The sequence below is a fragment of the Phyllostomus hastatus genome, unplaced genomic scaffold (assembly GCF_019186645.2).
Source record: "Phyllostomus hastatus isolate PE091 unplaced genomic scaffold, TTU_PhHast_1.1 phas_contig_312, whole genome shotgun sequence".
Lineage (NCBI taxonomy): Eukaryota > Metazoa > Chordata > Mammalia > Chiroptera > Phyllostomidae > Phyllostomus > Phyllostomus hastatus.
In genome coordinates, this window is record NW_025333849.1 from 350,119 (window position 1) to 472,014 (window position 121,896).

At 39.7% G+C, this 121,896-nt stretch overlaps 1 protein-coding gene, 1 non-coding gene and 2 pseudogenes across 10 annotated transcripts; 2 read left to right on the forward strand and 2 right to left on the reverse strand.

Moving 5' to 3' along the window:
* Positions 1–4,837: 4,837 nt before the first annotated feature.
* On the reverse strand, positions 4,838–4,944 carry LOC123819485. Its single transcript, XR_006785815.1, has one exon. It is a non-coding gene; the product is annotated as a U6 spliceosomal RNA (small nuclear RNA).
* Positions 4,945–13,116: 8,172 nt separating this feature from the next.
* LOC123819444 lies at positions 13,117–27,012 on the forward strand (annotated as a pseudogene).
* On the reverse strand, positions 18,906–19,946 carry LOC123819432 (annotated as a pseudogene).
* Positions 26,906–119,709, forward strand: CDC14B (cell division cycle 14B). Of its 9 annotated transcripts, none has more exons than XM_045839799.1 (15): positions 26,906–27,514; positions 68,967–69,057; positions 69,603–69,678; positions 71,366–71,458; positions 83,623–83,699; positions 89,129–89,195; positions 91,988–92,050; positions 94,817–94,904; positions 95,210–95,440; positions 100,595–100,733; positions 100,901–101,060; positions 101,760–101,857; positions 111,268–111,384; positions 115,647–115,712; positions 116,026–119,709. In XM_045839799.1, the coding sequence occupies exons 1-15, from the start codon at positions 27,355–27,357 to the stop codon at positions 116,060–116,062; spliced, it is 1,563 nt and encodes a 520-aa protein (XP_045695755.1). In that variant the 5' UTR covers positions 26,906–27,354; the 3' UTR covers positions 116,063–119,709. The 9 variants fall into 9 exon arrangements, with proteins under 9 accessions (XP_045695755.1, XP_045695758.1, XP_045695756.1 ...); XM_045839804.1 differs by lacking the exon at positions 26,906–27,514 and adding an exon at positions 67,315–67,626; XM_045839802.1 differs by lacking the exons at positions 111,268–111,384; positions 115,647–115,712 and adding an exon at positions 106,442–106,587.
* Positions 119,710–121,896: the final 2,187 nt, after the last annotated feature.

The window sequence follows — 121,896 nt, forward strand, 5'->3', positions numbered from 1 at the left end:
TTGCTTGGTGATGATGTATTCAATTAGCTTTACCTTGTCTAGGAAGCACTTTATCTGCCCTTCAATTGTAAATGATACCTTTGCTGGATAGTGTAAGCTCGGATGTAGGTCCTTGCTTTTCATCACTTTAAATACTTCTTGCCAGCCCCTTCTTGCCTGCAAAGTTTCTTTTGAGAAATCAGCTGACAGTCTTATGGGAACTCTTTTGCAGGTAACTCTCTCCTTTTCTCTTGCTGCTTTTAAGATTCTCTCTTTATCTTTAACCTTTGGCATTTTAATTATGATGTGTCTTGGTGTGATCCTCTTTGGGTCCTCTTTTGTTTGGGACCCAAACAATCTCTGTGCTTCCTGGACTTGTATATTTCCTTCACCAAATTAGGGAAGTTTTCTTTCATTATTTTTTTCAAATAAGTTTTTAATTTCTTGCTCTTCCTCTTCTACTTCTGGCACCCCTATGATTCAGATGTTGGAATGTTTAAAGTTGTCCCAGAGATTCCTAAGCCTCTCCTTGTTTTTTTGAATTCTTGTTTCTTCTTTCTGTCCTGGTTGAATGTTTATTTCTTACTTTTGTTCCAAATCATTGATTTGATTCCTGACTTCCTTCCTTTCACTGTTGGTTCCCTGTGTATTCTTCTGTATTTCACTATGCGTAATGTTCATTTTTCTCTTTATTTTATTGCCATACTCAGTGAGTTCTCTGAGCACCCTTATCACCAGTGTTTTGAACTTTGCATCTGATAGGTTGCCTATCATTTTGCTTAGTTCTTTTTCTGGAGTTTTGTTCTGTTCTTTCATTTGGTCTATATTTCTTTGCCTCCTATAATTCAGCAGCCTCCCTGGGTTTGGTCCTGTGTATTAGGCAGAGCTGCTTTTACTCCTTGTCTTAGTAGCGTAGCCTGTGTAGCAAAGACACCTGTAAATTGTGTGGGGTGGAGCTTTAGGTAATTGTCAGGGTGGGGCAACCTGTTCCACCACTCATTGGCTCTGGGGGGCCAGAGAGGGGACAATGTTGCCGTCTAGCCACTGGAGATTTGCCCAGCACTCACCCCATTTCCAGTCACTCCACCCACTTCCCATATGTGATTAGCACCCCTCTGGCTGCTGCCCTGGGATTTGCATATGTTCTAAGTCCACGTGGACCTCTTAAGCAGTGAAAATGGTAGTTTCTTCTGCCACCCCAATCCCCACTGGTTTTTACAGCCAGAGTTAATGGGGGTTTATCTCCCTGGTGCTAGAACCCTGGGCTGTGTGTCTGGCCTGGGCCAGAGATCTTTGAGTCCTGGGATATCCCTCCCAATTTTTATCTACCACACACGAATGCAGGACCATCTGTTCCGCTGCTACCGCTGCTTGTCCGTGCCACATGGCCTCTCTGCCCTGTCTCCACAGCTCCATCCCTCCTACCCATCTGGAGGAATGTGGCTTCTTTAAATCCTTGGTTGTCAGACTTCCATACAGCTCAATTTTCTGACAGTTCTGGATATTATTTGTTTTTGAGATCTGGTTGTAATTCTTTCTATGGTTGCACGAGGAGGTGAAGCATGTCTACCTATGCCTCTATCTTGACCGAAGAACTAAGACTTTAATTTAGCACATATGACATGATTGTCTACATAGAAAACTAAAAAAGAATCCAGAGACAAATTTTTAGAATGAATAAGATTGGTTGCTGGAAATAATATCAATATTCAAATTTCAATTGCATTTCTACATACCCTTAATAAATAAGAAACCTAAGCTAAAAAATCATATATAAGGGCAATAAACTTATAAGGTTCTCAGGAATAAGTGTAACATGTATTAAATCTTTATAAGAAAATTTTATGTTAATTTAAGAAGTTTTTGAAAGACCTGAATAGCCCTGGCTAGCGTAGCTCAGTGGATTGAGCGCGGGCTGGGAACCAAAGTGTCCCAGGTTTGATTCCCAGCCAGGGTACATTCCTGGGTTGCAGGCCATAACCCCCAGCAACTGCACATTGATGTTTCTCTCTCTCTCTCTCTCTCTCTCTCTCTCCCTCCCTCCCTTCCCTCTCTAAAAATAAATAAATAAAATCTTAAAAAAAAAAGAAAGACCTGAATAAATGCAGATATGTACCATATTCATAGAGAATTCTCATTATTCCAACAATGTCAGTTGTTCCTAAATTGATCTACAAATTCCTAACAGAGTTTTTACAGACTTTTTCTGCAAGGCAACTTCCTTCTGTACAGTAACTTTGTCCTTCTTTCTGTACAGCAACGTGAGATGCTGGTTCTAAAATTTATATACAAGAATAATAGGTCGAGAGAAACCAAAACATCCCTGAAAAAGAACAAGAGGCATGAAATGGCTTGTTCTATGAGATATCAAAATGCAAAATAAGCCCATAGCAACTAATATGGTGTGGAATTGGCAGGATATATCTATAAATTAATTAAGTGGGAGAGAAAGCCCAGAAACAGATATACACATATATAAATGCTTAGAATATGATCAAGTCCATGCTGTAGATAAGTGGAGAAAGGATGGAGTATTAATAAATAAATGGTGCTGGATTATTTGATTATCCATAGGAAAATATAAATACATTAGTGCAATATATCTAAGCCACTGCTTTTTAAATCAATATTATTTGCAGCCAAATCTAATTCTCTTTGATAAAGATTCCTAACTCACACCAAACACCAAAAGAATTAACTCTAAAAGAATTAAAGACCTTAATGTGAAAAACAAAACATTTATACTTTTATTTCCTGTAGGAGAACGTCGTTATGAAACTGGAGTAGGAGAGAAATTCATAAATAAGATTTTAAAGAAAACAAAAATCCTTGGTAATGGGAAAATACAATAAAAATTAATAAAATAAAAAATAAAAGGATTGCAAGTCTTTAAGAAAAGAAAACAAAAATTTTAAAGGAAAATATTCAGGCATCAAATCAAATCAAAATCTTCTATTCATCAGTGGACAGCAAAACAGGGAAAAATGAATTGAGAAAAGATATATACAGTGAAGTTCTGGCTGGTGTGGCTCATTGAATTGAGCACTGGCCTATGAACTGAAAGGCTGCCAATTCAATTCCTAGTCAGGGCACATGCCTGGGTTGCAGGCCAGGTCCCCAGTTGGGGGTGTACGAGAGCCAACTGATCAATATTTGTCTCACACACATTGATGTTTCTTTCCCTCCCTTCCCCTCTTTCTAAAAGTAAATAAACAGCCTTTGATGATGTGACTCAGTGGATTGAGTGCCAGCCTGCCAGCCAAAAGGTTGATGGTTTGATCCCCACTCAGGGCATATGACTGGGTTGCAGGCCAGTTCCCTGGTTGGGGCACACACATCTCCCACACATTGATGTTTCTCTCCCTCCCTTGTCTTTCTAGAAAAAATAAGTAAATCCAAAAAAAGTTATTTAAAAAAATTTTTTAAATATACAAATAAATAAAATCTAAATCTTAACGTTAAAAAATATGCAATGCACATAGCAACAAAAAAGATTAATACCAAGAATGTATTAGAACTTCTACAACTCAATTTTAAACAAGATAAACAACACAATAGGATATGGACAAAAAATATCAACTATTGCAAACCTAGAGGGCACAATGCAAAAACCACCCTTACTTCTGACACCAACTGCCAGTGCAGGCGTTTCCCAAAACCACACTTAGGTTTGATAATTCTCTAAAAGGATTCACAGAACTCACTGAAAGCTGTTGAACTCACAGTTAGAGTTTATCACAGGGAAAGGATTAAAATCAATAGGACTTCAAGATCTTTAAAAGACTAAAATGTGTATATCTGGAGCTAACAGAAAAATATTAAATGTAAACTGTAACTGAAAAATAAAATGTTTTGAAAAGGAAAGAAATAAGTGACCTATTGAGTCAAACAAACAAACAAACAAACAAACAAATATTAAAATGAGCCAGGGAAACAAAAGCACATAAGGCAGTCCCAAAAAGGACCAAATGCAGAGCTCTCAGTTGCCTCTTTAGAATCAGGACAACACTGTTTTCCCAGCATCGATGGTTATGTGTGGAATGTTGCCAGCTAGGGGAGCTCATCCAAACCCTGGTGTCCAGAGTCGCTGCTGGGGCTCCATGGTTGACTGCCCATGTGGCTGACTTCGGGCTCCAGCTGTCCGGAGGCTAAGCTGATACCAAACTCAAATGATAACACAAAACTACTACCACAGGTGACACCGTCAATCACATCACTAGTCTATCAGGGATGACCCAAGGCCCTCAGGCAAACAAAGACACTCCCCATAGCAGGGCGACAGTCCAAGGGTTTAGAGATAAAGGGCTTATGGCAAAGGCCAGACCTCTTTTGGGGACAGAACACATTCTTTACTACACAACCACAAATTCATAAGGAAAAAAAACCTTGTAAATGGCTTATAAACACATGAAAACATGCTTAACCTCAGTAGTAACTAAGACCGTGCAAAACTAAAACCACAATGAGATATTATTTTATACTCAGGAATTTGGAAAAATGTAAAAAGTATGACAACATGTTTTGAGGATATAGAGCTGCAATTTTCAACCAGTGTCCTATGGCAGGCACACTGATATGCCCCAAGAATTTTTAAAACGTGCAATATCTGACTACTTACTTATACAGGGGCACTGACATCTTTTCCCTTAGACTGTCAAATTAAAAAATGACAGCCAACACAATAGCCATCTGGTGCAAATGAATCAAAATTATACCTATTTTTCTTATCAGATCGGCAAAAAAAATATTTTTTGGTGTGTCACCAAATTTTAGTAATTAGCTTGCGTGTGCATGAGATGAAAAAGGGTGAAAATCGCTGATATAGAGTCATGGGTATTCTACACTCATGGTGAGAGCATAATATTTTTTTCACTCCACAAATTTACGTGTCGTCCTCGCACAGGGGCCATGCTAATCCTCTCTGAATCCTTCTAATTTTACTATATGTGTTGCTGAAGCAAGCACTAACTTTTTAAGTTGAGATACGTAGAAGGAAAAAGGGGTCTATGGAAAGTAACCTCACAGGGTAATCTAATCATAAATTCATGATTGGGTGGGTCTTGGAGGGTAGACATGCCCTAGGCCTATAATTCTTTAGTAAAAGGTTTGTCTTTGCCTTAAGCAAGCCGTCTTCATTGTTTTTGTGCTAGGTTAATATACCTTTGAAATAAGTGTAACCACCCTTAAGAAAGCAGATAATCTTGTTAACAACCCAGTAATTCAAGACCTGCTGCTGCAAAAGTGTTCTCCAGAGCACTTGAGATCTTGTTCCCTGGCGTGTTGTCAATTTAGATCAAATAAACTCTCACAAAAATGCTCTACAGGTTTGGACATTTCTCATGTCAACAGATATAACAGACATGTTACATTAGTTTCAGGTGGACAACATAATGATTTTATAACTATATATTGCAAAATGATCACTACAATAAGTAATTAAACATCTATCACCACATATAGTCCCAATTTTTTTTTCTTGTGATGAGAACTTTAAAGATTTACTGTCTTAGAAACTTTCAAAGATGCAATAGAGTATTATTAACCAGTTACTGTGGGGGTTCGTATGAGCCACCCCAAGATATGCACATGTGGTGTGTGGATTGTTTTGAGCTAAAGGCAACTTCAGCCAAGAACTAAAGAGAAAGTTAGGCCCTTTCCTTAACAACCTAGAAGAATCTGAATTAGGGGCCTTGCCCATAATAAGAGATTATCAGAGATAACCTCTTTTGACTTACGTGTAGGGCAAGAAAACTATTTACTAAATATCTGCTTTTTTTTTTTTTAATCATCCTGCAATGACACTTCGAAGCTCCCGAGGCAATTTACTTCATCCCTAGCTCACGATGTCTTACATACCCACATTCCCTTTCTGTTCTGAACCTATAGTGCATGTGGAGTCTGATTCTCTAATGGATGCAGGTCCTCATACATATATATGTATTACATTTGGTAATTTTCACTTGCTAATATGTTTCATGTCTATTGAATTATTATTAGACCAGCCAAAGAATTTTGAGGGTAGAGGAAAGTTTCTTTCTTCCCCACCTCACCATGCTATAATTTCATTGCCATGATTTCTTTTTCTCTTTCTTCATTGATTGATTCTAGACTGAGAGAGGAAGGGAGAAAGTGAGAGAGAGAGAAACACCAACACGCTGCTCCACCCATCCATCCATCCATGCACTCATTGGTGGACTCTTGCATGTGCCCTGGCGGGGGATGGAACCCAAAACCGAGGCACACTGGAACAACACTCCAGTCAACTGAGCCACCCAGCCAGGGCTGAATTCTTTATTTCACAGGTGGCAAACACAAGGTCCACAGGCCAAATCCGGCCTACACCTTGTTTTATCTGGCCTGGCACCTTGTTTCTACCTGGTGGCAGCACTGAGCTCTTGCTTAACTGTTAAGGAGTAGTTGCATTTATACAGTCCTAAAATTACATTCTGCCATTTGAAGGCAACTGCAAGGCTGATGTGGCTGGCCCCTGGTGAAAATGAGTTTGACACCCCTGCTTTATTTTGTAACTGGGAGCTAATATTTTTTGACCACCTTCACCCATTTGCCCCAATCCCACCCATCTTCTAGCAACCAGTAATCTGTTCTCTGAATCTCTGAATTCTATTTTTTTTTACAGTTCACATATAAGTGAAGTCAGAGTATTTATCTTTCTCTGTCTGATTTATTCACTTAGCACAATGACCTTAAGTTCCACCCATTCTGTCATAACTGGCCACATTTCTTTTTTTATGGCTAAATAATATTCAATTGTATATAGCACATCTTCTTCATCAATTCATTGATCAATGAACACTTAGGTTGTTTCCATGTATTGGCTATTGTAAATAATGCTGCAATGAACATTGGGGTGCAGGCACCTTTTTAAGTTAGTTTTTTTGTTTCCTTTGGCTAAATACTCAGAAGTGGAATTACTGGATCATATGGTAGTTCTACTTTAATTTTTTGAGGAATTTCCATATTGTTTTTGACAGTGGCTGCACTAATTTACACTCCCACCAACAGTGCACAATGGTTCCCTTTTCTTCACATCCTTGCCATCTTTTTGACAATAGCTATCCTAACAGGTGTAAGGCAATAGCTCACTGTGGTTTTGATTTGCATTTCCCTGATGATTACTGAGGTTGAGCACCTTTTCACCTACTAATGAATCATCTGTAGGTCTCTTCTGGAAAAATGTCTGTTCAGACCCTCTGCCCAGTTTTTAATCATACTGTTTGATGTTGCATTGTATGAGTCCTTTACATCTTGGATATTAATCGCTTTTCAGATACATGATTTGCAAATATTTCCTCCAATTCCTTAGGTTGCCTTTTATTTTGTTAATGATTTCCTTTGCTGTGCAGAAGCTTTTTAGTTTGATGTAGAGTGGACAAATTGGAGAATTTGGAGAATAATTTGTCAATATCCAGTAAAATTGAAAACATGTATAGCTCTGGAGTCAGTATTATATAAACAAGATGAAATGCACAAAAAATGTTTCTAGCAACATTGTGAGTCATAGCTATCAACTGGAGACATCCTAAATGTCCATCACCAGGAGAATGGATGAATTATGTTTAAGTATATACTGCTTAAGGTACCTACATATGAAATCTGCCTGGAAAAAGGCCAGCCGTGGTTAATATAACAAGAACCGTTTGCATGACATCGATGTAACCTGGCAGCCGAGGAGAGTGGACTGGAATGCCCATGAGTGAACAATGACAATTTCACTGCACTAGTCAGTGGGGGTGCTAGATGCTATTGAGTGAGCATGTGTACTGTGTGGCTTTGGCATTCAAACTGACTGATCAAGTAGAGCAATGAATCTACATCAGATTTCGCATTCAGCTTGAACATTCCCTCATGGAAACTATCAGATAATTCAGAAGGTCGCAGCTATGGGCAGGTGGTGATTCACAGCTTCATCAGGACAACACGCCTGCTCATGATCACGTCTCCTGAAGTTTTTTGGTGAAACATCAAACCACCCAGGTGACTCAGCCCCCTACAGCCCAGATTTGGCACCCTTTGACTTCTGGCTTTTCCCAAAACTAGAATCACCTTTGAAAAGGAAAAGATTTCAGATTCTCAATGAGGTTCTGGAAAATACAACAGGGCAGCTGATGGCGATTGGAAGAACTGTGTGAGGTCCCAAGGTGCCTGCTTTGAAGGGGACTGAGGTATCATTGTCCTATGTACAATGTTTCTTGTATCTTCTTCAATAAATGTCTCTATTTTTCTTTTTTTTGTTGTGTTTTTTTAAAGATATTATTTATTTATTTTTAGAGAGAGGGGAAGGGAGGAAGGATGAGAGGGAGAGAAACAACGATGTGGAGAGATGCCTCTCACACGTCCCCAACTGGGGACCTGGCCTAAAACTCAGGCATGTGCCCTGACTTGAAATGGAACCAGCGACATTTGGGTTTGCAGGCCTGCCTCGGCCCGCAAGGCAGTCAACGGGGTCCGCCGATATACCTGCAACGGATGAAAAGGGATGGGACAGGAGGCGCGAAAGAACGACAGCAAGACAAAGGATTCTGATCAAGCTGCCGATTTATTTTTGAAAATGGGGGAGTTATATAGAGGAGGATAGAGGAAGGCAGAAAGGGGAAGTAGCTTTGGTTGGTGGACCTGGGGCGTGCTCTTAGCTGGGATTGGCCAGGGGGTGCATGGTAGGCGCGTGATCAAGGCACGGATTGGTGTGTTGCCCGTGTGCTCAGGCTTAGGCACCTGCAAGGCTTCTGACCGCAGATATCCTGTTATGCACGCACAATTTCCGTCGTTGGTTGCATCAGCCTGTTTCAGGCTTATCTTGGCCCCCAACACAGGCCGGCACTCAGTCCACTGAGCCACAACAGCCAGGGCTCTATTTTTCATGGCACATGGCTGGATACTTTCTGGACAGATATATACACATGTGCATGCACCGAATTTTGCTGTGTGTAATGCGCACTTTTTGGTGCAAATTTTGGAGGGAAAAATAAGCATGTGCATTATACATGGGTAGTGCTAATTCCATATCTATATAAATGTTTTAAATTATTTTATTTATGCTTATGCATTAAAAGTGTAACTCTAGAAAGCATAACAGTATCTGTATGCAAAATAATATCCTGGAGTATGATAATCACTTTTGCTTTTGATATAAATAAATAAAAATTGAATTAAAAATTAAAACAAAAGATTTTTTTCCTGACAGTTTGGGCCAAAAATGTGGGTGTGCATTATACATGGGAGCACATTATACATGGCAAAATACAGTGTGTGTGTGTATATATATATACATGTATATATAACATAGGCTGTTTTGTTGTGTATTAATTGGTTTGTGCCTTACACTATTATCCAATAATTACCTTTACAGCCTAAATGTTGAAAGAGAAGGCAGTTAATAATTTTACATATATACATGTAAATTATACCTGCAAAAGTAATACATACAGGTTTACTAAGCTCTAGTTTCAGTTCCCACCTAGAATGATAACCGGGGACATCTTTCTTTTTGGGGATCTGCCTTATGGGTGATATAGCCTGATAATCAAAGGAAAGATATTTTCCAGTGCCTATTATGTGTTAGAATGTGGGAAAGTTAAAGGGCAGATAACCCTGGCTGGTGTGGCTCAGTGGATTGAGCACCAGCCTGCAAACCAAAGGGTCACTGGTTTGATTCCCCATCAGGGCACATGCCTGGGTTGCTGGCCAGGTCCCCAGTAGGGGGCGCACAAGAGGCAACCAGACATTGATGTTTCTCTCTCTCTCTCCCTCTCTACCCCTCTGTCTAAAAATAAATAAATAAAATCTTTTAAAAACCCCACAAATCTTTTAAAAATGAAAATAAAAATAATAAAGGGCAGATAGCCCTGGTGGGTGTGCCTCAGTGGATTGAGCACTGGCCAGGGAACTGAAGGGTCACTGATTCAGTTCCAGGTGAGGGTGCATGTCTGGGTTCCAGGCTAGGTCCCCAGCTGGGGTATGTGAGAATCAACCAGTCGATGTTCCTTTCACACACTGAAGTTTCTCTCCTTCCTTCTTCCTCCCCTTCTCTCTAAAAAAAAATAAGTAATAAATAAATATTTAAAGGACAGATAAAGGAGAACTTCTGGAACTTCTGCCTTCAATCATTCAGAATATATTTGGGGAAGGTAGGAAGAATATCAGGGTAGCTAACAAAATAGGGTAGTGGATAATCAAGAGCCGTCTGCAAGGTGTAGTAAACCTTGAAGAGGCCTTGGAGGAAAATGCACTAGATTGAAGTGCTTGGAGGTTTGCTCATGATTTAAAATTTTTTTTTAATTATTTATTGATTTTAGAGAGAAGGGAGAGAGATACATTTGTTCTTCCATTTATTTATTTATATATTCATTGGTGGATTCTTGTTTGTGCCCTGAATGGGGATCAAACCGCACCCTTGGCATATTGAAACCACGCTCCAGCCAACTGAGCTACCCTGCAGGGCTGCACTTGAGTTTTTAAAAGTGGCTCACAAAGACCACAGTGTAATTAGCTTTATTCACCACGATGAGGTATTTAATCAAAGCGCTTATAGAAGTAGAACTTGTTTCTAGAAAATCATTTTAAATATTAAGTCAATCTTCTAACAATACCATTGTTAAAAAGAAGTTAGCCCTCAGAATATTTTTAAGGTTTCTTTAGAAAGAATTCCAACCCTGTTATTTAACTTCACTCTGAGAGCAGCCTCTCATCACTCACATTTTCAGATTTTGACTTCTAGGCCTTAAAAAGCCATGTGAGAGTATATTTACTGGCTTGATGGAAATAAAGAATAGCCTCATATTTTCAAGCAACATGCATACATCTCTCCTAAGCATGACAATCATTTTTCTGCATAAACCAGTATCTTTCTTTTCCTTTTCTTCTTTGGATGAAAACTCAGATTTTGATATTTTGTTGGTCGTGTCTGTATTCGTAAGCATGAAGACCTCCCAGGAATTAATTACAAAAGTGTTGGAGCAAAGGCAAACACTTTAAAAAATGCATTGGAAAAAATTATTCATATATACTGTGAAATTAGGGAAAAAATATATAGTACCAGAGACATTCTGGTTGGGAGACCTGTGACTATGATAAATAATTTGAGCATCTTTCTGACTTTTTAAAAAATAATGTACCCCATGTCCTAGTGTTGAGAAATTATTTGAATAGTGACTTAGAATCTATGGGCTTCATTGTAATCACACATATGTCTTTTAGAAAGTCATTCTGCTGTTTTTTTAAAAAAAACATTTTACTTATTTATTTTTAGAGAGCAGAGAAAGAGGAGAGAAACATCAGTGTGTGGTTGCCTCTTACGCATGCTCTACCGGGGACCTGGCCTGCAACCCAGGCATGTGTCCTGACTGGGAATCAAATGAGCGACCCTTTGGTTCACAAGCCCACACTCAATCCACTGAGCTACACCAGGAAGGGCTATTGTAAATTTTTTTTTAGGTCTTTTAAGATACAAAAGTGAGCCACACACAGGGTACATAATAATATATATGCTTGTATATTATATCTGGATACATAAAATACTGAAAACATTGTTTACCTATAGGAGGGCAAGTGGATGATTTGGGGACACCAATGAGATGGATTTTTATTTTATTTTATTTTATTTTTAACTTTAATTTAATTTAATTTTATTTTATTTTATCTTTTTAGAAAAAGGGTGAGGGAGGGAGAAAGGAAGGGCGACAAACATCAATGTGAGAGAGAAACCTTGATTGATGGCTTCTGTATATGCCCCAGGGGACTGAACCTGTGACCCAGGCATGTGCCCTGACTGGGGAATTGAACTGGTGACTTTTCAGTTTGTGGGATGATGCCCAACCACTGAGACACACTGGCTGGGGTGAGATGGAGATGCTTTAATATACATTACTTTGCACTTTTGAATTTTGAAACATGTGCATGTATTATCTAGTTAATAAACAAATGCAGTTATTTTTATAACAAATAATCATCCTAAATTGTCATTGCACTATAAGTGTCTCTACATTATTAGGTTCTAATTGGTTATAGAAGATTCACAAAAATGTAGTACAACAAAGAACATCAACCTCATTGTTTTATAATCACAGTTCTCATCTTATCTTGGATAATACTATTTTCTGTTTCCCCAAAACTTAGCAAATACACTCATTCATACTGGTGAGAGGGCAAATAGAGGTTAAAACAAAGAGATGTTATTTTCTAGTATGTGAGAGGAGTTGAGGAGGAGGTGCTGCCAGGAGCACCACTCAAGAGTGGGATTCTGAGGTGATGAGAGAAGACCACACATCAGTTAATACTTGAATGGCTGTGAAAAAGAGTAGAATGAGGCCCACAGAAAAAGTGGTAAGGGCATCCAGGAATAGGCAAGAGTATGGAGGAAGATGGCACTTTGCGGGCCCTGGGAGAGTGTGTTTTTGAGCACATGAGGCAGTAAAGGAATCACAGGAGATATCGTAGATGAGACCAGAGTCAAGTCATGGAGGCCTTGCATGCTTTTTAAATACCATTCCCCACTGAGAGGTGTTGGGCCTTCCTGGAAAAATAGCTGACTCCTGGGCAGGGCAGGGAAAGGACAAATTATATCTGGAACACCCTGTGACAGAAAGTAAGAAAGTACTAAAATATTGATGGGGACATGTCAAAAGGACACAACAGCCAGTATCAAGTGATACCCACTAGTCAAATCTGAGATAATCTGAGCATCAAAATAAAGACAGACCATAAGGAATTATATCTCACTACAGAATACATGAAATAAATAATCTATAATTCATCCCATCCATCCACCTACGTGCATGTATACATACATACATACATACATACATAGAAAAGGAAAGCTCCTTTTTTTCTATAGAACGCCAATTAACAAATCTAGAAGACAGTTAGAAAATCATCAGTCTGGACCATTACAGTAACAACTGATTTAGAATCATCAACATGTACTAAATCATGGAAGTGGAAAGTCTGGGGTCTTAAAAGTATCTCCCCATAAATTATTTATTAATCACAAAGGGAAACATTGTACCTTTACAATGGAAAAACCTGGCAGGCAACACCTTAGTGAACTCAGTGATCAATGTTCATGAATTTCCCAGAATAGGGCAAACGTCATCCTGAGCCTCCCAATGTGCTATGTCCAGGATGCATCATCACAGCAGAGAACAGCAGCAAGTATGCAATATGCACGTCCTGATGCTAATCCGGCTTAGAGAAAGGATTGCTTCCTGGACCAAGAAAAGAAATGCTACAAAAGACACTATTAGGACAATTGCTGAATTTTGATGATGGACTACATATTTGATAACTGCATTGTGGGAATATTAAGTTTCCTGAATGTGACAATGAAATAACAGTTATGTGAGAGAATGTTCTTGTTCTTGGGAGATACATGTCATGATGTCTAAACTGCAATTTCAGATAGTTCAGATTTTAAAACTTTTCCCTCTAAGTGAACTTTTCCATAGGGTTTGAAAGTTTTCAAACTAAAAAAAATATGACTCTCATAGAGATATATAAGATAATCCAGAAGATAAATTCAAGACTTTCCCTAAACAGGGCTGGAAACTAGTAGAATATTTTTTTAAATTTATGTTTTTAAAGAGAGACATCATCTTTTGAAAGATTTTTTAAAGATTTTATTTATTTTAATAGGGGAAGGGAAGGAGAAAAAGAAGGAGAGAAACATCAATGTGTAGTTGCCTCTTGTGTGCCCCTACTGGGGACATGGCCAGCAACCCAGGCGTGTGCCCTGATGGGGAATCAAACCAGTGACCCTTTGGTTTGCAGGCTGGTGCTCAATCCACTGAGCCATACCAGCCAGGGCTAAACTTTTATTTATTGCTAAGAGAGAGAGAGACAGAGAGACAGAGAGAGAGGTTGCTGTGTTCTTCCACTTCTTCATGCATTCATTGGTTGCTCCTTGTATGTGCCCTGACCAGATGAAACTGGGATTGGGATGATGTTCCAACCAACTGAGCTGGACAGCCAGGGCCCTGTTAGAACATTTTAATTGATAAAATGATTTGATGAGATGTGCCATCTTGACAATTTATTAGGGACAAGATGGTCCATGGTCCATGCTGGCCAGAGGACAAGAGTAATCCCCAAACTCTTTACTTAGATTTTCAAAATACATTTTGATGTCATGTTGGCAGCCAGATCTAACTCAGAAATGTAAGTTTTCCTTATATATAATATTTAATAGTGCACAAACTAAAATAATACATTAAATGTAAAAACATAACTGCTTTTCTTTTTATACTGTAAATGACAATCCACTTCTGCAGATAATTTCTAGAAGTAAATTGCCTATCATGTGCACCATTTCAGCCTTGTGCTTTTGTCTTTTGCATGGCTCCTAACTTGGGATAAAATGATTCACTGCTGACTTGAATCTGCATTTAAAAATAGAAAGAGGAAATTAATAAAGAATACAACTTAATCTGCCCATTTTGTGCACTAGTGTCATTGAAGAGCAAACAAAATCATAAACAGTGAAAACTTCCCAGCATTAAAAATTTAAAACAGTAGATCTGTGCATATTACTTTTTCCTGTCCTCTCTACTTCTATGGAATATGGTGGACGAGAGTGTAGAGCCAAGACTGGGCTAGGACATCCTTATTGGTGGGAAAACTCGTAGTAGAAAAGACAAAAAAAAAATTACCGGATGTATTGAAAGTGGTAGCCAGTTCTCTTCCAAAACCAGAAAAGACTTTGCAGGGAATTTTCTTCCCAGCCACAATAGGAGATAAAGGATATGCTTTTACACTTCTACAACTATAGAAGTGACTTGAAATTTATTCCTTTAATTTACTTCTACCAGTGTGGATAAGGACAGAGTCAGACAAGGATGTCTTTCTTGTCCTACAACAATTGGAAAGAAAAAAATGTGTGTTGCGAAGGTGAAGGAGGTTATTAGCTACTTCAGATGGCTTGATTATCTCTATTGATTACTACCCTCCCCAGCCACTCTGTCCTACCACCACCAAGCTCCAGTGGGAGGAGGGCTGGGGTTGGGGGTGGAGGGCTTGGCCCAACAGCAAGATTTGGCCTGGCCATAAGGCAGGGAAAACTCAGGGCTGCAGAAAATTTTGCAGAGCCCAAGAGAGAACAGTCAAGTCCTGTCTGAAGAAGAGGACCAAGATGCCAGCCAACAGAGCTCATCCAACTCAGTCAGGGTGAGAGTGTAGGAGGGAAATTCAGAAGCTGAGGTGTGCCATGAAAGGGGTGTCAGTGGCAATGGAGAGTGGCAAGCAGGGGAAGAGAGGGAGGATAGTTTGGGGTAGCAAGGGGGAAATCTGTATAAGGGCCTGGCACTGGGAGCCATGCTTATGTTTGCATGAATGGTGTTTTTAAAAGGCCCAGTGACAGAATAACATTGAATGTAAATTGCTGCTGAAAAATAATAGAAAAATTTTAAAAAGCCCTTTGATTCTATATCTTGTTTTGGGTAGTGGTTGCACAGGTGTATATAATTTTAAAACTCATTTATACTTTTGAACTAATATCTAAGATTACAGTTTTTATTATATGTTAATTATCTTTGATTTTTAGAAAGCCCATTGAAAGTAAATACAGCAGGAAATTTCTGTAGCTTAAATTATAATTTTACAATACCCCCAGAGCTTACTTCAAACACAAGTTTAATAAATCTTCTAGAGGCCTCCTTTACACTTGTAAAAATGAGGAGATGAGAGACTGCATGCCAAAAATCTGGACTAAAATAAAGAGGAGAGTTTATTTCAAAGTTTAGTTGGGCCTTAGTGTATATAAAAGGGCCCCCGAGGTAGCAGATTCTGCTTTCTGGACAGACTGTAATAGGTCTAATTTCTTTTGTACCAGTAGGCCTCTGGGCATTGTGAGAAGCCAGGAGGAAAAACTGAAATTAGTCTGAACAATAATTTAAAATACGATCTCCCTTGTGAACAAAAGGAGCTGAGAAGTCTGTATTTAATGGGGGAAAAACAAGTCTGCATTCCTTAGTATGGATATAGGCTGTACCTTCAAGTAACAATGGTGGGATATAAGAACAATGCACAAGATAAATAGCTTCTCTGTTTACCAGGAATGTCCAAAGCAAAATTATATTGGAGGAAAAAGAAACCCCATTCACAATTGCAGCAAAATCATGTAATACCTCATAATCATGTAATACCTCAAAATCATGTAATACCTCATAATGGTGGTTTACTTACTGAAGGATATAGAAAGGACTTAAATAAATGGATATACAAACCTTTTCCTTTCAATAAATAAATTCAATATTTTAAGAAATTCCTATTAGAGTCCAGCCAAGATGGAGGAGTAGGTAGACATGTAATCATAACTAACGTCAAAACTAAAAACAACCAGAACTGCCAAGAAATCGAACTGTATGGAAGTCAGACAACCAAGGATTTAAAGAAGAAACATTCATCCAGATGGGTATGAGGGGCAGAGACAGGGAGCAAAGGTGGAGAGAATGCAGTGTGGTGGCGGCAAGGCAGTGGCAGCTGATGGAACTGGTGGTCCCACATTCATATGTGGTAGATAAGAACTGGGAGGAACACCTGGGCAGTGAGCAATCCCAGCCCCAGGATAAACCATGCAGCCCAGGGTTCCAGTACTGGGAAGATAAAGCCTAATAACTTCTGGCTGTAAAAACCAGTGGGGGTTGGGGTGGTGAAAGAAACTGCTGGTCTCTCAGGAGAGTCCATTTAAAGGACCCTCATGGGGGTCCTAAAATGTACACAAACCCACCCACTCTGGGATTCAGCACCAGAGCAGTTGAATACCGGAAGTGGGGGAAGTGAATAGAAATGGGCTGAGTGCCAAGCAAGTGGCATTGTTCCCTCTCTGACCCCTCCTTGACATACAGCTCCACAAAGTGGCTAAGTGGGTTGTCTAGCCCCAGCAAATACCTAAGGCTCTGCCCCTCACAAATGTAACAGGTGTGTCAAGACTGGGAGTCAAAGCAGCTCTACTTAATACACAGGGAGGCTGCCAAATGGAGGAGGCAAAGAAATATGGCCCAAATGAAAGTTTCCCAAAGGAAACTCCAGAAACAGAACTAAGACAAATGGAGATAGCCAACCTATCAGATGCAGAGTTCAAAATACCAGTGATAAGGATGCTCAGGGAACTCATTGAGTACGGCAAATGTATAATGAAAGAAATGAAGGCTACACTAAGTGAAATAAAAAAAAATCCAACCCTGGCTGGTATGGCTCTGTGGATTAAGTGCTGGCCTGTGAGCCAGAGGGTCGCTGGTTTGGTTCCCTGTCTAGGGCACATGCCTGAGTTGTGGGTCAGGTCCCCAGTAAGGGGCACAAGAGGCAACTGCACATTGATATTTCTTTCTCTCTTTCTCCCACCCTTCCCCTCTGTCTAAAAATAAACAAAATCTTTTTTAAAAAAGAAAAAAATTCCACAGGGAACCAACAGAGAAGGGAAGGAAGCCAGGGTTCAAATCAATGATTTGGAACATAAGGAAGAAATAAACAGTCAGCCAGTGCAGAAAGAAGAAACAAGAATTCAAAAACAAACAAACAAACAAACAAACAAAACCAAAATGAAAAAAACAAGGAGAGAATAAGAAGACTCTGGGACACTCTAAATGTGTCAACATTCAAATCACAGGGATGCCAGAAGGAAAAGAGGAAGAGCAAGAAATTGAAAATTTATTAAAAAAATAATGAAAGAAAACTTCCCTAATTTGGGGAAGGACATAGATATACAAGTCCAGGAAGCACAGAGAATCCCAAACAAAATGGATCCAAAGAGGACCACACCAAGACATATCATAATTAATATGGCAAAGATTAAAGATAAAGAGAACATCTTAAAAGCAGCAAGAGAAGAGCGTTACCTACAAAGGACTATTAGCTGATTTCTCAAAAGAAATCTTAAGGCAAAAAGGCTGACAAGAAGTATTGAAAGTGATGAAAAGCAAGGACCTACACTCAAGATTACTCTATCCAGCAAAGCTGTCTGTCATTTAGAATTGAAGCGCAGATAAAGTGCTTCCCAGACAAGGTAAAGCTAAAGGAATACATCATTACCAAGCCCTTATTATATGAAATGTTAAAGGGACTTATGTAAGAAAAAGAAGATCAAAACTATGAACATTAAAATAACAACCAAGTGACAACTATTAACAACTGAATCTAAAAAACAAAAACAAAATCAAACTAAGCAAACAACCAGAACAAGAACAGAATCATAGGTGTGGAGATATTTAGAAGGTTAACAGCTGGGAGGGGATGGGGGAGAATGGAAGATAAGGTACAGGGATTAAGAAGCATAAATGGTAGGTACAAAATAGACAGGGGGAGGTTCAGAATAATATAGGAAATGGAGAAGCCAAAGAACCTATATGCACAACTCATGGACATGAACTAAGGGAGTTTATTGCTGAAGAGAAGTGGGGTTCAGGGTGGGGGGGGCAAAGGGGAAAAAATCGGGACAATTGTAATAACATGATCAATAAAATATACTTAAAAAATAAATTCCTATTAGATAATTCAATATTATAAATATATCAATTTTCTCAAGTTAATCTAGAAATGAAATGCTATGCCAGGTAAAATCCTAGTAAAAATTTTTAAATATGTGAGAATATAGAGAAAAATTGACCATGATATCTGAAAATTTTCAAACAGAAAAAAGTAAGACAATGAAAAAAGAAGAAACTATTACCTGGATTCAATAATTCTGGTTTTTGTGTAGAACATTTTATTTATTTATTTTTAAAGAGGGGGGAAGGGAGAGAGAGAGGGAGAGAAACATCAATGTGTGGTCACCTCTTGCGTGCCCTGCACTGGGGACTCTACCTGCAACCCAGGCAAGTGCCCTGACTGGGAATCAAACCAGTGACCTCTTGGCTCACAGGCCAGCCTATGGCATTCCACTGAGCCACACCAGCCAGTGCTTTCAGCCTTTATGACTCCCTTTATTTTTTTGTGCCATCAGGCTTTCCTTTAGCTGGGTATGCAGAAATATCCTTTTCATACTTCTCCTTCAGCTTAGTAGCCTTCTTTTCATCAGGCTGCTTATCATCTGCAGCAGTGCGACTCCACATCTCTCCCAGCTTCCTTGCTACATCACCAATGAATAGGCCAGGATGCTCTCCTTTGATTTTTGGGTGATACTCAGAACAAAACGAGACAAAGGCTCAAAGAGGCCTCTTAGGTGCATTGGGATCCTTGAACTTATTTTTTGTTTCCTCTTTAGGAAGAATGTAAGTTCTCATATCTTTTTCATAACAGGCCTTGTCCACCTTAGCCACATCTTCAAATTTTCCTTTCTTTTTAGCTGACATGATCTTCTACCTACCTCTCTGAGCCCTTCTTAGAAAACTCTGAAAAGTTGACTGAAGCATCTTGAGTGCTGCTTGTGTTCCTTCTGGCAAGTTTGCACAAAGAAAACATATGATGACATTTTGCCTCTCAGCTCCTTTGCCCAAGTTTAATTACTTTTCCTCAGTGAGCACAGAGTTGCCCAGAGCCCTTCCAGCTCACACTTGCCCTGGGCTGTCTGTGTTGAATTCAGTTAATCCTTAATATTGAATACTTTGCCATAGTTCCTTTATAGTTGGATAAGCAGATTGATAGAATGAAAAATAGAGTATATATTTACTGTACCATTTTAAAGTATTACACTCTAACACTTCATCAGTAAATTCTTCAGTATGCCTCTTCCTAGATAGATTAGTTGACTTAGGCTGCTATAACAAAGTATCATAGAATGGGTGGATTAAATATTTATTTCTCACAGTTCTGAAGGCTGGGAAGCCCAAGATGAAGGTCCTGACTGATTTGGTTGCTAATGAGGACCCTCTTCCTGGCTTGTAGACAGCTGCCTTTTAGCTGTGTTCTCACGGGGCAGAGAGCTGCTGTCTCTCATCCTCTTCTTATAAGGGAGCTAATCACAACATTGAGGGCTGCACCCTCATTGTCTCATCTAAACCTAAATTACCTCCAAAAGGCCCCATCTCCAAACACCACCACATTGAGGTGGGGGAGGTTAGGGCTTCAACATATGAATTTTGGAAAAACACAATTCAGTCCATAGCACTAGAATAAGGCCATTCTACATAACCACATTATTATTATCATAATTCCCTAATATCTCCTGATGCCATCATATGTAAATGTCTCCACTTGTCCTAAATGTGTCATTTATAGCTGATTTGTTCAGACCAGAGATGAGGCATTCCATTTGATTGTTACTTCCTGAAGACTCATTTACCACAAGTCCCCCCAGTTTTTTTCCATGACATTTACTTGTTGAAGAGATAGAGTTTTTAAAAAACCCCACATTCAGGATCTGTTAGATGGTTTTCTTATTATTCATTTACCTTTACTTGGTATATTACCTCTAAACTAAAGTCAGATCTCAAGACTTGATTAGATTCAGGGTAAACATTTTTGTCTGTAATATTTTATTGGTGATGCTGTGTTCATCAAGAGGCACATAATCTCTCTTTGGCTCACTCTTTAGTGAAGCCAAAGTTTGATGTCTAGTTTAAGGTGGAGATAGCCATATCTTAAAAATACCTTTGAGTCTGGCTGGGTGGCTCACTTGTTTGGAGGATTGTTCTGTGCACAGGGGAATTGTGGGTTTGATCCCCAGTCAGAGCACATGCCTGGGTTTCAGGGTTGATCCCTGGTTAGAGCATATGCTGGGGGTGGGGGGTGTAGCTGATTGATGTTTCTCTTTCTCTAAAAAAAATCAATGAACATATCCTTGGATGAGGGTTAGGGAAAAAATACATATATATATAAATAAGACTTTGGCTTTCTCTCTGCTCCTGCTGTGCAAGATTCCAAAAGAAAGGAGGCTAGGGGAAGAAGATGGTGCCAGCCCCTGCTGTCATGAAGAAGCAGGAGGCCAAGAAGGGGGTAAATCCCATTTGAGAAAAGGCCCAAGAATTTGGGCACCGGACAGGACATCCAGCGCAAAAGGGACCTCACCTACTGTGACACATGCCCTGCTACATTCGGCTGCAGTGGCAGAGTTATTCTCTATAAGCATTTGAGAGTGCCTCCTGCCATTGACCAACTGACCTAGGCCTTGGACCACTAGTTACTCAGCTGCTTAAGCTGGCCTACAAGTACAGACCGAAGACAAAGCAAGAGAAGAAGCAGAGGTTGTTGGCCCAGGCTGAGAAAAAAGCTGCCAGCAAAGGGGATGTCCCCACCAAGAGGCCACCTGTCCTTTGAGCAGGGATTAATACTTTCAACCACCCTGGTAGAGAATAGGAAGGCCCTGTTGGTAGTGATTTCACACAATGTGTATCTATCAAGCTTGTTGTTCTCCTGCTTGCACTGTGCAATAAGATGGGGTACTCTATAAAGGGAAGTCCAGGCTTGGGTGTCTAGTCCACAGGAAGACCTGCACCACCACTGCCTTCACACAGGTTAACTCAGAGGACAAAGCAGCTCTGGCTAAGCTGGTGGAAGCCATCTGGACCAATTACAATGACAGATGTGATGAGATCTGCCATCACTGGGGGGGTGGGGGGCGGGTAACATCCTAGGTCCAAAGTCAGTGGTTCTCACTGCCAAACTGGAAAAGGCCAAGGCTAAAGAATTGGTCACCAAGCTGGCTAAGTATATGCTGTTCTGCTTTCTGTACATAAAAGTAACAAATTCTCCTTCAAAAAAAGTATCTTTGGAAAAGAAAAACAGTAAGGAGGAACTTATCCCATTGGACACCAAACCACACTATAAAGCTACGATCCAAATAGTGTGCATGGCCATAGACAAAAAATGTCAATATAGATATAGACTGGAATCAGGCCACAGTACATATGAGAACTGTATGTATAAAACAATAGCATTTCAAACTAATGGGGAAAAGATGGGCTGTGTAATTAAAAAGTGTTGGGGAAAAAATAGATTCTTACTTTATTCTATGTCCTCCAAATAAATTCCAGCTGAATTAAAGAGCTAAATATAATAACATCTCTAAAAGAAATAGAAGCAAATAAAGAATACTTTTAAAATACTAGGATGGGAAAAATAAGATCCAACACTTAGACTCCTTAAAAAAATTGGTAAAATTGATTTGACATTAAAAGTCTTGTAGCAACATGCATGGAGTAATATGACAAAGAATATGTAGATAAGGAATATCAGCAAAAGTGGAAGGACTACTGATATCCATAATATATAAACAGCTACCACCCATCTAAGGGAAAATGAAAACAAAAAATGAGCAAATAACATGAATAAGAAATTTTGAGAAAACCTACTTCAAACATCTAATGATCACTTTACAGTATGTTCAGCTCTACTAGTGATCAGGGAAATGCAATGAAAAGAGATATCATTTTTTGTTCTCAAACTTTAAAGTACTGATTATGTATCAATGATTTCAAGAGTGTGGGGAAACAGGTACTAACAAATAGTGTTAGTTTTTATCAAAATTTAAAAAGTGAATACCCTTTGATCCATCAATTCCACCTCCTGTGGATATACACCTGTTAGGACATTCACTGCAGCCTTGTTTGCAATAGCAGTCCCCTGCCCCCCAAACCTCAGTGTCTACCTGTAGGAAAATAAATTATGGCAAACAAAAAGATAAACCTATACAGCCATTAGAGTGAATGAAGTTGGCCATAAGGGCTGACAAGGGAAATTTTCAAGATGGTGCACTAAGTGAAAAAGAACAGTTCACAGAAAATATGCACAGTATGAACCAATTAATTTTTTTTAAAAAGCTGTCTTTTTATCTAAATGCAGACTGTTAAAGGTGGTTATCTATGAGAGTAGGATTGGGGTGTGAGGGTGAAGTTTCATATGTATATCCACATCTGTTTTAAACAAAGTTTTTAAACGATTTTGTTTATTTATTTTTAGAGAGAAGGAAAGGGATGGAGAAAGAGAGGAAGAGAGACATTGATGGGCTGCCTCTCGCATGTGCCTCAACTGGTCCAGCCTGCAACCCAGGCATGTGCCCTGACTGAGAATCAAACCTGGGACCTTCTGCTTTGTGGGATGATGCCCTACCAGCTGAGCCACACCAGTCAGGGCGCCTCTGTTTTTTTATTTAAAAATTAAAAATATAGTGACAGACCTGGCCGGGTAACCCAATTGGTTAGAGTGCCAAGGTTGTGGCTCCATCTCTGGTCAAGGCACATACAAGAATCAACAAATGAATGCATGAATAAGTGGATAAACAAACTGAAGTTTCTGTCTCTCTCCATCCCCCTCCTCTCTCTAAATTAAATACAGAAAAAAATTTTTAAAATATGGTAACATGTCGAGACATTATTTTGGTCATTTGGGATACAACCAAAGAAAAAGAAAATTTCCTTACTCCAGAACCTGGGGGAAAAAATCACCAAGAATCTTTAAGGTAAAAAGCCGATATCATAAAAGAAGACCCAGATTTCTGAAGCTAACCAGCAGGTTGAGCACAAACACCCCCTCATTCTTGGTAGAATCGTTTAGCCAAAGAGAGTACGAATGTGCTGATCTTCATTTACCTTTTTCCATTTCTCCCAGATTACTACATTCTACTCCATTGACATATTGAATATCTGACAGTACGTTAAATGCATGCCAGTATTTTTCAAAAAATAAATGAAAGACAAAGTTCTATGCTGCTTATTCAGTTTGCTAGGCACAGGTCTTTCTGGCCTTGGGATGGAAGCATTCTCGGTAGTTCTCTTATCACAAGACTCCACACAACCAGAATGTTCACTCCTTTTCCTCAACATTCTATTATTATTATTTTGTGTTTTCTGTGGGGCCAAATGTACATAACAAAAAAACAATATCAGGAATATTGTTTTTAAAATCCTCAATTACAGAGTTTGGTCTGAGGTCTAAAAAAATTAATAAAAAACTTGACATTTACTCAACTATAGAGGTTATTCAATTTCAAAAACCCATCTGCAAGAAAAGATCCCTTTAAACTCTGTTCTCCACCTGTGAAGAATGGTGTAGGCCCTAAGAAAGAGCATGGATTTTCAAGCCAAACTCACTGCAGGTCCTGGGATAAGGACCTGAACTGTGACCAGTACAGGAGGGATTCTGTTCCCATAACAACAACAAAAACACCTACCAGCATTTGTGTGAAGCCTCTGATGGGAGCTCAATAAATATCCATTTTTAACCCTTTTCACAATTCTGAGATTTTCAGTTTCAAAGTCAGGAACACAGGGGATTTCAAATTAATGCTGAGATCACTAGAATATCCAAAGAAACTCAACCAATTTTTCTCAAGGAAATAGAATGCTAGTAAAGATTTTAGTGTGTGTGCATTTTTCCATATGCCTACACGTAAGCCCTCTAGTTTTTCATTAAATTTTGACCTTAAGCAAATTATCTTCACATAATTAAAGCTGTAATCCACTGATTCTAAAGCTTGTATTATCATTAAAACTTTAGCATCATATGTATCAACCAGTTTCTCCAAATTTCAGTGTAAGATTTAAAATTTTTCAGAATGACTCATTTGAAATACACACTTAAGAAAATGCTCTGTAACTGTTTTCCTTCAGGGTGAATTTTACCTAGAACTCCTCCCCTCCTTTTGTTGCTTTTCCTGTGCTGCCCACAAGTTGAGGATCACAACTAGACAGCTCAGACAGCTCAGAGAAAAACTTAGAGTCCTGCAGGATTTAGTTCCTTCCCCCAGCCCTGCCACTGCCACTGGTGTGGGTGCCAGGTCCTCACTGTGGAAGGACAGACTTGAACCAAATAATGTCAAGGCTCTTCCAAGCTCTAAAATTCTATGATTAATGGTCAGACAATGAACAGACTCACCAACCAACTAAGCAAACTGCATTTCCTGTGGCCAAATTCTAAGAGCCCAGAGGTGGCCATTTTTGAAGTGCGGGAAGATTCACATTGTTCAAGGGAAGTGCAACAACAAAACAAGTATCTGTAAGAAATAGCACTTTTAGCCACCATCTAAACATGACCTAAGAACAAAATATGAATAGGGTTTAAAACTTTCACATGTACACTTAGTACATAAGACTTTCTTTCCCAAGAATGGAAGATATTTATACATAATTATAAAGTGTAATCATATATTTTTTCTCTTAATGATGTTATACTAACAAAACCTTTAATAAAAGTATATATTTGTAAAATGTAAAGATGCTTAAACAGTATAATTATTTGTATTTGACATTTTTGTTTTATTGAAAACATGCACTTCGTTAGAATTTCTAGCCCAAACACTGTATTTGAAGATGAGAAAAAAGGAATTAACTTCTTGACACTTTAGCTTTAGTTCACCATTTATGTAAGTCACTCTCAAATAAATAGAATGTGATGTAGTACTTGAATTTTATTCTAGAGAGCCAAGGGGACAGCTCCCATATAGTATTTATTCAAAACAGATCTACTGAGATGTTAACTGGACTTACTGTGGTGATAATTTCAAAATATTTACAAATTTCAAATCATGTTGTACACTTGAAGCAAATGTTATAGTCAATTATACCTCAATAAACAAAACAAACAGCAACAACAAAAGACCTATTCTTGTGAAATTCCGGATAGTTTGGAAAGGGTGGCATTTCTACTGCTGAGCTCCTATGCCAGGGTGAAAGGTCTCCTCTTCCCAATTAAAACAGAGGATGGACCTGGGACCCACAGGTTTCTGCTTTCTGAAGTCATTTGCACTACATATCACAGCCTTTAAGTCTCTAGCATCTTTGCTGCCCCTAAGACAAAAACGTAGACCAACTTTAATTTCAGGCCTTCATCGATTTCCTTATGGGAAATAAGGGAAGAATGGACATGACTACTAAATTTCTGATCTATATGGCTGAGCTCTACTTGCAGACCGTTCCACTGAGACAGCCACACTGAACCCTCAACTCCCAGCCCCCTTTCCTCCTTAATTAGCAGTGCTTTAGACAATAGAAGTCAAAGAGCCCTTCCGGGAGGCAATCTATCAAAATTTGCATTTCTGAAAGGCTTCCTGGAGGACTGACTGAATTCAACTTAATCTTCTAGAAGCTGGCTGTAGTTGAGGAACCGCAGGATAAAACGTGAAAATGTTGGCGAAAAATTAGGAATACCGGTAGTTTGCAAGACGTAGAATTTTGAGCTAAGAAATGTAAACTGTCCTCCAATCTACTCACTCTTTTAGAGGCTACCATGAAAATTTGTTTAAAGGCCCTGCCAAATGACAGTGTTGGTAAGTTCCAGAAAGTTCTGGCGTTATTTTAACCCAGTAGAAAAACAAAGAGATAGGACTTAAATTTGCAAGATGAAAGTTTCAAGAATTAAATTCACCACTTGCTTCAATACTTCAAAAACTTGACCTGTAGACACCTTAGGTAAGAAAAGCATTAGTAATTGGCCTATAAATTACTGAGCCAATGCCGGTACTGGATTCCGAGATGAAGAACTACGAGATGCAAACCATTGCTGTATATCCTGTCTCCACCGTAGTTTTAGCCACTCCTGAAGGAGCCCGTGCCGGTTCTTTTTGAATGGTACGCATAAGTCATCAAAAGCTGACTCAAACAGCTCGTTAAGTTCTGAAACCAAATCTACCTTAAGTCTATATAGAGGCGCTTAATCAGTCCAAGCCTGAAGCCATGACAAAAGTCCTCCTCCAGCTGGCGCAATTACAAGAAAAACCAAAAACTCCTTAAAGAACTATACATGCCAAAGGACTGGAGTTACTAGGTTGGGGTTGTAAAGCCTTGGAAACTAAGTAGGGAACTAGGGTCTTTGAGCTCTAGGAACACAGAAGAAACAGTAAAGTTGGGGCGCTAGCAGAGTGTCGCCCGCACACTTCTATTTTTGATTGGCTGAACCACTCAGACTTTTCTTTATGGCGTCACCGGGTACCTGCCTGTAGAAAGGCCCCGTATCCGTGACGTCACGCCCCACTCACCAATGAAAGGCCTCGGTCTGCGAGCCCCGAGGAGGGTTGTGGGCCCTTTTTTTGTGAATGAAGCTCTACGGAACAGCCCTCCTGGGGTCCCGGGTGCCGCGGTCCGCTTTACTCAGGCACCACCGCCGCAGCGTCCGCGGTGGGCGCGCGCGGTCACCCAAGGCGGCCAAAGGCAGCGCTAGCCGCCAGCCGCAGCACCGTCGCCTCCTCCGCGCCAGCGAGCTGCGGGCACTTGAGGGCGGGCTGGGGGGCGCCGGCCGCGGCAGGAGGCGCTGTAGCCTGGGCTACCGCGCGGGTCTAGCGGCGGCTGCCGAAGGGAGCGGGGCAGGCGCCGTGGGCCCTGCCCCTCCCCCGGCTCCTGCGCGGTCGCCTCCCGCCGGGATCGGCCGGCTCCCGCGGTCCACACAGCGTCTCTCCGCGCCCGCTACCCCGAGCGCCCGCGCGCGTGTCTGGCGGGGGCCTCGGCGGGCGAGCGGGCGCGCGGGGCCATGGTTGTGGCCCCCTGACGGGCCGCGGTCGCCTCCATGAAGCGGAAGAGCGAGTGGCGGGCGAGCTGGGCCGCCGCGCCCCCCTGCTCGCGGCGCGGCTCTTCCTCCTCGCTGGGAGCGAAGAAGAGCCGTAGCTCCACGTCGGAGGAACTGCATCGCCTGGACCAGCAGGACGACCTGTACCTGGACATCACCGGTGAGCCGGCGGACTAATGCGTGGCGGGACGCCAGAGACGCGCCGCACCCAGTGCAGGGGGTCCCAGCACTTTCCCTCCGTCCCCTGCAGTCGAGGCGCCTTTACCCACCCCACCCCTATAAAAGCCCCAGCTCGCCACACCCCCCTTCAGGAGCCTGGCTCGGGCTGAGCGCCCTCTTACCCCTAGTTGCCATATGCATTTGTGGCGAGCTGTAACTTTATCGTTTTGACTCCCTCCTACCCTAGCAAGGTGGGCCGAGGGTCACCTTTCTAAATGGCGGGCATCAGGTCGGCACTTTAGGATTTTTGTAAGTCCGGGTTGATACCACGTCCTGGGGTTGCGTGCTGCGTTGGCCCTTCCAGGAGCCTGAACCTGAGAGTCACCCCAGAGGATTCCCCGAGCTTGTGTGGCGTTTGCCAAACCTTCGCTGCTGGAAATGGAGTCCCTCTTGGGGCGGCGTGCCGCGGCCGGGCGAGACAGTCATCTCCCCGCCCTGGTGCTCTGTGCACCGCCCCCTCCCCAGAGCTTGCACGCGGTCCTTCCCCTCCGGGGCCGCAAGACACAACGTGTCGCGTGTATGGTATTTGAATCTGGTCAGCTTGCTGAATGCCCAGAGTTGTCACTTTTGAGAAATCTCAGCCAGACACAGCAGGTAGAAAAGTAGCCCGTTGATAGCTGTTTTATTGTTAGTACTGATTCTACAATTCTCGAAGGAAAATAAATCGAGTTTGGCGGCTGTTGGGTTTGCCAGGATTGACACTGAAGACATAAAATGCGATGATGTATGTGGAAACGCTTTGTAAACAACAGCCGTCTACAGTTTTACGGGAATTTGCATTGTTTGGTGCGTTATGTGTAACCCTTGGCATGTCTGGGATTTTTATAAACTGTTTCCTGCCCTTAGCCACCGTAGATATACCAGGTGAGCTGGAGTGGTCAGAACATTAATTTCGAAAGTGTTCAGACAAACACAGAAATGTAGTAGAAATCATTTTCTAGATCGATGGACAGTTTATGGTCTTTTTTTTTAAGCCCAGAGTAGGGTGGAAGGTTTCTCAGCGTTGATGGTGGCTCTAGAGAACTGAGGGGGGAAGGAGGAAGTGGTTACCTTAAGTCCCTGTCCCTTGCTGGCACCAGCCAGGACCTTGGTAACTCGAGTGTCGTGCTACTGTAGGAGGTGAAGCCTGCTGGCTGAAGATGAGACTAGGTCCCACCATGGTGTGTACTCCGTGGAAATGGCCCCGCTGTGGAGGGCTGTGGGTGGAGGACCCACACAGTCCTTATTATGCCTTTGTTATTTATGCCTCTTCAAAGGAACTTTGTTTAATAGCATTTAGTTTTAGGGCAAATAATGCATTTATATGGTATAGAATTCTTAATTCTAAAGGTACATAGCAGTATATAGTGAAAAATTGGTCTTAGCCACCTGGTGTTCTTCCCCAGAGGCAATGTGTGTTCCTAATTTCTTGTGAGTCATTCCAGAAAAAGGCTGAGTGCATACACACAGACATTCCCTACTGTACCCAGGCACAGTAACATGCAACTTCTTGGTTTGCACATTGTATTTTCTTCACATTATTTCGTAGCAGACCGATTGTGTTGTATTAGTGTAGGCAAAACTGCCTCCTTTGCCTTAAAAAAAAAGATTTTATTTATTTTGTCTTTAGATAAAGGGGAAGAGAGGGAGAGGGAGAGAAACATCTATGTGTGATTGCCTCTTGCAAACCCCCAAATGGGGACCTGGCCTGGAACCCAGGCATGTGCCCTGACTGCGAATCAAACTGGAGATCCTGTGGTTTGCAGGCTGGTGCTCAATCCACTGAGCCACACCAGCCAGGGCTCCTTTGCCTTTTTTTAAAAAGAAATATTTTATTTATCTTTAGCCGGGGAGAGTGAAGGGAGAGAGAGAGAGAAATGTGGATGTGAGAGAGAAACATCAGTCAGTTGCCTCTTGTACTTGCCCTGTATGGGGTCCTGTTTGCAACCCAGGACTGTGCCCTTGATAGGAAATCAAACTTGCAGCCCTTTGCTCTGCAGGCTGATGTCCAACCAAGACACACTGGCCAGGGCCTCACTTAGGACAAAGTAGATAGGGTTTTAAAATCTAAAATCATGAAAAAGTATATGTAGTTTTAAATGTACATGTTTTCAAGCTTGTTTAGACAGCATCCTATTGATGAAGGATGTTTTTGACAGCAAAGTCATCGGAGTAAATATTCTTTCACTTCATTGAGAAAAATATCAACATGGCTGGCTTTCCTGAGGCAGGGACCAATGAATTAACTTCAGAAAATATCACAAGCAGAATATTGAGGAAAGAGTGGTGCATTACATACAATTAAAATGCTATTATTTGGCTTACAGACCCAGATAAATGGAAAGGTGCAGTCTCTGTAAGACCACATGAGGGAAAAGTAAGGGAGTTGACTTTCCCTAAGATTTCTTCAGGCCTCCTGGCTAAAAAAAAACAAACAAAAAACAGAACAACAAAAAAACCCCAACAGCTAAATCAGTCTGTTCTGATGTGATATTCAAGACAAAATAAAGTGACTATGGGTGTAGTGTGTGTTTTCCATTTTCAGGGCTTGTAGGGAAGACTTGAGGCAAATGGCAACCTGGTCCCATTCTTGCCAACTTGTTTTCTCTCAGTCATTGTTTTTCTAACTTAAACAGCAACGCATGCACATTTTTAGAGTCGACCATTAGCAAAGGAGATGTATAGATGTAGTTTCCCTCCCCTCTAATATTTTCTTTCCCTTAAGTTTTCTTTGCCTATCTGAGTTGCCACAAATTGTGTGATATAGTTTTTTTAAGGAAAATGTTTTATTTATTTAGAAGCATGCTCCTAACTGGAGACATGGCCCACAACCTAGGTACATGCCCTGACTGGGAATTGAACTGGCTACCCTTCAGTTTGCCAGTATGATGCCCAACACACTACGCCACACCAGTCCTCTTTTTAATGCTTGGGTGGTATTGCATTGTGTGGCTGAAGTGTGATTTATTTAATGGTAATATGTGATAACCTCGGGGGGTTTCCGGTCCCTATTGTAAATGGCCACGATAGCATCAGTGTGTACGTCTACTTACATGTGTGACTGTATCTGTAGAGTAAAATAAATAGAAAAATCTGGAGAAAGTATATGTAGGTTTATCCATTCATCAGTGGATTTTTTGGTGATGATGAATAATGCTGCTATCAACACTTGTGTGGACATTTATTTTCCATTCCTTTTGGGTATATGTACCTAGGTGGGGAATTGCTGGGTTGCATGGTAGTATCAATGTTTAGTCTTTTGAGCAACTGCCAGATGTTTTTCCAAAGCGGCTGTTCCACCAACATTCCCACCATCAACAGAATAATTATTCCACATTTTTGCCAATACTTGTTATAGGATTGTGACAGTTCTTTACCATTGGGGTTGATTTGTAAAACATTAATGCACATTATCATTTCTGCCAACTCTGCCCTTAAACATTAATTTTTTTTTACTTAAGTCCTTTGATTTTCTTATTGCAACCAATTTTATCTGTAAATTGAGTTCCCAAAGATCCTAGGATATTTTTGTATGTGTACATTTAATACAGAATGCTTAATGCCTATTTCATTCCTTTAGTCCTTTGTTAGGTGGTCACTGTTGCTTAGTGTCCAGCCAGCCACCCAGCTACACTGGCATTTACACTTACTGGAAGTGGACTGATGGGAGTTTTAGTCCTACCCCGACCCCATCAAACTGTTACTGACCATTTACTGAGTTCTTGCCATGTTCAGTGACATGGATTTTTACCTGAGCTGTAATCCTGGTGCAGTTCCAGTGCACTGTGTGAAGAATGGTTGTATATAGTATAAAGTGTATACATTAATGTTAAACACATGCTGAGTAAAGATATGGTCAGAATTAGTTGTTACCAGTCAAGGCAGTGGGGGAGAAGGGAAATGAGGATGATTTTCAGTTGGATTTGGAACTAGAAAACTCTCAAAATGGGAGAAATACCAAAGGAGAAAATGTTGGGTTTTTTATTTTTTTACTAACCTTCTTGTGGCCAGAAGTATGAATCCGTTCGATTTCTATATTTGTATTCTTTAAATAGGGCCCTCCATAAATGACAGTGGGTGTTCTCCTTTCCCTTCATTAACATAGGAACAAAAGTTTAATGACTATAGTTAACACTGCATCATCTGTTTGATAATTTATAGGATGGATTGTTGGTATAGAATTTCAGCGTATTTTACTTTTTAAAAAATTTCTGACTGGTAAAAAAATCATAACTAGCTAAAAAAAGATTCTTGGTGGTTTGTCTTAAATTTTAAAAAAAAGTTTCAGTGTCGACCATGATAGCCTACCTTTGAAAGACTATTACAACAGTAAATCATTTCATTGGAGGGGCTCTAGTTAAGGTCAGGATTGCCATCTAAAAGCACTGGATTAGTGGTGTCTTGGATACTCATCAAGTAAAATTAAACAGATACAATACTATGCCCTTCCCCTTTCCAGGATTTTTTTTTTAAGATTTTATCTTTTATTTTCAGAGAGGGAAGGGGGTGGGGAGAGAGAGAGAGAGAGAGAGAGAGAGAGAGAGAGAGAGAGAGAGAGAGAGAGAGAGAGAGAGAGAAACAGAAACATCAATGTGCGGTTGCTGGGGGTTCTGGCCTGCAACCCAGGAATGTACCCTGGCTGGGAATCGAACCTGGGACACTTTGGTTCCCAGCCCGCGCTCAATCCACTGAGCTATGCCAGCCAGGGCGTCCTTTTCAGGATTTTTAAAAAACTACTGGACATCATCAGGGAATATTTGTTCATTAATTTAGGAAGTATTTATTGCATACTTACTATATAAAACAGTCATGCATGTTCATTGTTTGCAGTGGTAATAGAAGCACATTTCTTTTTATAGAAAAAGAATGCTGTTTCCTGGGGTACTGATTCAAGGAGGAAATAAATTAATTTTTCTGCAAGAGTTTCATGTAGTGCACAGGTGGCAAACATGAGGCCTGCGGGCTGAATCCAGCCCTCTACCTTGTTTTATCCGGCTGGCAGCACCTTGTTTCTACCCAGTAGCAGCGCTGATTTCTCGCTTAACTGTTAAGGCGTAGCTACATTTATACAGTCCTAAAACGACATTTGGCCCTTTGAAGGCAACCGCAAGGCTGATGTGGTCTCCAGTTAAAATGAGTTTGACACCCCTAATGTAGTAGATCATTGTGTCTCAAAAATGGAAGCTCACCAAGTATGTACTATTCATTTTTCTTCTTGCTTATGATTTCTGTACTTTAAATTTGTGCATAATATGAATTAATTTTCTTGATTTATGTGCTTACTTAATTCTTCCAATGGTGCCATGTTAGCTGCTTTAAGTATACTTACTTAGACATTCCAATACTACACACAGACAAAAACGTAACAGTTTTAATGTTACTGCTTCAGTGGCCACAAAGAAGAAGGTTGGACATAAAGAAGAAGGGGATGTGGCAGTGCCAGTCAGTGCAAAACAAACTCTAACTTCTCTGTGCCTTGGAATGAGAATGAATTTCTCCAGCTCCTGCTGGTGTTAGGGAAGACTGGAGTGAAATCATATTGTAGATTTTTAGGATGGAATGACATTTGCATGTTTCTGAGATAGTCTTTGGGGATCTCTGAATTGATAGGACAGGTGTTTTGTTTTTTGAAAGAATTTCAGGTGATCATCCAGAAATATAGCCATGTACTTTTCCCTCTGAAGAAGCCAAGACCAGAGATCAGTAACTTCAGCCAAATTGATGGTTTCTTTTTGGGAAAGCCTTGACTATCTGACTTTTATTCTAACAGATAACGCTGTTTCACAGAGCTGTACATAAGTGGTTTGTTGAATATCTACTAGGTAGTCCTGTGCTACTTAGGCTAGTAGACAGTGTCATAGTAGATTCTCCAAAAGTAGCATCTGCAAAGGTAAGCTTAGCGAGATGAGTAATATAACCTCATTAATTTGAAGAAATGAGTGGACTAAGTACACAATTCAGGTCCTCCAGAGCTCGTGCTGTTTTCCAAATTGGCTGTCATCACAACCCAGATTTTCCTGATATTTCATTCATTCAACAAATGTGTAATGAATACTCTGCCAGACTTTTTTTTTTCCCTTCTCTCAAGTGCTAAAAATAGGTCACTGCTGAAGATATTCCCTGCTCTCATAGGGTTTATTTTGTGTGTGAAGTGAGGAAAAAAAAACCCTAAGAGGACCTGAGGGAGAGCCAGCACATAGAGGAACCATATCGTGTTTGAAGTCTTTGGGGAAGAAAAACTTTGATGGGTAGAGTTTTTGCAGTGCTAATTCTCCTGATTAGACATGAGGAAACCAGGGTAAGCTAGTGTCTGCCCACACGGGGACTGAACACAGCAAGATTATTAATAACCTTTGGAGTCCCGATTTTTCCATCTGTTTAGAAATAAAAAGTGCTCAGATTTGTTGGGAGGATGGAATGAAGGGGCTGCATGTGAAGTGCCTGGCCTGGTGCCCTGTTGACAGCCAGGGCCCCATCGATGTCCTTAGCATTACAAGTGTGCCAGCAATGGGCCAGGTTGGGGACAGGAAGGCAGAGACAGTCATCCCTGCTGGAAGGGTGTCTAACTTAGAAGCAGACATTTCCCCATACGTGTACTTGCACAAAAGGTTCAGTGTATCAGCACTGTGAAATCGCAGTGTGTTCCTTTCTGCTTCTGAGCACAATCTTCATGGTACGAACCCGAGGCTGGCTCAGTGTTTGTCAGAGCAGCAGAGGAGGTTTGGCACCTCGTTGTTAATTTTTCTGCCTTGGGAAAAACATGGAGTTTTCTCTTCAAAGATTCTTTGTAAGAGGAAGAATAAATCCAAGTCATTCCTTTGTTTTTGAAGCCTTTGTTACAAATTGTTATTATACTGAAGAATGTGTATGTTGCTTAATGTTAAATTGCAGATAAGCATATTGGTGGGTCTTCACAAAGATGCAGAGGCTCCATTGGAGTCTCTCAGGTAGAAGTTTATAGAAAATAAACAGTTTACCGAGAGAATAACAGTTTTTCAGAGTGGTTAATTTAAAGCATTACTGTGCTTTAGTACATCCATTTTAAGAGAGTATTACACAGAACCAAAGATCTGATACTCGTGGTGCATATTACTGGCAGACAGGGCAGTTTGGGGGGCGGGGCTAAAATAAATTGCCTTCTCAAAAGGCCTTTCCATTCTTAATGTGTAGCACAGAGACCCCATTTATTTGAAACATGTGATTGTTGTATATAAACAAGAAATTAAATCTTTAAATCTATTTTTTTATTATACTGGGAAAAAATAATTTGAGTAGCCAGTATTCTGTTTCCCTTCCCAGTTAAGGAATACTTTTAATCTTAGTAAATCCTTTAAGGTCCTTTACATTAAAATTACTTGTATAATTATCTGTAAGTTGAAATGAAAACATGACTAGAGTGGTTTATCTGAATATTTCAAAGGCATTCCTCACTTAGCACAGACACCTTTATGAGCGAGGTAAGTAGGTGCAGGGGTTGTTGTGGACAAGAAAAGGAGAGATGGTATTGAATATTAGTTCAGCAGGAGCTAACCAATCTTTCAATACCGTTGCTTTACATTATTTGGTTTTTAGCTTCTGGGGTTAGTCATTTAATTTCCAGAAGTGCTGACAACTGTATTAGACAAGGATTACCTTCAGAAACATTTTCCAAGATAAAATTGTTTTTAATATCCTAAATACAAGGACATTTAACTGGAATGTATATGTCTCATCTCGATTCTGTAGTTTATGTGAAAGTTTTACGCCCTTCTCTCTCTCTCTCTCTTTTTTTCCTATAGCTTTTCATGGATACTGCACCAACAAAGGTATTCAGATCATTGCCTCTACTTTGCAGTTCTTTCTGATGATTTTAAAACTGTAGATTTAATCCGTTAGTTGTGATTCTTGGTTCCATCCCTTCCTGTTTGCTTGTCTTAAATTTAGTCTTTGGCCAAATTGATGGTTTCTGCCTTGGTAGCAGATTCCGTTTTTTTTATAACTGTAGAGTACCTTCTGTATGTTTATGACTCAAGTTGAAATTTGTCTTTATATGAAAAGTTTTCTGGTTTCTGTGTCTAGGTAATGCTGAGAGTGGTTTCTGTGATATTTTATTGGGTCAATTATGAATGCTATTTTTGGATGGTGAATATTTTTGGTAATACCTAACTTTTTGTGTTTTAATTGCATCTCACTTTTGTAAGTTTTTGATGAAAGGATGGTTATAATGAGTTGTTATAATGGCTATTCTTGATCCACCCTGGGTTACTTCGTTATTTCCAGGCATTTCTTGGCTTAATGGACAGGTTTATATCTTACTGTGTTTGGCAAGAGGGAAATAATCATGAATGCCAGCCTGAATTTAAAGAGTATTCTGATTCCCTTTGATTTTCAAATTCCTCAAATAAAGCCAAAACAAATGTGAATGGCCCCCTATATACATATATCCCCCCCCCCCCATTTTTAAAAAGACTTCTGACTTTATTCTTTTGGTCTTTTATTCAGCTCTTTTAAATTCTTAGTATAATTTATATTCTAGAATAGTAGTCCTCTTAGGATGCTTTATTCACCATTCAGTTCAAAGATTGCGTCTCACTGTCTTTGATTCCCAAAAGCTGAGGAATCTAGGCTGGGTAAATTTATTCTAATTGTGTAATATTACATATTGACTTTATTTTTCCGGTAGTTTACTTTTATACCATTACAATTTGGTTGACACTGTACTTTTCACAAAAGAAAAACATCTTGTTCCTAATGTCAGTGATGTTTGTTGTTCCTTCAAGTTCTGATTTGAAAGTAAGATTACTTTCTTGGCACTGCTATATAATTTATGTCATTGATCTTTTTATACCCAATCCATAATGGTATAATGTCATTACAGATTCTGAATGCTTCAAGGCCCTTTATTTTAGGACTATCACAGCTGAATCATTCTCTGCATTTTGCTTATTTTTACTAATTTGTATTTGTGTAAATTGTGCTGTGGAGTTAATTAGTGTATTAATTCAACAAATATTATTGAGCAACTACTTTGAGCAAAGGATTGGGCCAAATATTGTTGAGGAAGGAAGAAGGGGGTGTGAAGATTTATAATGACCTGTTCCTCCTTATTCCTGAAAAATTGAGAAGGAATAGGCTCTTAAGTCATCATCTCAATGAGACAGGTAATGAAGGAATCAGTCATTATGTAGTTTTGTTCTTTCCATTGAAACAGTGCTGGTTTGAGAGAACTTTGTGATGGAAATGCCATTCCTACAAAGAGTGAATTATTTTTTCCAATATGTGGTAAGAATGGTTTGTCTTATGGTGCCTTTCTTGTGCTTGCTTGAGTGTGTGTGTTAAACTTTAAAAGAAACCAGGGTGTAAAAAGCTTCATTTTTTATGTAACCATATAAATATATATATATATATATATATATATATATATATATGCACATACACACATACACATATATGCATATAATTAATATACCAAAACCCCTATCTACTAAAACAGGGCAAAAGTGAAAGGTTTACATTCCTATTAACTCTGTATCTCTATTTTGAACCTCAAATTATCCCAGCGGATGTAATTTAAAATAAGATACCTTGTTTTTTCTTAAGAATATATTATTTATTAGTAAGGAGTAATTCTAGGGCACCTTTTAAGCCAAGTGTTGCTTCTTAAATTGAAGGCACTAAAGATCAAGATTGCTAAATATTTTAAGAACTAGATTTGGTGTGTGTAACTTGAACTGAAAAGCATTCTGATTTTCACATTTTAATAGGTGCTAAGGAAGAATTGCTTTGACATTAATGTATAATGGAATTAATATTATGGTTTTACATTTTGGGAGCTGTTCTCAGTCTGCTCTTGGAATTTTCTATTGTAATCCTGTCATTAGAGAGCTTGTTGGAAGAGCCTGATACCTGACACTGAAGCATCTTAACGTGCATTTCTTTTTTGACAGTAAACTGTCAAAAAGCTTAGAATTTAGCTAGCAAACACAACTGAGATAAGATTTTAACTCCACTACTAATACTGTATTCTACTTTTAAACTGTTATGGCTGAAGGGGCTTGAAGCACAAATTCACTCAGGATGTGTTTGCGTGCATTTTATAATCCCTTACAGTGGCTGCTGCCAGAATGCACTAGAGATTTCAGGCCTGCCCCTTATCTCTGGGCAGTGACACTAGCGCACAGACTGGTCGTTATATCCATATCTAAATCCATGTCCATATCCATATCTGTACCACACAGAGGCTCTTATCTGTGAATGTCATGGTCACTCAGTAATAGATGCCTCTGAGTGAATGTGATCTTTGGAAAGGAGGCTTGAGCTACCATTTGAAAAGGTTCTCTTATTTTTCTCCAGAACCAGCAGGAACTGTTCATGATGACTGTTAACACACAAGTCTCTGCTTTCTTCTTCTGCTGACAGCACCTTGCCCCTCACTGTGGTGTCAGTGTGTGTGTGTGTGGGCGGGGGGGGGGGGCGGATAATTGCTAGGATTGGGGATCAACTTTATGCCAGCATGGAGGAAATATCCTTATATCCTTTTCGTACCCCATAACTGTCTCACAGTGCTTTTCTTACATTCTGCCAGTAATAAGCATCAAGACAGCAGTTAACCTGAATTAAATAAGAACTTGGCTTCAAAATGAAAAAATACTTTATTTAATGACATCTCTCTTATTCAGGAGAGCTGGGAAAGAATAAACCTTAAAACATCCTTTATTTATTAGGATTTATTCAGATTGTTTTGCTCAAATAAATTTTTAGAGTTTAAATTTGGGAATTCAGAAGGTAATCATTTCCAGGCACAGTGTTAAAAGAATTTTTTTCCTTAATTATGACACTTTTGGGAATTAACAAAAAATAAAAATGTGGGGGATATTCTGAAGGCTAAGCAATAAAGTTGAACTTGGAAAGAAACCAAAGTTTTGGATTAAGCACTCTATTTTAAAGTGATTTCAGAAAACAAATATACTAATATAGGGATTTATATTAATAAAGAGATTTATGAATTAAATTACTAGGTTTTGTTGTTTTATGCCTCAAGAGCAGTTTTTAATGCCAATTTGTGTGTACCTGTTACATATCCCATATAACATAGTCCTTTGCTTTGTTGTAATTATATTGTCTTAAAAATATTTTACTAAGAAATAACTAGGTATATATAGAACTACAGAACACACTGAGTCAAGGACTTCAGTGCAAGCACAGTTGACTCTTGAACAACACTGGCATTAGCAGCACCCAATCCGATGCTGTCAAAAACCGCATATAACTTGACTCTACAAAACTTAATTGTTCCATGGTGTATGTGGGAATTGGTTCAGGACCCCCTTGGATACCAATCTCCAATGATGTCCAGTCCTCTATATAAAATGCCATAGGGTCAGTGCATCCTGTGGGCCCTGGATCTGCGAACTCCCAACTACAGATTGAAAACAGCACAGGTACTTACTAAAAAAATCTCTTACAAATGCACCCATGCAGTGCAAACCCATGTTGTTTAGGAGTCAGCTGTACTGTCTTTGGGAGATGATCCCAAGAAGCTCTCAAAGGGGATCTGGGAAATGAGAGGGTCAGGAGAGGCAGGCTAAAGATAGCTCATTGAAGCAAGTTACTCCTGTGGTAACTGGAGTTTAATCCCACAGGGGAAACCTGGGAGCCAGTAGAGAACAGATGAGGATTGAGGGGACTGGGGCATTTATGTACTAGTAAAGGTTGAGTAATAATTTTGAAGTGCTGTGAAGGTGGCCAACATGGACTTTATAGGCCAAAGAAAGTCCTGAAAGAAATATTGGTGCAATTGGAAAGTGTGCCAAAAGGAGGAGGGCTAGGGTCAGAGCTCTTACAGTGCTTCCTGCAGTCAGTTACAGTACCGATTTGTTCTTGTGTGCTCTTGGTGCTGTTATTGTAAGTTTTTAGCTAGTTAGCACTCAGCCATTATCCCGAGTTCAGTGTGTCCTTGTCTCTGTCATGTCCTGGTCGGGCACTTTTAATAGCAAATGTTGAGAAAAGGGAGAAAAGGATTGCAGGTGACAGGGTGGGTTTGCTAGAACCAATGGGAGAGTGCTAAGCTGGAAGTTTAAAACACAGCTGAATGAGGACTTGTTTAAGGAAAATAGGTAAAGATCAGTGTGCAATTAAGAATGGTTGGAAGTTCTTTGATTATTATGGAAAAGCTTCATAAACACTGTAATTTTGGAGGTTTGACTAAACAGTTGTATGATTGGTATCTAGAAGAAGTAGGTGCAGAGATAATCCTGACCTCAGTGAATGTGAAGTGACTGGAACAGCTGAGCCATAGCGTGTAGAATGCCAGGACTGGATCTCCATGGAGACTTCACTGATTCTGCACAAGTCCCATTTCCAGGAACTCCTCATCCCCAGCTAAATGGAGTCTGTGCCTGCATGTGAAGTCAACCACCTTATGTCATTTATTTCTAATAAGGCCAGATAAGTATTAGGTACTCTGAGGAATGTTTCAAGATAAATCTACTTACTAAATGGCTCAAGAATTTATAATCTGTGTGCCATATGTGTGTATAATGTGTTAACATTGATACAAAGTTGGGAAATCACAGTTTATAATATGTGGTGTAAGTTTTGTTTTCTTACTTTTTCAGATGATTTCCTCGTCTTATCAGAGCCTTGCACAGTTCCTTTTCATTTTTCGGGGAGAATAATTCAGTCTGCTCTTCTTAGTGGAGGGGGAAAATGTCATACTGCTAATCTTGTAAGAGTTGGAACTTGGCAATGCTGAAGCTTTCACATGGAATCAAGAATCAGTAATAAAAGCCTTGACTTTGAAAGCATTAGAAATATTTTTTCTTCATTTTCTTGAGTATCAGTTGGCAGCTTTTAGAACTTAATTGAAAAAGTAGTGCTGGTGATCTTTCCTGTCCTTTAATCATGTCCATGTTTTTGAGGTGCAGTCATGATCCTGGGATCACCACATATTCATTATTGGTCCATACAAACCTGTTTATCAGGCTTTCTACATTATTGAAATATGGCCCACTAAACAACACTCTGTATGTGTGTACAAATGAGATGTATGTTTGAACATGCAAATTACAACTCATAATTCCACTGTTTTGGTACCTTGCTTTTTTCTACTGTTCTTACGTTGTTTGCTTGGCACAGAATTGAAACAAAGGGAGCTGGAGGGTCCTCATGAACCAGGCTTTTAAGCAGCTGTAGATCGAGATGTGTCAATGATAGCTTTTGGGCAGTCAGTGTCTGTTGGATGCTAAGGCCCATGCTCAGACCTGTGTCTCACTTTCACCCCCAAATGAAGTTTCTCAGATACAAGTGCTCATTATTTAAAAGTGCGCGCACACACACACACAAATAAAAGAAAAGTCATCTGTTATTTTACTACTAAGGATGTTTCCTCTATCAGTCTGTTTAGGCTTATTATAACAACCCCAACTCCTCCTCACCCCCTTCTATTCAGCAACTTAAAAACAAAGACTTAATTCTTGTTTCTGTTTCACATCCACTGTGGGGCAACAGGGGTTCCATCTATTGCACTGCTTGGGGACCTGGGCTGATAGCACCCAGGTGCACCCCTGTGCCAGAGGAAGAGGGGTGCTGTGGAATGTCTTCAACCAACAATTAAATGGTTGTTTACACTCGTGGCCCATTGGCCGGAATTAATCACAGGGTTGTACCTAGCCACAGGAGGACTGAAATGTGCTTGTTAGGAAGGGAGCCAGAAATATTTGGTGAACAGCTTTAATGACTACATTTAGACTTTCAGATTGCTCAGTGCATATTTGTATGTGTATGTACATACCTCTGTGATGTTTCTACATTCACAAGATAAACTGTATGAAAACAGTATGTTATTTTCTACCTCATGTTACAGTGGAATCTTTCCTTATCATAAATATGTGTCTAAATATACAAAGATGGGCAAAAGTAGGCTTACAGTTTGTATGGAAAATAATGCAATAATTAGTAAATAATAGTACAAGAATAAACTCTTGTGTTTTTGCTCTCTTCAAAATAACTCCTCTTTATGCCCTTTGTGCCCTCATAAAGTACCTTTTTCTAATTTTCTAACTTGATATTTTGTGTAAGTAAGTACATTCACATGGTCCTGAGACAAGTGCAGCCTGGACAGTCTTCTGCAGCTCCCTCCATGCCCATTCCTGTCTAGTTCTTCCCACCTGCTATTCCCCGGAGGTTTTAGTTTTTGAAGTTTGCCTTTAGTATTTAAAAAGTATTTGCATAAAATATTCTTTAAGTTATTATTTTAATAAACTTTTTTTGGAATAGTTTAAGATTTACAGAAAAGTTGTAAAGAAAATAGAGTGCATTTGTATATCCCTTACCCATTTTCCCTAATATCTTCTCTTGTATTACTGTAGTACATTCGTTAAAGCTAAAAAGCCAACTTTTATGTGAACTATTAACTAAACTCTAGACTTTATTTGGATTTCCCCATGAACACTTTATTTTTCCTGTTCCAGGATACTACAATACATTTAATAGGTTCTTTTTGAACTGAAATATAGTGTATTCTACACATGACTCTGTTACTGAACCCCACCATTGCTGTTCTGGAACGGCTGTGGGGTTAGTTGCCCACTGCCAAGAACTGTGACTCCCAAGGCAAGAGTTTGGTGAGAAAGGAAAGGGGTTGTTTATTTAAAGGTTATACAGATTTAGAATAATGGCAGATTTCTGCTGTTAAGTCCCACTCCCTTTAAAAAACCCAAAACACATAATCCTGCCTCCCTTTGCCAAACCAGGCTGGTTTCAGAATAGACCACTCAGAGGTACCATCTTTCAGAAGAGCAGAAGACTACAGCTCAGCTTTCTCAGTCACAGTTCAGCTCCAGGCATCCCTCACAAATCCTCGCTTGACTTGGCAAATCCTCACACAGCTCCATCAGCTCTGTCACCATCTTCTCCAGGCAGCTTCCTAGTCGGCCTCCTGTTTCTTACTCCAGACTTCGTGGCATGCTCTTATTCCAAACCGTGTGATTTCCCCCTTACACGCCAGACCTTGTGGCTTCTCTTTCAGCCTGTCACAGAACAACAAGGGGGGCCTGGGATGATATACTATTACCCAAAAGGAACCCCCCAGGTTCATTATGTCCGCCGCCAGAGGAAAGACGTCTCTCAATGCCAGAGATTCGTGAAAAGGAAAGGAAATGTTTATTTAATGCTGTACAGACTTAAAAGTAGTGACCTAATGTCTTCATCAAAGTCCCAAAGTCCCTTAAAATACCCACAAACACACACAGTCCTTCCTTTCCCACTTTGCCCAGTCTGGGGTACCGTATCTCAGGAAAAGAAATAGAAGTCCGTGGCTCAGGCAGCCCCGGGGTCTTCCCAGTTCTGTCTTGGCTGGGAGGCCTCCCTGGGTTCCCGGCACCATCAGCTGTGTCACCAGGATCTCTGCTAAAGCCAGGTGGTGGTTCCCCCTTCTAAAGCTGCAGGGGCCCCCACTCTGGCAAAGGCACATACATGGTCCTCTCTCCCTCAGGGCCATGGGAGTCCCCCCTCAGCCAAAACCGTGTGCTGCTTTCTCCTCAATGGTTGCTTGCGGGGGTGGGGGGGATCATCACTCTACCAAAGCTGAGTGGCAGTTCTCTGCTAAAGCCGCATGGTGATTCTCTCTTGCAGGGCTGCGGGAGTCTCCACTCTGCCAAAGCCATGTGGTTCTCCCTCCCAATGGCTGCCTGTCTGGGTTTAAATCCCTACACCAGTCTTCCTCTGCAGCCCCATTTCCGACTCCTCCTACAATCGGCCTCACATGCCAGCACTCATATCCTTCCAGCTTTACTGGACTGCCATCATGAGTCTGGGCAGGTTTGGCCCCGTGTCATGGAGCCAGTCATCTCCAAGCTCCCACACAGGCGCTGTAACTCGGGGGACCTGCCCCCCAGTTACGTCTTGGTGGGGAAGTTACTTCCATTCCCCTGGCTCAGAGCAGGACTACAGCTATTTAACATACCTATGCAACCAGTTAAAGGTTATAGATGTCTTAAATGACCACACCAGAGGTTAGCTGCAAGGCTGTTGGTATGCAAAACAGCCCTCAAAGGCCCTGCTCCGTTTGTCCTTTCCCCCAACCCACACCTGTGGGTCGGGGGGGTGGGGAGGACATCCTAATATTTCCTGAACACCTTGAGTTCTGGACCCCATTTCAAATCCCTATTTGGGGTCCCCCTCTTGGCTGCACCCTGTTACAAGCCCACCCTGATTTTAAAGGCTTGGCCCTGAACTTCCTGTGTGACTTCATATCCGGTCCCTCCTATGGTGTGTCAGTGTCTGCCATTTTTGCCAGTTCCCCATATCTTTTACTGTCTTTTGGCTGCCAGTGTTAGTCAGGGCAGGAGTTCCCAGGGAGGCATCTGCCTCCCCTGGCTGTGTCACGAGTTACACACTGTTAAAGTCACATACACCTCTCAGCCTGAGTGGCAGTCTTCTTCCCTTCAGGAAAGGCATGCCTGTTAACTTGCCATTGTTATGCAAGGTATCTTAACCAGCATATCATCCACTTCCCCCAATCAAAGGTGGTGGGGGATACACTCTGCTATTTCCAGGGGACCCCCACTCTGCACCCTTTCATAGTTCTGTACCATGCTCTTCTCAACTGATACTGTATTTCCTTGATTCTAAAATATTGAATACAGGATGAAGCAAAGTAGGTTGAAATATCGAAGTAGGTTGACAGTTGTTCATATGAAAAATAATATAATTAATAAATAATAGTGAAAGAATAAACCCTGTGTTTTGCAAACTCAAAACTGTAAACCCACTTCTGTCTTACCCTGTATATTAAGTACTTCAAAGAAAGGAAACATGCTGCCAGTTGTAACTGTAAGTCTCAGATTTTAAGATACAGCATAATTTCAGAGATATTCAGATATGAAAACTTGACATGTTAAATTGATGGAATATAATATATCTCATAGATCTTTTCATTTTATTTTATAAGATTTTCTCATTCTTTTATCGCTGCATAGAATTTCACTTTATAATGCACATGACAGCTTTAACCAAGCCCTTATTGACACTCGATTGGATTGTTTTCAGCCTTTAGCTAAAAAATAATACTGTAATGAATAACCTATTACATATGCCATATGTCCAGCTGTGTAACAGGCATGGCTTTTCAAAAGTGAATTGCCCAGTTAGAGGTGTGTGTGTGTGTATAATTTTAATAGACGCTATATCTTACAATCCCACCAGCAATGTATGAGAAGAGTTATTTACAACTTCACCAACAGAGTGGGTTACCAAACTTTTGAATTTTTGTCAGTCCTGCCAGTAGAAGGTTATAGTCTCAATGTAGTTTTCATTTGTATTTCTCTTAAGAGCACAGGTAGAGTTTCTGAAAATCTACTATATATGTCCTTTGCCCATTTTTCTATTGGGCTACTGGCTACTTCCAGTTTATATGCATTAGTTCTTTAAATATTAGGGAAATTATTATCTGTTAGGATTTGCAAATGTTTTCTATTTGTCATTGCCTTGATTTTCTTATAGTTGTGCTGGTGATGTGTGTTTGCCATGTAAAGTTTATAGATGAGTCTGCTAATCTTTGCACTCATGGCTTCTGGAATTCAGGTCATAGTTGGACTCAACAGTATTATTGAGGAATTCTCATGTGTTTGCTAACATATCTTCTTGTGCTGGCCTTTACACTATTGTTCTTGGGCATTTTACTTATCTCCATATTTTAAACTCCCCAACACAATGTTGTTAACAATAATCTTTCCATGTAATACCATTTTAAGTGCCCTTAATAACTTTGTATAGATCCACATTTCCAACTGGTATCATTTCCTTCTTCCTGAAGGATTTTTTAAAAACTTTTCATATAGTTCAGGTCTGCTAGTGATGAACTCTTTCACCTTTTGAATGTATAAAAATGCCTTCATTATGCCTTTGTTTTTGAAAGATTTTTGCTTAGTACAAAATTCAAGTTTAGCATTTTTCTTTTTCTTTTCAACATGTTGTTATGATATCATTTGCATTGGTTCCAGTAAGAAATCTTACACCCTTATCTCTGTTTCTGTATGTAGTATGGTGACGCGGACACCGGCCCGCAGTGTCCTCGACATAATGGGTGAGACGAGACAAGATAAATTCACACGGACTACCAAGTCCTGTGGAGGAAAAGGGATGGCACAGCTACTCTCTCAAGCGGAGAGAGCCTCAACCCTTGCCTTGACAGGCTTTTATTGAGTTCAGTTTGCACAGGAATAGTTCATCAATCATTGTCAGGCAGAAATGATTAAACAGTAGATAACATTCAAAGAACTCTGAGGGCTTATTCTGAGTCGGGGTCAGATAGTTAAATGGCCATCATGCTTTGGGGAACAAACTCACTTCCTGTTTGGACCGTTATCATTTAAATTGAGGGTATTAGCAAAGTAGGTTTCATAGGATTTTATGCATTCTTTCTTAGGCCTGATCATGCTGGGGAACCTGTCCTTTCCAGCACAGGACTGCACTGCCCTCTGTCATTGTTTCAGGCTTAAGTCAGGCAGGGGAAGTAAGGCAGCCAAGAGTTTAGGAGACTTCTTGCATACAGAGTGAGGACTCAGGCTTTGTCAAAGCCGAGGGGCAAGGGTCCTTTTTCTATAAGCCCCTCAAGTCCTTCCCTAGGGGCCCCCATGACAGTGCCTGTCATAGGTCGTCCCTCCCTTGAGGGATGTCCTAAGCCCGTTATCTGTCATTGGCTAGCCAGTCTTGCACTGGGGGCCAGGTAGGGTGAAGAAAAGTAGGCAGAGGCGGCACTCCTGCCAGGAAGATAAGCTTTGTCTCCTTAGTGGATTAGGGTCCCAAGATCTTTCACTCAGCCTTAGTCATGGGGTAGGGGGAGTTACAGCTTCTGAAACCAGGCAGGGCAGTTCCCAACAGTATGGACTTTTTCCTCTGGCTGATTTTCAAATTTCTTCTTTATCACTAGCATAATTTCAGAGATGTTCAAACCTAGCTGGTTTTGAGCAATTTGATTATGGTGCAGTTTTCTTCATATTTCTTGTGCTTAGGATCCATTGAACTTGGATCTGTGGGTATATAGTGTTCATTAATTTGGAAATTTTCAGCCATTATTCCTTAGAATATTTTTTTCTGCCTGCTCCCTTCTTTAATATACAGTTACTTGTTTGTATTAGGTCATTTTATGATGTCCCAAGTTCACAAATGCTTTTTTCAAGTTTTAGATTTTTTTTCTTTTTCTTGCTCTGTTTCATTTGGAGAGGTTCACTGCTATGCCTTCAAGTTCACTAATCTTTTCTCCTGTTTTCTTATCTGACATTAATCCCATCCGTGTATTTTTCATCTCATAGACAGTGGTTTTCATCTTCAGAAAAGCTTGATTTGGACCTTTTAAAATCTTACGTGTTTCTACTTCTTTAAACTCAATTTTAAAATAATGATCCTATTGAGATATAATTCATATACCATGCTACCCACCAATTTAAAGTGTACCTTTCAGGTTTTTTTGGGGGGGCATAATAGTATATTTTATATAACATTTAAATATTAAATATTTAAATTTTAGTATTTTAAAAATAGTATGATGGGGTAGTATATTTACAGGGTTGTGCAACTATCACCATAATCTAATTTTAAAACTTTTTTAATATCCCCAAAAGACTTGTACTTAATAGCAGTTCTTCCCATTCCCTTTACCTTCTCCTCCATCCCAGCCCTAGGCAAGCACTGATCTACTTTCTGTCACTATATATTTCCTATTTTGGACATTTTATAGAAATTGGGTAGTGGGATTAGTGATCTTTTGTGGTTGGTTTATTTCACTTAGCATGTTTGTGAGGTCCATCCATGTTGTGGCATGTATCAGTACTTCATTCCTTTTTATGACTGAATTAAAAAAAACAACCATTGTATGACTATTACATTTTGTTTATCTGTTCATTAGTCGGTGGACATTTAGGTTGTTTCCACTTTTAGGCTACTATGAAAAATGCTCCTATGGACATATTATACAAGGTTTTTTTCTTTAAAGATTTATTTATTTTTAGAGAGGGAAGGGAGATAGAGAGAGAGAGAGAGAGAGAGAGAGAGAGAGAGAGAGGGAGGCAGACAGACAGACATCAGTGTGTGGTTGCTGGTGGTCATGGCCTGCAACCCAGGCATGTACCCTGACTGGGAATCGAACCTGCGACACTTTGGTTCGCAGCCCTCGCTCAACCCACTGAGCTATGCCAGCCGTGTATACACAAGTTTTTATGTGGATATATATTTTCATCTACTTACAACATTTGAATACAGTTACAATAACTTTTAATGTCTTTCTCTCCTATTGCTAACTTGTGCATAGGTTCTAGGTCTGTTTTGATTGACTGATTATTCTCTTCATTACAGGTCATGCTCTTCTGCTTCCTTGAATACCTGGCAATCTGATTGGATACAGAATTTTACCTTAGTGGGTGCTGGGTAGTTTTGTATTTTTATAAATCATCTTGAGCTTTGTTCAGGGATACAGCTAAGTTACTTGGAAACAGTTTCAAACTTTCCAGTCTTGCTTTTATGGTTTGTTAGGTGGACCTAGGCCAGTGCTCAGTCCATTATTGAGGCGAGAGTAACCTAGCACCCTAGAACTGAAGAGTTTTTACACAATGGCCCAGGAGGGCACTTACTCTCCTGAGCCTTGTGTAAATGCCTAACACTGTCTGTTCTAAACTTTTCAGATGGGTCTTTCTTGGGCCTGTAGTGGTTTCTTCACATGCGTGTTCTATACTCTTAAATATTTGGGACTTTTTACAAATATGGGATCCTCCCTTTGCAGCCTCCTCCTGTGTCCTATGAACTCTTGCTGCCTTGGTTTCCCTGGGCTCAGTTGCATCTCTTCAACTAGGAGTCTGCTGGATTATTTGGTCCCTCATATTCTGTCTTAGTTATCTGTTTTCTTGTGTCTTTTATATTTCTAGTTTCTTACATTTGACTATTTTGTTTATTTGAAATTTATTCTGTTGTGAGATCATGGAGCCACATTTATTTATTTATTTATTTATTTATTTATTTATTTATTTGATGGCTACCTAATACCATTTATTTACTCAACATCTCGTTTGATTTATCATCTTTATCAGGTATTACATTCCTGTATGCATCTGGGTCTATTTCATAACTTCTGTTCTATTGTATATATGTCTGTCAGGTGCCAGAGCATTCTGTATTAGTAATGGAGGCCTTTTAATATAGCTTAACATCTGGTAGTGCCAGCCCTTTTTTTAGACTTTCTTTTTTTGAAATAGGTAAGTTTATTACTTACAGATCCTGGAGGAGGTACACGAACCTCAAGGGGCCACACCAGAAGGTCAGGTCAGGGTACTGGCAGAGAGAGGTTTTTTGTTTTTCTCAAAATTAAGTATTATTTTGTATTATGTAGTTTCAGGTGTACAGCAGAGAGAGCCTTTTAGATCTTAAAAGAAAAAAGTTGGCCTTGACTGTTATCATGGAGTTTGTTGAGCATCGTCATTCCACAAAGCCAGAGGTTGCCAGTTGGATTCCCGGTCAGGGCACATGCCTCGGTGGGGGGCCTGGTCCCTGGTTGAGGTGCATGCAAGGGGCAGCCAATTGATGTTCCTCTCTCACATGGATATTTCTCTCCCTCCCTGTCCCTCTCTCTAAAATAAAATAAATTAAACAAAATAATACAACACTGTAGTAATCATAACAGTGTGCTATTGGCATAATGACAGACTAATGGAACATAGTAGAACCCAGAAATAAACCCTTATGTATATAGTCAAATGATCTTTTTTTTTTAATTTTTAAAAATATTTTATTTATTTATTTTTAAAGAGGGAAGGGAGGGAGAAAGAGAGAGAGAGAGAAACATCAATGTGTGGTTGCTGGGGGCCGTGGCCTGCAACCCAGGCATGTGCCCTGACTGGGAATCAAACCTGTGACACTTTGGTTCGCAGCCTGCGCTCATCCACTGAGCTACACCAGCCAGGGTATAGTAAAATGATCTTTGACAGAGGTACTGAGCCTTAAACAATAGGGCTAGTCTCTTCAACTAATGATGTTAGGAAAAGGGGATATCCATATGCAGAAGAATGAAGTTGGACTCCTACCTTACATCATACACAAAATTAACTCAAAATGGATTAAAGACCTAAATGTAAGACCTGAAACTGTGAGATTCCTAGAAGAAAACAGTAGAAAAGCTTCATGACATTGGATTTGACAAAGATTTATTGGATTTGGCACTCAAAGCACAGGCAACAAAAGCAAAAATAGAAAACTGGGAATATATGAAACTTAGAGACTTCTGTGCATCAAAGGACACAATCAATAGAGTGAAAAGGCAACTTACAGAATGGGGAAAATATTTGTAAATGATAATGTGTTACATGAGTTGATACAAGGGGTTAAATACATAAAGAACTTTTGTAAAGACCGACAACTACAACTCAACAACAAAAACAAACAGCCCATTTAAAACGTGGGCAAAAGCACATTTTTCCAAAGAAATGGCCAACAAGCTGTATTAGAAAAAGACCCCCAATCTTCCCTCCTCTGTGTTTCTTTTATTGTCACACAGAACACCTCACTTCAGACACTTCTGATCACCAAATGTGTGGTTGTTTCCCCATGCCAAGCAATTCTGTGATGCCAGCTGGGTGTCCTTGGGAAAAAACTTCTCAGGGCAGACAGACCAAAGGAAGAGGCTGACAACTCCACCATTATGTCAAGAGTTTATTAAGAGAACTTACATAACTGGTGATGTCATGCCAGGTGCCAAGAGCTTATATAGGACAGGGCAGCATGGTTAGGGGTATTGGGGCATGACTTGCCCCAGATAAAAGGAAAACACCTTACATATATGCTCAGGGTGGGGCAAGGACCTGTTCTAGGAACCAGCACACCTGGGGCACAGGGCAGGGGTAAATAAACTCTGAGGGGGTGTGGGGAGCCATCTCTGTTCTGTTTCAGATCTAGCTGGATCTGGCGTGAGTGACCTGCAGCGGTCAGGCAGGGTCAGGCAGCAGTCACATCATGGAACAGTCGCTCCTTTGCAGTCCTACAATTTTAACTCATTTTTAAAAAATATATTTTATTGATTATGCTATTGTAGTTGCCCCAGATTTTCCCCCTTTGCCCCCCTCCACCTGGCACCCCTATTCCTTCCAGCAATCCCCCCTTTAGTTCATGTCCGTGGGTTGTGCACATAATTTCTTTGGTTTCTCCATTTTCTATACTGTTCTTAACCTCCCCCTGCCTCTTCAGAATCTACCATTTTTTACTACTTAAGCCCTGTACCTTCCCCTGCCCCCGTCTCCCCTCCCCTCCCAGCTGATAACCCTTAATGATCTCCATATCTATGATTCTGTTCCTGTTCTGCTTGTTTGCTTAGTTTTTAGATTCAGTTGTTGATAGTTGTGAATTTATTGCCCTTTCATGTTTACAGTTTTGATCATCTTCTTTTTCTTAGGTAAGTTCCTTTCACATTTCCTTTAATAATGGCTTGGTGATGATGAACTCCTTTATTTTTACCTAGTCTAGGAAGCGCTTTATCTGCCCTTAAATTCTAAATGATAGCTTTGCTGGATAGAGGAATCTAGGTTGTAAGTCTTTGCTTTTCATCACTTTGAATACTTCTTGCCAGTCCCTTCTTGCCTGCAAAGTTTCCTTTGAGAAATCAGCTGACAGTCTTATGGGAACTCCTTTGTATATAACTCTCTCCTTTTCTGTTGCTGCTTTTAAGATTCTTAATCTTTACTCTTTGGCATTTTAATTATGATGTGTCTTGATGTGGTCTTCTTTGGGTCCATCCTTTTTTGGACTCTGTGCTTCCTGGACTTGTATGTCTATTTCCTTCACCAAATTAGGGAAGTTTTCTTCCATTAGTTTTTTCAAATAAGTTTTCAATTTCTTGCACTTACTCTTCTTCTTTTGACACTCTTTGAGTCAGATGTTGGTATATTTGAAGATGCCCCAGAGGCTCCTTAGCCTCCTTGGTTTTTTTTTTTTGAATTTCTTTTTCTTCTTGCTGTTCTGATTGAATGCTTTTTTTTTCCTCTTTGTGTTCCAGATTGTTGATTTGATTCTTGGCTTCATCTACTCCACTGTTGGTTCCCTGTAGATTTCTCTTTATTTCACTTAATGTAAACTTCATCTTTGCCTGGGTCTTTTTTACACTGTTGAAGGAAGTACCCAGTGAGTTCCTGGAGCATCCTGATAATCAGCATTTTGAATTCTGCATCTGATAGGTTGCTTATCTCCATTTTATTTAGTTCTTTTTCTGGAGTTCTGTTCTTTTACTTAGGCCATATTTCTTTGTCTGCTCAGTTTGGCAACCTCCCTGTGTTTGTTTCTGTGTATTAAGTAGAACTGCTTTGACTCCCTGTCTTAGTAGCATGGCCTATTCTAGAAAAGTACGCCTGTAAGTTGTGTGGAGTGGAGCCTTATGTAATTGCCAGGGTGGGGTAACCTTGTCAACACCCCGAGGCTCTGTGTGGAGGAGGGCTCAGAGGGGACAGTGCTCCTGCCTGGCCTCTGGGGTTCTACTCAGGATGAAGCCACCTCCCAGCACTCTCCCCAAAGCCAGCCACTTTAATCTCTCCCTGTATGCCACTCGTGCCCTTCCAGCTGCTGCTCTGGTGCTGACTCCCAGGAGTGTGTCTGAAAGTCTCAAGTGTGTTGCAGGCCTTTTAGGAGGAGTCTCCCAAGAATCCCATAGTTTCTTCTGCTGCTCCAGTCCCCACTGGTTTTTGCAGCTGGAAGTTATGGGGACTTATCTTCCTGGCACTGGAACCCTGGGCTGGGTGGTTACCTCTGGGGTTGGGATCTCTTTCTCCTGAGGTATCTCTCCTGATATTTATCTACCAGGATTTTTATCTACCACATGTGGATGTGGGACGGCCCATTCTGCATCTCCATCTCTCCACGCGTTTCCATGTCTCTGCCCCTCCTACCTCTCTGAATGAATGTGGCTTCTTTAAATCCTTGGTTGCTGGACTTCCATACAACTCTGGATGTTTCTGTTATTTCTGGGTGGCATTTGTTTTGTAGTCTAGTAATTTTTGCCGTAGTTGTGCAAGGAGGGAACTCATGTTTACTTACATACCTACTTGACTGGAAGTGTAACTCTTTTTTTTTTTTTTCCCCCAATTTTATTTTGTTTTGGTGTTAGGAAAACAGCTTAGTGGTTAGAATACATAGTGTTCCCCTCAATATTTCTGGTACCCAAGTAGCACAATACATAGTTATCACTTAACTCGGTCTGACACTGCCTGGAGATAGCATTGGTGCCCGCCCCCCGCCCCCCCCCCCCCCGCCACTCCCCCAGTCCCCCAGGTCAATGGCTCAGTTCTACAAGAAGCACAAGTTCCCTCCTTGTGCTTCTCATATATTAGGTGTAAGTCAGAGGTCCCCACAAACCCCCTTTCTGGGTTAATTAATTTGCTAGAACAGCTCACAGAACTTAGGAACACTGTTTACTTACATTTACTAGTTTATTAAAAGGATATGAATAGAATACAAATGAAAGAGATATGTGGGGAAAGGTACATGGCATGGGGCATGGCGATTTCATGTCCCCTCTGGGCCTGCCACTCTCCCAGCATCTCCATGTGTTTACCAACCTGGAAGCTCCCATGTTATCTGGGTTTTTATTGAGGCTTCCTCACATAAGCACGATGAATTATCAGCTCCCTTTCCAGCCTCTCTGCCCTCTAGAGAATTTAGGCGGGGCTGAAAATTCCAAGGTTGTAGTAGAGTTTTGTCTTTCTGGTGACCCAGGAGCCCACCCAGTCACCTTGTTAGAACAAAAGATGCTACTATTACCCAGAAAGTTCCAAGGTTTTCGTATCCTGTGTCAGGAACTGAGATTAACGACCTAATATTAGAATAAAAGTTACTCCAACTGTTCTTATCACTGAGGGTTTTAAGAGCTCTGGGGCAGAGACTGATATATGTATTTTCTATTATTTCACATAAGCATATGAAAACTATATATCACCATCACTAATTACTAGGGAAATGCAGGTCACAATCACAGTAAGATATCACCTCATACCTGTTAGGATGACCACTATCCCTGCCACCCTGTTACTCCCCCAAAAAGCCCAAATAACAAGTGTTGGTGACAATGTGGAAAAGTTGGAACCCTTGTGCACTCTTGGAGAGAATACAAAATGGTGCCACTGCTATGGAAAACAGCATGGAGGTTTCTTTAAAAATCAAAAATAGGGTAAGATCCAGCCATCTCACTTCTGGGTGTATATATTCAAAATTAAAAGCAATGTCAAAGAGATACCATATTTTTAGGACTATAAGATTCACCGGACCATAAGATATCCCTAGGTTTTAGAGGAGGAAAACAGGGAAAAAAATTTGAAGCAAAAAGTGTGGTAAAATATTTAATAACCTGTGACCCCACTCCACCACCATGCCCCGCCCCTCCACAGCAAGCCAGGCATGCTACATTTGGACTATAAGACGCACTTCCCCACAAATTTGGGGGGAAAATACGGTAGTTGCACACCCATGTTCACCACAGCATTTTCCATAGCAGCCAAGAGGTGGAAGCAACCTAAATGTCCACTAACAGGTGAATGTGTAAGGAAAATGTGGTCTACACATAGACTAGAATGTTACTTCAGCCTTAAAAAAGCAGTGGTGATTCTGTCACATTCTTACAACATGGATGACCTTGAGGACATTATGCTAGGTGGAGTAAGTCAGTCATAGAAAGACAAATACTGTATGATTCCAACTACGAGGTATCTAAAGTAGTCAAACTCTTAGAACCAGAAAGTAAGTGGTGGTTGCTATTCTGGGGGGAGAAGGAAGAGGGGAGTTGCTGTTCACTGGGTCTAGAGTTTAAGTTTTTCAAGTGGAAAAGTGTGAGAGATGTGTTGCAGAATGTGCATATAGTTAACACATGTACTGTACACTTAAAAAATGGTATGATAATAAATTGTTATGCTGTTTTTGATCACAAAAAACCCTTATGGTTTTAAAAAACAGCTCAGTTTCACATCTGTTTCTTTTTGCATACTAATTTTAGTATTGCTGTTGGTTGTATGTATTCCTTTCTGGAATATATTAGGCTCCTGGAGATCAAGAATCCAGATTTCAGAAGATGTTTTGCTGTATCTTAAGCAAATAAGTGCATCTGACAAATGTAAGGGTGACTTTTAGGAGTGGTACAGAATATTTGGAATTAGAATTATTTAGGATGCATGTTTAAGCACAGAGTGCCTGCACAGTCAATTTAACTTAAAAAAAAAGTAAACTTACCAGGTATAATTTTTAACAGAATTTTTAGTGCTTTGTGATTGTTTTTCATCAAAAAGATTACACTTGTGCTTTCAGACAATGTTTTTCAATTGTAACTATCCAGATAACACTGTAAAATATAAAGCTGCTCCATAGTCAAAAGTTAAGTATTGCTTTGTTATAAAATAGATAATAAATATAAGTCAGCACTGAAATTAAAATTTCAGGATTTTTAACAATTTCTCCTTTTATTAAAAAAAATCAAGCTTCCAATTTAAAAGAAGACTAACTGAAAATTCCGTTAAGCTTAGCCAATAGCCTTTTTCTCCTCAAAGTACTGTATAAGCAAATTTTTCTTAAAATCCTTGGACTTACAGCTTCGTGTATGACTGGTGCAGGGAGCTAAATATTACTGCTGTGAAAATGTCTTGTTAAGAAATGACCTGTAAATAAAGGTAGTATGCATCACTGTTGACTAAGGCTTTCTGGCTGTGGTAACAGAGGGCTCTCAGTGAACATCCCATTCATTCGGTTTCTTATTTTCCACAAAGTTGTGCTGCTTCCTGCTCCCCTCTGGATTTCCCAGAGTGTTTCTTCTGTGGTGTCTCAGTCTACCCCTATGCCCCCAAAGGAAGCAAAGCTTTGGAGGGAACTGATCCCAGAAATGTTCGAATAAAGCAACAATTTATACGATGCGGACTGCAGTGTTTTTTCCCTCATCTTTCCTTTCAAGTAATAACATAATTAAATCTTGAAAGCCATATCATATAAAACAAACAGTTTTGGAAGTTAGTTACCTGAGCCATTTAATTATTTTTTCTTTTAAAATATTTTATTTATTTTTTGGGGGGAGAAGGTGAGGAGAAAAACATTAGCGTATGAGAGAATCAACCAGTGTGTGAGAATATCAACTTACTGCTTTTCTCATACCCCCAACCAAGGACCTGGCCCGCAGCCCAGGTGTGTGCCCTAACTAGGAATTGAACTGGTGACCTTTCGGTTCAGAGGCCAGCGCTCAATCCACGGAGCTATACCAGCCAGGGCTCGTTTAATTATTTTTTTCATGGAATTTCCTTGAAGCCACACTGTGATATAATAATGAGAAACTGGGGTCTTTTTTGTTTTAATGCTGTAGGGCAATTACTGGTATATATATATGCTCCTGTATGTGAATTGATTCAGAATATATTGGTTATATTCTTCAAAGCATTGGTTTTAAAGTATATTTTATCTATTACGCTATTACAGTTTTTTTTCTCCTCTTTTTCTCTATTTTTCTTCTCCTCTTTCCCTCCCTCTGTCCTGTAACTCCCCTCTAGCATTCCACCTCACCCCTCAACCCCCTGCTTATTTCATGTCCATGGGTCGTACATATAGTGTTTTGGCTTCTGTTTCCCATACTGTTCTTAACCTCCCTCTGTCTATTTTGTGCCTACCAGTTTATGCTTCTTATTCCCTGTACCTTTTCACCTATTCTTCCCCCACGCTCTCCCCACTGATAACCCTCCATGTGATTTCCATTTCTGTGATTCTGTTCCTGTTCTAGTTGTTTGTTTAGTTGTTTTTTTTCTTTTTTTAGGTTCAGTTGTTAATAGTTGTGAGTTTGTTGTCATTTTACTGTTCATATTTTTTATCTTTTTCGTAGATAAGTCCCTTTAACATTTCATAAAATAAGGGCTTGGTGATGATGAACTCCTTGAACTTGACCTTATCTGGGAAGCACTTTATCTGCCCTTCCATTCTAAATGATAGCTTTGCTGGATAGAGTAATCTTGGATTTAGGTCCTTGCCTTTCATGACTTCAAATACTTCTTTCCAGCCCCTTCTTGCCTGCAAGATTTCTTTTGAGAAATCAGCTGATAGTCTTATGGGAACTCCTTTGTAGGTAAACTCTCTCCTTTCCTCTTGCTGCTTTTAAGATTCTCTCCTTATCTTTCATCTTGGGTAAATAATTATGATGTGTCTTGGTGTGTTTCTTCTTGGATCCAACTTCTTTGGGACTCTCTGAGCTCCTGGACTTGAGTGTCTAGTTCCTTTACCAGATTGGGGAAATTCTCCTTTATTGTTTGTTCAAGTAAGTTTTCCATTTTTTGCTCTTCCTCTTCTGGCACCTCTATGATTCGAATATTGGAATGTTTAAAGTTGTCCCAGAGGTTCCTCAGCCTCTCCTCATTTTTTTTAATTGTTTTTTTCAATCTGTTCTGGTTTATTTCTTCCTTTTGTTTGAAATCATTGATTTGAGTCCCAGTTTCCTACCCTTCACTGTTGGTTCCCTGTATATTTTTTCTTTATTTCACTTTGCATAGCCTTCACTCTTTCCTCTATTTTGCATCTGTACTCAATCATTTCTGTGAGTATCCTGATTACCAGTGTTTTGAACTGTGCATCTGATAGGTTGGGTATCTCTTCATCGCTTAGCTCTTTTTTTTTTTTAAGTTTTGATCTGTTCTTTCATTTGGGCCATATTTCTTTGTCTCGGCACACCTGTTACATTGTAAGGAGCAGAGCCCTAGGTATTTGCCAGGGCGGGGCAACCTTCTTTGCTGTGTTGTGCCACTGTATGTGGGGGAGGCGTCAGAGAGGGGACAATGTTGCTTGCTTGGCTCTCTCCTTGCCTTCTGTCACTTCCCTTCTTAGAAGCGAATTTTTTCCTTTTAGGTTCTGATTCACAGGTGGGTGGGATTGTATACATTCTAGGATCACTTGGGCCTCTCCAACAGACTCTCCTGTGAGGCTGGGAGTTTCTTCCTCTACTGCAACCCCCACAGGTTTTTACCACCAGAGGTTTTGAGGTTTTATTTCCCCACACTGGAACCCTTAGTTGTGCTGTTTGTCTCACTCCTCAGTTGTTCCTCTGGGTTTATCCAATCCCAATTGTGGGATATCCAGGTCAGCCAGTGGCTGCCTTGTCATGTTCCCTCTCTGCCCCTGCTTCCCATCTCTGCCCCACCTACTGGATGAATGTTTCTCCTTGGTTTTTGGACTTCCATACAGTTTGATTTTCTGTCAGTTCTGGTTGTTTTTTTCTTTTTGAATTGAACCATCTTTTGGTTCTTCAAAGAAGTGAAGGGTATCTACCTATGCTCCATCTTGCCGGAACGACAGGACTGTCAGGTTATATTTGTTCAAAGCTTTGTCTTACCTGGTTGTCGCAGCTGAGTGACCCTGTGCCAGTTAACGCAGTCTTCCTTGGCACTGGCTCTCTCATCTGTAAAAGGAGGGTGATGACACCTATACCATAAGAATAAGTGAAGAATATAAACATAATAATAACAAGAAATTCTTTGCAGAATTTGCTACAGAACAAACAAGGGGGGCCTGGGACGATATACTATTATTGGGGAAAAAAAGCCCCCAGGTCCGTCATGTCCGCCACCAGAGGAAAGACATCTCTCAATGCCAGAGATTCGTGAAAAGGAAAGGAAATGTTTATTTAATGCTATACAAACTTAAAGTAGTGACCTAATGTCTTTATCAAAGATCCTAAAGTCCCTTAAAACACCCACAAACAGACACAGTCCTTCCTTCCTTCCCTCTTTGCCCAGTCCAGAGTACTGTATCTCAGGAAAGGAAATAGAAGTCCATGGCTCAGGCAGTCCTCTGGTTCTTCCCAGCTAGTACTCCATCTTGACTGGGAGACCTCCCTGGGTTCCCGGCCCCCTCAGCTGAGTAGCCATGATCTCTGCTAAAACCAGGTGGTGGTTCCCCCGCTTCTAAAGCTGCAGGGGTCCCCACTCTGGCAAAGGCACGTGGTCCTCTCTCCCAGGGCCATGGGAGTCCCCACTCTGTCAAAGCTGTGTGGTTCTCCCTTCAATGCTGTGGGAAGGGAGAGTCCCCACTCTGTCCAGGCCGCATGGTTCTCTCCTTGCGCAATGGCTGCAAGGCAGAGGTGGGGGGTCGCCACTCTGCCAAAGCCAAGTGGCAGTTCTCTGCTAAAGCTGCATGGTGATTCTCTCTTGCAGTGCTGTAGGAGTCTCCACTCTGTCAAGGCCGCGTTGTTCTCCCTAATGGCTGCCCTGTCTGGGTTTAAATCCCCGCGCCAATCTTCCTCTGCAGCCCCATTTCCGACTCCTCCTACACTCGGACACACTTGCCCTCAATCTGCTGTCTTCTCCAGCTTTTCTGGTCGCCATCGTGGGTCTGGGCAGGCGTGGCCCCATGTCCTGGAGTCAGTCATCTCCAAGCTCCCACACAGGCGCTGTAACTCAGGGGACCTGCCCCCCAGTTATGTCTTGGTGGGGTAGTTACTTCCATTCCCCTGGCTCAGAGCATGGCCACAGCTATTCAACATATCTAAGTGACCAGCCAAAGGCTATAAGTATGTTAAATGACCACGCCATGGATTAGCTGCAAAGCTGCCCTGCATGTTCTTGCTCTGTGTGCCCCCTCCCCCAACTCACACCTGTGGGGGAAGGGGTGAAGACACCTTAAAATCTGGACACCTTGAGTTCTGGACCCCATTTCAAATGCCTATTTGGGGTCCCCCCTCTAGGCTGCAGCCTGTAACAAATTCACACTTCCAGGAGTGAGGGGTATCCATCATCTATACTCAGGAACTGAACTGTGGTCTGTTCCCCAAAGAAAGTGATACAATTAAAGACTTCACCTAGCAATGTTGTTTGTCTGTCACCTTTCAAAAGTTCATAGACTAGAGCAACTTGGTATAAGTCATAATGAGGGATATATCGTTGTATGCCATTTATATATTTTAAAAGATTAGCCTCTAGATGCAGAATTCACATGGAAGCTAACTTAATTACATTAGTAAAATTAAAATCTGCAACTGAAGAAAAGACTGTGTTTTTAAAATACAGCTTTTTCTCTACTTTCCGGCATCATGTCAGGTTTCCACTCTTGGAAGTGCAAATTCTCTTCAAGACAGGCCATACAGGGATTCTGTTTGAGTCACATAATTTATTGTAATACAGGATATAGCACCATAAAATGTTCTTCACAGAATTGACTGGATTTGGTAGAACTATTAAAAAATTAGGTTATTTTTTACAATAAATCTGTTGCCCCGACTTATGAAAGAAAATAAAAATCTTTTTTCCTAAAAGTAAAAAAAAAAAATAAGTGAAAAAGAACGGAGATAATACGTGCAAAGTGACTAGATTAGGATGTACTCAGGAAATGAAAATTTCCCTTTTCTCTAGCTTTAGTCTGCCCCTTCTCCATTTATTTATTCATTTGTTTATTAAGGAAAGAATTACTGAGTGTTGCAGTGAGGCACCATGCTGGGTAAGGTGTGTTTCTGACCACAGGTGCTCTCATTCTCTGCGAGCAGCTGAGAGAATCCGAGTTGAATGTTAGGATCAGGACTCTTGGAACCAAAGGCTCTAAAAGCAGAAGGAAAGCCATTGCTCCCTTGCTTTTGTTTTTCACACAGTTGGAGGCCTTTTATTTCTTGTCAGAGGCTATAGATTAGAAATTAATGGACTGACTGCCTCTAAGTCTATGCTGTCCATTATAGTAACCACTGACCATGTTAGCAGATAGTGAACATTTCCATCATCAGAGAGAGTTCTGCTCAGCAGTGGTGTTCTAGGTAGTGTGAGAGTTGGATCATTTAGTGAGTCAACAGTTTAAGATAAAAGAGAAGGAATGTGAGAAGACCTCCAAATTATTCTGCTACATTTATGAGACTTGAAGCAATTCTTAGTTGGAGCCATATGACATAGTATTAACAACAGTTTTCTCCTTGTTCTCAATCCAGAGTACTTTTAAAATAATGTTCTTGATAGAATAAAAAAATGGCAGCTAAAATTTCCATTTAATAATAAACCCTATTTCTGTGAAATTTCCTTTGTGAAGATCTTAGGACCCGAGGGAACCTTTTCTTTAAAAATTCTTTTACAGTCTGAGAAAGGATAAAAATATTATTTCGGGCATCTCTGAAAAAATCCTTCAATTAGCTACACTATCTTTTTATAGGCTTTTTTTTAAGTTGCAGTGTAATATACTATTCATGGTCTGTATATACTTAATTAAGTCAAGATAAGTCTTAATTATATTCTATATAAAATACTTCATTAATTCTGTGGTCTTCTCATATATTTATACAAAATATTTTAGATTAGTTCTGTAGTATTTTCATGGATCTAACATCTTATGGGCCACTAAACTCTCCCCCCCCAGCTCCTCCTCTACCCCTTTAAGAAGTAGGATTATATATAGGAAAATGCACAGGTTCATGTGTACAGTTTGATTTTTAGCAAGTGTATACTCTTGTGAACTACTGCTCCCTCGGGGTCCCTTTCCCTCTTACCCCAAACCACCACTGTTAATTGCTATCAGTATAAATTAATTTCACCTGTTTTTGAATGCTATGCATTGAGAATTATACAGTATGAACTCTTTTGTGTCTGTCTTTTGCTCAGCCCAATGTTTTAGAAATGCATCCATTTTGTTTTGTAAATCAACACTTTGTTGGTTTGTTTTTGTTGAGTAGTGTTCCATTGTATGAACATAGTACAACCCGTTTATCCATTCTCCTGCTTATGGAAGTATGTGTTATCTCCAATTTCTGGCATTCCAAAGCTGCTACAAATATTCACTTACCACTCCTTTTGTAAACTGGTTTTACCTTCTCTTGGGTATGTATACATTACTAGTTGTTGGGTTGCTGGGTCATAGGGAAAGGTGTATGTAACTCTGTAAGAAACTGCTAAACTTTTCCAAAGGTCTAATGCCCTTTTACATTCCCAAGCAATGTTTGAGAGTTCTAACTGCTTTACATTTTCTCCAACAATTGGTGTTGTCATTCTTATTTTAGCCATCTAGTAGCTGTGAGGTGGTATTTCATGCTTATTTGAATGCCTTTTTCATGAATTTATAGGCCAGCCATTCTTCATCAAGTGCCTTCAAATCTTTTGCCCTAGTTAACATTAAAAAAAATTTCACATGTACCCTTAATCCTCTCTTTTTAAAGATTTTTATTCTACTTTTTTCCATTACCTTTTATCCCCCATTCCCCTTATATCTTTTTCCACCTTCACCCATTGCCCCCGCAATCAACCACACTGATGTCCTAGTCCATGAGTCTTTTTTCTTTTTTTCTGATACCTCTTCCTCTAACCCTCTACTCAGAGCTATCAGCCTGCTCTTAATGTATGAGTCTCTCTATTTTGCTTGTTAGTTCAGTTTGTTCATTAGATCCTACATATGAATGAAATCATATGGTATTTGTCTTTCTCTGACTGGCTTATTTCACTTAGCATAATGTTCTCCAGGTTCATCCATACTGACACAAAGGGTATAATTTTCTTTTTTTACAGTTGAGTAGTATTCCAGTGTGTAAGTGTCCCATAGTTGTTTTATCCACTCATCTACTGATGAACACTTGGGCTATTTCCATATTTTGGCGATTGTAAATAGCGCTACAGTGAACATAGGGGTGCTTGTATTTTTTTGAATTAGTGTTCAGATGGAATCAATGGGTCATGAGGCAGTTCTGTTTTTAAGTTTTTGAGGTAACTCCATACTGCTTTCCACAGTGCCTGCACCGGTCTCCATTCCCACCTACATGCAAAAGTGTTCCCTTTTCTCCACATCCTCACCAGCACTTGTTTGATGATAGCCATTCTGACAGGTGTGAGGTGATATATCTCATTGTGGATTTAGTTTGCAGTTCTCTGATGACTAGTGTCATTGAGCATGTTTTCATGTGTCTACTGGCCTCTTTGGAGAAGAGTCTGTTCAGGTCCTTTGCCCATTTTCTAATTAGATTGTTATTTTGTAAGTTCTTTATATAACTTGGAGATTAACTCCTTATCAGATGTATTAGCAAATATGTTCTCCCATTCGTGGGTTGTCTTTTTATTTTGTTGATGGTTTCCTTTGCTGTGCAAAAACTTTTTAGTTTGATGTAGTCCCATTTATTTATTTTTTCTTTTATTTCTTTTCCCTAAGGAGATACATCAGAAAAAATATTGTTATCAGCAGTGTCTGAGATTTTACTGCCTATGTTTTCTTCTAGGATTTTTATGGTTTCAAGTCTTTAACATTTAGAGTTTCAGGTCTAATATTTACATCTTTAATCCATTTTGAATTTATTCTTTATGTGGCATAAGCATGTGTCTGTCCAATTTTTCCAGCACCATTTATTGAATAAACTATCTTTAGCCTTTTGTATGTGCTTGCTTTCTTTGTCAAATATTAATTGACTATAAAGGTGTGGGTTTATTTCTGAGCTCTTGATTCTGTTCCATTGATACACTAAAATGTCCAGCCATTGTTAAGATTTCCTTTTTAATTTTTTTGAAATGCTTCTGAATTTTATTGTTGTTGAAGTAGTTTTCTGTCTTTTCCCTTCATTCCTCCCCTGTTCAGCCATTGTTAATACAACGAGAATGGTTTGAGCATTATCATTGTAACCTGACAGCCAAGGAGAGTGAACTGGAATGCACATGTGTGAAAAATGATGACTTCATTGTACTGGTCAGTGGGGAAGGTTGGTGCCACTGAGTGAGCATGTGTACTGTGTGGCTGTCTCAATCAAAATGCTCAATCAAAATGACTGAGTAGAGCAACGAATCTACATCAGATTTTGCATTAAGCTTGAACATTCCTCTGTGGAAACTATTTGGATGATTCAGAAGGCTTTTGGGGACAATGTAATGAGTGAAACAAATAAAAATGTGGCACAAATGCTTCAAAGATGGTTGAGGATCTGCTGAAAGTGATCCATGTTGTAGAAGGCCTGCAACAAGCAGAACGCCTGAGAATGTGGAAAGTGTATGGGCTGCAATTAAGAAAGATTAGCAACTGACTGTGTGAGAACCGGAAGCTGATCTGGGGATTCCAAAAACTACTGTGTCAGAGATTTTGATTTAGGATCTTGGCATGAAACATGTTGTGGCAAAATTCATTCCATGACTTCTGCCAGAACAGAAGGAACATCATGCTGAAGTTAGTAATGACTTGATTCAAACTACTACCAATGAACCAGATTTCTTCAAGAAGGTCATAACTTTGAAGGGATTTTAGACATCATAGTCCTATGTACAATGTCTCTTGTATCTTGTATCTTCTTAATAAATGTCTCTATTTTTCATATTTCGTGGCTGGATACTTTTTGGACACACCTCATATGTGCCTGTTTTTATGCCATTTTGATTATTACAGCCTTATAATATAGTTGGATATTAGGTAGCATGGTTCCTCCAATTTTATTATTTATCAAGGTTGCTGTTATTATTTGTGGCCTTTTGTGGTTCCATACAGATTTTTGAAATACTTGTTTTAGTTTTGTGAAATACATCATCGGTATCTTATTAGGAATTGCATTGAATCTATAGATTGCTTTGGGTAGTATGAATATTTTTAATGATGTTAATTCTTCCTATCCATGAATACAGTATGTGCTTCCACTGGTTTGTATCTTCAGTTTCTTTCTTCAGTAATCCTCTCTTCTCTAAACTATTTTCTTAAAAATCACAGCCAAACTGGCATGACAATTGAAAAAAATCTCCCTGACAGGTTCCTCTATAGAAAAAAAAAATTACTACTGAGACATGACTAGTGACCTAGAATAGTGGTAATAAGTCCTAAACATTTTTAGGAGGGTCGTGAAATACCATGGGAGGTAAAGAATGAGTATTGTGAATAAAAACTTGCTTTTGATAACTATATTAGAGTTTAATAACTATATAGTAAACATACTCATTAAGTGTTTTTTATTATTTACTGCCAAGAAATTTGAAATGAGACAGATCATTTACTTACCCTTCCTTTGAAATGCTTATTTTGGTAGATAAATTAGAATTTATTGAAATTCTTGGTTTAGCATCCTAGGAAAATATCTTTCTGCTGAGGTTGACTGCCTTACTTCTGTGTGACTTCTCTTTCTAGCTCAAGTGTCTGGCTGCCATGACAGTGACCCACATGCTTTAGGACATGTTAATGATGCCAGATCTCAGCTCGCATCACACTGATGGAAACTGCCCTGGGCCAGTTTGGTCTTGCCTGGCTCTTAGGACTTCTTGATAGATAACTGTAACTGCAAGAAAACCCCAGGTAGTGGGGTTCATCCATTCTTCCACAACTTTTCCACCAGGTTATATATAATGAAAGCTAGTCTCAGATAAAACATTTTTTTCTACACAACAGTCATTTATTAAATATTCTTAGCAAGCAGGCACAAAACATAACTTATTCTATAAGCTTAACTCCTGTAGTCTTAAGTGTTCTGACCATTTTATGGAAGGTTCTGTGAGGGGCACAAAAAATAATTTTCTAATCACCTTTCAGAGTTCTTCTGTCTGTGATGGTAAGCAAAGTAACAGACAGATTAACAGAAGAAAATGTCTAGAACTCACTTTGAATGCACATGCTGGGCTGCCAATAAGAATATGAAACCCAAGGAGGCATTGGACAGCTGAAGTTTATATGCCATTCTGGACAAAGGAGAGAGAGGCAAGGGTCTAGGATTTCAAAAGGAATGCAGGCAATTTTCAGGTAGAGAGAGAGCAGATGTGTGAGATGTGAGGACCAAATTCTTAGTGTGCACCCAGAAACAATGGAACTCCAAGGGAAGGCCAATAAGCAGGCTTTTGCCAGATTTCTGCCATGTTTAATGTATTATGTTGCTAAGGTCATGCTCCCTTTCTTTAAGTAGGTTTTTCTATCTGAATTCCTTAAGTGGGGCAAGGGAGGTGGGAAGGTGAAAGGGTTTTTCTGAGTCTTTCATTTCTTAATACCCAGCTTAAAAATCAATATCCCAAAAAATATATTTTGAGATGGCAAAGTATGTTGCTTTGAATTGCCATGAATGGAAGTTGTCCCAGCTTATACAAGGTGGGACCCCAAAAAACCCAGAATATATTTATAAAAAAATTGTGTATTACATGTTTAAACTTCATTCACCTTCAAAGTACTACCCATTTGATGCAATGCACCTATCAAGCCTTTTTTTCACTGCTCAAAACAGTTTTTGAACTTGATGATTTTGATGCCTTTTAGTGCTTCTGCCTTTTTTTGTTTCACCTTTTCTACATCAGCAAAACATTTCCTTTTGAGGACTTTTTTCATGGGGAAACAAAATCAGAAGTGGCAAGACCATGAGAATGGACGGTGGGGCATAAGGGTCATGCCATTTTTTTGGTAAAAAACTGCTGAACATTCTGTGCAGTGTGGACAGGTGCCCTCATAAATCACTGACATGAAATGGGCAAAGTCATTCAAAGAGTCTTCCAAAAAAGAATCCACTGAAACCAAACGTACACTATACAGATGGGTTCCTAGAACACTTACCTAGCGGGAGAAGGCTGTAAGGGGCCTACCCTCCAGAAGATAATTCTGGATTTGGGGGGGTTCCCCTGGTGTTGCAACCCACGGACAGTGTTAGTTTCCCCATAGTCTCACCAACACAATGTTTTCAAACTCCTTTGATTTTTACCAGTCAGAAGGAAAACTAGGACCTTATAGTTTAAATTGGCATTTTATTTTTTTAAGAACATAAGGTTGGAGGTGGGCATCTTCATGAGATGAATTTCAAATAGTTTTCCACTGTATATGTGTCTATTGCCACCAGACCCTTTTAAAAATAAGTATCAATTTAGCAATCGATTCTCTTATGGCTTTTATATTCTCATTTAGAAAGCCCTTCTCCAGTTTGGCACAAAAGGGAATTTGTGGTTTTGTTTTTCACATTAAAGGTCTTTGATTTGTCTGGAATTTTAGAATAAAGTTAGGATGGTTTACTTTTGAGGTAAAAATGTGTATGTGATGTAGAATCTATATATTGTACTGGGATTATAAATACAGTGTTAATTCCTGGGAAGAAGTTTATTGCTATGTTGCTTGTCTATTTTAAGGGAGGGTCATTGCAAAATTTTTCAGGGATTATTAAAGTAACAGTTTTCTGTAGGAAATTTGGAAAAGTAAAGGAAGGAATGAAAACCACTCCTAATCCCAGCACCATATTATTTGTAACAAAATTCGGACTAAACTCATACTGTATCTTTTTCTTTTGAGACTAATAGAAACATGGGTTTAGAAAATAGTTTAAGTGGTTTCTTAGCAAGGTGTCACAATTTTTGTTTTTAACCATACTTAAGGCCTTTAATGGAATGAATGACCACAGTAGCAGGCTTATTAGATCTTGAACTATTTTGAAAACGTCCATTGTAAATAAGACGCCAGCACTCCCAAGGAACTTGACACTGAGAAGAGCGGGTGCAACTCCCACCCAGCCTACCCTGCTACCCGGCTCTCAACTGGTGTGTGTGTGGGGGGGGGGGGCACAGAGTGGGGTTGGCTTTTCAAGGACTGTGCCTCCCCGCTTGGCTCGACTGCAGCACCCCCTGGTGCCGATGGCCAAGGCAACTGAGGGACGAGTCCCCGGAGTTGGTGTTACCACTTAGCTAGTTCTCTTCCGAGAAGTTATTTACTGGCTTTTGGAGCTGCTTTCACTAGGCCAGCTCCCACTTGCTCTGCTGCACAGCCCTGTGAGCAGTGCAAAATATTGGCGCTGGAGGGCGTTGCACCATAGAGGACTGCCTAGCGTCTGCAGAGGCGGTGTCCCCGCGTCCCTGAGGCGGGGCAAAGCTCCGCCAGGGCGCCAGGGGTTGGCTTCCGCACCTCAATCCCTCGCTGCTCCTTTTGGGGCTGTCTGAGAAGTTTTGAACTTCCTGGGTTGACTCGCCCGAGTATACGCTGGAGTGGGTGGCCAAGAGGCCAGGCTGTTGCCACTGCGTGGGTGCGGCCCTTTAAACTTTTTGTTTTTAAACTTCGGGGGTGTGGTTGAGGCGTCTCCTCTCTCAGAGGCTGGTAGTTCCCTGGCTAGCCTGTTGTCCCGCCTTCCAGATGCTTTGGAGTCAGTCATGAGCCGGGAGGGCTCAGGGACCCGTCTGGTGGCCGAGGTGATCAAAGGTGAGTGCAGAGGGTACCGGATGCCCATAGGGACACCTGTATTTAGATGGCACCAGGCGGCGCCCGGAGTTCAAGGAGGCCCCACTTTCTGGCTAGAAGGTGCCTTAAACCATTGGAGCCAGGGCCAGTGCTGTTTTATGGGCGTCGGTGGCCAATTAAGCTCCTAATTTCCACGGGTGCTCTTGTTTGGGGAGAATGCGAACAGACCTGTGCATAGGGGAGCCCCTGGATGGTAGGTGAGTTATTGTCTCTCTACCCAGGGGAGCAAAATCCGTGGTCACTGTGCACTGGGATCAAAGGTCATTTGTAGTTGGAAAAAGTAAGCCTATCGTCCTTTGAGTGTGTGTGGTTGTGAGATATTTTATTTGAGGCGTTTACAAGGAAATAAATATAGCAGTTGCATGAGTGGAATTGCTGACAGTTGTTTAAATTACCGTTTGGGCAAAGGATGTAGGCTGACATTCTTTGTTTCTTAGTATTTTAAAGCTGGACTTGATTTTGCCACAATTTTTTAGTGTAAGCATTCTAGCAGCATTAACTAGTAGTCTTACTAAATATTTTAGGTGACTTTGCTTTGCAGAGGATTTTTAGACAACTTTTTCTGTGGTAGGGTGGGGGAGGAATAAAAGGTTGGAGCTTCTAAACATTATTAGTACGGGTTACCGTTCTTGCTAAACCTTACAGCAGTCTAACTGCATTTTTACAACACAAGTTCATCTCTCACTCATGCAGAAAGCTCATTGTTTCTGTTGTGATGGTAATTTGTCTAATTGTAAAAATCACTGCAAAAATAGTAGTGATCCCTAAGAACAGTTGGGTAAAACATAAGGTTCGTTTTGTTGTTTGTGTTCTGGAGCCTTAAATGTTAATTTTGAAGCCGTTTGGAAAGCGTTCTTTATCAACTTCAAATAGTTTCTTATTGAATGACTGTTGAGGATGTCTTGCAAACATAGTGATACATAACGAAAGTCATCTAGGTTGATGACTAGCCTTCAAGTGCATGCTGCCATTTGCTCACATATCTTACTTAGCCCAGGGGAACTAAACTTCTGTGATGAGAGGTTCTCCCAGAAATCAAGCCTTGCTGATCCACGAAAAGTCACTTGTCATTATTGAAACTTATGGCTAAAGACAATTTCTCTTTTAATAAATTTGCTTTTTTTTTTAATCACTCATCAAAATTTTTGTCAAAACATTTTGAAAGTATTGGCACCCTTACCATCAAAAACCTGCATGGAAAAAATAAAATATCTGACTTCGCCTGAAAAGAGTTGTGTCATGATATATGAAATTTTATAAAATAATCTGAAGGAAGGAACATTGCAATTTTTCCATTTCAGATCGCCTTTGTTTTGCCATTCTCTACAGCAGACCAAAGAGTTCATCAAGTGTACATTATTTCAGCATAGATAATGAACTTGAATATGAAAAGTAAGTATTGCTTTTTAAAAGATTGTTAATTTTTTTTTATTTTGAAGAATCTAAAGGTATGTTTATAAATAGGATAACCTTGGAAAATTACAAATCTGTTGACTGATAATTGCAGGGCTTTTTTCCTTTAGCTAACCTTAGTAATAAAATAGACCCTTAGGGAAAAAAAATTAAAATGAAAGAATCTTCCTAAATTTAACAATTTGTATTTGACATTCTAATTGTTTACAGTGCAGTGCGATATAAATTAATATACTAAGATGTGTTTTTACCAGTGGAGATATATGGAAAAATAGCCTTTTTATTCAGAAGGTATTTTCATGTGTTATGAGGTTAGATTTCGTTGTTGAGCCAATTTTCATGTTTCTTACTAGGCATTATATACCAGGATATCTCTTCCACTAGTTAAGGCAGTACCTTTAAGTTGTGTGACTAATAACAATTTGGTGTATGCTTCCTTGTCTTAATTTGATCTTGTAGCTCCAAAAATACATATTCAGGGTATCCAGAATATAAATATACATTTTTGGTTTTTACTTTTAAAGCTTCTACGCAGATTTTGGACCACTCAATCTGGCAATGGTTTACAGATATTGTTGCAAGATAAATAAGAAATTAAAGGTAAAGTCTTTTTTACTTAAGATTTGACTTAATTGTTGTTAGCCTGATTCTTGGGGAGAGGAAAGTAAGGAAAGCACATCTCTGTTTGAAAAAGGAAATTTCATGCTTTTTTACTGCAGTGGTGTTTGGGACATATTCATGGTTTTTGTTTTTTCTTCTTTATAAAGGTATAGTGTATGTGTTAGTTTTCCAGAGGTTTGTTTTTTTTTTTTAAGATTTCATTTATTTATTTTTAGAGAAAAGGGACAGGAAAGAGAGGGAAAGAAATATCAATGTGTGGTTGCCTCTTGCACCTTCCCCCACCCGGGACCTGGCCCACAACCCAGGCATGTGCCCTGACTGAGAATTGAACTAGAGACCCTTTGGTTCGCAGCCCGCACTCAATCCACTGAGCTACACCAGCCGGGGCAGTTTTCCAGACTTTTGATTGAAGAGTTTAAGTTTAGATATTTGGTTCAGGTTTGGGTTGATGAAGCTCACATACTTGAGGGTCAAAGTGGAAATTGGTTAATCAGGTAAACCTTCTTGTTATCTGACATAATGGAACTGAAACCGAAACCTAATGAGAAGCTTCCCTTGCTGTGGTCATTGTTGTTTCTGCCTTCACTTTGATAATAGAGGAGTGCTAGCAAATAAAAATCTGCTCACCTTACTTTCTCTCATTCTATTTCGCATCTCCCCTGATGTCCTACTTGTGACTTAGTTTGAACTTAGACCCCATACATTTATTTTAAAAACTTTGAGTTATTGCTCATGCACAGTAGAGAAGTGTATATACTGCTAGTAGTTCCTAATTAGTCTCTAAGTTCTCAAGTAAAAAATGCTGGATCTGGGGACAGGTCCTTTTTAAAAACAGCTTTATATCGATAACTTAAGTTACCAGGCTACTACACAGAAGAAATAAAACTTCTTTTCAATTAAAAATTAAATTATATTAAAAATGTATGGGTGAGTATGGCAAATTCTTTTCACTTGAATATCAAACCTAAAATTTCACATCATAAATGTTAGAATCATCTGTCAAATGAGCTACTAACCTGTAAAGTGGAAATTGTGGGATTGCCTTACTTTTTGTATTGTATGTGTATTCACTACAGGCTAATAGAGAGGTAGGGACTCTTCCTTCTGGACTTTCGTCTCTCTTGGATAGGAATAGAAGCATTTATAGTGTTATGTATTAATGTCCCCCTCACCTCACCCCTATTTCCAGTTGTCATTGGCAGGTCTTTTGTTTCTTAGAGGGATATGAAACTAAAAATAATTTCCTCTGCCCGCTACTTGTGTTCCTTTGCTTTAATTTTGAAAGATTTTTTTCCCATCATCAGCCATCTATGGACTTTTATCCTTTAGGTCAACTAAGAAAGTATTGGTCTTTTTTTTTTTAAACAGTAGGAAAGTGAAAGAGTGTCCCCCTCCCCGCTTCCAGATTCTTACATATTCCTTCAGAGGTGGTCTATACTTTATATATTTATTCATATCTTTTTGTTTTTTCTTTAATTGTACATACTTCTAATCCAAGAATATGTCTTTTATGGGAAGGTACACAGTACTTGGGGTATCAAAGTTAATCTTTTTAAATGTCTTGCTAATATGAATGCTATGCTTTGGAATTTATCTTCATCACAAAATAAAATTTTAAAACACTACATTAAAAAGAAAGTACTAACAGTTGTGTATCTTTATGCAGTCCCTTACAATGATAAGGAAGAAAATTGTTCATTTCACTGGCTCTGATCAGAGAAAACAAGCAAACGCAGCTTTCCTTGTTGGATGCTACATGGTAAGTCTTTAATTACCCTACTGGTGTATCAGTGAAAATGCCGAAACAGTGGTACTTTGCTGTTGGGAATTTGGGGTTATTTTTTTTCTAAGATAATGTCTTGATTTTTTTCAGACAAACATGTTTTGCTTTTTAAAAATTGACCAACTAGGGAAGGCTGTGCACATGTGGGGGTAGGGTGCATATGGTGGATCTCTGTACCTTCTGCTCATTTTGGTCTGAACCTAAAACTGCTTTAAAAGAGTCTATTTCAAAAAAATTGCCCAGCCAGTATAAAAACCTTTGTGTTATGGCAGTTAATGTTAGAAAATAAGGCCTTCAAAACTGTTGTTCTTAACTCATGATCCATTTAGTGAAGTTGTGAAAATAGAGTCTGGTCCAATAATTGATTTAAAGAAAAACCAAAGTACACCACATGAGGTGAAAGTGCTTTATAATTTGAATGCATTTTTTTCCTAACTAAGGTATGGTTCTAAGATTACCTTCATTCTCATCCAGACATCTAGCAAGCGGCACAGCATGTCAGCACTGAGGAAAACGGGTGACGTCCCACGTCACTAACATATGGCATCGAGTGGTCAGTCTGTTTGGGCGACTGAAAGTATGCTTTGGAGTAGTGTTTACCCAGGAATTATGAATTTCATTTATTTGTAAATATCAAAGAAGATTTTGTTCCAGTCAGTTTTTCTGCACCTAGTGTGCATTTGCAGGCGTAGCTAAGCAGTCGTTTTCTCTGCGGCAGCTGAGAGCTTCTCCAGAGCAGCGTCCCTCATCGCTTTGGTGCTGTGGACACAAGCCACCCCATTCAGTGAGAGGGATAGGATAGCAAGGGGCTGTTTATTCCACTCTGAGCCACCATAGTTACAATAATTACTCTCCTAGATTAAAAAAAAGTTTGTTTTTGTTTATAAGTTCTTTCTTCTCTCAGCTTGTTACTGTTTTCTATCATGCTCCCTCCCTTTTAAGATACACTGGTATATCTTTTCTGGTTCATAGTTTGATCATCTGGAATGTACGTTGATTAGGCCAGCAGTTGGTGGTCCTAGTTAAAATTTGCCTCAAAATGTAATCATTCCTTTTCCCCTCCTATGTCTAAGGTATATAATTAACAAAGATTAAGGCCTTTTTTGGTCTTATTTTCCTGTTTGTACTTACAAAAGTAGTTGAGAAATGCTTCTGAGATAACTTTTTTATTATCATCTCTGATTTTATGACACACAGGTTGTAGGTTGTGTTTATTAATATTTGATTTCTTAAGCTTACCCACATGTTGTGGTGTTCCCCCCTCCCCCATATCTTTTCTGCTGTTTGTTGTGCTTAGCAGCAAAAATCTTTGGGTGTAGGGGGAGGGAAGAGCTAAAGCAAATTCCCAAGAAAAACAGTATGCAAAGGTGGCTCTCATTCTTTGGGGAGAGGAACCCCCTGATTAGAGGAAATCAAGACAGCTTTACAGAAAGAGGGGCACAGCTAGGATTCCTGGGGTTTTTAACATATTAAAGGGAACCCTAAGGAAATGGTCCTTGGTATGACAGTAAAAGTCCTTACACTGCCCAGGAGAAAACGCAAAGCTCTGCCTGGGCTGCTTTAAGTCAGCAGTTGGTCTCGAGTTAGCTGAGATGTCTGCAAGGTAGGGAGTCCTGAGGAACCAGACCTGGTGGCAAGTGTGAAGAACCCCTGGAGGGCAGCTGTCGGCACGATGGGAAATAGGCAAGGGTTGTTATAAAAACAAAACACTTGATAATTTTATAAATAAGAAATCTTTTTCAATTTTGTTGCTTTTTTTTATTGCCAGTTAAAAAGAGTAACCCCTTGGCACATTTATCGAAATTTGGTGCATATTTGTTCGCAGCTTGGTGTTGGCCTTTTGACTTTCTTTATGGTTTTTGGCATTGTTAAAGAATAGAAATTCAGCCCAGTAAATTTAGATATAGTTGGTTTTATTAATAATTCATGCATTGGGATGCATCCCATCTGGTAAATAAATAGAAAGGTGCTCTAGCTGTTTAAAAAAAAAGAAAAAAGAAAAGAAAAAGAGAAGAAAGGTTTTTACAGGTAGAGGGTCAGACAGGAAGTTATAAGAGTAGATTGTTTCAGACAAGGTCACCTTCCCTTAGGAAGGAGGGGGTCTTTTGAGTTAGATCTCTTCTTTAATACTGACCTGGAAATTCCAGGCTGACTGGTTTAGAATTCCATTCTTGGGATGGCTGAACCTGCAGTTAGGTTAGGTATTGTCTTGGTGGGGTTCAGCAACAGTGACTCCATTTTTAATAGTAGGCAGAAGTTAATTTTGGGAGGATTTAATATATTTTAGATTACAGATCCTTTCAGGATTTTGTGCTCTTGGATTAGCACTGATTTGATTGGTTAGGAAAACTCCAGGTCAGCAATTTGGACATCCACTTGAGTTCATTCCTCGGCTCAGCTAGAAGCCAACTTGCAAGGCCAGGAGGATTACAACTCTTGGCTGTAGCAAAAGTATCTGCAGCCATGAAGGGATGGCTAACGTAGGAGCATGGCGCTGTGATGATGCTAGGCAGGGACACAGGAGAAAAACATCTAAGGAAAGGAAATTTATTAATAGTAGGAAAGGAGTGACAAGATACTATAATATGGATACCTCAAAAGAATTAACATCAAAGTAATAGGTAAGTGAAGGTTTGATCTGGTTGAAGCCTATAGAATCCTCTAATTGGAGATTTTTAGAGAGATGAGTAGGAATTCCCTAAAAATATATCTTCCACCTTGATAACCTTTACTGGAATTACTGAGGAATTTTGGAGTCAGTAAGGTTTTTAGTGATTGGCTCAGGTGAGAGGTGGTAATGTTAAAGCGAACAAACAAAAAATCTGGAGGAAAACTTGAGAAGTCCATTCCAAATGGACTGACTCAATCCGTCTCTGCCCTTTCAGACTCGGCCTCCCAAAGGAATCATGCTCACTTCATCCTCCTTTACTGAATAGGACCAATATGGGGTACAGAGGGGGCGTGAGAATGAAACACTACTGTTTCTATTTAATTTTTTATCCTGAAACAGAAGAGATTAGTCTTTACGGATACTTAAAATAGGACTGATACGCCCACGTTCGGCTGTTGCTCTTGTCGCATGGTCAGGCACTTCTGTTGTATTGGAAGTGAGAGGAGCAGCTTGACTGTTCATTTTGTCTTCGGTGTATTTCCAGTACCGCCCTTTATGTGGCCTGATAAAGGATTTACCAAGTATCCCAAATGGTGAATCTTTGGTAGCAAATTAGCCTGAAACTAAAAATCTTTTGAACCACACTGTGAAAGAGTTGAAGACATAAAAGATAACTGAAATTTTCTTTTAAAAGATGAGTGAACTATATCATTTTATGAAATAGTAAGTTTGCTACCCTATTGTGATAAATCAGTGACTGGGATAAATCAGTGACTGTGGTAAGTTAGTGACTGTTAACCTAGCTAGATTTTGGGGTGGTGGACTTAACCTGTCATTTCAGATATGAAATTTTGAGTGGAAAGGTTTGTTTGCACAACAAATTAATGACTAAGTGAATATTTCGAAAATAAAAGTTTTAAACTTTGCTTTGTCATTTTGTTGTAAAAAATTTGATATGTACAAAACCCATATGTGTACCCTGGAGAAATTTGGGAAATTGTTCTTTTAAAAACAAACTTTGTTTCTGTTTATTGAAGCAGGACATACTGCATGTATTCAAAATGTATACTATGCTTTATGTCCCCTAATGCAGTTTTATCACCTGCTTTTTTTCAGTGGATGATGTTTTATCATCTTTATACCCAGATTATATTTATAATTCGCCAGTTAATAAAAAATATTCAAGCTGATATCTGATCCAGGTTGCATGTGGTGATTGTGCTTTTAATCTCTCTTACACATGGTCTCTTGTTAACACTGATTTATTGAAGAGGTCAGTCCTGTTACCTTGTAGAATGTTCTGGCTTTTGAATTTCTCTGCTTTTTCCCTTGTGCTGTTTTAGAACTTGTTTCTTTGTTCTCTGTATTTCTTGTGAACTAGAGGCTAAAGCTATAGGCTTAAATCCCTTCAGTGTGTGGTTTTCTCGTTATGGCTTAGAAGTGTTCTGTGTAGTGTTATTTGAATGACTCATAGTCATACGTTTGGTGCCCCATCAACATTTAGTGTTTTAAACAACAATTGGTAACACTTGCTTGAATCAATCATTTTATTAGAGTTTCAGTATAATGTTATTAAGTTATTTCATTCATCCTTCATTAATTAGCTGACTTTCTTTATGGGAATTGAGCTTTCCCTCATCCAGTTGGGGCTCTTTGGTTACCTGAAACCTAGATTTTTACTGAAAAGACAGAATGAGTGGTCATTTCCCTTTAATTACCAGTTTTCAAAGTAAAGTGTTACATTAATAGCCCACAAAACCAAATTTTATCGCTTGCTTTAAAGTCATGTGTCTGGGTTTTGAACTTATTTGCTAAATGTTTTAAAAATGTGCAGTACTCACCATTAAGGTTTTTTAAAATGTTTTTTTACATTGTATTTTACTTTAGATTTTAAAGAGAGGGGAAGGAAGGCAGAAAGAGAGGGAGAGAAACATCAGTGTGTGATGGGCTGCCTTCTATAAGCACCCCAACCAGGGCCCTAACCTGTAACCCAAGCATGTGCCCTGACTGGGAATCGAACCAGCTACATTGCAGTTTGCTGGAGGATGCCCAACCAATTGAGCCACACCAGTGGGTTTACCCATTAGTTTTTAACAACATCTGATTAGCATTTGGGAATTTGGAAATTTATTAACTAAATGTACATCATTGGTGGATGGGATTAGACAAATGAATGTAATCATTCCTGTATTTGCATTTACATATCATGGTCAAGTGGGGTTTTGTTGTTGTTGTTGTTGTTGTTGTTGTTTAGTTATAGCACACATTAAAATCAAGAATCAAAATAGCTGAACTTGTAACTGAGCTTTTAAATCAAAAAAATTTAAAATGAAGCATATCAATCATATTAACTGATACATTTATTAATATTTAGGGAACAGGGTTTGTTTTAGTACAATTGCAGTGTGAAATAATTCACTTTAGAAATAATTGTCACTATCTTTTTCTTTTAAATTTTTTGTGTCTATTTCAAATAGAGATGGTGTGCTGTTGTACTAGTAGGTGCAAACATTAATTTCCATTTGCAAAACAATTACTCATAAGAGGCCATTGTATATTGGATGAAGCTTAGGGGCTTAGGTTCAGACTGAGCTGGCTTTTAATTTTATTTTGGTAGAGTATCTTGCACACATTAAGCCTTCACTAAATATCATTTTCTTGTTCATTTTCCTGGTTCTGTCTACCATTATTATACCTTGTCAGATTTCTATATCAAAAAAACAAAGAAATTCTCATTGTATCTTACTGGTTATCAACTTTAGTGCCATCTTACTGCCCCAATGTTTGTGTTTTCCTGCAGATAATAATACAGTATTCAGCTTTTCTGTAGGTTAAATATGCTTTTGAGGGCTAGCTTGAGAAATTAACCATCATTTCTAACATTTTTCTGTGGTTAGAGCATTCTGAGTTTGAAAGACACAAGCAAACTGTTGTTTGCAAATTTGCTTTCCTCAAATGTTTCCTAGACTACTTTTGTAGAGCTAATTGTGGTAACATGGAAATTCCCTGTTCAAGGTGTTTTACTCTGTTTTTATAGCCTTAAGGATGATTGCCTTGTAAACATTTATATTGAAAATTATGATGCTAATTAAATTCTAGGAATATATTACTAATTCAGCAGCTTGTCTACTGACAGTAGAATCCTAAATTGCACTGAGTTTGAGATTGCTTCAACAGTTATAACAGCCCAGGGACTTAATTTATTTTTTAATGGTGATCTTTTGAACCTATGGTTTACTTTTTCTTAATGATTTAATTATTTTGGATGCAGCATAGTCAGCACTGGGTTAAGGTGGCTGGCGGGTAAAGGACTCACTTGAGAATGTAAGACAAGAGGAGAAAGGGGGAAAGGATCTGGAAGCACAGCGGGTACAAATCCACTTCAGCAAACAGCAGTCTAGACCAGGCAATAGAGACTGGAGAACAGAACCATGTGGATGGCCAGAGTCTTTGTAAACACCCATCCTGGGCAAAATCCCTTCTTGAGTGTCTGTGAAAGGAAGAGCAGACAGCAACAAGGCAGCTGTAAATAGGACCAGGCACCAGGTAGATCGAGGTGCATTGGAGCCACGGAGTGGGGACAGCATCCCTTGGGTTCTGCACTGTGGTTGAGGCAGCAGACTGTAGTCATTACAATTTATCATAACTTTATTTCCTTTTTCACCTTAGTTAGCCTAATATTTTAGCTGCTTGTGATAACTGCTGGGCTGTGTCAACTTTGGGAGAGAGCAAAGAGAAATGGCCCTTTGGTCATTTATGATATTTGATTGCAGATCTTTTAAGCTGTGGAATTTTGTGGATTTTTAAAAAATTATAACTTATTGATTATGTTATTACAGTTGTCCCAAATTTTCCCCTTTTGTCCCTCTCTACCCAACACTCACCACTCCCTCAGGCAAATCCCCACATTATTGTCCTTGTCCATGGGTCATGCATGTAGTTCTTTGGATACTTTATTTCCTATGCTGTACTTTACATCCCCATGACTAATTTATAACTACCAATTTATACTTCTTAATGCCTTCATCTTTATTACCCATCCCCTTGACCTGCTCCTACCTGGTAGCCATCACAAAGTTTTCTGTATCTATGATTCTGTTTCTGTTCTGCTTGCCTGTTTATTTTGTCTTTTATATTCAATTGTTGATAGATATATATTGTCATTTTATTGTTCATATTTTTTATCTTCTTAACACCCTTTAAAATTTCATATAACACTGGTTTGGTGGTAGGGAACTCTCTTTTAGTTTTTTCTTATCTGGGAAGCTCTTTATCTGTCCTTTGATTCTAAATGATAGTTTTGCTGGTAGAGTAATCTTGGTTGTAGGTCCTTGATGTAGGTCCCTTGCACTTTGTGTATTTCTTGCCAATCCCTTCTAGCCTTGCAGTTTCTTTTGAGAAATCAGCTGACAGTCTTATGGGGGCTCCCTTGTAGCTAACTAAGTGCTTTTCTTCTGCAGCTTTGAAGATTCTTTGTTTTTAACTTTTGGCATTTAAATTATGATGTATCAGTGTGGTCCTCTTGGGGTCCAACTTGTTTGGGACCCTCTGCACATCCTGGACTTGTGTGTCTGTGTCCTTCACCAAGTTAGGAAAGTTTTCTGTTACTTTTTTTCAAACAAATTTCCAATTTTTTCTCTGTCTTCACCTTCTGGCACCCCCATGATATGACTATTGGAAGGCTTGAGGTTGTCCCATAGGCTCCTTACACTGTCTTCACTTTTTTGGATTCTTTTTTTTTCCCCTTGCTGTTCCGATTGGATGTTCTTGTTTGTTTGTTTGTTTGTTTGTTTGTTTTTGTTTGGGGGGGGCTTTTTTTCTTCCTTATATTCCAAATCACTGATTTGATTCTCAGCTTCATCTACTCTCCTGTTGATTTCCTGTAAATTATTCTTTATTTCAAGCATTATATCCTTCTGACTGGGTCTTTTTTATGCTGTGATGTTCTCACTAAGTTCATAAAGCATCCTCATAACCAGTGTTTTGAACTCTGCATCAAGTAGCTTGCTTGTCTCCATTTTGTTTCATTCTTTTTCTGGAGTTTTGTTCTGTTCTTTCATTTGGGCCATGTTTCTTTTCTCCTCATTTTGGCAGCCTCCTTGTGTTTGCTTTGATTTATTAGGTAGAGCTGCTACATCTCCCAGGCTTGGTAGAGTGACCTGACATATTAGGTATCCCGTAGGGTCCAGTGGCACAGCTTCCCCTATTATATTACCCAAGCTGGGTACCCCAGGTTCACCCAGCATGTGGGCTGTGTACACCCTCCTGTTATAGTTAAGCCTTGATTGCTCTTGGCATGTCCTGTGTTCTCTCTGGGGTCACACAGATAAGCTACAATGTTATCTTCAGATGGCTGCTACTTGTACTGGGCTTGGAGGTGCCCAGGAGAGGCCAAGCTCTGAACCAAGGCCAGCTGCTGCTAGTGCCAAGGCTGGGGCAACTTAACGTGAGGTAGGGGCTCACTGAAGCCACATGCTGCTTGTTTGAGAGATCTTAGGAAAATTGGAAGAATGAGCCAAGACAAGCCATTCATATGGAAAAGCCACTGGTAAAAGCTTGGGTGAGCCTGAAAGTTGGTTGGGACTGGGCCTCAGGGAATCACCAGGGTGGGGCAAATCAAGTGAGCCAGGTTCATAGAGTCTTAGATATTGCGCCTACCTGTCAGCTCTGTCAGGGGGAGGAGTCGGAAAAGGAACAATTGCTACTGCCAGCGCTTCTGTCTGGAAGGAAACTGCCCCTGAGCTCTTACTCTCATACCAGACATTTCAGTTCCTCCTTGTATGACTCTGATGGCTTCCCATCTGCTTCACCAGTTCTGGAGCTTAGAGGGAGTGATTCTGAGTAAATATGTGTGTGGGTCCTTTAAGAGGAACTGCCTGGAACTCCAGAAGTTTCTGTCTTCCACAGCCTCAATCCTTGCTGGTTTTTACAGCCAGAAGTTATGGGACTTCTCTTCCTGGCACTGGAACCCTGGGCTGGGGCACCTGGTGTGGGGTTGGGGTCCCTCGCTCCTGAGATGTCCATGCTGATTTTTATTTGCCCACACATGCATGTGAGACCGGCCTGTTCCATGTCTTTGCCCCTCCTACCAGTCTCAGTGTGGTTTCTTCTTTAATTCCATAGTTGTAGGACTTCCATTCATCTCAATTTATCATTAGAACCATTTCTAATGGTTCTGAATGATGGTGGTTCTGTAGTTTAGTTATAATTTTGATGTGGTTGTGCAAGGAGGCAAGCCATGTTTACCTACGCTGCCAACTTGGCTGGTAGGTAGTCCAAGCTCTGGACTTTTGGATCCCTTTCTGTTTCAGTACTTGTTTTAGATAGTGTGGTTTCTTGTCTATAAATATGGCCTAAGCAGTAAGCCTGTTTCTGTCAGTAACAAGCAGTGTGGCCCTGACCCCTCAGTTGGAGTGTTGTCCTATAACCGGAAGGTTGCAGGTGCAGTCCCCCATTGGGGTGCCTACGGGAGGCAACCAGTTGATGTTTCTCCCTCACGTGGATGTTTCTCTCTCGCGCACCCATCCCCTCTCTTAAAATCAGTAAGCATGTCTTCAGGTGAGACTTTAAAAACAAACAAAAAAACAAGCAGTATGATCTTGGGTGAGCAGTTAACCCCACAGGTTGGATAGTAGTAGCCTGCCAGCTTTATGTAACTCAGGGTTTTTATCAATAGTACTTTGTTTGTTTTTATCAATATTTAAAAATTAGGAGATTTCACTTTTAAAAAAATTAAGATTTATTGCTTTGTCTTAAAAAAAAAATGACAACCCCTGCCCGCGTTCCGCCCCCCGATAGTATGTCCACGTTTACTTTCACTCTGGGCAGTTCCCTCATGTGTATCAGCTGCCTGCTTGTCTCCCTTTCTCTAAACTGGGTGTTGTTGTGCCAGCCTACCACATAAAACAATAGCAATTTGAAAAATAAAAACTATCAGGATAGAAGGGCATCTGAAATTTTTAAAAATGATTTAAGATTTCTTCTTATTTGTATTTGTGCAGAAACTGAAAGTGATTTTTATCTTATTTTTATCATGAAGAATGGTTTGTTGTATATAGTCTTTCCGTGCTCACCTTTTTATTCAGCAGTTGGATCTTTAAGTTTATTTCCAACATGTACTGATTCATGAACATTCTATTAATCTGGAGAGTGATTTTTTTTTTAGAAAATTTCAGTCAAGTTCTCAACATAGGGAAGACTGTCATTTGGCTCATGTGAAAATAGTTAAATCTGAAAACGTTGTGACATTTCTCCATGAAGAATATTTGAAAATATTTTACCCATTTATGAATCCCTTTACCCAGAAGGCTGCCACATTTGTTGTGGAATTTAAATACCCTGTGTCATTTCTGAGTAAGATATGCTGACTTTTAATATTTTGGTTTTTAAAACTGTACCAGAGGCTCTAAGTGCATAGATTACTTCAAAATGTTTTGTGTAAGAATAGAAATAAGAAGGACAGCTCTTAAAAAATTGTATAACTATGTAATCATGTTTTATTATTTGAGATGGTTGGGATTTAAACTATAAATGATCAAGCTGGGATCCTTTTGTTTCAGTCCACTGTTTCAGCCATCGCTAATGGAGTCCCTCCTGGGTTTTGAAACATGGATAGGTAATACAGGGTCGGACAGATGGTAATTTCAAACACCGGGGTGGTGGTCATCCTGGGAATGGCTACAGTATTATTCAGCAAAAAAGAACCTTGTGCTGTGACTGAGAAATTCACTACTAACCTAACTTCTCAAGTATATTCTATCCCAATATTTCATTCTTGTGAGATTGCTTTGATCCTCCGGAGAGGTTTCTTGAGAGAGACAGACACACACACTAACGACAACATGTACTCCTTACTGATGATTCTTAAGCCGTGGGGCTTTCTTACCTTAACATCTCTGCACTTGTCACATATTTTTTTATTTATCCACTTTTAATAAATTGGAATGATGATTTCCTTCCTTACTGTATTGTGGTAGTCTGTTTAATCTTGTCGCATCATGAATTATCCCAACACTTAGTGACTTAAAACAATAATTAACCTTCTCTCAAACAGTTTCTATGGGGAAGGTATCCAGAAGTAGCTGACTTAAGTAGGTCTGCTTCTGGACCTGATGCAATCATCCGAAGGCTTGATGGGGCTGGAAGGGTCCACTGCTAAGGTGGCCCATTCGCATGCCTGGCAAGTTATTGTTGATACTTGGTGCGAGGCTGTAAATCCCCTGCTATGTGATCTGGCCAAGTGCCCTCACAAAGTGATAGCTTGATTTACCTGTGGTGAGGAGCCCGAGAAAGCAAGGTAGAAATCACAGTGTCTTCTTTGGCCTATCCTCAGGCATCACACTTTGCTGCTACTGCAATATCCAATTGCTTCTACAGGACGCTATATTCATTGTGGGAGGGGGCACATGAAGGTGGGAATACCAGGGCATGAGCATTATTAGGGTTGTCTTGGAAGCTGGCTACCACAGCTGTTTAATATTGCTCTTGTTCATCATTTGTTACTTCCTATTTTTTTAATGATTTTTTAAAGATTTTTATTTATTTATTTTTAGTTTTAGAGAGGGAAGGGAGGGAGAAAGAGAGAGAGAGAAAAACATCAATGTGTGGTTGCTGGGGGCCGAGGCCTGCAACCCAGGCATATGCCCTGACTGGGAATCGAACCTGCGGTGCTTTGGTTCGCATCCTGCGCTCAATCCACTGAGCTACGCCAGCCAGGGCTGTTACTTCCTATTTTTGAACAGCAATGTGGAATTAGAGTGGTCATTTTCAACACATAGTTTTTCATGAAAATACACCACAAGAATTTGACCACCCACTTAGCTTCCTTATTGCCAGGAACCCAGTGATGGCTTGCTCATAAAATCACATTGATTTAGAGTTTACTGATTTGAGATTTTGTGTTAGTAAAGGAGCCATTTATAGGATTTTTCTTAAATAAAAAAATTAGAATAATTTCATTTGGGGAGACCTTCTGACTAGGACAGATGTGGGTATAAAACTCAAAATTACAGATTGTTAACAAATTTCTTTGATAGTTATATGTTAGTCCTTTGTACCTTTGTACTGGGTTCAGTATTAGATTCAATTCTAAAGCTTTCTTTGGGATGATACACTTTAAATTCTGAGTCGTATAAAGAAGTCATTGAAAAAGTTACCAAGTTTTATTTCAGTGGATTTTTAGGAAGGGGCTGAGGTAAAAGCATGTGCTCAGGCTAACATCTTGATTTAGGAAATTTGTTTTTAAATTACTGTGCTTCTTACCACAAAAGATTGTTATGGAAAGCTGTCGGTCACCGCTCTTACTGCAAGCAAAGAAACCAGCTGTGACAGAGTTAAATGAAAAAAGGGATTCACAGAAAAATGGGGTTCACTGACAGGGTACTGGGTGGCTCAGAGGACTCTTGGGAAGGTTGGAAGAACCCTGAGCTAGGCGTAGTCGACTACCTCAAAACTGTACGAAACTTCGCAGTGACAGCACTGCATCTTCATTTAGAAGTAAATTGCCTTTTTCTTCTCTTTTCAAATGTAGGTTATATATCTGGGGAGAACTCCAGAAGAAGCATATAGAATATTAATGTTTGGAGATACATCCTATATTCCTTTCAGGTAAATATATAAGAATGATATGGTAGATTCATTTAATCAGGCCCTTGCCAGAAATATCTTGATACAGTTGTTTCTGAAAAAGGAACCCTTGGTAAATAGTCATTTTAGGGTGGGTGTAAATAACACTATAGATTTAGGTTACTCAGCAGTAACACTACTGATACTTTGTTGTGGAGCTGTCTTGTGTATTGTAGGGTGTTTAGCAGCATTCTTGGCTTTTGCCCCCAAGATGCCAGTGACGCCTGCATCCCACAACAAATTAAAACTAAAAATGCCTCTAGACATTGCCAGGTGTTTCTGGAGGTGGTGGTGGTGGTGAATTGCTCCTACTTGAGAACCACTCCCCTTGATGGAATAATTGGATGAGAATCCTGGGCTATGGATAATTTCAAATATTACATTATTCTTCCACTCACAGATTAGTAGGTTTAGCATTGTTGCCTATACTCAAATGCCTGATTTTGAAGGTATGGTCTTGCCTTTAAAATGTAAGGTTCTAAACCTGACTTAATGGTGGACAAGCTTTGGGATGAGTCTCCCTAACCTTAGGCAGAATCTCCTCTTTAAATAAATAACTTTGTAGGGACTGTCTATGGACTTAACTTCATGAAAGAGATTTGTTAGGACAATTGCAGACTGTGAGAACAGTTACATGTTGCACTCAAGACCATACATTAGTGATTTAGCAAAGTAGAACTGCTTTGAACCCAATATGACCCCCTTTCCTCCTGGCGCATGAATCATCTTAAGTATTCTGTTATTCGAGGTGGGTAGGAAGCGATGAATGTTATTTTCTAAGCTGGAGAGTGCCCCATTTTTCTTCTCAACCTAAAATATGACAACTACCATGTACTTTCTTTAGGAAAAAAATGATTGTATTTTTGGTCCCTGAGTGACAGGTACATTGACAATGATAATTTTGTTCTACAGAACTCTCCGTTGCTCTTTTTAAACTGTGCATTTTATTTTATTTTATTTTATTTTATTTTTATTTTTTTATTTTATTTTTAGAGAAGGGAAAGGAGGAGAAAGACAGGGAGAGAAATGTCAATGTGTGGTTGCCTCTTGCGTGCTGTGCCCCCCACTGGGGACCTGGCCCACAACCCAGGCATGTGCCCTGACTGGGGATCGAACCGGCAACCCTTTGGTTCACAGGCCAGCACTCAATCCACTGAGCCACACCAGCCAGGGCTCTTTAACCTTTATATTGCTAATTCCTTATAATAGTGCCATTTTTCAAGTTTATAACAATGTTCTGAAATATGAATAAGCTCATATTTCACCTAACTCAAGTGAGGATCCAAGAAACACTGTTGATGTAAAAGAAGTTGTATGTTCATTTAAATACGGGGGCCAAAAATAGAATAAATATTGCTTGCTGCTGTCCCTGTGTTTAAAATGCAGGTTGGTTGCTTCTAGTCTCAGGAGTAACTAATAAACAGAACTTAGCTAGAAACAGTTCAGGATTATGAAATTTGAATCTCTTTAGTCACGGGGGCCAGACATTTGATTTATCTAAATCGTTGTTTCTCAGTGTGGGGCCTGTGAAATTGGGCTAGACCGTGGACTTTTCTTACTAGCCTGTGATGGGAAAAGTACAGGAATTGAGAGTAAAGGTTTAGAGACTTTTATAGTAATTTAATAGAGTGTGTTTATGTCTGTGGAATCAAATAATAGAAGAACTTGGGCTTATACTTTGTTTTTTTTTATTTCCACTTTTCTAGTAATTCATTTTTATTTTCAAAGATAAGATTATTGCATTATCTTGTTTATGTAATAGTACAACATTGTTGTATTTTATATTTTATAAAAGTATCAGTCTATAACACCTTAAAAACTTTAGTGCTTCACCCTATTTTATTATTCTATAGATCTTACTGATTAAATAAAGCCTGATAATATTTGGAAAAGAAATTGCATTATAATAGCCTCTTGTCCTTGCCACTTCGAGTTGATAAATATAACTGCTAACAAAGTATGTCAACAAGGGATTGTGCAAGGAGAGTATTCATTTACAGTCAGTAACTTTTATGCTCCACAGCAATATCTAATTCAATGTAGATATAATTCTTCAGCCACTGAGTTTACATCAATGTATGATTTCTTTTTAAAAATTATTTTCAATTACAGTTTAATTTCAATATTTTATATTAGTTTTAGTTGTATAGCATAGTGGTTAGACAGTCACATTCTTTAAAAGTGGTTCCCTGATATATCGATTACCCACCTGGCACCATATATAGTTATTACAATGTTATTGTGTACAGTGTATGATTTCTTAATGAATTATTAGCTGTTTCTCTGCTTGTCTAAATGAAAAAATAGTATAAAATACAGTTCAATATTTTCTTTTGATACATTAGGATTATTGTTATTATAAGAGGATATAGTTCCATTCTTTGACATACCTAGCTTACTCTTGCTTCTTAGTTGATTGATTTTTTTTTTTTTTTTTTTTGGCAGGGCTGGTCTCTGCTCTCATCTTTTTAGAGGTGGTGGTGCATAGTTGCCAGTAGCTTGGCTATTGATATTTAACAGATGGGAGGGCGACACTCAGCCCTGCTGGTAATAATATATCGGTGGTTTTTTACAAATGTGAGCCTTGGTCTCCTTGTCTGTCCATGGGAATGACAGCTGTTTCTCCCTAATGGGGTTGTTAGGATTAAGTAACATCCTACATATAAAAAACACTTGGCATGGTGCCTGGTCCTTCATTAGCATTTGTTTTACACTCATATTTTTCTTTTTTAGATGTATAACTTACATACAATTTTTAAATCACTAATCTTACGTATATAACCCAGTAAACTTTCACTTGTACATACGCAACTACCATCCAGTCAAGGTACAGAGCATTGCCAGCGTCCTGCAGATTCCCTACACCTCCTTTAACTTTACAGTCAGTAACGCCCCTCAAGCTAGGACCCCTCCCACCATCAGTTAGTTTTTCTTGCCTTTGTATGTTACATAAACAGAATCATACAGTATGCATTTTGAAGAGTTGGAATCCAGCTTTTTAAACACCAACTGTGAAGTTTATCCATGTTGTGGTAGGTATCAGTACTTTTTCTTTTAATTACTTTTGTAGCATTCCATTCTATGAATATGTCTCAATTTATTTGCCCATTGTCATTTTGATGGGTAATGGGTTATTTGCATTTCTGGGCTATTTTGAATACAGTCTCATGTGAAAGCTGTTATTCTTAAAAACTGTTATTTGTCATCTTTTTGCAGTTTCTAAGCAAACCTCCTTGACTGATTCTCATCCTATTTTCTCAGTTTGTTAAATGATCCCAGTGCCAAGGCCCCTCTTCCTGCAAAGGCTTACTGCCAAAGTTATAGTTGCTATTCTGCTGTTTGGAAGAGGCCTGATTGCTTGGATAGGAGGAAGGAAGTGTTAATGAAATAAACATGAGTGAGTAAAGGAAGATTTTTGTTGTCTATTCAGATAGTGTGACATATGAGGCAGAACTATAAGCCAAGCCCAGGTTAAAGCTTGTGTGATCATTATTGACTAGTGCAGGGTTTGGCCCACAGTTCTCCAAAAATATGCATTGAATGCATGTATTAAGTTCACACAAAGATTGAATCAACATGCCTTAACCTGATTGGAAAAGAATTGTCAGTTGTTTAAGAAGATAATCCTAGCTAGCTGAGGAGATGGTAAAAACATTGGGATGTAACTTGAGAGTTCAGCTTATTTCCACTGATAATTTAATTTTGATTACTCTTAAAGAACTTAATTTTCTTAACTTAGCTTCTCTTTCTAAAACTGTTCTTTATTTTATGAGACAAGTATTTATGTTCATGTTATAGGCCAGTGGTTCTTAAACTGAACATATGTAACCATCATCTGCTAGAACAAAAGTGACTGGACCCCACTCTTAGAGCTTCTGACTCAGCAGTTCTGGGGTGGAGCCCGAGAACTAGTATTTCTCACAGCTGGGTTGATGCTGATGTTGCTGGTCCAGGGACCCCACTCAGAATCACTGCTGCAGGTCATGTTGTTTTTCTCCTTCCTGAATATTGTCAACAAGCTATTGATAATATAGAGATCTTTCCCAGCTTTCAGAACAGTAACATTCTAATTCAGAAGCTTACAAAGTAAAAATGACATGTGGTAAGACCTCATGTGCAAGCTGCATGAAAGCCAACATACATGACACCTCAGTAATTCTAACCATTTCAGGCAGGAGCATCTAAAACTGTTTGAGCTGAGACGGTGCCCTTACTTTTCCTCATTTTTAGTTTAATGTTGCTGTAATCATCTCCATTCTTAAGGTTTGTGCAAAAAATAAAATGTTTTTTATTTGGAACTTAAAAAAATATTTTTATTGCATTTATTGGTATTGCATTGGTCAATAAAATTACATAGGATTCAAGTGTATAATTTTATTTTTCATCTTCATTTCTCTTTTTTAAATATTTTGTTGTTCTATAGGAATTAACATTTTTCAGCTAAAATTATAATATGAAAACCCAACCAGGGCATGCAGTTGTTAGCTCCAATAGCTGTCCTGTTCTTAGGGGCAAATAATGACCATTCAGATGGGTGCAATTGCTCAGCATGTCTAGAAGGAGCATAATGAGCATAATGATACTAATTTTTATCTTATTTAATTCCAAAAACTTTCACTTTGTAATGGCTCAAGGTAGTCAAAAAGGAGAAGCAGGTGGGAGTGGAAAAGGCCTTATTTTTCACTGATACTAAGAGATGTGTAGTAAGGTTATTGATCAGTGTTGGGCAGAGCTGTCTGCAAACTAACTCAAGCGCTTTCCAAGAGTAGAGTGATTCCACTAAGGGTTGTTAATGCCTTATTTCCTGTGGTTTTATCGGTACTGTTGTCCTTTAGGAATCAAAAAGAAGTTATCCAAGTTAAACTGTTAAAAATTGCAAAAGCATAATGAGAGGAGAAAAATACCTTTTAGCTTGCACATAGTATTTGAAATAGTACCTTTTTTTTTCTTGCTTGAATGGAGGAATACACAACCACATACACACAGATATATGTATCTGTGCGCAGAACCAAAAAGCAGTCTTTCCTGGTAACAGTTTGATATGATTTTTGTTCCAGTGTGAAAAAAAAAATTCAGATGCCTTACCCTTTTGGGACAGGGGTTCACATTATTGATTAGTAACTCTTGAAGTTCACCATCAAAGCCGAAAGTGATCCAGAGAGATCATTTACAATTCCAAGTGGTTATTATTGATTGACATCTATAAAAAATATCTACTGGAGTAGATAGAAATGGCAGTCAAATTTATAACAATGCTTACATTTTTTGTAAAAAACAGACAGCAAGAATTTTTTTCCGAGACTTGCTCCGAGTACACGTTTGATTTTTAACTTCTAGTCAGCTTTGTTTTGAGGTCAGCGTACTGTGGAAAATTAACCGAGTTATGTATTTCTATACTTTTGGGATTTCAGAGATGCTGCCTATGGGAGCTGCAATTTCTTCATTACACTTCTCGACTGTTTCCATGCCGTGAAGAAGGTGAGTGACTGGCAGGGTGCAGCCCCTGATGTGTTGGGGAACTGAAGTACAGTTCAAGGTAGACGGGGCCTTCTTCCCCAGAGGTTTTCCAAGATGTGCATGTCAAGGGTATCCCATATACCTACTAACTTAGAACGACACCACACTGAAAAACAGTTTATTCTGAATCTGAAAGCTGCCCTGCGTGATTTGGAAAAGCCACTTGAGTAATAGGGGACAAACAAGTATAATTAGGTTCTCAATCCAGAATTGATTTTGAGTGTGTTGTGATTTCAGAGAAACACAGAAAGGCAATAGATTACTGATGTCCAGGTTCTCTTTGATTTATGTATTTATGGGTCTGATTCCCACCAATCCTATTTACATTTTTATCACGTACTGTCAAACACTTCTTTTTTGTCTTCAAGCCTTTAATTTCTAATTAAACAATTTGAACAGCCCATTAACTTGTTAGTAGGTTTTATATAAAACTAAGTAGGTCACTATTGCTTTGTCAAAGCTAGCTAGCTATTTATTTATTTATTTATTCATTTATTTATTTATGCCCGCCTCGATCGGAGCTCAAAGCTATTTTATTTTGTTATTATTTTAAACATTTTATTTATTCACATATATAGAGAGAGGGAGGGAGGAAGAAAGAGAGGGACAGAAACATTGATGTGCAAGGGAAACGATGGGTTGTTCTTGCACACCCTTAGCTGGGGACCTAGCCCGCAACCCATGCAGGAGCCCTGACCAAGAATTGAACTGGTGACCTTTTGGTTTGTGGCACAATGCCCAGCCAACTGAGCCACACCAGCCAGGGCTCACAGCTGTTTTAAAGTAATGCCTGTGTTTTATAACCAGGGCAGCTTGCTTTCTTTGACTCCAGGGAATACCCTTTATATGGCATTCCAAATGAACAGGGTCCCCTGGAGTTATGAAACACAGCAGACTTTGTTTATAACACTCCCTTGGATAAATATGTTGGGTGTCAGGGCAGGACAAGAAACTAGAATTCTAAATCAGTGCCCCATGGATCAATAAGCCTTCAACAATATCTCAAGTTTTTATTTGATTTGTATTTTTAGAGGTGAAAGGAACCCAGTTTTGCTTTCTTGTGTACTGAAACATGGTGGCTGTCTAAGAATTTTGTGGATTAAAGCGTGAGGACTAATTAGTATACAAATTCAGGGATTGATTAGTATATCTTTTTTTTCCTTTGTCAGGCATCAAGGTATGGAATTTAATCCTTTTGGGTTTAAGTGAGTCTACCGTGTGTGGAGCAGCCCAGGGTGGTTGCCACAGGCAGTGAGGCAGCTCCATCAGGCCCTCAGTTCAGGCAGGTGGTGGGTGCCAGCCAGTGAGTGACATCAGGTATAAATGATCCCTTCTGATTACAGTTACAATCCTTGTCAGATGGACCCCAGGAAACTGCTAATGTCAGCCAGCATATGGTCCTGACCTTAAGGCTCCCTTCCCTCAACTCCCACCACCTTTAAAAGAAGAGCAGAACAACTTGGACTTGAAGGGCCTGGGATATAGTCTACTGTAACAGTGTATAGCTGTTTCTAGTGTTAATTCATGGTGTAGCTCTGTTGTTGTTGTTGTTGTTTTTAAGCAGATGTAATTAGGAACTATAGGTCAAAGATTGCACTTTTCACACTATGTTTAATTTTATTGAAGAGTCAAAGCTTCTGATTTTTAATTTATACATTAACTTGTGGCTGATTTAGAATATTGCATACCTGAAACATTTATAAATATAATTATGTCTTCATTTTAGTGATATTTCTAATAGGATCTTATGAAATTCAAAGGAGAATAGAAACTTCCTATAAACTATTTTATTGTAAGGAATATCTCTAGTCCAAATATCATGGCATGTATTGAGTATTTTAAATTCAAGGAAATGAAATTCATCATGAATTTGGTCTTGGAATTAGAATTTAAATAACTACATTTCATAAAATGAGGTCTTTTTGTTTGGTATTGTAACCTTCATATTTTACATTTGTATTTCAGTAAGTTTTAAAAACTGGGTTTATAATTCACCGCGTTTGAGCCAAGATTACCTATTTTTTCTTTTGTTTTTCCGTTTATTGCAGTGACAGCAGTTAATAATGGTTACTTTGTTGCCTGACAGCTATAACTTACTGTCTGGCTCAGAGAATACTCAGAGGCCACCGGCTCATCCTTGTTTCAGAAGTAGATCCTCTGCTTATTCTACTTAGCATGCTCTGCTCACTGCAGCTCGGAAGAGAAAACTTACATGTTTTCTTCTTATTGAAAGAAGAAATTTCGCAAATTTTTTAATTTTAGTGTTGACTTCTGGGCTGTCTTTAGTAGAGGGAACATTATTAATCTTTTAATCTAAGAAGAATTTGAAAGTGAAAAGATTTATGAACTTTGTGGGATTATTGTCTAGGATAAACTAATCTTCTCTTTTCCCTATTACCTGTTGAGGGGCCATTGAGTTTGTGCATTATATTTGAAGCCTGAGTGGTGTTGATCTAGCAAATTAGTGGGATTACTTTGAAGGCTTGATTATTTAGCTCTACACAGCTAGGATGATTGCGAAGGAAAATAAAACACCAACTTTTATTAAAAGAAATGTTGTTATGACTTATTTTCCAGATAATGGACACCTTTAAAAGATATGTCTTATCTCACCTCTTTTGAAAACTATTCATGAAATGTAATCTGAATATTATAATGCTCTTTCAGGGGTGCCTCCTGATGTTAGGAAATTGGGTGGGAAATTGTTTCCTTACTTGCATCTTTGTTCTTAAAAGCTTTCCTTTGGATTTTAGGCAATGCAGTATGGCTTCTTTAACTTCAACTCTTTCAACCTTGATGAATATGAATACTATGAAGTAAGTTTTCAAGGATATTGTTTTTAATTCTTTTGTTTGTTTTACTTACAGAAGTATTGTTGTTTTTAAAAATATTGAACAATTTAGATGTGCATAGAGTAAAAAAAAAATCCAGTCTTTATCTTCTTATTGCAGTCCCTGTTGTCAGTGGGGATGTCTGTGTCTGATACAGCCTTCCCCTGTGAATGAGTGTGCTCCTGGGCTCTTTCCTTTCACGTTTAGTTCACATCGTTTTAGTATTGATGACTTTTCATGTAGTGCTTAAATGAGATAATGTTTGTAAACCCCTTAGCATAGACTCTGATGACATGAATAAACTAGTCATCTAATTAACCGCTGGAAAATGTTTTTATCATAACCATTTGTATGAAGTCAGGACACTTCTGATTGCAAATTACAGGAAGTAAACATATATGGCTTAAATACAAGGGAAGATTTATTGATTTCCATTAGTAAAAAGGCCAGGATCAGGTATACTATCACACATGACCAGATTGGGTACTTACACACTTACCAGACGCTGGGCTGAAGCTAGCCTTGCCCCAGGTCAGCCCTCAGTAATGCAGAAGATAACTACCAGCAACTTTGAGTCACTTGTTTGGCAAACTCACCAGAAAACAGTGTTCATGGCTCCAGTGGAAGATCCACAAGTCCTCTCATTGTCCTGGCTTAGATATATGACTCACACTTAAGTAGGCATGTTTCTAGCAGGGATGGGAGACAGGCGTGTAGATGGGTGTAGAATACACTGGTCATCCCAGGAGCTAGGGTGTTGGGGTCACCCTACCAAGCCACACAAACCAATAAAGAAGAGAGTGTAGGCAGGGAAAACTACAGATGTCCTTGACACTTTTTAACACAGTGGTTATTTATTTTTGTTTGTTTTGTTTTTTAAGAAAGGTAATTTGATTCTACCATTTATTCCACCCTTCAAATAGATAAAGAATTAGATGCTTATGCTAAAGGTCTTGTGTGGCCAAGAATACTCGTGGAATCTTACCTTTTTATCTTACTACGGTTTTCTTGAGCGGGCATCCTCACTAACACTAGAGGGATTTCACAGGCAGCACGTTATGCAGCAGTATCTTGAATCCTCATGTATCTGTTCTTTCATAGTTAATTTCTATTTTAAACTCTTAGGCATAACTGAACTATTTTATTGATGAGTAGGGTTAATAGTTACAATTAATCATTACTGTGATGCACCAGAAAGGTCAGCCATATAATGTGACTCATTAGGGCACACCCTATCACTCTACCTTTACTTTCCTGTAATAGCAATACATTTCTAAAGTACAGTATGTATTTAATCACCATATTGGCTGATACTTAATTAACACCATTTTTTTGTGCTTGCCCTTATGAAATTAAATATTTAAAATAAAATATACTTTCTTTTTTATGTAGGCAAAACTGCTAAAAACACCACTTCATGTCCCTTCAGGAGATGCACAGTGGTGCCTCTGTGTTACTAAGGAGTGATGCCTGCACTACCCTGAGCTTCTCTCTCACTAATGCAGAAATTTCAGTGTGGGCAGAAGTAGCAGCATCACCCACAAGTGTTGTTTACTTGCAGGGAAATTGCATTGAAACACAGGGCAGTGTTTAGGGGGCTGCAGACGCGGGTAGCTCACAGACTGGTATTTAGTCTCCACAGTGTATTTAGAAATTTTGTATTAGTGTTTCATTGATTCCATGGTGCCCATTCCCCCCCGCTCCCCCATGTTAATGTCTCAGAATTCAGGATGCACCTGCAATTCAATGAAGGCTAACTTCAGGTTTCTTGTTTAAAACTTCAGGTTTCTGGTTTCACTTCCACAATCAGAACACCTGGCAACACATATCCTCATTCCCTGTTAGACATTTTAGCATGGACCAGGGACTCACCAGTTTTCCATGACAAGGAAGTAAATTGGTTTTGGTTACCTGCCTGGTCTGAGACCAAGCAGCCCTTGGTTTATTTCCTGCTTGTTCTCAGGTACACAAGTGCATACCACATTTGCAAAGCTAATTGATCTTATTTTCATCATTAGCTCTCTTCTTGACCATCAAGAGCCTCCTACTTCCTGCTCAAGTCTTTGTGTAACTATTTCTATTTAATTTGAACTGTATTATCTTATAATAATTATTATGGTAGTTTAATCCAAAGGACTTAATAAGAGGAAGTAAAGTGTTTTAAATTTCAGTTTATTTTCTAGACACCTACTGTGATCTCATTATATTTATAATTTCAAATTTCCTGGTGGTTTAGTGAAAATTTTTCTGTGACCATCTTATTAAATGGCTAGCAAGATGGAAAGATGTCTTTCTACAAATGGAAAGTAAATATTCAGAGGCCAGGAGTGTAATTAGATAATTTTTTCTCCTTTGAGTTAAGATTGCTTGTATTGGAGGAAGTTTCCAGGTCATGGAAAAGTTTGCTTTTTATTAATTAGCAGCAGCTGTATGAGAATTTACTTGGATAAAATAACCAAAGCACGTAGGTATATTTGGGACAGCAACAGTTGGCTCTGTTTTCCAAAGACTGAGTATCCCAGCAAAGAAACACTTGTAGAAGACAATGATTAGGACCAGGAGAAGTGAACTAACTTTTCCCTGGGAATATTCATACCAGGCTAAATTTTAGCTTCCTGTCTCATGGTCATTTATAGATAGCTTTCATACTACAGCAAGTGGATTTGAAGTTCTGTAGATACTCTGAATTGAAAAGAGATGTGGAAAGAAGAGTAAGAATAAAAATGATTTGTGCTGGTCTTCCCTTTGCAGAAAGCAGAAAATGGAGATTTAAATTGGATAATACCAGGCCGATTTATTGCCTTCTGTGGACCTCATTCAAGAACCAGACTTGAAAGTGGTATGCAAAAATATGGGATCAGTCTAGTTTTATTATTGAAAGTATCCATCCTGTGTCCCTCCCCTCCCTTCCAAAAGGCCTAAGAGTTAAATTAAGCTTGATGGTCTTAATTATTTAAGTGTACATGATCACTTCAGTACATTATTCTGCCTGGATTTTAACTTTTTTAACTTATCTTTTTACAGTTATAATCAAATTGGTATCCAATCCCCAGTCTAGACACTGTTTCCACACAATTACAGGTGAAGTTGTTATCCATTATTTTCTTTCTGCATTTTAGAATATTTGGTAATTTCTTTGTGTAGGTTATCACCAACATTCTCCAGAGTCTTACATTCCCTATTTCAAGAATCACAGCGTTACTACCATTATTCGTCTGAATAAAAGGATGTATAATGCCAAACACTTTACAAATGCTGGTTTCGATCACTATGATCTATTCTTTGCGGATGGCAGCACCCCTACTGATGCGATTGTCAAAGAATTTCTGGATATTTGTGAAAGTGCCGAGGGTGCCATTGCAGTACATTGTAAAGGTATGTTTCTAGGATTGGTTAAAGAATGGTGGACAGCTCTAGCCGGGTGGCTCAGTTGATTGAAACATCGTCTCATACACGAAAAGGTTGTGGGTTCAATTTCTGGTCAGGGTACGTAGCTAGGTTTTCGATCCCCAGTTGGGACATGTAAGGGAAGCAACCAATCAATGTTTCTCTCTGTCCTCCCCCAACCTCTCTCCCTGTCTCCTTCTCCCTGTCTGTCTAAAATCAATAAACATATTCTCAGGTGAGTATTAAGGAGAAAAAGAATGGTAGACATGTGTGTATATATGTGTAGAAACACCATACTCGTTTAGATTATATGCCAGGACACATGATGCCTTTGTTTTTACAGAGTGTCTTTTTTATCTATTGTAAATTACTTTTTTTCTTAAAACCTCCTTATTGTGGTGTGATTGACATAAAAAAGCTGTACATACAAAGAATGCTTTTAAAACCCTAATTTCATATGAAAAGTATAGTAAATTACATTGCATTTGTTTACAGGTAACTATGAAAGCTTATCACATTGGAGTGTATTCATTTATTCATCAAGTAGTTACTCAATGCCTACTGTTTGGTAGGTTCTAAGATATGTCGATGAACAAAGCAGAGTTTAAGAGCTAGTCTTTGTGGAGTTTATGTTTTAACAAATTGCTATTTTTAGCCACTAGAACAGTGCCCAGCATTTAATACATTATAAGAATGCATGAGGATTTATCTAACTTTGCTTCTCTTCTTAGATAGTTGATTCTAAAGACAAGGAATATATTTTCCCTATGTTAAGAAAAATCCAACTTAGGAGCAAAAACCCAGCAAATCTGGGGAATAGCTAAAATTTGATCTGTAGAGTTAAGACATTATAACAGTTTTCAACCTTTTTCATCTCATGGCTTACATAAACTACTAAAATTCTGTGGCACATCAAAACAATATATATTTTTTGCTGATCTGACCAAAAATAGGTATAATTTTGATTCATTCATACCAGACAGCTATTGCTGTGTTGGGGCTGTTGTGTCTCTCTCTCTCCTCCCACCTCTCTTTCTTTCTTTCTTTTCTTTCTTTTTTCTTTCTTTTCTTTCTTTTCTTTCTTTTCTTTCTTTCTCGATCCAAGGGAAGAAAGGTCAGTGTCCCTGACTAAATAGTCAGGTCTATTTTATGTTCTAAAAATTCTTGGGGTACACTCCCTTGAAATTGCTGCATTATAAGATTTAAATGTCCAGCTTTCTCCAAAAAAAAAGAAATCACAAGATACTCAAAGAAATAGGAAAATATAACTCATTCAAAGGGGGAAAAAATGAATGAACAGAAACTGTCCCTGAGAAAAACCAAATGGTGCATTTACTAGACAAAGATGGTAAAACAGCTGTCTCAGGGTGCTCAAAGAACTAAAAGAAAATGTGAACAAATCAAGAGAACAATGAGCAAAATGGAAACATCAACATAGTGATAGTAAACTAAAAGGACCCAAAAAGAAACTCTGAAACTGAAATGTATGGTGACTCAAAGGAAAAATTCACCAGTGAGATTCAGAAGCAGACACAAGCAGGCAGAAGAAAGAATCAGCAAACTTGACGATACAACAATTGAAATGGTCAAGTCTGAAGAATTGAAAGAAAAAAGATTGAAAAGTGAAAAGGTACCTTGAATATCATGAAGAGGACCAATCTGTGGATTGTGGGAGTCCCAAAGGGCAAAGTGAGAGGAAGGAGCAGAAAGTTTATTTGAAGAAATAATTGCTGAAAGTTCCCAAATTTGAGGAAAGACATGAATGTGAACATCTATGTAACTTGGTGAACTCCAAGCAGGATAAACTGGGAGACCCACACCCAGATGCATTATAATCAATCAATCTGAAGTCAGAGACAAAAGATAACCTTGAAAGCAGTAAGAGATGATCAATTTATTACATACAAAGGGACTCAAGGAAGATTGTCAGTAGATTTGCCATTGGAAACCTTAGAGGTCAGAAGGCAGTTAATTGATATATTCAAAGTGTTGAATAAAAAAAGTGTCAACCACAAATTATGCACCTGGCTAAACTTTTCCTAAAAAATGGGGTTAAAAGACATTCCCAGATAACTGAAAGGTGAGGGAATTTGCTACCACTGGGCCTGCCCTGCAAGAAATGCTAAAGGCTGAATGAAAGGACAGTAGCTAGTCACTCGAAGCTTTATGAGAAAATAAAGATCTCTGGTAAGTAAATACATTGGATAATTATAAAGACTAATATTACTGTTACTTAAGCTGTAAACTCTGATCAGAAGGTGATATTGGAAGAATGGCCTAAAAAAATAAAAGAGAGTCGTCCTAGCCAGGAGGCTCAGTTAGTTGGAGCGTCATCCTGTGTACCCACATGTTTCAGGTTCAATTCCATTAGCTAGGGCATATAGCTAAGTTGCAGTTTGAATGGCATTAGATACTTGTTTTGGGAAGAAAACTGATGACAGTGTGAAGACTGGGTTACCAAGTGAACACTGATTTTCATTAGGAAGTGTATTTGCTTGGGGTACAAAGCAGAAGACCACAGACTGTGTGTTTCAAACAACAGAAACGAATTTTCTCAGAGCTTTGTAGGCTAGAAATCCAAGAATGAAGTGCTGATGGGGTAGGTTCCTGGAGAGCCTCTTCCTGGCTTGTTGACAGCCACCTTCTCTTTGTCTTCTGGGTACACTCATCCCTGTCTTTTCCTCTTCTTGTAAGAACACTAATTTTATTGCGTTAAGTACCCTCCATGACGTTATTCAACTTTAATTACCTTCGTGAAGTCCTTTTTCCAGAGAGACTCATGTTGGGAGACATGACTTCAACATATGGGTTTGAGGACATATCATTCGGTCCATAACATTCTGTTCTCTGGCCACCCAGTATTCATGTCCTCACATGTGAAATGCCAGGTAGGGCAAAAATAGTTTGCAGTTGTCATATGGAAAGTAATACAATAACGAATAAATAATATTACAAAAATAAACTCTATTTCATGTACTCACAACTCCAGACCTACTTTTGTCCCACCCCATACTTTTTTTTAACCCCATCCCAACAGCCCCCAAATTCTTAACCCACTCCAGCGTCAGTTCCAAGTTGAAAGTCCATCTACATGTCATCTAAATCAGGTATGGGTGACAGACACTTCAGGTACTGTGAGTCCTGAGGCAGAATTCCTCTCCAGCTTTGAAACTGTGAAAGCAGACAAACTGTGCGCTTCCAAAATACAGTGGTAGGACAGGCAGAGGATATACACTCCTTCTTCAAATGGGAGGAGTTAGAAACAAGGAAGTGGTGTCAGGTCCCGAGCAAGTCCAGCCTAGCAAGGTAAATGCCATGAAATCTTCAGGATCAAGAATTGTGCCCTTTGGCTCCATTATCTGTTCTGCAGGCCTGCAGGGGAGGCAGTGCCATCTCCTTGGCCCCAGGCAGTGGCCTTGTCCCCAGGCAGCAGCCTTGTCCCTGAGCCACAGACCGAGGTAGCCTGGTCCACTGAAACCACAGGCAGCCTCATCCCAGGAAACCGAGGAGCAGACACAGCTGTGCCCCAGGCGCCTGTGCTTGTGGTGGCAGCGTGGCCTTTGCCAGTCTCTGTGTCACTTGCAGGGTCATGCATCCGCTTTCTTGAAGGATGAGACATGTTTGTAGCCAGAGATCTCTCATCTAGTCCTTTCGCCCAGAAATCTGAAAGCCCTCCTTTATTTCATCCTGTGGCTGTCCCTTTTTAGTCCAAACTGACCACATCTGGTGGGGCAATCCCATCACTGTTTTTGGCTTCTGGTCATTTTTAAATCCATGGGTAATATCTTTATAGAATCACTTGTTCAATCATACCCTTGGTATTGTCTTCAGAACATGCTTCCTTACCTTTTGCAACATGGATAGGCCTAGAATTTTTTAAATGTTTAGTTTCTGATTCCTTTTTGGTTAAAAATCTCCTCTTCAGTTCATTTCATCTCATATTTTACTGTGTCAGTAAGAAGAATCCAGGCTGCACCTTCAGCACTTTGCTTACAGACCTCCTTTGCTAAATGTCCACGGTCGTCTCTCACAAACTGTTTTCCACCAAGCACAAGTACGCAATTCAGCCAGGCTTTTTGCTGCTTTCTAACAGATCACCTTCTTCTAGTTTCCAATAATATGTCCTTCAGTTCTGCCTGTGTCTGCTGCAGAATCAGTGCTTAACGTCCGTATTCCTGCCAACAGTTTCTTCAAAGCAATCTAGGGTTTTTTTCTTACACGAGCCTTAAAACTCTTGCAGCTTTTACGATTCCAATTCCAAAGCCACTTGTGCATTTTTGTGTATTGTTACAGTTATGGTACCAAAATCTATATTGGTGAGGGTTTTCCAGAGAAACAGAACCAATAGGATGTGTATTATATATAGAACAATATTATAAGGAATTGACTCACACAAATATGAAGGCTGGTGAGTACAAAATGGGCAGTGTGGGCTGGCAGGGTGCAGACCCAAAAGAGCCAGTGGTGCCACTGAAGTCTGAAGGCCATCTGCTGGAGAATTCTTTCTGGTTTGGGGGGGGTGGTCTTTTTGTTCTGTTTAGACCTTCATCAGGTTAAATGAGGCCCACCCACATGGGTGGTAATATATTTACTCAAAAGTCCACTCTAATACACCTGCCAGGTTGACACATAAAGTGAGCAACACAGGAAGTAATGATAGTAGTTTAGGTGAGAGCAAAGGAAGGTAGCAGGAATAGAGTGAAAACAAAAACTGCGTGTGAAAATGAGTAGAAAAGTAGAGTAGAAAAAACTGTTGGATGAAGGGAAAGTTTTGCAAGATTTTAAGCCTATGTTTTTGGAAACATGATTTTACCATTAATAGTAAACCCAGAGTAGAAAACACTGCATTTAACTGGAAATCGTCACTTATAAGGTGACTTTCAGTCTTGGCAATGCCTAGAATCATCTGGGGGATTTTAGAACTCTCTGTCCAGGCTGCATTGCATACCAATTAAATCAGAATTCTGGAGGTGAGACCATATTTTTTTTTAAATTCTACAAGTGATTGCAGTATGCATCCAAATTTGAGAACCACTGGTAAGGTAAGCAGGATCATGGTAAGCCTTTTGAAAAAATTCTACCCCTCCAACATAATTCTGGAGGACAGGAGACCAGGTCTCACTGGATTGTTTCTTTTCCTAGCTGGCCTTGGGCGAACGGGTACTCTGATAGCCTGCTATATCATGAAGCATTACAGGATGACTGCGGCCGAGACCATCGCTTGGATCAGGATCTGTAGGCCTGGCTCAGTGATCGGGCCTCAGCAACAATTTTTGGTGATGTGAGTAGGTGGAGAGCTTTTGTAATTCCTCAGAGAACGCTTGGGTCTGGAAAATGGTTGGAAGTAGTTTTTCTTAGTCTCCAGTAACAACAGATAGTCTAGTAAGAGAAGGGTGTTTGTATCTTTCTGGCAAGGTGTATTTTGATGTTATTTAAATGCTCTAACAGGAAACAGCCAAGCCTCTGGTTGGAAGGTGACTATTTTCGTCAAAAGTTAAGGGGTCAGGAGAATGGAAAACATAAAGCAGCTGTCTCAAAACTCCTCTTGGCTGTTGATGATATTTCAATCAATGGTGTCGAGAATCAAGACAAGCAAGAGCCTGAACTGGTAATTGCACCGTCCCCATCACTCTGTTGTCATTGCTTTAAATGCTGTTGAGAATCCTGTAGGGCATGGAGGAAACTGGAGATAAAAGTAATAAAGTACATTTTGAGGGATTATTGTCACACATTTTTTTATACTTATAGCCTCTCTTGGAACTTTTACTCAAAATAGTTAGAACAAGTTTATATGCCTGTTAAACTGAAGTTCTTTTTTGTTCACTAGTCACTGGCAGGAGAGGTATGTGAAGTAAGCTCTTTCAATGGACCTAGTGACACCCCCTCCCTTCCTAACACCTTTTCCTATTTCATGACAGCTGATTTAGGGAACCAGTCGTTCTCAAATGGAGAACTTTAGGGACCAAGAGTTTAGGGAGTAGCTATACTATTATTAGGTGGTGGTAAGTAGATGGTGAAATTTAAAAAAAAAGAATGTTTTCAATGTTGAAAACCCACTATACCTCTTTACTGTCTATACATTTTATAACAAGAGTGCTATTGGGTTCCAGGTCTGAAAGTTAACGTGTTCAGTTGTCTCAAAATGTGACCTGTAGCTTTATTGTGAAAGCAACAAAATATTTTAGAGTTCATCCGAAAGTTGAAGTGTACATTTGCGTGTGTTCTGTGGATAAATGTCAATGCTGTGTTTTACTGCATTGATAACGGCAACTTAAATCATTAGCTCAGTATTCTTCTACTTGCACAGTACAGTGATGACGATGAAGTGAATGGAGTGACACAAGGTGATAGACTTCGGGCCCTGAAAAGCAGAAGACAATCAAAAGCAAACGCTGTTCCCCTCACGTGAGTTTGGTCTCCTTTGTGTGGGCGATATTGTTTAGTCTGTGCATAAGGTCCTATGTGAGCATGTTGTCCTGCACATTTTTCCCCACAGCCTCATGTCCATCATGCCACTTAGAAATGACTACTGTCATTTTAAATCAAGGGGTGTTGCCTGAGAAGCTCCTGGCTATCCTTTATCTTTGTTGTTCTGTCCTAGGCACACTAGCCTGTGTATAGGAGAGCAGTGTTAGGGCTGCCCTTTCTCCAGGTGTAACCTCTGTGTGGCATTCTCATAAGCGTGGACACCAGATGTAAACTGCAAAACAATAGATATGTCCGTAATTACTTAAAATTGTGAATTTCTCTAAATCCCTTACTGTGTTGCAGGTAATTTCTCTTAACATGGTCGAATTCAATCAGTAGTGACATGGTGGCTTAATGTCATTATATTACTTGAGGGCAACAAAAGATTAGACTATATTTTTGTATGAATTTTTTGTTTGAGGAATTACTTGGAAGTTTCAGAAGAAGGTTTAGCATGGGGATAGGAAGTTTTGTAGTCAGTGAGGGTGTGTTTGTCCACTTGTACTTGCCTTGTGCAAGTGGTAGTTTGGATTCAAGCCCATGGAACATCCAATACTGTTAAAATGTAGAATCAAACTTGACCATCGTACTGTTTTCCTAGGGTATTCTTCAGTAGATGCTCCCACCTTTGACACTGGATTTCTTCCTTCCATTAACCTCCCTTATCATTATGGAATATCAGATTTCCAGCCTCCTCCCATTTTTTTGTGATGGAGACAGGGCATTTATTCAGTAACCATCTTGTAATATGGTAAGGACCATATTACAGGAACTAATGACATAGTAAACATTCATGACAGATGAGAGCAAGCCTTTTTAATTAAAAGTGTTTTCTTTACCAGTATCTCCTCATAATCTTAAGTCCTAAAGTAGAATCACACCTGAGGCATGTGTTGTTGTGGGCCTATGCCTTGGGAGGTTCTTAAAAGATCCAAAGAAAAGAATCAAGTTTTCCAACATAAAGTGCCATGTGAATGAAAGGCATTGGTATTGCTGATAGGTGTTAATTAAGCATTATCTTTGCAGTGGTGCTTCCATCAGCTAGAATGCTTTAACACTGGTGCACTTTATGTAACTTATTTAACTCCCAAGTGCAGTTTTGTTTTTAATTTCATCAAAAATGTGTATTTAGCCCTAGCTGGTGTGGCTCAGTGGATTGAGTGCCGTCCTTCGAACCAAAGGGTCGCTGGTTCGATTCCCAATCAGGGCACATGCCTGGGTTGCAGGGCGGGTCCGCAGTTGGGGGTGTGTGAGAGGCAACCACACGCTGATGTTTCTCTCCCTCTCTTTCTCCCTCCCTTCTCTTCAGTCTAAAAATAAATTTAAAAAATTTTAAGTATATTTAAAGCCTTAATGATTATCTTTACTTAGAAACATTATAGTCCCTCCATATAATTATTCTGAAGCCAGTTTTAGACATGAGGGAGGAGACAGGCAGTTCACAAAGCAGAGCTTCTCAGATTGCAGTCCATGTTTGAGTCTCGTGGGTGAGCTTGTTGAAGAGCAGGTTGAGGTCAGTGGGTCTGAGGTATAGCCTGCTTCCAGGTGTTGCAGACGCTGCTGGTAGGGACCACACTTAGTAAACCCTAGAAAGTGGATGATTTTGTGGGTTACTTTTTCATTGTGCCCAGGTTTTTTGTTTTGTTTTAAGAATCTGCACCATCAAGTTTATTTCTCAACAGTTTATTGCCTTCTGTTCAAAAGTCAAGTTGAGAGTCAGGAGATAGGAATTCTGCTTAGTCAAAAGCTTTTGTTAAATAAGGTTTTTAAGAAATTTTCTTGTTGCTGAGTCTGCCTCTTTATGAATATGTTTTCTAGAGTCCAAATCACTCAATGCTGTTTTCTAGAAGAGTTGAGGCTATAAATGTCTCTCTTGTAGCTGATAAGTTTGTGGTAATACAAAAGAGAACAACAAAGGAAGACTACAGTTCTAAATATTGTTCGAAACTAGAAGGTGACAGTAGATGCTGTTACATTCACTTTGGTGTTCGAGGTTCCCGGGATGAGAGTTGAAGGTGTTCAGTGAAGGCTGAGTGCAAGTCGCTGTCAAAGGCCGGGCGGGGGTGGTGGTCGCTTGTTCAGTTGTGTAGTTAGACTCCTCCTTACCCCTAAAAAAATGAAGGGCCCTGGCCCTTTGCTTTGAAGCACTCTTGACATAAATTAGAGCTAAGTAAAATATTATAGTAAAAGGTTTTTTTTTAATGTTATTAAAAAGGAACCATTTCAGCACCCCTTTTAATTGTAATCCTAAACATGATAGACTAATCCCCAAACTGTCCTCCTTCCATACACAGAGTTAACAAATTTGTAAGCCATGCTTTGAAAGGAAAAGGCAGAATGCTGATGATCTTCAGAGCTCTTAACGGTGTGTGCAGACCCTGGGGATTTTTAGATCAGGCTCAGCACATTTCCCTTCTTCCTTTGCAGCACTTTGCTTATCCTCTCTGCTTTTCGAAATCCTCTTTGCTATTACAATCATCTCTGTTTTGCTCTTATTTGTAGCTCTTTGGGCCCTAGGAAAGGAGGTCAATGGGAGATTTTCTTTCCCTCCCACGTCTTTGTTGTTATTTTAGAAACAAAAGTCCCCCGAGAGCCGTTTCCAGCAGTAGTTTAGGTTGAGAAATCTAAATTCAGTTCCTGCCTCCTGACTTGGACTCGTCTGTTACTGCAGGCAAATTATTTTTCTTCTGTGTTGGTACTTAGGTCTGAGTAAAATTACTTGCAATAAGGAAAGTTAGTGAAAAATATGTTAAGTACTGGTGATTCTTAAGAGAAGGTTATAGTAATAAAATATCATTCCAGTTACTGGCTTCTATTTTATAGTCAATATTTGGGGAAAGTGAGTCATTAAAAATTGTACGGTAGCCATTTTTTTTTTTCCAGAAATCCTGTCTGATCTGAGTCCCGTGGAAGCAGTACATTCCGTCTGAGCACCATGACCTTGAAGTGCTTGCTCGTCAGGGGTGATTGCAAGCGTATTATGGTCTATGCTCAGACAGATTGGGTAGATTTTATAACTTCATCTGTGCTGCTGTCTTTCTGCACACTGATCATTTCTGCAAGGTTGTTATAGTTAAAGGAAATGCTCCATGAAAGTGGAAGTGTATCCTACATGGGAATATGTGAAAATATAGATAAAATTGACAAGTCTTGAATCCTCCTTAACGTTACGCTGTAGGTGGGTGTGTTTTCATCATTGGAAAATAATTTCTATGCCGTGAGCTTTACTAGAGGAACAAATAAAAATCTATGATGTAGACATCCTGATATTCTGGCCATTCTGCCTTTAAGATAGCTGTTAAATTGGGATGGGTAGAGAGTTCTGTACTGTTCCAAGGTCATTTATTACATTCTCTGTAAATATTAAGCCTTCGTAATCCTAACATATAGTAGATTTGATTTGTTTTTTTAATGGCAGGAGTAAGTGAAAGTGTGGGTTAGATTTCATTTCATGCCCATATAGGATGCCTGTACTTGGCACATAGTGTTCAAGGGTTAAGATGACTAGGACAGTAATACAGATGGCATAGTAAGCCAGATCATTCACTCTAGAGCTTTCCACGCTTGGTCACAGATGTGTCTGGATGACCGTTTGGAAATGTAGTAGTTGGAAGGAATTACCACACTTCCGACTGTGAGGAGGGTTCCTGTCTTACTGCTAGAAGCCAGACTAGTGGATTAGAAAACACCAAGCTGAAAGCTATATTTGGTTGCCTGAGGAGAATGAGTGAGGAGAACAACTGAAGAAATACATATAGTACAGCAGGCCCTCGAATAATGTTTTGTTAACAACACTGATGAGATGCCGTAGGGAATTAACTTTTGTTAATCTCATTGTCTATGATAAAATTGGTTTTGTTATATATTGTTTTGCATAAAGTTGCAGAACCATCAATGATAAATGAGGACTTACTATATTAATACATAAGGGAAATTTTCTTTATTTTGTGTTGTCAGGAGTTGGCTGTATTTCTGTAATCCTTGTTTCAGAATGTGCAATTTGCCTAAACTCTTAGATGATACAGTTTATGGCTCCATGAAAGTGAGATCAGTCCTGCTGTGCTGTGTCCGCTCCTGACTGTGCCCGCTCCTGACTGTGCCTCCTAGGGAGTGGTTGTTAGTTATCAGTCCAGGGCCTTTTTTGTTTGGTCGGTTTTGCCTCCTTTTTCTCTCTGGTTTGGTTCAGTTTTCTGTGCATGCATATCTTGTGCTTTTTGAAGAATTTGTTTTTGTTATAGAACAACAACTCTGATTTCTGTATTATACAATTAAATTAACATGGGAGCAGTTACCAAACTAGAGATTGGGTCTCCTCTTTTGTTACCAAATATCAAGTCATTTTAATACTGGAGATGGCATGTTTTTGCTAACAAAAAAAATGGCAAGACTTCATTCTTGTTTCCAACCCCTTTGCATCATCACAAGGTGTCTAACATTTACACATGGCTTTATTTATTTATTATTTTATTTATTTTGGCTTCCAGTTTGAACATCTGTTCTTTCCCCTTCACCCCTTTCCAGATGTTCCCTAGCTGTGCTGACCTCTGCACTGTGTAGTGTTGTCATCTGGTGGATTGTTTGTGACTACATTCTTCCCATCGTGCTATTCTGTCTCGATGGTTTAAGAGCACAGTAGCCGTCAGGACCCTTTGGCCAATAGCTGCTGTGTAAGTGTTCCATTCCATTTCTCTACTAGTGCTCACCCCTGGTGTCCAGTGTATGTCTCCTGATGCATGTTTTCCTCACTACCAGCTCTCCTAGCTTTATTGATGTGCCTTTTTTTATAGGTTCTTTCTCTAAAGCTCCTCAATTAATGGGGTGGTGGTGGGGAGGAAGGCCTTCACTATTCTTTTCATATATGGGATATTAAAAACAACACGCTTTGTTTTTAAGTTGTGCTTACTCTTAACAGACTTTTTGAAATTGCAGTTTAAAAAGACACTGCCTTGCTTTCTTTCCCTTGTCAAAAATATTTAGTTAGATTGGAATAATTTGGGGTGCTTTTCTTTCAATCAGTTATCTTGTAGAACTTTTCTCTAGTTCTCTAGAGAGCTATCTTTAGTATGTCCTTTCCAATCTAGTAAAAGTAATTTTCCCACTGATTTTCTGCTGTTAGTAAAGATTTGACTTTGCAGCCTGAAGATCTAGTGAATGTGACACCCTGGTTCCCCTCTGGTTCTGCCAGTGAACACATCCTGCTCTCGGCAGGCAGCTGCTTCCCTAATAAGTCTTCTGTCTTGAGATTTGCAGAATTTTCTCTTCTACCTCAGTTCACTCCCCCGCCCCCACCTTACAGTTAAGTACAATTTTCAAAACTTGATGTTAACCCAAACCAGGAAAGCCGAGAAGACCACAGTCCTTTGCTTATGTTTGTGTTTCTGCAAGACCCTCACTGCTCCTTACTCACTCCTACTTTCCTTCTTTCCTGAAAGTAACCAAAATGCCTTTATTAGGTTAATGTAAACAGAATTTGTATTCTCTTAACATCTTTCATCCCTAAATGAATACCTTAACAATGTAGAGACTTCTTTTCTGCAGAAGGGTGTGGCAAAAAGCTTACCAGGGACTGACAGTCATAGTCAGAGAGAGGAAACACACAGACAGGAGGTGTGCCCCGTGAGGCTGCAGTTGGCCGCCGCCCTCTTATGTCCAGGTTGCATTCTTTTTTCTCTTGAAAATTTTTTTCGGCTCATATTTCAAGAATTTCTTTCCTTGTTCCAACTTGGACTTGGGAGTTATAAAGAAATACAAAAGTTCCTTCTAGGACCTCCTCCAAAATAGAATTCCATGGCAACCAAGTCCAGTTTTTGTGGTTTCATTCAGATGGCTAGAAAAGATTATGAAACTTTGCCAACTTCATTCTTTTCAAAACTAAGGAAAAGCTGCGTAATGTTTTTCTATTTATGCTATTCTGTTAAATATCTCATTAAATACAAACTTATTGCCCAAGCTGATGGGCTGTATTTCTAATATAGATTACCCTTTTAGGTGTTTTTCCTTTATTTCTCTTAGTAATCTTAGATTTCTAGGTATTCTGGCTCAGGGGCATTAGGTACTGTATAGATTTATCTCAAAGTATTTGTTGTGGCAAAGCTATCCTGAATAGGTGTGATTCTAAATGGGTGGCACGTTGCTAATATTTAGGTGCTTTGTGATTATATTATTTTCCCAGGTAAGTTAAATGGGTTTAATTGGGCTCTTTTCTTCTTAATATTCTGTGTAAGGTTTAACTTTTTCTGTTATTACTAACATTTGCCATTGGATTAGACCTGAAGCACAGTATTCAACCTAGCCTGACTGATTAAGTTGGAATTTTCAGAAACAAGCTTTCAACAGCAACGATGATATAAACAAGTATAATCCTTGTAGTTGTCTTTTGAGGTGATTGCTCCTGGGCACCGTTGGTGACACTTCCCTTTGGCGGCCTGATAGTTTTTTAGGTAGCATGCGTGGAGACCTTGACAACAAGGACACTAGAGCTGCTGCATCAAACCCTTAGTGGGATAGATGCATGCGGAGGTTGCAGGGCCTCGGGCCCATCATTGGGAAGCTTGTTTTGTATCGGTGGTCAACAACCAGTACACATAGTGCGTAGTTGCTCTGATGAATTCTCTTCTTGGAATTGGGGATGTTTATGCTCAGAGCATTTTGTGGCTTGATAGGTGAAAGACCTGGCTTTTCAGTTTTTGTATTGCTGTAGTCTCAAGTTGCAGACATCGTTGGGTATAAAATCTGGGAATGCTGGGGTCAGAACAAAGTGAACACTGCAGAGAACTAAGTGAACTGCAGTGTGCTCAGGAGATGAAAAGTAGGATTGAGGATTTTGCCAGGGAATGATGGAAAGGAGAAAATACAGATGCTGAATAGTGCTCCACAAATCTCCGTGTTTGGCCTGGTTTGCAAGGTGGGATGTAGTTCCTTCCCTTTTGCCCTAGGTCAGAATTAGCCAGCTTATGCCACCTGGTGTTACTTGTAGGATATCACAGGGAATATCTAAGCCTAGTTGCTGGGGGTCCCCCCCCCCTTGTTTATCGATACATAACCTTTAGATATAACAACTGTTCTGTCATTACTGCAAATAAGTGGTGGCTTGAATTTTTATTAGTGTAGTAACACATTCCAAATGCCTGTTGTGCTCGGATTTTCAAAGTTTCACATTAACTATTTACACTAATCTTAAAGGTACTTTAAAATATTTTTTAAAAGTTTTCTGTCAAACTAAACTTTGATTTAGCAGTAGTATCTTGTCTTGAACATTACAGTATAGGTAATTTAAGAAATCAGGGCTTAACTTTCCAAAGTAGGCAATGTATTGGCTCTTGTTTTCCCTCATATCATTCATTTTACATTTGGTAGTTGTCTATACTTTTGGCCATAAGTGGCCTCGTTTGAAAAGTAGGTGTGGTATTTCAAAAAAGCCCACAGGAGTCTCATTTTCTCCATTTGTAAAAATGGGGATACAAACCATGAGCCTTGCGAGCAGGCAAGAGGCCTGGAGACAACAGTGGCAGCCTGCACACGAGGCCTGCGCTTCAGAAATGTCTGTGCAGGCATCCTGAGCTGGGTTTTGTTGTTGTTTTGTTTTTTCTTTATGAAAAACTCTGGATTCAGGTTTTTAACAAAGACTACTAAATATCTCCCCCTCATTTTATAGAATCAGAAAGAATTTTAAAATAAATCCTTGTTTTCAGGGGTAGAATTCATATGCAAGTTGGTGAAAGTTGGTATCTTTAATCACGTAGCTGCCCACACCTAAGGGTGTAGTCTACACCTAAGGGGGCTCATTCTTTCACTTCAATCTGCTTTTTCTATTTTGCTGAAATATTCAACATTTAGGATGATAAAACCTTATGAGGAATCCTGAGTTGAGCAGTGGCTCATTTAACCTAAGATCACTTCCCCTCAGCCAGATGGAAGGCCACGTCCTAAGGCTTTCAGAAACCCTACAGGATTGAAGCTGAAAGAGCTGGGAGCAGGGATAGCTGCCCCTCCCTCAGGCCTCTCCCTTGTCTTCCCCAAACAGCTGGAATGCCACGGCCTCCAGACTTCTGCTCTGGTACAGTAGAACCTATTGTTTCTGTAGTGATGGGAAATTAGCATTTTACTAAAGATTGAATATTTAGTGCTTTGGGTAATACTAAGATTATAGGAATTTACTAATCTAATTTACACTGTTTTAAGGACCTGGCTTTGGTTATAACTAACAGTGTAATGCAGGCATAGGAAGTAGGACTAGTGGTTTGTTGTAATGGTTTATTTTTCCTCTTAGGAGCTGGTTTCAAGTCAGCGTTTTCTCTTACAGAGAAATCAAAGTGGAACATATAAGTGTGTGTACACACATTTTAGCATTTCAGTCATTATCTCTTGATGTTTTCTGCTGTTTTCCCTGTGACAATTGAGTAAGGAATTTAAAAACACCCTTCAGCCCTGACTGGTGTGACTCAGTTGGTTGGGCACATCCTGCAGCAGAGTGAGGGGTCACAGGTTTATTCCCAGAAGGGTATAGGCCTGGGCTGGGGGTTAGGTCCCATGTTGAGGGCGTGCGGGACACAGCCAGTCAATGTTTCCCTCCCTCCCTCTATTTCTCTCCCTCCCTTCCCCTGTCTCTTTAAAACACACACACACACACACAAAGCCACCTTCCACCTAACATAATACCTAGCCTTAATCTTGGGGAGTTCTTTCTGATTCATTGATATGCCTTGAGGTGATTTACTCCCAGAGGCATTGCTTCCTTGAGGCTTTTAGAGGTCAATTAAATCGAGTCTCACAAAATTGAGCGGTTTCACTTTCTTGTTAGTGGGTGCTTGGTGACTGGTGAACAGTGGTAATCCAGACAAAACTCACATTTTGCTTGAACATGTTTTTAAAATTTGGAATGTTATCATAAAATTGGTATTGATTCAGAGTATATTGCCCTTACTCTCAGCTCTGAGGAGTGAATATTGTATAGATATTTATATTCACATTCTTTAGAATTTCAGGGGGTTTAAATGAGTTCTTATTTTCATGACTAGAATTCTGGGAATCTACTTTTACTTTGGGACACAGATTTGTTTTACTGATTGATTTCTTTGGTGTAGGAATTGTTGAAAATGCCAGATCATTTGTTTTCCAAAACCAAAGCACTCTAATTATCTTTCTATAACCCACATAGAGAAATAAGATGCTTCATTTCAAAAGAGCTTGATGTAAAAATGTGTTTCAGTTTGTTGGCAAATGTGTTTCTGGCAAATCCCATCAATTCCTCATTAAATAATTGCACTAAAGTGCAAAAACGCCTTCCTGTCAAGTATTTGCAAATTGTTTCAGTGAATATAATGTTATTTTTTTCCAACTGTTTTCAGAGTAATTCTTCAGTCCAGTGTTCAGAGCTGTAAAACGTCTGAACCTGACATTTCTGGCAGTGCAGGCATTACTAAAAGAACCACCAGATCTGCTTCAAGAAAAAGCAGTTTTAAAAGGTGAGAAAAGAATCCTACTCTTCTGAAAAGTTCCAAGCATTTGGTTTCCCAGTGTAATCTTTTGGAGCTAGAAATGAAGATAGGAAAAGCAGAGTCCCTATGATGGAAAATTAATCAAATGTTTTTGATTTGTTTGTCATCTAAAAAAATCTGGACTATTTCAGTGCAGGCTATTGTTTAGTTTTGTTTTTCAAAGATGATTCTCAATGCTGGAATTGTGGTGCCTGAGTCATAACATGGGAAAGTTGAGAATGTTGTATATGTAAGTTCTCAATTAAGAATTTCCACCATCTCTGTCAGGACTTGGAGGAACTCTTTCTGTGTATCAGATTCAGCATAATTGTTGGGGAATTCAGTGCAAATAAGTATGATGGTGGAAATACGTGAAATTGAGTGAGTTGTGACCTTTTTGACCTAGGGACTGCCCTCCTGGCCATAGTCCACACCTAAGGGGGCTCATTCTTTCACTTCGAGCCCAGCATCTTTCACTTTCGTCATTAATAAGGGCAGAAATGGAATTCTCTGTGACCAAAACCATTACTCACAGTTGTCTTTGGATGTTTGTCATGAACTGAAGGCAGACATTTTATTTTTAACATATTCTAAAAACATCCCTCTTGAGGAAGGAGCCTGTAAGGCACAAAGTATGGCCTCAAGAATGGCAGGCAGGCGCCTTTTCAAGTTCGTGTGTGTTGGCCCGAGGCAGCAGCCTGTGTGGTCCTGTGTGAGGCACTGAGCTCCTGGCACAGCAAGTCCCCTCTAGTAGACCACAGTCAGCGGAAGATGACCCAGACCAGGCTTCAGTAAAACATCCTGCATGAATTCCGTGGTGCTTTGTAACTTTTCTGCCCCCATATCTTTGAGGTTTTGACCGGAGGCACCCGTCTTCAGGGCTGAGTGAGGCTCTGTGTGTTTTGCTTTATTAAGAAATTGTTCGGTTCTGCCATTTTTCCTCTTTACTGAATCCTTTGTACAGTTTTACTTGTATGAGAATGCGATCATGCCCCAGTACAAGTATTTGAGAGTCAGGTACTGACTCATGAATTTAGAATTTAAAAATTTTCATTAGAAAAGTATCAGCTATTCCTACTAATTCCACTTGAGAAGAATAGTAAAGAAATGTTGACCAAAAATCCAAGATTTAGGTACATTATAACATAAAACCAGAATGTTATATATAACACTGAGAATGAGGAAATGGGGTTTAAAGATTAATGAATTATACCAAATAAATTTAGAGTCATGTTTTTAAAGAAAATTTAATGATCTGGGTAAATACTCATGAAGCAATAAGTGAAAAGAGCTGTACATGATTCTTATGAAGTATTACCCTTCACTTTGTAAGTGTACAATGTACTTTATATATGTATATAGAAATGTGTAGATGTTTACATTTATAAACATAAATATTTATAAATGTGTATATTTCCATATAAGTATTGAAATAAGATAAAGGAAAATATGCTGTAATATTAACAGTTCTTCTGGTTGGTAAGACAGTTGGGGATTTTTTCTTTTCTTTTTTATCCTTTTTTTCCCCAACTTGACTACAATAAATGGAGTGAAATGGGAGTATTTTAACCTTGACACTTTCAGGCGAATTAAACTACTAGAATTCAAGTAAGAAGCCTGCTTGCTGTTGGTGATAGTTAGAAATGTTTTGAATGGACATAATCTTTTTAGGTATAATTGCTCAGGCTTCCATTACAGTCTAGTGTGTCTTGCACATTTAATCTGCCTTCCCTTTTCTGGATTGTGCTCTTCAGGTTGCAGAGGAACAGAGTCCGGGAACCGCACAGTGTGTGCCCTGTCACACGTGTTCCTCTGAGGCGCGTGGCTGTGCCACAGTTTTCCCACCTAGGTCTTGTCTAGTGATCTAAACCTGTGTTTCTCAGCCAGAGGTGCTTCCTGTGCAGTGAGCATCTCCCTGAGTTCCCTGGACCAGATGCTCTGAGGGGTGTCAAGTCGAGTTCAGACTGAAATGCTTGATTAAATATTGAAATTGCCCAAAGCAGTTTCCAGGCATTGAGGATAGTGTTGAAAAGCAAAAAGACATCTTTCAATTCTCTGAAAAGGACTATCAGAAATTGGGAAGGGTAAAGAAGTAAAGTAGTGAGAATTAACTGGGTCTCACTGTGTTTATTAACCAGCCCCCTTGGTGGAGGGGCTCCTTTGCCTCCTTTGGGGCTTTGACCTGTGTTCATGTCACCCTGTGAGCCACCTATAGCTCCCAAAAGAAAAATGTGTTATATATGGGTCCCAGCCCTGGCTTCTAGGGAATAATGGGAGTTGAGGCAAATAAGCTGTAAACTGAAGCTTTTATCCTACTGAATAGTATTCATTTTTGGTTGGAGGGTGGTGGGGGAATTAACATATTTGTGCATAATCTGATTCAGGACAAAATAACATGAGCTAAGATTATTCAGTAATTGTAAAGTATAGAACAGAATTCTTTTCTTTAGACAACCATACAAAAACAAAATAGCCCACTCCTTCGGTGTATGTTCATAAATAAGGCACCGGGGTTGCCAGTCTGCTGTCACTCCCGTTTGGGAAGCCTTCTCTTTTGCAGGTTTATGTTGTTCACGTGTCGTCATCATCATTTCACTGTGCCATAGGAACTTGACCTCTCATTTCTATGCCTTGTTCTGTTCTTAGAGGTTTCCAGGATGAAGACCTCACCTAAACTCACTTTCAACTGATATGGCCCTCTTGACTTTTGACAGTTTACTGAGAGGATCTGCAGCTTTGGAGAATTTTTCCACAAACATGTTAAAAGAGCAAATATTTGATACTTGAAAAAACCGCCTATTGTCATAAGCATTTGTTTTTCTCATGGCAGATGGTTATTCCCTCATGCATCCATTGAACATAGGCTGTGTCTCATCCTCAGTCTTGTGCGAAAAGCTCTGCTCTGGCAGCGGCAGCGTCTGTTGGGCGGGTGGTGCGGTAGCTGACCCTCAGTGCCAGGTGGTTCTGTGTGTATCTTCCTCATCCCCTTCCTGAGCAGAAAGAAGTGAACTAATGTGCTCCTACACCTCCCACTTCTTATTATAGCTAGAAACTCATTTTAATGTTTCTCTTTTAATAATAAATCCAGTGAAGAATTGGCCTGTTCTTCCGTGTTCTCTTATTAACTCTCTGGAGAGCTCTCTTAGATTGAGCCTTGAAAATGTCACCATCGTGCCTCTGAGAACCCACCTTACCGACATCATTCAGTCCTCTCGGCACACAGCTCGCCCACTGCATGCGTGCTTCTGTCAGCTTATGCTCTTTCTTTGCTGCAGTCTTTCCTTTCTTTCTTTTTGGTTTCAATTATAACCTCGTCCATTTGCTAAGAACACTGTCGTATACAAGAGTATTTTTATTCCAGGTTGCATCTTTGGAAACCATCACTTTCTGCTCCACCTGCGAAACCTACCTAGTGTTCATTGCATTGAGGCATCTTGTGCCTGATTACTCAGATTGGGAGGGCTCTTTACCAGCCCTATAGTTAGGACATTTTTAGCGGGGGGTCTTTTTACACCTTCTCATTTCTGATTCTTGCCACCATTGCATCTTGCCCATTAGAGTCATTTCCCAGTGACTGTTCCATCACCTCTGGGCTTTAATTTTTGTTGTTGCCATTATCTCCAAAAGCACATCCTTACAGAAGCCCCAGAATATTGTATCTAAATGTTCTTTTTTAAAATGCTGGTTACCTCTGATCTTTTAAAATGTTAATCTACCTTTGAAATTCCAGATATTTTCCCACTTGTGAACTGACCTGGACCTTTATACTCGGTACTCTGTTGAAGTCTCCGAAAGCCCTGTGATGGATGTAGATGAACTGCTCTGGTAGAGCGTTGTCATCATCCCAGTGAGGGGCACCTTCAAACTGGAATTGGTTTTTCTCTTCTTTTGCTTTAGTGTTTCTCTGAAAGTTGCTATTTAGTTGAAAGTGTGATGTAATAAATTGTGGAAAGAAACTAGGGAGGTAGGGTGAGGATCAATCAAGGGTAATTACTGACAAATGGACAAGGGCTCTTCTGGTGTTTCTGCCTGGTGCCACTGGTGGCACCTGGGTTAGGAGTCGGCGGGCCATCCCCTCGTGGCCTCGCGCTGAGCGCTGGAGGAAGGCGGGGACCAGGTGCAGTGCCAGGCATGCTCTGCTGAACTGGAAACTGCTTGATGTGCCACAGCTTTTTCTGTGACCAAATTCTGGCTTGGGTAATAATCGAGTAACACTTCTTTATCTTTTCGTCTTTTCACTTTTCCCGCAGCCTGGTTCCTCAGAGGGAAAGAAGGAAAAGGAGTGCTTTGCAGCAAATGCCCTTAATGGCATTATGGTACTCTCATTGCTCAGCTGCTTCTGCCCGCCTCCCCTCTTTTATTTTGATTGTTTTTTTATTTTTTTTTATTTTTTTTATTTTTATTTTTGCAGAACTGAACCTTTTTCTGCTCTGCCTTTCTCTCCTGTTTGTCTTTATGGTTGGTATTGTACTGTTTTTTCCAAAGTATCTGTCATTAAAGAATTATACAAAGAGTGTACTCTTTAGCATGTCAGTATTTTTTATTATGTTGCCTTCCTTGTCTTTGATAACTACATGTGGGACACTTGGAAACCTTCATGGTAAAATCCTTTTTTTTCTCCCCCCGTAGTCCCTCCATTTCAAGGACTAAAACAGTCTTGCGTTAAGTAAAAACCTGTGACCAGAACTGAAGGAAGACTCTAGGAACAGAAAACTACAACAGGACTTAGCACAATTTGTTTTGGAAACAAAAAAAAAATTGAAAAAGCCTTAGCTGCTTTCCACCTAAGAAGTTTATTCAATGAAGAAAATGTCCACTGGAGTTTAAATAACTACACGAGTTTGGGTACAAGGGATGACCTCAAGATAGCCCAACTCTCCTTTTGTAGAAACGTCTCAAGTTGAACAACAAAAAAAGCTGTTGTAAATTTCGTCTCAGGTGTAAATATCAAAGCCCTCTGTTACCAAGAGGGCTGACTACTCTGTGGGTGCATGTGTGTCCCTGTGATGGCAATCATTTTCGCTGCTGGCCTTCAGAGGAATTAAGCATCTGATGGAGGTTTTTTACCTATTTATTCTCTGTTCACCCTGTGTCAAAATTTATAAATATAAAACAGGCATTACTTAAATGGTACTTCCTGTAATTTGATACTATTTGGTGTAATCATCTTCATTTTAATATTTGTGATATTGTTGTAATGTTAACTGTGTTAAGTACCCAAGCTGCTTGTCTTCCACCAAAGAGTGCTTTATTGACAAGACTCTGTAAAAACCACATACAGAGACTGTTGTATGCTGTGACACAAAGTAGCCGTAGGTGCACTGGTGTCCTAAAACTTGCAAGAGAAGATCAGTAGTAGCTTTAAAAGACTTGGGAGGAGGAACTGGCCTCAGAGTTGGAAGGTTATTGAAGTCATTCCTTTTTCTGTCATTTAGGAGCTAAATTATTTGGTTGCCTAGTTGTACAGATTAAAATTGTACTTACTTCTTTGCATGGAAAACCCCCACACTTTTGGTGTTTCTCCTTGGAAACAGTAATCTGAAACAATGGTGGCTTAAAAAAAAAAACTTGCTGCTTTACTGGGGTCTTTCTCTGTACCATTGTGGACTTTTTGGTAATGTGATCAGCCCAAGGCCATTCATACACCCTTTGATTTCAGTGACACCGACTCATGTCTGGATTTCAGTGGTTTGTACATAAGACACTCACTGTTGCCTTTGGTTAGGGACTCAGCTCTGTAGAGTGCCTTCTCCCCCTGCAGAAACACAGTAGAGTCTGTGATGTAGTGATCACAAACAAAGAGTGTTTGCTGCTAAAAAAAAATGGGGTCCATTATAAAAGGGTACTTTTAAGTGAATGAATGGTTGTAGCTATTGTTAACCACTATTGCCCCATCCTAGTTTGGAGAATTGGAGGATACGTTATTGAAAGGCAAAATGCCTTCACATTACGAGATGAATGAATCAAGTCAGTAGGTAATTTCATGTTTTTAAAGCTGTCTTTGAAACGAAACTATGAGGAATAGGAAGTGGTTTGCATAAACAGAGTAAAGTGTGTCAGTGCAAAAGTAATTGGAAGGCCCTGGCTCCACTTCCGTGCTTACACTCTGGATAATCGCGAGGTTGCCTCACTCTGAGGGACAGTGGAAGCCGCCGTTGTTTTGACCACACAAGCAGCACTTCCTTCCCCATTAGACCACGTGGGGTCGGGTCATGCTGGCTTTTACACCTTGGGGCCTAGATCTCAGAAAAACAGTGGTTTTTCTATCCATGGAAATTCATAAACACAAAGACCAACTTGCCTGATGGGAAGACTGCTTTCCAACGAGCTTTGGGTGGGAGGAGAAACATTCTGTTTGCTAGATTGTTCTGGGAGAGAATGCTAGATATTCAGACTGCCCAGGCATAAACATTGAATTCTCAGGGCAAATTTTCTTCCCTTTACACTTTTAAAGGCCATCTCCTGCATAAATATAATTCAGGTGGTTGTGAGATTCAAATTTCCATCTGAACTGTGTTTGGTTTGGCTTTTTATTATGTCAGAACAAGTACATGTGCTGTCCCCTCCCAACGAATAAGCCATTTGGTGGCTTGGCCAAGAGTAAAAATTTGGACTTCAGTGTTAACCACAGTACTTATTATTCTACTAATTGCCTTTTTGTGTTGGCTGCTCACGTTTCCAGCTAGAAGTGCTATCACTGTGGCTCTCTCTAAAAATCCTTGTGTTTACCAGGCTCATTGCTGAAATTAGTCATAGGAAACTAGTCATAAAGAGTCATTTCCTGGAACACAGAAGGACACAGCAACAGTGTTAAACTTTGGAGGATATACCTAGAATCTAGGAAGTCTGTGGATCAGACTGATGGAAAGCTCTTGCTATGAATAAGAGTGGACTCTTTCCCTACCACCCCCCAGCTGAAAAATCAACACACCCAGAATCTCCTAAGATTCTAATTTTAAGTTCTTGTTACAGGAAACCTTTTAGCAATGGAATGTGAAACAGCATGTCAGGTGGAGAGATTCCTTTTCCTTAAGAGACTTAGATAGCTTTAAAAGTACACCCTGATCATTTCCATTGCAGTGAAAATTGGAAATATTTTTAGGTGCGCTTGAAGTTTTCTGAGCACTAAAATCATCAAAAGTGAGGGACAGCCCAAAGGAAGGGTGTCTGCAAAAAGGGGTACCAGGAAGTATAGACAGGACTTCTATTTTGTGTTTCTTAAAAACGAGGAAACTCAGTGACCTGTCATGAAGAGGACCAGCCTGAGCAGTGCCTCACTGAGACAAGTAGCCTGATTGTCAGGTAGCTGCTTCCTAGCGACATGCTGCTCTTCCACTTTCCAGGAGAGTTCTGTCCCAAACTCGATCCCCTTCCGATCACCCGCCTTCCTCCTCCCTTGACCTCTTCCCCCTCTCAGGGGTGATTTCTACCTCTTCTCGTGGGCCCAGACAAGTTTTAGAGGTGTTCCCCAGTGTTCTCACTCGACAAAGGTGTTTCCTTTGGGAGCCTGATCCCTGGCGGGCAGGCTGTGCGGACCCCTCAGGCGTCTGGGTCGTGTTGTGCCAAGAGCTCTGGGAGCCTTTCCTTTGCTTGAATCCGTGTTCATGACACATGAGCAGTGCGTTCCTTTGATGTTTATTCTAAAGTAGCTCTACTGCGTCTCTTTGTGCATTTTTAATTACTGCATTTTGGAAAGCAGTGCTCATCAAAAACAACTTTAAAAACCTATTTTAAATTCTTTCAGTTATCTCTCACTAAAACTGCCTTGTGAGGTCAGCTGCTGCTCTTCTCTTTCTCCTAAATCTTTGAGTATTCTCCATGCCACTAGGTGGGAGTGCTACAGGTGTGCTGAAAAGACTGGATAGCTCACCAGTACTGGGTAGGAAGTTATCTCCTCAGTTGCTTAGTAGAATTAAATGTCAGCAGGTGTGTCATCTAATTGCAGTACTGCAGTTTTATATTAATAATTTACATACTTTATCTAACCTGCCCTCATGTACAGATTTATTAAAAGTTTTAAAATGTAACTGATTAATCAGTATCTGGTCAACTATTGTCTTGATTTTTTAAATTAAAATGTATATTTCTAATCATATTTTATAAAGCTGAGAGAACTGGTTGAATGAATGTTTATTTTCCTGAAGGTATTTTTAAGATAAAGCTTCTTAATGGTGTGTAAACTTTGCATATCTATGTAGTTTGATACATGTTGTATTTGAAAAATCATGTGTATTGGAACTGGTTTTATACAAAATACTGAATAGTGGAAATTGTGTAATTATAATCATGTAATTAAAAGTGTTAACCAGACAATCTTTAGGTGTGTTTGTGTTCATTCACTGACCATCCCGAATTGTGGGGACAGTTAATGTGGCTGTGACGCTCAGTGTGTGTCTGCCAGGGCACGGGAGCAGCTCACTGCCAGCCGGGTGCTCGAGCAGCAGAAAACTGTGCTTCCACAGTTCTGGGTGCTGGAAGTCTCCGGTCAAGGTGTCGGCAGTGTTGGTCCCTTCGATGCCTCTCCTCAGCTTTCTCTCTGAGCACTCCGATCGGGGCATTCCTCTGTCAGCCTCATCTCCTTTTCTTAGGTCACTAGTCAGATTGGGTGAGGGCCCATCCTAATGGTCTCGTTTCAACTTAATCACCTGTTAAAGGCCTTGTCTCCAAGGTCAGTTGTATTGTAAGGTACTGGGAACACGGGCTTAAACTTGAGAATGTGGGGATACAGTTCGGTCCATCCCTAGGATAAAACAGGGAGCAGGTGATAGCATTCCTATTATGAAGTCATTCTACCCACACCCACCACCAGCTCCAACAATGTAAGGGTTTCACTTCTGGGAAAGTAAGACACATCCATCAGGCCCTCAGAGGTCAGAGACAATAGTCCCTTCATTTTATCTGCCAAGGTCAGGATCAAAGTGCTGGGTGAAAGGCAGGACTGGAGCTTGAGCACTCCTTGTCCTGATGAGTCTAACCAGGGACTCCGTACCCTGGGCTGGGCTGTTTCCCTGCCTTCCCTCTTGATGGTCTCTTGCAGGGCAGGATCCTAAAGGCCTAATGCCCAGGTCATCATGGCAGAGGTTGTGTCTGACACAGAAGCCTCTTCATAAGGAGTGTTGTCTAGCTCCCTAAGGAACTGAGCTTTGATCCATGCTGGGGTGTGAGTTTTCAAAGCACCAGCCAAAGGGAACTGTCTTCTCACCCTTACCCAAACTACCACCAGAGTGGGATTTGCAGGCTCTGCCCCCTGTTGAGAGCTACAGCATCCACTTGCTCCCACCATGGTTTACCATGAGGCCAGCGCTGGGTGTGACCTCCTGGTGACTAACCGGAGCCTGTGTGGTTGGTGTGGGCCAAGCCACTTGACATACATGACTGCGATGAAGACGTACGCTTGGTGGCAAGCAAGGCTCTGAGGCCTACCAGGCTTTGGATGGAATCACCAGGCGCGTCTGTTTCTCCTGGGAGCAGCTTTTCTCCTAGGGCTCTGCAGCATGCATGACGATCCGAGACCTCTGGCCCTGTAGATATTCGCTTTCCGGGATTGTTGGCTGCACTGTCCAGAGCCCACTGCCACACGGACAATCTGCTAAACCCTCTTATTTGGGTGAAATGGGAATAAAAAGAGTTTCTATCCTAAGTATGAGAATTAGGTGAAATAATACATGCTATGTACTCTTAGCAGCATCTGGCTCCTTGCTCTCAATAAACTAATTTTTTATACATTTAAAATAATTTCCTTTAGGTAATTGGGTAGAGACAGATTTTGGTTGCAGATTATGGTCCCTCAGTATCTGACATCTTTTGTACCTGCAGTGTAATTTCATGTGTTTTAGGAGAGGTCAAACTGTTTTGACTTGTGAAGGGAGAAATTCATGCACTGAAGGTAAGTGTCCAGAGTGGTTTGTCCAAAGCCAGGGCAGGGACAAACTTAAGAGGTCTCTTCGTGAGGCTTCAGGAGTTTACTGATAACAAGTTGAGGAAGAAGCAATCAAATGATATGCGTTCTAAAACAAGCTCTGCCCGCTGTTCTGTGACCATGGGATCCTTAATCTGCCTCCTTGCCCTCACTCTGTTCGTCTATAAAATTGGACTAGTAAATCCATAGTGTTTAGATTAAACGGGATCAAACTATGTGTGCCTTAGCTCGGGGCCCAGAGCCAGCCTGCAGCATAATAAATACCCAGAACCTCTTGCTTTTCCACCTCACATGTGTCTGAAGTATAGCTGTGGGTGTGTTGGGAGACAGCACAGCAGGAGGGGTCCTCGCACTGCTCGCCTGCTCTGTGGTGCACCACAGTGTCTGAGATGCTCATTGTGGTTGGCCACGTAGGTGCTTTCTAGCTTTTTACTGTTACAACATTGAGTTAACATTCTCATCTATGACTTCCTGGGTAATGCTGGTTATTTCCTTAGGATAGATTCTTACAGAAGATACTTCTAGGTCAAGAATATGCAAAATGTTAAAGTTTTGATGTCCATCACATCAAAAAGTAGCTT

Bases quoted from the DNA above. Each gene is read 5' to 3' on its own strand.
- CDC14B (XM_045839799.1), top strand. From the start codon at position 27,355: ATGAAGCGGAAGAGCGAGTGGCGGGCGAGCTGGGCCGCCGCGCCCCCC. The intron at 71,459-83,622 runs GTAAGTCTTTAA...TTTCAAATGTAG, and splicing joins TCCTTGTTGGATGCTACATG to GTTATATATCTGGGGAGAAC. The intron at 89,196-91,987 runs GTGAGTGACTGG...TTTGGATTTTAG, and splicing joins GTTTCCATGCCGTGAAGAAG to GCAATGCAGTATGGCTTCTT.